At 41.0% G+C, this 144,179-nt stretch overlaps 2 protein-coding genes across 2 annotated transcripts; both read right to left on the bottom strand.

Annotated features, from left to right (window-relative positions):
* Window positions 1–32,214: 32,214 nt before the first annotated feature.
* On the bottom strand, window positions 32,215–40,834 carry LOC122685910 (spermatogenesis-associated protein 31D3-like). The gene is made up of 4 exons (XM_043890953.1): window positions 36,680–40,834; window positions 33,640–33,854; window positions 32,587–32,780; window positions 32,215–32,414 (listed from the first exon to the last, which is right to left on the bottom strand). Exons 1-4 carry the CDS (start codon window positions 40,832–40,834, stop codon window positions 32,215–32,217), a joined length of 4,764 nt encoding a protein of 1,587 aa, XP_043746888.1.
* A 13,909-nt stretch (window positions 40,835–54,743) lies between these two features.
* Window positions 54,744–130,930, bottom strand: LOC122685909 (spermatogenesis-associated protein 31D4-like). The gene is made up of 5 exons (XM_043890952.1): window positions 130,684–130,930; window positions 70,526–70,658; window positions 59,885–59,930; window positions 59,252–59,312; window positions 54,744–58,974 (listed from the first exon to the last, which is right to left on the bottom strand). The coding sequence occupies exons 1-5, from the start codon at window positions 130,773–130,775 to the stop codon at window positions 54,744–54,746; spliced, it is 4,563 nt and encodes a 1,520-aa protein (XP_043746887.1). The 5' UTR covers window positions 130,776–130,930.
* Between the last annotated feature and the right edge of the window lie 13,249 nt (window positions 130,931–144,179).

The raw sequence follows: 144,179 nt of genomic DNA, 5'->3' as shown, positions 1-144,179 counted from the left end.
GTTTGAAACGAAGTTCTAAGTGATTATCAGGGATTCATGAAAATTAGGAAATTCTTTATCAAAATTTCATCCAGCAATACCTGTGGAGCTTTGTGATCCTCCAGGAAAGCACTGGATCCTAAGAACAAGTGTTTGATAGACTCTTAGATTGTAATGGTGGAAGCCAGTTCAAACTAGTTTAAGCAAAAAGGAAATTTAATGATTTACTGAACCAGGAAGTCATGGATACACATGGCATCTGGCACAGTGAAACCAGCGGGCTCAAACAACATTACCAGAGCTTTCTTTTTGCATTTCACAATTCTAACACTACCTAGTTACATTCTGCATGCAGGCGATCATCCCATGGTAGACAACATGGCCAGCAGCAAGACAACTAGATCTTTCCTTAACATCCCTAGCTTAACATTTCTCGAAAGAGAACTTCTCTACCTGCCCATGTACTAATTCTATGCAGTATTCGGCTTGACCCTTACCCAAAACTGGTCAAACTCAAGGTGAAGGGCATAGTCTTCCAGACTGCCAAATATGCCCAATACTTCCAACACCGAGTGCAAAATCAGAGGAGACAGACACCAGAAACAAGCTCAGGAATCCCAAAAGGACACCTTCACTTTAGACCAGCTAGCTACAAATTCAGGCTAGTTCTCATGACCACCCACAAGTTTGATGGTTCACTAGAACAACTCATAGCACTCAGGAAAACATTAGACATCATTACAGTTTTCTTAAGGGCTTCCCTGGTGGCTCAGACGGTCTGCCTGCAATGTGGGAGACCTAGGTTCAATCCCTGGATCAGAAAGATCCCCTGGAGAACAACCCACTCCAGGATTCTTGCCCAAAATCCCATGGACAGAGGAGCTTGGCGGACTATAGTCCATGGGGTCACAAAGAGTCAGACAGGACTGAGTGACTTCACACAGCACAGAGCATAGTTTTGTTACAGCAAAAAGATACAAATTAGAGTCAACCAAAGGAAAACATGCACAGGGCAAAGTCTAGAAGGGTTCCAGATTCAAAGCTTTCAGCATCCTCAGGTATACATTACTCTTCCAGCACTTATATATGACAATACTCTAAGAGTACTCCCAGCTAAGGAAGCTCACCCAAGCTTCCACATCCATAGTTTTTTATGAGGACTTAATATGTAGGCATGACTGACTGAATAATTACCTACATGGTTTAGTTCAATCTCTAGCCAAATTTTTTGGAAATCAGTCTGACATCACATGGTCTAACGAGCCCATCATGACTAATAAAGACACCTCTGGCATGAAATGACATGGATTTAGAGGTTGCCTCCTAGAAACGAGAGATGAAGATCAGATATGTCTTTGAGCTGAGGCCAAATTCTTTATTACACAGATCTACTTGCCCATCCCTAAAAAGAACTGAACACTAATGCTTAGTGAATGAAATAATCTGATAGGCCAAACTAGATCTGTTTATATCCCAGGAGCAGGAATGAAACATGCTGGAGAGAAAGTTTCCAGAAAGAACCATAAGCATAAAGCAAAAATAATACATACATTGAACAGACTGAGCCACAGATGCCCACTAAAACTAGTCACAAATATTACTTCATCATCTAAAAATATTCAAACTTTAAAAACTAATAGGAGTCATAGAGGACATATGAAGAAGCGATTCTAAAAACCCTATGATTATAAACTAATCAAATAGAAATCTAAGTAAAACTTTAAAAATGAATATAAGAAAGCTATTTTAAGAAAATGGTTTCAATAAATATTTGTAGTAAAAACTTTAAAATCATAATGCATTTTTCTATTCTTTTTTCCTTTGAACTGCAATGCCTATTTTAAGGACAAACTTTTTTGGTTTGTTTCATTTTATGTTTTTAATTGAAATATGTTAATTTACAATGTTGTTTTATTTTCTAGTATATAGCAAAGTGATTCAGTTATCCATATACATATTCTTTATGTATTCTTTTCCATTAGAGTTTATTATAAGATATTGAATATAGTTCCCTAATCTACACAGCAGGACCTTGTTGTTTCTTTATTTTATATAAAATAGTTTGTATCTGCTAATCCCAAACTCCTAATTTATCCCTCTCCCCCTTTCCCTTTTGATAACTGTGTAACTTTATTTCCTATGTCTGTGAGTCTGTTTCTGTTTTGTAAATAAAAATACAGTTACCATATGATCCAACAATTCCATTCCTGGGATATAGCCAGAGAAAACACTAATTCTAAAAGATACATACTCTCAAATAGTCACAGCAGCACTATTTACAATAGCCAAGATGGGAGCAACCCAAGTATCCCTCAGCAGATGAATGGATAAAGAAGATGCGTGTGTACATATATATATATATAGTTGTTGTCGATGTACTTGGATGCAAAAAATCTCAAAAACGACAGAATGATCTCTGTTCGATTCCAAGGCATACCATTCAGTATCATAGTAATCCAAATCTATGCCCCGACCAGTAATGTTGAAGAAGCTGAGGTTGAACAGTTCTATGAAGACCTACAAGACCTTCTAGAACTAACACCCAAAAAAGATGTCCTTTTCATTTTAGGGGACTGGAATGCAAAATTAGGAAGTAAAGAAACACCTGGAGTAACAGGCAAATTTGGCCTTGGAGTACTGAATGAAGCAGGGCAAAGGCTAGTAGAGTTCTGCCAAGAGAACGCACTGGTCATAGCAAACACCCTCTTCCAACAACACAAGAGAAGACTCTACACATGGACATCACCAGATGGTCAACACTGAAATCAGATTGATTATATTCTTGGCAGCCGAAGATGCAGAAGCTCTATACAGTCAGCGAAAACAAAACCGGGAGCTAACTGTGGCTCGGATCATGAACTCCTTATTGCCAAATACAGACTGAAATTGAAGAAAGTGGAGAAAACCATGAGACCATTCAGATATGACCTAAATCAAATCCCTTATGATTAGACAGTGGAAGTGAGAAATAGATTTAAGGGATTGGATCTGATAGACAGAGTGCCTGATGAACTAAGGACGGAGGTTTGCGACATTGTACAAGAGACAGGAATCAAGACCATCCCCAAGAAAAAGCAATGCAAAAAAGCAAACTGGCTGCCTGAGGAGGTCTTACAAATAGCTGTGAAAAGAAGGGAAGCGAAAAACAAAGGAGAAAAGGTAAGATATACCCATTTGAATGCAGAGTTCCAAAGAATAGCAAGGAAAGATAAGAAAGCCTTCCTTAGTAATCAATGCAAAGAAATAAAGGAAAACAATAGAATGGGAAAGACTAGAGATCTCTCAAGAAAATTAGAGATACCAAGGGAACATTTCATGCAAAGATGCATTCAAAAAAGGACAGAAATGGTAGGGACCTAACAGAAGCAGAAGATATTAAGAAGAGGTGGCAAGAATATACAGAAGAACTGTACAAAAAAGATCTTCATGACCCAGATAATCACAATGGTGTGATCACTCACCTAGAGCCAGACATCCTGGAATGTGAAGTCAAGTGGGCCTTAGGGAGCATCACTACAAACAAAACTAGTGGAGGTGATGGAATTCCAGTTGAGCTATTTCAAATCCTGAAAGATGATGCTGTGAAAGTGCTGCACTCAATATGCCAGCAAATTTGGAAAACTCAGCAGTGGCCACAGGACTGGAAAAGGTCAGTTTTCATTCCAATCCCAAAGAAAGGCAAAGCCTTTCTACCACACAACAAAACTACCACACAATTGCACACATCTCACACACTAGCAAAGTAATGCTCAAAATTCTCCAGGCCAGGCTTCAGCAATACGTGAACTGTGAACTTCAAGATGTTCAAGCTGGTTTTAGAAAAGGCAGAGGAACCAGAGATCAAATTGCCAACATCCTCTGGATATCAAAAAAGCAAGAAAGTTCCAGAAAAACATCTATTTCTGCTTTATTGACTATGCCAAAGCCTTTGACTTTGTGGATCACAATAAACTATGGAAAATTCTGAAAGAGATGGGAATACCAGACCACAGGACCTGCCTGTTAAGAAACCTGTATGCAGATCAGGAAGCAACAGTTATAACTGGACATGGAACAACAGACTGGTTCCAAATAGGAAAAGGAGTACATCAGGGCTGTATATTGTCACCCTGCTTATTTAACTTATATGCAGAGTACATCATGAGAAATGCTGGGCTGGAAGAAGCACAACCTGGAATCAAGATTGCCGGGAGAAATATCAATAACCTCAGATATGCAGATGACACCACCCTTATGGCTGAACGTGAAGAAGAACTAAAGAGCCTCTTGATGAAACTTAAAGAGGAGAGTGAAAAAGTTGGCTTAAAGCTCAACAGTCAGAAAACTAAGATCATGGCATGCGGTCCCATCACTTCATGGCAAATAGATGGGGAAACAGTGGCTGACTTTATTTTTCTGGGCTCCAAAATCACTGCAGATGGTGACTGCAGCCATGAAATTACAAGACGCTTACTCCTTGGAAGAAAAGCTATGACCAACCTAGACAACATATTAAAAAGCAGAGACATTATTTGCCAACAAAGATCTGTCTAGTCAAGGCTTTTCCAGTGGTCATGTATAGATGTGAGAGTTGGACTGTAAAGAAAGCTGAGCACTGAAGAATTGATGCTTTGGAACTGTGGTGTTGGAGAAGACTCTTGAGAGTCCCTTGGACTGCAAGGAAATCCAACCAGTCCATCCTAAAGGAGGTCAGTCCTGGGTGTTCATTGGAAGGACTGACGCTGAAGCTGAAACTCCAATACTTTGGCCACCTGATGCAAAGAGCTGACTCATTGGAAAAGACCCTGATGCTGGGAAAGATTGAGGGCAGGAGGAGAAGCGGACAACAGAGGATGAGATGGTTGGATGGTATCACCAACTCGATGGACATGGGTTTGGGTGGACTCCAGAAGTTGGTGGTGGACAGGGAGGCCTGGCGTGCTGTGGTTCATGGGGTCGCAAAGAGTCGGACATGACTGAGCAACTGAACTGAACTGAACTGACCTGAGTCACTAAGTCATGTCTGACTCTCTTGTGACCCCACAGACTGTAGCCCACCAGGTCCTCTGTCCATGGGGTTGTCCAGGTAAGAATACTGAAGTGGGTTGCCATATCCTTCTCCAGATGATCTTCCCAACTCAGCGACTAAACCTGCATTTTCTGCATTGGGAGGCAGATTCTTTACCACTGAGCCACCAGGGAAGCCTCTCTCTCTATATATATATATATCTCCACAAAAGAAGAATGAGATAAAAGCCACTTGTAGCAACATGGATGGACCCAGAGATCATCATCATAAGTGAAATAAGTCAAACAGAGAAAGATAAATATCATATGATATCACCTATATGTGAAATCTAAAATATGATGCAACCATTTTGTTAAAGAATAAACACCATTTTAAGTTTCAGTTTTTTAATTTTTTTATATATATTTTTTTCAGCTTTAAAAAAAATATGTATGTATGTGTATTTATTTTGGGGTCTCTGCTGCTGAGCATGGGCTTTGTCTAGTTGTGGCCAGTGGGGTCTCTACTCTCTAGTTGCAGTGGCTTCTCTTGTTGTGGAGCAGGGCTCTAGGGCATGTGGGCTTCAGCAGTTGGAGTGCGTGGGCTCAGAGTTCCAGTGCAGCATGTGGGGTTTTTTAGACCAGGGATCAAATCTGTGTTCCCTGCATTGGCAGTCTGATTCTTAACCACTGGAACACCACAGTCAGTTTTTTATTTGTAAAATGAGGTTATTACTACGTATTACACAATGTTATTATGAAGATTAGAGCAAACATTTGCAAAATCTCAAGCATAGTGTCTGTCATTTAACAGATAATATCAAATTGATACTTGTTGTTGCCACTGTTGCTTCCCAAAATTTAAAAGCCACAGCTCATATGTAGTAAGCGAGATATCCAAATATGAATGTTCACAACCTAGGAAAAGCAGAACCCCGAAGAATCACTTTTTAACGCTTTAGAGTAAGAAAGCAATGCACAAGGGAAAGACACTTGAGTTGGGAACAAAAGACCTGATTTCATGCTTCTTTCCCACCGCTTTATGTCCTAAGCAACTACAGGCAAGTCACTTTACTCCTATCAGACCTAACTTTAACATCTATAAAGCAGGGACAACAGTCCGTTTTTTTACCATCTTACTGGATTCTTCATGTGATGTGCTGAGAAAGTATTATACAAAATGAATGGTACTAGTAGTTATATCACTTTTTTGTGTATATACAAAGCAAAATATCCATATGTAGTTTTTGTATATATAAAGAAATATTATACAATTAAGACAAAATATGTAAACTTCAATTGCTTACATAATTATTGTATCAAAAGAGAAAAGTTTTTTCTAATACTCCACAAATATGAGAAAGTCCTTACCACATTATAAAAAGCATGAAATGTTTAAGATATATCTAGTTACATGTCATATCAAAGGTTACAAATTATAACTAAGATATAAGAAAAGATAGATGGCTATAAATCTGTATATTTAGCAGTATTAATAGCAGAAGTAACTGGTGCCAATCCTGTCAACTGGAATATTGAATAACTAACAGAATATGACAGAATTATGACTATCATTTCTGAACACCCAAGTTTCAGGTTTCATGGGAACAAATTCCTCAGGCCTCATAAGATATATTTACTCTCATTATATTATGCATCATATGATCTAAACAATCACTTTTAGCATAAAAGATAGTAGAATATCTTAAGTTATAACTGAAGAATAATAGGAAAACAATCTTCCTTATTAATAAGAAGTACCTTCTCTTCTCCAGAAAATGTCACAGGGCTATGCTAATATAATTTTCCACAGTGTGAGCCTCATAGTACTTCAAAGAACACTGCTTCAAAGCCAGGCTCCTGACCTGGAAATCTTCAAACCACTTTGACTCCTTCATCTCTACATTTAATCAGTTATTAAATTTCCTGGATTTTTCCTTAAAATTTCTCTCAAATTTGTTATTTTAATCTCCATTTTCTCTGCCACTGCGACAGTCCATAACCTCACCTTTTGTTAAAATTCTACTTCTTCCAGTTTTTTCTCCCTCAAATACAGCCTATAAAACTCTGCCCTCTCCCTAAAAATACTACTTACATCCTGCCACCTCCTTGTCCAGAAGTCTGTTAATCCAGTTAATCCTGTGATTCCAAGGGAGGAACTTTTTAAAAAACCACTGATGCCTAAATTCTACCTAAAGAGGTTCTGATTTAACTCATCTGAGTCAGAACAAGTCATTAAGTTTTCTTTAGACGTTCCTCTGGTGTTTCTAAAATGCAGCCAGATTTGGGAACCACTGCAATGAATCTCTATTGCCTACTAAGCCCAGCTAGAACTCCCGTAGTGGACACTTCAGGTGCTCTCCCCAGAGGCTTTCCCATCCTTTTGACCTTTCTGTACATGCTTTGGCTTTGGAATGATTTGCTTTGAAGAGTCATCAGCACATCTCTTCCAGTGACTGCCCTGGAGCTACTAGAGTTAGTTTGTCCCTGCTCCTCCAGAGAAAACACAAAGAGCCTAGGAGCTTACATCCCTGAGGTAATCAGCAGTTGATGCCTAAATAATGTGACAGTGTGACCGCCTAGCACCTTTGCCTGGATTTAGACATATTCTGAGGTGTAATTTACACTTCAGAACTCCCTGGCAGAATCAGGCTAAAACTGGGACTTTGCCTAAAAAACACACACATTTACTTGGCTTCTTTGCGTTTCCTTCACACCCTTACTAATTTCTCCTGGGAGTACTTCTCTAGAAATCACTTGCACATGAATTCTCATCATGAGATCTGTTTATTGAGAATGCAACCCAAGGCAACATCTTGGTCAAAACAGTTCATAACCTCTCACCATTTTTCTGCAATTACCCAACATCCACCAGCAATGCCACTTTTCTCACCCACTGTGCTTATTCCACACCACTCTTTAAGTTTGCTATTTCCCCTCACCCAAGACGCCTCTTCCCTGTCTCTATGACCATCAAAACTTCCCATCTTTCAAAATTAAGCTCTAGATATTTCCCCCATCCTACACAGAGCTAAAGGCCCTACCTATGATAGAAAGAAAGTGAAAGAAAGTGAAGTGGCTCAGTCGTGTCCGACTCTTTGCGACCCCATGGACTGTAGCCTACCAGGCTCCTCCCTCCATGGGATTCTCCAGGCAAGAGTACTGGAGTGGGTTGCCATTTCCTTCTCCAGGGGGTCTTCCCAACTCAGGGATCGAACCTGGGTCTCCGGCATTCCAGGCAGACGCTTTAACCTCTGAGCCACCAGGGAAGCAAATGTAGATTGTATTGGTGCTGCCTCCTCCATCAAACTCACCCTGACAATTCCAGTACATGTAAACCTAGCTATCTTCTCTATCAAATTCACAATCAGTTGTTGATTCATTCAACCTATATTTGTGTGATTACTATGTACTGTGCCCATAACAGGGAGTGAAATAGTGAGTGAGGCTTTTTCTGCAAGCATGAAGTTTACAGTCAAGTTAAGGATGCAGACATTAAGCAAATAATTACACAAATAAAAGTTAATCTATAACTGAACATCTAAGATGAGATAAGTGGTGCTGTGAGAGAATATATGAGTAGTAATGTCCTTATCTAGGATTTCTCTGAATAAATAATGAAGAAAGAACAAGCTAAAATTACTGTCCTATTCTTTATTCTAGGGTTTCTTGGACTCCCTTCCTCTGTAAAAATGCCTACAATTCTATGTAACTAAGTATTATCTACTAAGAGATTTTAAGAGTCCATGACCTGGAATTTTGCACAAGGTCAATCCTATAGAAAACAATGCCATGTTTATGTTTATTAACTGACTCTTACATGTGCCTTATCTATCTTATCTATCAGTCATTGTTTAAAGAAATATTAGCATTTTTTGGCAACTCATATAATTTAATGTTAGACACAGGCTTATCACTTAAATATTCATTTTCTACCCCCTGTTTTCAGCCTATTTCTATAGAACTCAGATCCTCAAAAACAAATTTTTTAAAAGTATTTATTTTCTTTATTGAATAAGAGCCCATTGTGAGCAGTTGTAGGTGGAATGAAAATTATTATCTGGATTTTGCTTGGATACCAAGAAAATAAGACCAACAAAACAGGATTTGCATGTTAAAACCTGCTTGTGCTCTGCTAGTGCCAAACTGTCACATTTCTTTAAGAGTTCTCTTTCTTCAGGGAGTTAGCACTTTCAATCTGGGAACTCCCTGCTGCTTCCCTATCCCCAAACCTCAGCTACCCTAAAAGTATGTTACCAGGTAAAAGCAGAAAATAAAATGTTCATTTCATACACAAAAAGATGAAAGCTTATTACTTAATCAACTATACTGATCAATTTAAAAGATAAGCAGAATGAAAGATTAAAATTTCATTTCAAATGACACTGGAAAATATTTGTGACTATGAACACATGCACTGAAAACAAATGTTATATATGTATAAACTAAACAATATGTGTTTATACTTAGAAATAAATATGCTTTCAATATATATATTTACAAATACATTTGTATATGTTACAGATAAATAAACATATATAAAGGTCATGATTTTTAACTGACATTAATAAATACCCCAACATAAAATAATAAAATAACATTATGCCAGACTCCAACATATTTCTAAGGTATTGTTAAAAATGCAATAATGTCAACGACTTGTACTTGAATCACAGGTCCAAAAGATCTGAAATAATGGTGAAAAACATGAAAAATATAGAAACCACAGAAAATATTGAAACAATACAAAATTAAACTGTTTAATCAAAGGACAAAAAAGCTTCAATTTATTGTATTCAATACCTAGCAAAGAAGGCTGAGTGCTGAAAAATTGAAGCTTATAAATTATGGTGCTGGAGAAGACTCTCAGGAGTCCTTTGGACTGCAAGGAGATCAAATCAGTCAATCCTAAAGGAAATCAACCATGAATATTCAGTGGAAGGACTGTTGCTGAAGCGAAAGCTCCAATACTTTGACCACCTGATGTGAAGAGCCAACTCATTAGAAAAGATCCTGATGCTGGGGAATATTGAAGGCAAAAGGAGAGGAGGGTGGCAGAAGATGAAATGGTTAGAGAGCATCACCAACTCAATGGACATGAATTACACAAACCCCAGGAGAGAGTGGAGAACAAGAGAAGCCTGGCATGCTGTAGTCCGTGAGGTCACAAAGAGTCAGACCCAACTTAATGACTGAACAACCACAAAGGCAACCTTTAAATTTCTAGCTCTGAGTCTCAAAGACAGGTTACTACTGGGATACTCCGAAGAGATGACACCATATGCACACATCAATTTTTTTTTTAATAAAGTTTTATTAAAGTATAAAAGAGATAGAGAAAGCTTCTGACATAGACATCAGAAGGGGGCAGAAAGAATACCCCCACATCAATGTTTTAACAGAACTGCCACACTTAAATGGTCAAGAGATCAAACATCAAATTCTTTAAATTTATTTTCTTTTCCCATAGGTTGACAACACTTATGCCCCTGTGCTCCTCCTTAGCACTTTCATGATAAATATGCAGATAAAGGAAGAGGAAGTTAGATGTAAGTAACACTAGTGCTTAATAACAATTCAGGTATAAAGTTTGATATAGTAATTGAAATCCAAAGATCATTCTCAAAGCAAGATTGGACTTAAGGTTTCCAAGTAATCGTTTTCCTTTCTTGTTAGTATATGTAATCAATGTGTTCTATGTAGTTATACATTAGAAGGGGCTTCCCAGGTGGCGCTAGTGGTAAAGAACTTCCTTGCCAATGCAGGACACCTAAGAGAAATGGGTTCAATCCCTGGATCAGGAAGACCCCCTGGAGGAGGGCATGGCAACCCACTCCAGTATTCTTTCCTGGAGAATTCCACGGACAGAGGAGCCTGGTGGGCTGCAGCCCCTGGGGTCGCAAAGAGCTGGACTGAAGCAACTCAGCACAGCAGAGCACACAGGTTAGGACCCAAGTCTCAAAGATGACTTCAGGAAGGCCGCGTCAGGTACAAGACCACTTCTCCACACACGGAATGATGGCAAGGGACGGAAGAGTATAAGGCAACCTGATTTGCCACGTTCTAGGGCTCTGAAACCAAGACTGGTGCTCCCTAACATTTTGTCCTCCCAGGAATGTTGTACTCCCATAGACACTGTCAACAATTCTTTAAGCTAACTAAACACTTTCTGCTGCTGCTTCAATGCAAGTAAAGAAAAGCTTATTTTGTTGCAAATAAGGATAGTTTTGATTTAGTTCCCATTTTAAAAGTAAATTTATTCTTAAATGTCAGCATTTTAATTATTAATGGCAAATGATCTGCTCCCCACTTCATGAGTAACGAAGAATGATCAATATGTTGGTATCTCAAAGTAGGTAGTGCCTAACTATAGATAATTAACACTAACTTGCGTATTCTAATCAAAGAACTGTGAGAAATCTAACATGGCATTCTAAACTGAAAAAAGAAATACAGTCATTTAGTCCAATATTTTGCAACTCCTCTGTCAGGAACTCTCATATTCAGTGAAAGACTACCATCATTTTTCTTTCCATCCCTACTAAGACTTTTAGCCAGAATGAGGGAAATGAAAGTGAGAGTAACTATAGAAGAAAGGAGACAGGCTGATAAATATGATAGAGGAGGTTTCACGTGTGTATTATACACATAATGTGACTGGGGATGAGTGCTATGGAGGAAACACTGCCTAGAGGCCAGGAAAATGGCAGCCCCATTGAGGCCCCAGAAGCTTCACTGGGCTGGAAAAATAGTCTTAGTCACTCGGTTGGGCTCGACTCTGTGACCCCACGAACTGTAGCCTGCCAGGCTCCTCTGCCCATGGAACTCTCCAAGCCAGAATACTGGAGTATTCTGAAGGGTAGCCATTCCCTTCTCCAGGGGATCTTCCCAACCCAGGGATTGTACCCAGGTCCCCTGCACTGCAGGCAGAGTCTTTTTCGTCTGAGTCACTGACCAAGAAAGACTCACTAAAAGCAATGGGATAGGACTTAAGCGTTTTTACTTCATAGTCAGCCAAGCACTGCATTTTTCAATTTGGATTCATACTTGGGTTGCTTTTACTATGTAAATAAAACCACCAGACTTTTTCAATAACAATTGATTTTTAATTGGCATGTTAAATCCCTCCCCCCAGTGCCACCCCCCACCCCCCTCCACTACCACTAACCTTAAGCCAAGGCACTCCTCCAACGACTTTGACTAAGCCTTTTGTAGAATTATGAATTTGGAGTTTTTTAAAGGAGAAAGGGATTGAACGCCAGGTGGGATTTAGCCAAAGCTGTCACAGCTCTGGTTGTTACCCCTCATAATCCATCTTGCTGAATCAAAAAGCAAACTGTGAACAAACAGCTTAGGCAGTTTGTTTGAAGATACACTCCTGTCTTTCTAGGAGGGATTAAGTCATGGCTACAGTTTGTTTGGAAAATGATTATCCACATGAAAATTATTAAATCCATGTGCCATCTCTTTGAGCTGAATGTTTTATAACTTTTCACCTCTGGATCATAGTGACAATGATGCTGTAATTTTTCTACTAAAACAAAGACTATCTCCACAGTCTTTCAAAACATTGTCCTTTTCTTTTCAATTTCCATAAGAATACAGAGACCAACTTTTAAACTTTTAAATAAGAAGGATTCAAGCTCTGCCTTTAAAAGGAATCACAGCAATACCAGATGTAGAGAGAAGAAGATTATTTTCAGCATTTATTCCAACACTGGGTTCTACAAAAGCCACATTCATACCCTGCTGCAACAGGGGAGACAGATTAGGTGGCTGAGAGTTTGAGCAAGAAAGGAAGAATAAAGGTAACCCTGTGATACATCCAAAGTAAAGTGTTTTCCCATAGAGTGAAGAATGGAGTGGCATTAAATTTTCATTGTGGTAAATGGATCTAAACCTTGGAATAGATTATAATCTCTTTAAATATCAAAGCAATAAGCCTCTTTTATATCATAAAATATTTCAACCTTGATTGCAATATTTTGCAATCAAGGTATTTTGGTATGGTAACTTTTGAATCGAGGTGAAGAGCAAAAGAGGCTGGTGGAGGGGGTTGCTATTCAACAAACACTAATTGGTTGCTATGTTTCAGGAACCATGGCGGGTCTTAGATAAATAAGCTTAATAAAACACTGGCCCACACTATGGAGAACAGTGTGGCGATTCCTTAAAAAACTGGAAATAGACCTGCCATATGACCCAGCAATCCCGCTTCTGGGCATACACACTGAGGAAACCAGAATTGAAAGACACACATGTACCGCAATGTTCATCGCAGCACTGTTTATAATAGCCAGGACATGGAAGCAACCTAGATGTCCATCGGCAGATGAATGGATAAAAAAGCTGTGGTACATATACACAATGGAATATTATTCAGCCATTAAAAAGAATTCATTTGAATCAGTTCTAATGAGGTGGATGAAACTGGAGCCGATTATACAGAGTGAAGTAAATCAGAAAGAAAAACACCAATACAGTATACTAACACATATATATGGAATTTAGAAAGATGGTAACAATGGCCCTATATGCGAGATAGCAAAGATGTAAAGAACAGTCTTTTGGACTTTGTGGAAGAAGGGATGGTGGGATGATTTGAGAGGGTAGCATTGAAACATATATATTATCATATGTGAAGCAGATCGCTGGTCCAGGTTCGATGCATGAGGCAGGGTGCTCAGGGCTGGTGCACTGGGATGACCCAGGGGGATGGGATGGGGAGGGAGGTGGGAGGGGGATTCTGGATGGAGAACACATGTGTGTCCATGGCTGATTCATGTTGATGTTTGGCAAAAACCACTACAATATTATAAAGTAATTAGCCTCCAATTAAAATGAATAAATAAATTTTAAAAGAAAAACCACTGGCCCTATCTTCTTGCACTCATAGTCTAGAAAGGGAGACAGACATGTAAACAACTGACTACTAACCATTGTGTTAAAGAGCATAACAGAAAGGTAACTTGTGTTGATTAAGCAGAACTCCACAGGATGCAGACCAAAAATCAAACAAACAACTTCATTTATTCATTCCCCTTACACTAGGTCATTTGTAACCAACCTGCAGATTCATTTTTTTCTCTTCTCCTCTGAAGAAAATGTTGGGTAAGGGAAGGTCCCATAATTTTCTTAGACAATCTTCTTTTAAGAAACCTGTAGTACCAAGAATAATCTACCTCAATCCAGTTTATTAATCAAAACACCAAGTTCATTTAAAGTTAAAACTTCTTCCCTTTGTAAATTTGTAGTAGTTTCAGGCTGGGAGACTTAACATGGAAGAGGAGGGTATAGTCTTCTTTTTCCCTATTTCTTCCCTTACATTTTTTTAACCCACCCAACTCCCATCTCAACGCACAGAATCACTTCTGTTTCCAACAGGGATGGAACTAAGCAAAGAGAGAAGTGTCAGGAAATGTCTTAACCTGACCGGCACTACTAGAATCTGAACAAAGTAAATTCTTTCTCTAATATAGTAGATTTACTTATTTACTTATCCCACAAATATTAATGAAATGCCAATTACATTTAAAGAACTGTTAAAAACACTGAAAACACAAAATAAAAAAATCAAAGTCCCTGATTCCATGGACTTTATAGTCTAGTGGGGGCTCTAAGTCAACATAAATTATACTAAATATTTACAGTGTAATTTATACTGGTAGATTATATATATAATAAAATGTTAACTGTATATAAAATATGTTAGATGGTGACAAATGCTATGGAAAAAATTAAATAGGAAAGGGTGAGGAGGACCATGACCAGGTAGGTTTATTTTACTTAGGGAAGTCAGGAAAGCTTTCTCTGATAAGGTGATATTAATATTTGAGCAAGATGTCTAAAAAAATGAAGAATTTAAGCCAAGAAAATATCAGAGTAAAGAGCATTCCAGCCTGAGAGAATAATAACTGCAAAGGCTGTGAGGTAGGCAAAGGTTCAGTATGTTCAAAAAACAACAAGGCCAGTAGTATGGCTAGAACAGAACAAGTGAAGCAAAGAACATTAGAAAAGAAGCCAAGGAAGTAGAAAAACTTAGATCAAATGTAAGGTATGCAGAGGCCTTAGGGCTTTTTTCTGCGTTAAAAAGAGAAGCTCTTGGAAGCTTTGAGCAGAAGGGTAAAATGGTTATTTGTTTTTAAATATCAGTCTGGCTTCAAGGAGAATAGATGGTAAGGCAAACATGGAACCAAAAAGACAATTCAGAGGCTACCAAAAGAATTGTAGGCGAGAGATAATGGTAGCTCGAATCACTAAGATTGAGTAGTAAGAAGCAAGTAAGGGAACATTAGACAGATTCTGGATATACTATAAAAGATTTAATGATGGACCAATTATGGGTATGAGAGCAAGAAAAAGTTAACTAACTGCAAAGTTTATGACCTCAGAAACTTAAGAAAGGATGTTGCTACTTACAGAAATAGTGGTGATCATTCTGTAACACACAAAAATGTCAAAACACTATATTGTATACTGGGAACTTACATAGTGTTACAGATCAAATATACCTAAAAAACAAACAAACTTAGAAAAAGAGATCAGATTTTATGGTTACCAGAGGCAGAAGTGGAAGGAGGTGAAATTGGATAAAAGTGGTCAAAAGATACAAACTTTCAACTATAAAATAAATAAGTGCTAAGGATGTAAGGTACAGCATGATTAATATAATTAACATTGCTATATGTATGAAAAATTGTTAAGAAAGTAAGTCCTAAAAGTTCTCATCACAACGGAAAAAATACCTTTTATTTCATATCTATATGTGACAATGTTCACTAAGCTTATTACGGTAATGATTTCACGGTGTATGTAAATCAAATCATTATGCTATACACCTTAAGTTTATACAGTGCTGTATATCATTTATATCTCAATAAAACTACAAGGAGAACAAAAACAAGGGTTTCATTTTACTAATGTTGAGTTTAAGCTTCCTATTTCACAGCTAAAATGAATCTCCAAGACTGAAGATAAGAGAAGCCCAGCCTACTCAGCATATAACACAATATTTAAAGACATGAAAAGGGAACTGTGTGGGTGGAAAAGTGAACTCAGGACAAAGATCTGAGAAAGAATAGTGGGTATGACATTTAAGATACCTGTAATTATTAGAAGAAATATATATAACCATTAATGGATTAAATATCACCTTTAATTAAAGATTCCTTAATTTTAAAACATGTAAATATAAAAAAGTATAACATTTTATACCTGATTCTAATATTAACCATGAATGTTAGAAAATAAATTGGCAGTTGGCAGGTTAGAAAATTATCAAAAAGCTTTTCCAACTAAAGAGAAATATTTTTAAATAAATGCTTTAAATAATTTCAGAGATTTGCTCATAGCTACAACTTGGAATTAATTGTTTTATCACCATTAAAGATATAAAGTCAATAAGTTTTTATAAAGACAATTTCATATCATATAATTCATTTCCCTCATTTGAAGTAAAACAGTATGATTATCTCCTGGAGATATCAAATTAAGATTTTGCTTCTCTTGACAATGATAACATAGTATAAGCACCTATAAATGTTAAATTAGAGATTCTATTCCATTTGATACTTTCAAAGATTAAACTATCAAGCACAGATTAAACTATCAAACAAAACTCTACTATCCATGTTTTCATGTTGCATGATTGCTATCCTATGTACACTCCAAGTTAAGAGAGGAAGAATTAATACTGGTCTACCAAACATCACAAGTGTTTCCTATATTAAGAATAATGGGAGACGGATTTCTCACTACTAGAGAAGGAAGTTACAGAGAGCGGGGAGGAAGAAAATTAAAATGAATTCTGCAGAGTTGGGCGTTTAACTGGAATTGGAGGTATCAGTGTGAACTCATAGTTTTATCTTGTATATAGATACCAAAAAATAGATGCATATTATATGCACATTATGTATTATACATGTTATATATATATACACATATATGTGTGTGTCCATTGAGAAGACATGAAAACAGTAACACCCCAATAGCAACGAACACACTTACCACGCTGAGAACTGACATAATGGCTTCTAAATACCATACACCAGCAAATTAAACCAGGGCATTTTGGAGAGATGGATGATTCTAGGATTGGTTGCCAGAAAATACAAGTTACTCCTGATACATGTTGCATGATAAAAGTAAGAAAATGTTCAAAGAATGATAGAGATATGTCGAAAGGATCCAGAAGCCAGTTTGACGGGGCTCCCACTGTCTAAATGTGACAATATAAACATCAAAATAAATATGACTACATGGAGATTCCCTGATGGTCCAGTGGTTAGGACTCCATGTTTCCACTGCAGGGGGCCTGGGATTGAATCCTACTCAGGAAACTAAGTTCCCAAAAGCCACTCGGTGCAGCCAAGAAGAAAAATAAATCAATATTGATTATAGACCATAATTAACCAAATATAATAGAAAACCATGAGCTCGGCCTGGGCTGGCCCACATGCACTCGCTGTTGGGCACTAAAAACGGCCCCACCAGGGCTGGCCGTCTTGAGCTGGTGGTGGGAGCGAGGGAAGGTTCCCGCTAGGGCCAGATCGCTCATGTCCATGGCTACTGGCCTTCCCGCACACCTCATCATGGACAGGACCAGACCTCTCACAGCCACTGATGGCCCCACGCGCCTGTCACCACCGGGGCTCCCCAAGCTGGCAGCCGTGCCACCTCCATGCTCCGTCCTCACTGGGGCAGACCCAAGTGCTCCAGGCCAGCCTTGGGAGCAGACCCCTGTGGGTGGTCTACATGCAGAGGTGGGGCTGAAACCACAGATGAGCCCCACGGGCCATACAACTAAGGAAGAAAATCTGAAATCGCTCCTCACAGCTGCTCAAACCATGAACTGACACTCCCACAACCAGCTTGGTAAAAAGTCAGCACCCACAAAACATCTGAATGGACAACTGCCCTCACAGCCAAGGCAGACCTAGCTTTAGCTGCTGGAGCCTTTGTGGGCCCATACACAAGGGGGCTGGGCCGGGCTAAAGTCTGAGCTGCCCCCGTAACACCCACAACAGATCCATGATTACTACCATCCCGGGACTTGACTTCAGTGGATCTAACTCTGGTGACTGGTAAAAGCAACATCTGAGACACACTGGGGCCACCTGCTAGCATACCCACAGTTACGGTGGGGCCAAGAGCAGTGCCAACATCAGCGTAATCTGAGAGCTTGCACAACGGGTGAAAGGTGACACAACAGACCACACGCGCAGGGGCACAGCTCCAAAGGAGAAATGCTCAGTAGCTTCCCTCCCAGTGGGAGTGCTCCAACCCTGCCTACCTCACACCACAGATGAGAAACACAGCTGAGAAACAGGTCTGGGGGCCCTCACTCCCACAACTAGGGAGTAGACTCTGCCACTTAGAGGACAGTGTCAACCACAGAGCAAAGAGAAGGCCCCACCCAATATGCAGAGCAGAGCTCTGGTCACCACAGCACAAGTCAAACTGCCTATCACGTCTCTGACTTCAGTAGCTGTGGGCTCTGTGGGCACATACACATCAGGGTAGGGCCAGACCAGCGTTTGAACTGCCTACATAGCTCCCACGGCAGGTCCAGGCGCATGACTACTATAAGTCCCCTACATAAGAACCTTCAAGTTGCAAACTTTAAAAGATGCGATTATGTGTTCACATGTCCAATTACACTAGGTTAGTTCACATGTCTGGCATACACTGTCACATGCATGCAAGTGACTCTGTTTCTGTGTATTTTACTGTACAGCACTTCATAGAGTATCGTACAGTATCTTTATTTCAAGCCCAGGATGTCTGTCTGGAAACAAGCATAAAAGCCAGGGTGATGTAGCTGGCACTGCTAAGGAGTGCCAAGCAATAATGATGGAAACAAAAGTGAAAATAATTGAGAGAGTGTAGCAACCAGAGGAAGAAGTAACTGAAGACCTGAAGAGACTCACAACGCAGGAAATGACAAGGGGATTTCCTTTATTTGAGGAGGTATTGTTAGTTTTTGAGGCACAGAAGCCAAACCTAGAATGGTACATGAAGGTTGCAACAACCATTCAGAGTGCAATCCATTGTTGCAGTGTCATCTATGATGAGAAACAAAAAGTGAATACCCAGACATCACTGGATTGTTCTTTCAAGAGGGTAGATATAATTGAATCCATCAAGGAACCAGAACCAGTGCCATCAATGTCAGGCGTGAGTGAAATTGCAGTTTGCCCTCTGTCTCCTATTGCTGATGATCCTTCAGCTATAAGATCTTCCACCTCCTCTCCCTCCTCTAAGCAGTAACTTTTCTTGCCTGTTCACTCAATGCCAGCCCCTGTATGCTAGCTGTTGATTGTACTACCCTACTTTTCAAGTAACTTTACTATAAGATTTTAAATGTTTATTTTTGTGTTTGTTTTTTATGTCCTACTCGTGCAAAAAGTATTAAAAACTTATTACAATACAGTACTATATAACCGATTGTGTTGGATACCTAAGCTAACTCTGTTGGACTTAAAAACAAATTGGGTTTACAAACTCATTCTCAGAATAGAACACAGAATGAAAACCAATGGACAGATCATCCAGAAAATTAATAAGAAAACACAAGCCTTAACTGAAACATTAGACCAGAGAGACTTAACTGATATTTATAGGACATTTCATCCAAAAGCAGCAGAATACACTTTCTTCTTCTCAAGTGCACAACAGAAAATTCTCCAGGATAGATCACATTTGTGATCATAAGGGTCACAAATCAAGCCTTGGTAAATTTAAGAAAACTGAAATTGTACCAAGCATCCTTTCTGACCACAATGCTATGTGATTAGAAATCAATTACAGAAAAGAAAAACTATAAAAAAAAAATATGCAGACTAAACAATATGCTACTAATAACCAATTGATCACTGAAGAAACCAAAGATGAAATTAAAAGTACCTAGGAACAAATGACAACAAAAGCATGATGACCCAAAATGTATGAGATGCAGCAAAAGCAGTTCTAAGTTCCCACCTCAAGGAACAAGAAAAATCTCAAATAAACAACCTAAACTTACACCTAAAACAACTAGTGAAAAATAAATAAATAAATAACAACAACAACAACAAAAAATTAGTAGAAGGAAAGAAATCATGAAGATCAGAGCAGAAATAAATGAAATAGAAATAAAGAAAACAATAGCACAGATCAATGAAACTAAAAGCTGGTTCTTTGAAAGATAAACAGAATTGACAAACCTTTAGCCAGACTCATCAAGAAAAAAAGGGAGGACTCAAATCAATAAAATTAGAAATGAGAAAGGAGAAGTTACAACTGACACTACAGAAATATAAAGGTTCATTAGGAGACTACCACAAGAAATTATATGCCAATAAAATGGACAACCTGGAAGAAATGGACAAATTCTTAGAAAGTACAACCTTCCTAGACTGAACCAGAAGAAACTGAAAATGTGAACTGACCAGTCACAAGCACTGAAATTGAAACTGTGATTTAAAATCTTCCAACAAACAAAAAAGTTCAGGATTTGGCAGATTCACAAGTAAATCCTATTAATTCTTCTTTAGCAAACAGCTAACACCTATCCTCAAACTCTTCCAAAAAACTGCCAAGGGGAAGAACAGTCCCAACTCACTCTATGAGGCTTCCATTACCCAAAATCAGACAAAGATATCACAAAAAAGGGAGTTAGAGGCCAAGAGCACTAGTGAACATAGACACAAAAATCCTCAACAAAATACTAGCAAACAGAATCCAATAGTACATCAAAACGATCATATACCATGATCAAATGGGATTTATCCCAGGGATGCAAAGATTCTTCAATATATGCAAATTAATCAATGTGATACACCATATTAACAAATTAAAGAACAAAACCAAAAGATCATCTTAATACATGCAGTAAAAGTTTTTTGACAAAATTCAATATCCATTTATGATAAAACTCTCCAGAGAGTGGACATAGAGAGAACCTACCTCAACATAATAAAGACCATATATGACAAACCCACATCAAACATCATTCTCAGTGGTGAAAAATTGAAAGCATTTCCTCTAAGATCAGGAACAAGAGAAGGATGTCCATTCTCACCACTGTTATTCAACATAGTTTTGGAAGTCCTAGCCACAGCAATCAGAGAAGAAAATGAAATAAAAGGAGTCCAAATTGGAAAAGAAGTAAAACTGTCACTATTTGCAAATAACATGATACTATACATAGAAAATTCTAAAAAGGCCACCAGAAAACCACTAGAGCTTATTATTAATTAATTTGGTAAAGTTGCAGGATACAAAATTAATACACAGGAATCTCATGCATTCCTATATACTGACAATAAAAGATCAGAAAATTAAGGCAACAATCCCATCTACCATTGCAACAAAAAAGAATAAAATACCTAAGAATAAAACTATATAAGGAGACAAAAGACCTCTACTCAGAAAAAGATATAGGATACTGATGAAAAAAAACAAAAATGACATAAACATGGAGAGGCATACCATGTTTGTGGATTGAAAGAAATCAATACTGTGAAAACGGCTATATTACCCAAAGCAAACTACAGATTTAATGCAATCCCTATCAAATTATCAGTGGCAGTTTTCACAGAATTAGAACAAAAAATTTTATAATTTGTACGGAAACACAAAAGACCCCAAATAGCCCAAACAATCTTGAAAAAGAAAAGCGGAGCTACAGGAATCAAGTTCCCTGACTTCAGAATATACTGCAAAGCTAAAGTCATCAAGACAGCATGGTACTGTCACAAAAACCAAAATATAGATCCATGGAACAGGACAGAAAGCCCAGGGATAAATCCATGTACCTATGGTCACCTAATCTATGACAAATGAGGCAAGTATATATAATGGAGAAAAGACGGTCTCTTCAATAAGTGGTGCTGGAAAAATTGGACATCTACATGTAAATGAAAGAAATTAGAACAATCCTTAATGCCACACACAAAAATAGACACAATGGATTAAAGACCTAAATATAAGACCGGAAACTATAAAACTACTAGAAGTCATAGGCAGAATACTCTGAAAAACATCCCAGAAAAATCTTTTTTGGTCTGCCTCCTAGAGGAACAAAAGTGAAAAATAGACAAACGGGATCTAATGAAACTTAAAAGATTTTGCACAACAAAGAAAACCATAAACAAAATGAAAAGACAACATACTGAATGGGAGAATATATTTGCAAATAATATGACCAATAAACGGCTCATATCCAACATGTATACAGTTCATACAATTCAACATCGAAAGAACAAACAGGACTTCCCTGGTGGTCCAGTGGTTAACAATCAGCCTGCCAATGCAGGGGACACAGGTTCAATCCCTGGTCTAGGAAGATTCCACATACCATGTGGCAAATAAGCCCATGTGCCACAACTACTGATGCCCATGTGCTCTAAGGCTTGTGTGCCTCAAATAGAGAACAGTCCCCACTCACTGCAACTAGAGAATAGTCCCAACTCGCCACAGTTAGAGAGAGTCTGTGCACAGCAACAGCTATAAAGTAATAAAGTTTTTTTTACAAAAAAATAACAACCCAATTTAAAAATGGGCAGAACTGAAGAGACATTTTTCCAAAGTAGAAATGCAGATGGCCAACAAGCACATGAAAAGATGTTCAACATCACCAATCATCCAAGAAATATAAATCAAAACTACAATGACATATCACCTCATATCCGTCAGAGCAACTATCATCAAAAAGAACACAAAGACAGAAGAACAAGATGGCAGAAGAATAGGTGGATGTGGAGTACATGTCTCTCCATAGATACATCAGGAATATACCTTCAGAGACAGAAGTGCATGCAGAACATCAGCTGAGAGTGGACAGGAATACCTGACCAGTGGAAAGAATATATAGAATCACACAAAACTTGGTAGGATCTAGGGGGAAAACAGGAGTATTAGTAGGACTGGACCTGCCCTCAGTGGGTCGGGGAACGGGAGCAGGGGTCCAATCCCCACAGCAGGGCAACTGTCTGAGTCAGAGGAGAAACATTTAAGGCTGAGAGTGGGAAACAGCTGATCTGTGGCAGCCTAAATGGGATGAGAATCAGACAGCCATACATACCCCAGACAGGAACACTGGCCTCCTGGAAGGCGCAGCAGCTGGGAGCTGGAGTTTGGGGATTGTGGAGCAATCCCAGGGCGAAGGCTGCTGTTGACTGCGGAGAGACTGATTGAGGGGATGTGAGGGAGGAGATCACGGTGGAAAATGCTGTTGGAGGAAAACCAGGCAGCCAAGGAAGCAAGGTGATACTGCTGAGTCACGTGTAGGGGGTGGAGCCATGACCATAGCCTCTCTCACCCCACAAGCCAGCATCAGTCACTGAACAACAGAGAGGCTGATCCATCAAATGCCTGACGCACTGAAATAGAGTAGGACCACACCCAGGGTGCTCCTTTTAGTGACTGATGAGCTGAACTACACAGTAGGACCCCAGCCAGGGAGGCCCTTCTATGTGCCTGACATGTGGAACAACAGAGAAGGACCCCAGGCAAGGGAGCCCTCTAAGTGCCTGGATGGGCAGAGCTACGGAGGAAGACTGGCCAAAGAGGCCTTCTGATCGCCAGCTACAAGAGGCTGGAAAAAAGACTCTGATGGGGCCATAACTCCGGCGAAGGCAGTCTGTGTCCCTGCACAATTGGCGCCGCCAGGGTCCCCGCAAGCCAAGCAGCTGCGACACCTTCACGCTCAACTCTCACTGGGGCAGAGCTGCCACCGGCAAAAAAGGTCTTGCATTTATGCACACAGGGTCGCCTCAGTCATGTCCGACTCTTTGCGACCCTGTAGACTGTGGCCTGCCAGGCTTCTCTATCAGAGAGTGGGTTCTCCAGGCAAGAACACTGGAGCATATTAGCCAATACTGGCCGCCATACCCTTCTAGAGCACTATATTTCCTGCTGCCCTAGCCACCAACCCCCCTGAGTACCTTTGCTGCCAGAACCCCTGTGACCCAAGCAGCTGCATGGCCTCCACCCCTGGCCCTCACCGGGCAAACTCAAGCCCTCCAGGGCAGCCCCAGGAGCAAACCCCAGTGGCCGACCCACATGGAGAGGTGGGAATAAAACCACAACTGAAACCCAGGGGCAGTGTGGCTAAGGAAGAAGACCCCAAACCTTCCCACCAGCTGCACAAGCTGCAGATTAAATCCACACGATCAACTAAGCAGACTGTGTGTCTATGGAATATACAAAAGGTCACTGAGAGCTCCCACAAGAGGAAACGCACTAGCTCTGATAGCTGTGGACATTGGAGGCAAGAACACACAGGAGCAGGACCAGACTAGAATCTGAGCTGCCCCCACAGCAGGTCCAGAGACCAGCACAGTGTTGGAGGGCATCCTAGGGAGATGAGGTGGACTGTGACTCCCAGCGAGGGAAAGGACTCTGACAGCATGAGTTTTCCTGCAGTAGGAAAAGCAAACAAAGGAATAAATGTAGGAAAAATAATAGTAAGTTTAAAAAATTAAAATTAAAAAAAAAGAAAGCAAAAAAGAGAGGAAAACTCCACAGAACTGCAAAAGCCCAACGTCAAGGCAGAGGTTTATGACAACGATAAAAAATGTGACTGAGGGAAAAAAAAAGCTCAAAAGCTTAATTTGACTTCTTAGTATCAATTAAATCTACAATCACAACAGAGGGGGGGAAAGGAAAAGAAAGAAAAAAAATCCAAAAGAATCTGCAGAACAAGTCAAAAAATAAGAATAATGTTTTTCTTGAGTCACTGCAATGTTGCTGCTGCTGCTAAGTCGCATCAGTCGTGTCTGTCTCTGTGTGACCCCATAGATGGTAGCCCACCAAGCTCCTCCATCCCTGGGATTCTCCAGGCAAGAATACTGGAGTGGGTTGTCATTTCCTCCAATGCATGAAAGTGAAAAGTGAAAGTGAAGTCGCTCAGTTGTGCCCAACTCTCCATTGCCTTCTCCAAGAAAATGGCAATAGGAACATATATATTAATAATTACTTTAAATGTAAATGGATTAAATGCTCCAACCAAAATACACAGACTGGTTGAATACAAAAACAAGACCCATATATATGCTGTCTACTAAGAAATCCACTTCAGACCTCAAGACACATATAGACTGAAACTGAGAGGATGGAAAACTATATTCCATGCAAATGGGAAGCAAAAGAAAGCTGGAGTAGCAATCCTCATATCAGACAAAATAGACCTTAAAAAAAAAAAAATAGACCTTAAAATAAAGAAGTTTACAACAGATAAGGAAGGACACTACATAATGATCAAGGGATCAATCCAAAAGGAAGACATAACAATTCCAAATATCTATGCACCCAACATAGGAGCACTTCAATACATAAGACAAAAAATAACAGACATAAAAGGATAAATTGACAGTAACACAATAATAGTAGGAGACTTGAACACCCCACTCACACCAATGGACAGATCATCAAAACATAAAATTAATAAGGAAACACAAGTCTTAAATGATACATTAGATGAGACGGATTTTGTTGATATCTCCAGGACATTCCATCCAAATGCAGAAGAATACACCTTCTTCTCAAGTGGACATGGAACATTCTCCAGGATAGACCACATCTTGGGTCACAATTCAAACATCAGTAAATTTAAGAAAATTGAAATCATATCAAGCATCTTCTCCAACCACAGTGCTATGAGACTAGATATCAATTACAAGGAAAAAAGTGTAAGAAACACAAATACATGCAGATTAAACAACACGTTTCTAAATAACCAACAGGTTATTGAAGAAATTGAAAGGGAAATAAAAAAAATTATAGAAACAAATAACAATGAAAACAGGACAACTCAAAACCTATGGGATGCAGCAAAAGCAGTTCTAAGAGGGAAGTTTATCACAATACAATCCTACCCCAAGAAACAAGAAAAACATCAAATAGACAATCTAACTTTACACCAGGAGAAGGAAATGGCAACCACTCCAGTATTCTTGACTAGAGAATTCCGTGGACAGAAGAGTCTGGTGGGCTGCTGTCCATGGGGTTGCACAGAGTCGGACACGACTGAAGAGACTTGGCATGCATGCATGCATTGGAGAAGGAAATGGCAACCCTCTCCAGTATGCTTGCCTGGAGAATCCCAGGGACAGAGGAGCCTGGTGGGCTGCTGTCTGTAGGGTCCCACAGAGTTGGACACGACTGAAGCGACTAAGCAGCAGCAGCACCAGCAACTTTACACCTAAAACAACTGGGAAAAGAAGAACAAAAAAACCCCAAAATTAGTAGAAGGAAAGAAATCATAAAGATCCGAGCAAAAAGAAATGAAAGAAACAATAGTAAAGATTAATAAAACTAAGAGCTGGTTCTTTGAGAAGATAAACAAAATTGACAAACCTTTAGCCAGACTCATCAAGAAAAAGAGAGAGAAGAATTGAATCAACAAAATTAGAAATGAAAAAGGAGAGATTACAAGAAACAATGCAGAACTACAAAGGATTATAAAAGACTATTATGAACAACTATATGCCAATAAAATAAATAACCTGGATGAAATGGACAGATTCTTAGAACAGTTCAATCTTCCAAGACTGAACCAGTAAGAAATAGAAATTAGGGACAACCCAATTACAAGCACTGAAATTGAAGCTGTGCTCAAAAATCTCCCCAAAAAACAAAAGCCCAGGACCAGATGGCTTCAAAGGAGAATTCTTTTTTTTTTTTTTTTAATATTTAATTTATTTATTTGGCTGTGCTGGGTTTTAGCAGCATCAGGCAGGATCTTCAATTTTCATTGTGGCATACAGGATCTTTAGTTGCAGCATGTGGGATCTAGTTCCCTGACCAGGGATCGAACTCAGGACCCCTGCATTTGGAGCATGAAGTCTTAGCCACTGGGCCACCAGGGAAGTCCCTCAAAGGAGAATTCTATCAAACATTTAGAGAAGAGCTAATGCCTATCCTTCCAAAACTCTTTCAAAAACTTGCAGAGGAAGAAACACTTTCAAACGCATTCTACGAGGCCACCATCACCCTGATACCAAAACCAGACAAAGACAACACAAACAAAGAAAACTACAGGCCAATATCACTGATGAACATAAATGCAAAAATCCTCAACAAAATTGTAGCTAACAGAATTTAGCAACACATCAAAAAGCTCATATACCATGATCAAGTTGGGTTTATTCCAGGGATGCAAGGATTCTTCAGTATACTCAATCAATGTGATATACCATATTATTAGTGATCTGAGAAGAAATAAAAGGAATCCAGATAAGAAAAGAAGTAGAGCTCTCACTGTTTGCAGTTGACATGATACTGTACATAGAAAACCCTAAAGATAGTATCAGAAAACTACTAGAGCTAATCAGTGAATTTAGCAAAGTTGCAGGATACAAAATCAATACACAGAAATCACTTGCATTTCTCTATACTAACAATGAAAAATCAGAAAGAGAAATTAAGGAATCAATCCCATCCACCACTGCAACAAAAAGAATTAAATATCTAGGAATAAACCTACCTAAGGAGACAAAAAACCTGTACACAGAAAATCATGAGACACTAATGAAAGAAATCAAAGATGACATAAACAGATGGAGAGATATTCCATGTTCCTGGGTAGGAAGAATATTGTGAAAATGACTATACTACCAAATGCAATTTACAGATTTAATGTGATCCCTATCAAATTGCCAAAGGCATTTTTCACAGAACTAGAACAAAAAATTTCACAATTCATATGGAAACACAAAAGACCCGAATATCCAAAGCAGTCTTGAGAAAGAAGAATGGAGCTGGAGGAATCAACTTTCCTGACTTCAGATTATACTACAAAGCTACAGTTATCAAGACAGTATGGTACTGGCACAAAAACAGAAACATAAACCAATGGAACAAGATAGAAAGCCCAGAAACAAACCCATGCACCTAAGGGTACCTTACTTTTGACAAAGGAGTCAAATACACTGGGGAAAAAACAGTCTCTTCCATAAACGATGCTGGGAAGACTGGACAGCTACATGTAAAAGAATGAAATTAGAACACTTCCTAACACCACACACAAAGATAAACTCAAAATGGATTAAAGACCTAAATGTAAGACCTGAAACTATAAAACTCTTAGAGGAAAAGAGGCAGAACATTCGATGACATAAATCACAGCAAGATCCTCTATGACCCACCTCCTAGAGTAATGGAAATAAAAACAAAAGTAAACAGGTCAGACCTGATTAAACTTAAAAGCTTTTGCACAGCAAAGGAAACTATAAGCAAGGTGAAAAGACAACCCTCAGAATGGGAGAAAATAATAGCAAATGAAACAACTGACAAAGGATTAATTTAAAAAATATACAAGCAGCCCTAACTATTCAATACAAGAAAAACAAGCAACCCAATCAAAACGTGGGGAAAAGACATAAACAGACATTTCTCCAAAGAAGATATATAGATGGCTAACAAACACATGAAAAGATGCTCAACATCGCTCATCATTAGAGAAATGCAAATCAAAACTACCTAACACCAGTCAAAATGGCCCTCATCAAAAAGTCTACAAACAATAAATGCTGTAGAGGGTGTAGGGAAAAGGGAACGTTCTTGCACTGTTGGTGGGAATGTAGACTGATGCAGTCACTATGGAAGATGGTATGGCGATTCCTTAAAAAACTAAGAATAAAACCACCATATGACCCAACAATCCCACTCCTAGGCATATACTCCAAGGAAACCAAAATCGAAAGAGACACATGTATCCCAGTGTTTACTGCAGCACTATTTACAATAGCTAGAACATGGAAGCAACCTAGATGTCCATCAACAGATGAACGGATAAAGAATTTGTCGTACATATACACAATGGAATATTACTCAGCCATAAAAAGGAACACACTTGAGTCAGTTCTAATGAGGTGGATGAACCTAGAACCTATTATACAGAGTGAAGTGAGTCAGAAAGAGAAAGATAAATACCATATTCTAACGCATATAATTGGAATCTAGAAAAATGGTACTGAAGAATTTATTTATAGGGCAACAATGGAGAAACAGACATAGAGAATAGACATATGGACATGGGGAGAGGGGAAGAGAGGGTGAGATGTATGAAAAGAGTAACATGGAAACTTACATTACCCTATATAAAATATATAGCCAATGGGAATTTGCTGTATGGCTCAGGAAACTCAAACAGGGGCTCTGTATCAACCTGGGGGGGTGGGTGGGGAGGGAGATGAGAGGGAGGTTCAAAAGGAATGGGATACATGTATACCCATGGCTGATTCATGCTGAGGTTTGACAGGAAATGGCAAAATTCTGTAAAGCAATTATTCTGCAATTAAAAAAAATAAATTAAAAAAAAGAACACAAAGAACTAATGTTGGGGAGTATATGAAGAAAGGCAAACCCTCCTACACTATTGGTGGGAATGTAACTTATTGCAGCCACTATGGAAAACTGGAGAAGGAAAAGGCAACCCACTCCTGTTTTCTCGCCTGGAAAATCCCGTTGACAGAGGAGCCTGGCAGGCTACAGTTCATGGGGGCACAAAGAGTCAGATATGACTTACTAACTAAACAACAACCATGGAAAACAGGACAGAGGTTTCTCAAAAAAACTAAAACCAGACCTACCATATAACCCAGCTATTCCACTCCTGGGTGTATATCAAAAAAAAACCAAAAGCACCATTTGAATAGATATATGCACCCCAATGTTCATAGCAGCACTATTTACTACTGCCTAGATATGGAAGCAACCTAAGTGTCCATCAGGAAATGAATGGATAAAGAAGATGTGGTATGTACACACACACACACACACACACACACACACACACACACACACACACTGGAATACCACTCAACCATTAAAATAAATAAATAAATAAATAAAATCTTGCCATTTGCAGCAGCATGGGTTGTCTTGGAAGGCATTATGCTAAGTGAAATAAGCCACACAGAAAAAGAAAAACACTGTATGATATTATTTATATGTGGAATATAAAAAATACAACAAAGTAGTAAATACAAAATAGAAGCAGACTCAGATACGGAGAACAAACTAGTGGTTACCAGAGGGGGAGCAAAAGGACGGGCAATACAGGGGTTAGGAATTGGGAGGTACGAACTACTGAGTGTAAGATAGGCTCAAGGATGTAATGAACAACAAAGGAAACATAGCCAATATTTTGAAATAACTGCAAATGGAATGTAACCTTCAAAAACTGTATTAAATTTTTTTCGTCTTACAAATAAAGATGTTTTAATTAAGACCAAAAAAAAGTAAATACATAGAAATTTTGACATGGAATCAAATATCTGTTTTTGTTTACCAATGGTATATTTTCAAATTAATTGCAAAAATGCACCTGAAGGATCTTACCATCTATTTAGAAAGGATAGAGTTCATTGTCAGAACTCCAGAATGTCTCTGCCCGGCATATTTTATCAGTTCACCCATGTAGTAGCTACCTAACAACAGGGAAAAGGAAGAGGGAGGAGCACAAAATGGCTCTTGTGTTTCTTGCTTGGATGTCCAGATGCTACTGATACTGGGACGATAAGAGGGAGGAAACAGACTGGGAACAAGGCAGTCAATGGGTTAAGTTTAGAAGACTCCACACTGAGGATGTTTTACCAAGCAGGTGATTTCACTGACTTGACACTAGCACTGAAATAGCTAACCACGTTAATTGAATTACTCATTGAAAGAGGCTGGAGAAAGAAAAAAGCATCCATACCAGGGCAAATCCCTGGGTTAATCAGACATTTAGGAAGAGCTTTATGCTATTTGTAGTAAGAAAGTTTATAAACAAGTACAATTATGACCAAACATGGAGGGTCAGATATTAAAATTTTTTAAAAATTATAAACTTTCCAAATGTCAACAAAAAGTAGAATTTAATACTATAGCACTTAGGATGTCATGAACGTTACTTCTGAAAGTTTATAATAACATTAAAATGTTTATGATAGTGGTTGTTTTTCTTTTAAAGTACATATTATTTAAGCAATGTAAAATTAGGCATAGCAAAACCTGGGAAACAGATGCATCAAAAAGCTAACGGTAACTATTTTGATGGCAAGAATCTATGAGATTCTTTCTTCTACTTTTCCACATCTTTCAAATTCGCTAAATAATACTTTCTAAAAGGGAAAATAGCCACCAAAAAAGGGATGATCTTCCGTCTTATTAAGGTAAACATGGCTACAGTTCCTAATTAACACAGAACCTAAATACACTGTTAAGCCCTCAGTAATCCAAGAACATATCAATATCTGCAATTGAAGACATTACCTGGGATGTTCAGGATTTCCCGGTGGCTCAACGGTAAGGACTCTGCCTGCAGTGCGGCAGACTACGGAGACTCCAGTTCCATCGCTGGGTGGGGAAGATGCCCTGGAGGAGGAAATGGCTACCCGCTCCAGTACTTGCCCGGAAAATACCATGGACAGAGGAGCCTGGCGGGCTACAATCCTTGGGGTCGCCATGATTGAAGAGACTGAGCACATCACCTGAGATCTTCTGCCCTGCAAAAAGCCGAATCCTTTCTCCTGAGGGCCTCACGTCCTTGCCGTCCTGCATCTTGCGGAGCACGAGAACAGTTCAGCCTCTACCCTCTCTGTCCACTGACACTAACGCCTTGACTAACGCCTTGATTGGCATTTATCTGGGGTTCCCACAAACTACCCCACACTGATCAGTCCCAGGGGGAATTAAAGCACTTTGGGCACTTCTGAAAACCACCACCTGAGGACTGTGAGCATCCTTCTTATACTCTGGTCCTGCAGAGAATCAGAGATGATTTCTTAGTGTATGGACTGGAGGTGGGGGCAGAGGGGGAGAGGTGGGTGTGCGTGGAGGAGCTTCCCAGGAGGCGCTGGTACAAAGAATTTGCCCGTCAATGCAGGAGAGCAGGTTTGATCCCTGGGTTGGGAAAATCCCCTTGAGGAAGGCATGGCCACCCACTCCTATTCTTGCCAGGAGAATCCCGTAGACAGAGGAGCCTGGCTAGCTACAGTTCATAGGGGTCGGACACGACTGAAGCGACTCAGCGGCACGCTGGGTGTCTCGCCATCCTGGGCAGGCACTTGCGCGGCACTGGACTCTGAGCGCCGGCAAGGCTCCCATAGTAACTGCCTCGGGGCCCCCAGCCCACTCCTTAACATCGGCCCTTAAGACTGTTCGAAGCTCTTCACTTGTCCATTCGTTTTCACGGTCAACCCCATTAGTTCATATTGGCATCTCAGCACCTCACGGATGAGATCTGAGACTCAGGTCACCTGAGCAAGCCCAGGTGTAGACTTAACCGTCGTCAATGTGGTTACCATATTTGGGACTAAGACCACCCCCAAAGAGTTCCCTGAGAGCTGCGGGGAGGGGCGTGTCTCTGGCAGGCGCAGCCCTGCCCCACCCCGGGCTTCCGAGGCAGCGTCCCGGCGCGGGGGTTTCAGGAATGAGACGCCTCGAGGCCCGCAGACTGGAATGAAAATGGCTGACGACTCCTCAAACAGGACAAGGGGAAGGTTACTCAGGTGTCCTGAAACCTTGGTCAGAGCCTGTCTTTGAGTGAAATCTCAACTTCTGTCTTCCAGAAGCGATGGAAATAGGACTCAGAATCCTGAGGTAAGACGTTTCCCGAAACAGTCAGGTGCAGTCGCCATTAGAAAGGGATACGCCACAGCCTCTCAGGCCTTGCCCCTGACGTGGCCCCGCCTCTGAACATGTCCACGCCCCTGGGCGTGACACCATCCCCGGAGCACACTGGGCTGAGCCTCCGTGTAGAAATTCCTTTATTTTCCATTTTCTCCACAGGTTTCTGAGCTCCACTAGGTATGTGCAGCTGTGATGAGGTAAACTTTATCTCTGTCCTTTGAGAAGGTGATTATGCCAAACATGTTCTACACCATGTGAAAACTGTTGTGAATTAGAAAACAAGGACAGATCCCCGTGTGGGAGAATCAAAGACAGCATCGGAGTGAAACCTTTCAGTATAATACGAAGGAAAGAGGAGAGAAAGTATGAGGATTCATGTTTGGTCATGTTGTTTTGAAGTTTTTATGATGAAGTTCCCATTTTGTGAGTATTCATTCCCAAGTGGTGGTCAAGCACATATGCTGTAAGAGTGAAGAATGTGGAGAAGTTGTAGGAACCTGAAAGTAGGCAAGAGACTTGACTAAGCAAACCATCATATGAGCTCCACAAAGACAGGAGCTTTGTGTCCTTCCCTGGTGTGTCCTAAGTGCCAAATACACAGTAAACATGGAAAGAATGAATGGATTCTTTTCAGACAGTGTTGGAGCTGACCATTAGTTGTAGAGCATAAGTAACAATTTATGGTGGTACCAACATACTTAATTGTATGATTTTACCCAAGAGGAATCAGACGTTTATTAGAAGGCAGGGCTTCCCAGGTGGCTCAGTGGTAAAGAATCCACCTCCCAATGCAGCAGCCTCATGCATGGGTTCAATCCTTGGGTTGGGAAGAGCCCCTGGAGGAGGAAATGGCAACCCACCCCAGTATTCCTGCCAGGGTAATCTAAAGGAACATGTCAGACTATAATCCCTGGGGTCCTGAAGAGTCAGACATGACAGAGCCACCGAGCATGCTGGCCTGCATGCACTAGAAAAGGTAAGAGTTAGGTTTTGCCAGGCAAAGACATATGGAGGGCTATGATAGACATCTGATTTTTTTTTTTAATTTGTTTTGAAAACTCAGCCTTCACTCACCTTCTGTAAACAGTTCTTCTCTTGTCCTCTGGGAAACTAACCCCACTTACAGTCTCAGCCCATGTGCAAGTGAAGTGGTTGTTTCCCGACTCTATATTAAATACACTGATAACAGCAGAAATTAAACCTTGAAATCTGTAGGGTTTGCTTCCTCTGTAAGCACGGCTGTCTCTACAGAAGTTGAAGTTAGCTTCTTTAGCCCTACGATCTGAAAGCTAGAGCAGAGGGGAGAGATTGGGGGAGGCAGGATGAAATATATTGCATCTAATTTTTTTCTCTCTTAAGTCTTCAAACTGGCAGTAGTAAGTCGGGTAGTTCTAAGGCCTCCTCTCACTTGATTATTCGAGGTGACCCCACACCACCGTTACCTCCATGCCTATTTTCCCACCTCCGTTGGATGCCCCAGCCTCTTTGTTTTTCTTACCAGCCACTGCTCTTCTTAGCCATTAAATAGCTTTGACCTTGATGATATGAATGTGAATGAAGGCAAGGATACACTTGATACCTCTGGCCAGTTTTGCTTCAGTTAACTGAGTTGGGTGTCCAAGAAGAAAACCTTGTCTTAAGAAGACTTCTAAGAAGTTCCCAGTGATCCCCACCTCCTGATAGTCACACCCTGGTGTAATTATTCATCCCCTTGAATGTAGGTTGAACTTAGTAATTTGCTTTTAATAGAATAAGGAAAAAGGTAATGGAACATCAATTCCACTATTAGCTTACAAAATATTGTAACTTCTTTCTTCCTAGCAGACTATCTCCTGACCCTGATGATGCATTGGAGAGGCCCACATGGCAAGGAACTGAAGATAGACTCCAGCGAGCTCCCGCCAACAGTCAAGGAATTGAAGATCTCAGTCCAGCAGGCTTTGAGGAACTTCATTCTGCCAGCAGTTATGTAAGTGATCACTGGAGTGGGTCTTTCTACAGTCATGCCTTTAGATGATACCCCAGCCCCAGCTGATACCTTTATTGCAGCCATGTGAGAGACCTTAAAGCAGAGAACCCAGATAGGTCTTGCCTGAATTCCTGACCACAAAAACTGTGAGATAGTAAATAAGTGTTTTTTTTTTAAGCCTCTAAATTTGAGGATGTCCATTATACAGCAGGGGGCTTCCCTGATGGCTCAGCTGATAAAGAATCTGCCTGCAATGCAGGAGACCTGTGTTTGATCCCCAGATTGGGAAGATCCCCTGGAGAAGGGAACGGCTATCCATTCCAGTATTCTGGCCTGGACTGTATAGTATTCCATGGACTGTATAGTATTCCATGGACTATACAGTTCATAGGGTCACAAAGAGTCGGACACGACTGAGTGACTTTCATGTTATGCAGCAGTAGATAACTAATACACCCCTAAATTACTGTGATCTTGGTGAAAGATGTCGCATGACTGGGAAGGCAGACACTGAATAGGAGTACATCCCTCTGATGACATCCCTAAGAATACTGTCTTCGTGTCCAGAGATTACCCCATATACTCTTATGCTTAAATGGTATCATCATACTCTAAAAGCCCTGATTAGTCTCCAGGAGCTGCTGGAGGCATAGGTAGGGTTGTGTTGGGTGAAGTGGACGGATAGTCAGTATGGGATCATAAGTAGTGATGATGATGTCATTCTTTCCCTTCTCATTTTTGTCTTCTTTTCCCACTCACTCCACCATTACATTTTCTTTACTCTCTCCTTCTCCTCAAAATTCTGGGTGGCTGACCAATGACCATTCCTGCAAACAGTGGCCAGGTGATCTCTTGGTCTTGCAGTAATGCTACCCTGAAAAGATTTCCTTGAGGAGCAGTTCTTCCTGTTCCTTGAGGTGCTTTCACAAGCAGGGAGACCTCATTGTCAAGCTCAAAATATGCTTTCCAGATTAAACTTCCCACGTGCAGCAGATTCTTCAGCCAGAAGAATCTACTGAATTCTGACCCTAGCCAGACCAGTGTCCACAATTGTAAAGCCTATCTATCTATACACACCCCATTCAAAGATTCCCTACTCTGGAATCAGGAACATTTTCTAAACGAAAGTAAGACCGTCTGCAAGAAAATATTCATATCCCTCGGCCTTTTCAGAGCTGCAAATTCTGTCTTCCCTACTGCTCCAGTAAGGGTAGAGGAAAGGTAAAGGGTGAACTGCGACTTATTTTCATTAGGGTCAGGTAAGGAGTGGGAGATGTGGCCCATCACCACAAAATTCATGAAGGATGAGAGGGTTCTTCATTGCAGGACATTTATTCCTCACCAAGAGATCTAAGAGGAAGATTTCTGTCTACCACTAACCTCAAGGCCTAAACACTCTCCAAAACTTTTTGAGGCAAGAAGAGTCAATTCTGACTATATTGTGCTAGAGTAACTCATCCCACCCTATAGCTGTATATGGTTCAGGATAGTTTGAGAGCAGATGAAAAGATAGTTTAAGCCAAGTTCTAGACTTTTAGATATTTTCTCGCTTTGCAAAAGCCTGAAAATTTCTAGAGTAAATTTTTGTACTTTTTATAAAAATAATTAAGTTTTTTAGGTAGAGGATATCTGAGCAGGATCAAATAAAGGACTCCAGGATAAAACTGAGAAGACCACTGTCAGGCTCCCTGCAAGGAAGCCTCTTAGACACCAAGAGAGGAAATCAGGATGAGCTGAACTACTCCTTCCATTTCCCACATATAAGTACCAGGATAACTAAAACCCATGCCCCCAGTGCAGTACACAGAGAGCATTAGTGTTTCTCTATTAGAAGAAACATTTATTGAGGAGGATCAATATTCTCAATTTACTAAAGGAAGGTTGTTTTCATCTGAGGATGTGTTATATGAAAACTGCAAAGTTTTCTCAGTGACTGAATGAGTTCTTTGGAGAAATTTCTTCTCCCTGGAAATGCTGGAGAAGTGATTTCTGTTTGAATAGAAGAGTCAGATCTCTGAACACAGTGTCTTCTTCAGGAGTGAGGGAGGCTGGAGGTATCTGGTATTCTTGATGCACACAGGTGGGGCTTGGATGGCTTACCAGCTCCCTGGAGGACAGGGAAGAGGGTTGATTCTGACATAATACCTGATCCTCAAAGGCCGCATCTTTCTGGGGATGTCTAACCCCATCTCTGTTCTGTCTGACACTTGTAAGACAACTCTGATCAGCATAAACAGCTTCTTGGTTTGAGGACTTGGGACTTACCCATTCCTCTTGCCGTAAGTCAGGGAGAGCAACATAGTTGGAGGGATGTCCCTTACCAGACTCTACTTGGGTCTGCAGTTCCTTCTTGTGCTGACTTAATCCCAAGGTCTCAGATTCAAACCTACATGCCAGCTTCTCTTCTAGGATCTTCCCAATGGCTCTCATGAGCTCATGAGCTTCAAGGGGCCCATGACTCACAAAGAGAGCTGCACTTTCAATTGAGTCTTGGTGCTGTACAAAGGTTGACATGAATTTGGCTTTTTGTTGGGGACTTTCTTGGTCTTTGATTTTTCTCATGAAATCAATCCACTGAAAAAATCGCCTCATCTTTCTTCTGAAGTAACTTTCAGGAGGAAGCTGCTCATTCTGTGACAGAGATGAGGAAGTGTCCTTTAATTCTCTTTCCTCAACAAGGTGGCTCTTCCTTCTGTCTGTAGACATCCCTGCTCCTGAATCTTCACTTCTGTATTCTCCTGCTTTGGAGCCCAAAGGTGCTCTCTCTGCAGCAGGTAGGAAGTTATTATCCTGGCACTTCGATGGTGCATTCTTAGAGGGATCCTGCCTCTGCTCCACGCTGGTCCCACTGTCCTCCGAGTGGATGTGTAGCACCTGGGGAGCTGCCATGTCCCCAGTGGAGATACTCTGGGCAAGAGTCAGTGAAGACTTGGAAGGCAACCTACTTGAAGTCGGGGGCATGTCTGTGGGACAGTGGTCAGCCTGGCTATGCTCCTTATTCTTGAATTTAAACTTTAACTCAGTAAGGATCTGTTTTTGAAAGTCTGATATTTCAGAATCTCGGGGAGCAGATATTTTTGGTGGGGGACGTTGAGTGGTCAGGGTAGTTTCTACTTTATTCATTTTGACCTTTGTCATTTGGGAACTTCTCAATTTTCTGGTTGTCAAGATGTTACAGGATTGTGATTCAAGAGCCTGAAGCTCCTTGGCCCTGAATATCTCCCTGGACACGCTGAACATTGTGGAATGTTCTGAATTCTTCCTCACTGTCTTTTGGCCCTGAATCATTTCTACTCTATCACTGAAGTTCCCAGTCTCATCCCTTGGCTCAGGTCTGTACCCAGCTTGCCTTATGGGCACCCCTGGGCTGCATCTGTTGTCCAGGAGAATCTTATTCTGACTGACTTTGTCTTTGTTTCTGTGTGTGATGGGCTGAAAAGTCTGTCTGCCACACTCAATTGTCTGAATGCCCTCTGCAAGCTTTTGGTAGGTAGCAGAGTGTGATGGTTGTGGGGCCCTCTGTCCTTCTTGGCCCACAGATGAGATAACAGGGAAAGGATGATCCAGCATGGGGGTTGAACTTGTGGCTCTCACCTTATTTCCCTGAGAAGTTTTAGATCTTTCTTCAAGGGGCTTGGAAAGCTCATCTTTGGAGTCCACCCCAGAAATATGGGTGGTTGAGGAGGGAAGGTCAAATTGAGGAAGAGGCCATGTTGTGGCTTCTCTCAACATATAGAATTTTATGGATTCAAGAACCTTGAGGGGTAGGCCCCATCTCTGAGTCACACGAAACCTTAAAATATGGGCTTCTAGCACCTTTAAGGTATTATGATCAAGAAAAGAAAGCTCTGGAGTGCTAATCTGGTGGCATACTTTACCTACAGTTGTGTTTTTTGAATGTGGGTCTTCCACATTGGTTTGGGAGCTTGCAGAAGGAAGCAAAGTATTGTCATCAGCCAGCCATGAACGACACACACCTGTAGGAATCCTACCCGCACTAATCTGCCAAGACTTCGTGCTCACATGTAATCTAAGAATGGTTTTTATTTGATTCCTATCTATGTCCTTTCTTGAGACATTTAATAATTCATTCCTTGAGTGACACACACAGTTAGTTTTTGTCTCCAAGGCAGCCCTAAGACCCTGCACTAGGTAACATTCTGAGACATCTTGTGGGCTGTCTTCTGGGCTCTTCTCAAGGATATAGCCAAGATTCTTTCTCATGTCATCCCTTAGCTGAAACTTTGTTGAGACCCTCTCTTGGAAATTTCCTGGGAGACCCAATTCCGTCTTCTCTATATTGTTGCTACCCTGGCCCTGAAGCTCAGAGAGTTGTAACTGAACACGCCTGCCTCTCTGCTGAGGTACTTCTGCTAATTTGTATTGAGGCCCCATCAGTGCTAGAGACTCTAGATTCCTGCAGGCTTGGAGGTACCAGCGTGGAATTAGCCTCCTTGGAACGTGGAGCTCCAGTTTCTCCTGGGGTTCGCTGGTGATATGAAAATGGCCAGGAAGGATGGAGACTGGGACATAGGCATGGGATGGCTGGTTGACCAATGGGACGTTATGAGCTTGAGAACAAGTGGCTTCTTGAGATTTTTGGAGCACAGGAACTAAACCCCACAAACTTTCCTGTTGCTTCTGTAACACATGCCACTCCAGATGTTGATTTTCAGTCACAGTATGAAAATCTGACTCATTCTGGAATCTGTGGAAAGACACTCCACAGTCCCTAATCTGGGATGGAGAAGAGGATGATAGGATTGGGAGTCGGGATTGAAGGTGGGCCTGGGGCTGGACCTGAGTGAAAGGTAGAGACTGGGATTGTGGCTTAGTTTGAGACAAGGGTTGTGGTGGATATCCATGGGGGAGGAGACGGGGACGGGAATGAAGAAGTGGTGGAGATTCTTGATCCCGAGTTTTGACTGCAGAAGCATTACAGACTCCATTGAATAAGACAAAGTGAGACTCTAGAGGGGAACTCCTACTAGAAACCAGAAGAGTAGCCACTAGGGACTCACTGTGCAAAGAGGGAAGACCCCAGAAGAGCTGGCTATATTTCTGCTGCAAGTTTCCCCCCAAAGTCTTGATATATAAGAGCTGCTGACAAATGTGAAGCTTCTCTGGTTTGCTTTCACTGTTCCAGCCAGTTTGGGGGGCTGTAGTGTTCTGCACATCAAGTGACTGCAACAAATTCCCTGAAGATGTCCGTTGGTATTCTGACCACATTTGTTTTGAAAATGGTCCCTCCTCCTTTTCTTTCTTCTCTAAACTCTGGAAAGCCATTCTGTTTTTTATTTGTCTCTCCAAGAGTCCATGGATGTTAAAGCCAGAGAAAGAATGGCTATTGGCCTCCTTGTGCTTGGTAACAGAGTCTCCCCAGAGATAAGTGTCTTGTGGATGGAGAGAAACATGCTCTCGCTGAAAATCAGAGTGTGGTAATGCTGGGAGGAGCATGTTCATGGCCTGAGTTTGCCACAAAGAGAAGTCTGAAATTGACAGGCTTGACTGTTCAGTGCCTCTGATTGTTGAAACACAAGTGGACAACTCACTAGGGCTATCTGGAGATGACTTCTCCAGAACAGGCTTCAGTACAGTGGAAATTGATTTAGGTTGAGTTACAGATAAAGTGCAGTCTGGCTGTGGTGAAACAAATAGGGTCAGTGGTGCATGAGGACAAGCAAAAGAGTCAGTGGGATTCATTGCCTGGGACAAATCTGATAAGGGCTTGATATCCTGGGAAAGGGTGGGGTCAAGAGAGGAAATGGTATCCAGAAACAATGTGGCCACTGGTGGGGCAACAGGGTCTGCTGTCTGAGTGTCATGTGGTAGGAGGTGGGGGAAAGCAAAGGTTTGGGGTGGGGAATAATCCACTGGGAATTTGGAATCCAAGGAAGAAAAAGGCTCTGAGGCCAGAGAGTGGCCCATTGGTGAGGGTAAAAAAAAGTCAGTTAAGGGGGTCATTGGGCTAGGAGAGAGAATAGAGGAGGGCAGCGAGGAAGGCTCTGGCAGAGAGGCTGGTGGTAGGTTTCCTGGAGGGACTGCTGAGAAGGCCGGGGACAGAGTAAACGATGACTCAGTCACAGGAGCTGTGGAAGCCAAAGGAGGCACAGAGCAAGTAGCGTCTTCCAGGACCTCCGGGAACAGCAGCCGATTGACCTCAGCAGTTGCGTTATTACACACCTCACAGAAGGGGTCTGGACATAAGAGCTGACGAAAGCAGGTGGTATCATCATGCTGGCCCAGGGGGCTGCAGGAGATAGGAAGTACAAAACTACAGCCAGGATCAGGAAAAAACATGAGGCCCTGGTACCTCTGGCAAAAGTATGGCTGCCCAATGTATACTATCTTTTCACATTCTTCTACTTCCTTAATCTCACAATGTATCTTTTAATCCCTCTCCCCAAGGCTTTCACATTCTGAATCTGAGGATTTTCCCTCCCATGTCAATCCCAGGCTTCACTGAGGCCCTAGAAATTCAAAGACTCCACTAAAAAAGTGGGATATAGGAAAGAAGGTAATGTTTAGTCACCTTTGCAGAAGATAAAGCTCCTTCCTTGCCTCCTCTGCTTGGCTCTGGCAAGTTCTCCAACCTGGGAAACCAGGAGAGTGATGAAGGTAGGAACAAAGAGGACTTATAGGAGGCTAAGTAGAATGTCCTTTAGTGGTACCCTTGGTGGATTGGAGAGTCTCAAGAACTAGAATATAAGATCACATGGTCGGTGATAATAATAGCAAGGCTCAAATATATATGTTGCCTGATCATTCACAAAGGGCTTTCATATGTATTCTCCCATGTAATATTCAGAACCACCCTTTGAGGAATATAGGTCAATGGTTATTTACCTCAAAGAGGAATAGGATCATCCAGGAAGTCAGAGGACTTATACAAAGTCAGGACACAGGAGTTCTGACTCTTGACATCTCACATGGCCACCTGTGGGGAATCACCCATTGCCCAGGTCCATCACGGCTTCATGCCGAGCCATGAGAAAAACAGGGAATACAAGAAGTGTCTCAGGCTTGGACTGCCTCCCCATGAGCCTCTCCCCAGATACCTCTGGTTTCTGAGAGAAACAGTATCTAGCCACTGACGTCGTCAGAGATCAGGGACCTGGGATCTCAGGGAAAAGGCAGGAAGGGTCACCCTTGGAGAGATCCGCTGAAACAGGCAGAACCTTACCTGCCAGTGTGCCGCCTTTCCTTCTCCTCCTGGTTCTGCCCTGATGCTGAGAACAGAAAGAAAAGAATGAAGGGCTGGGGCCCATTTCTCTCAGTCTCTCTAGGAAACTCAGATATTCATTATCCAGGAATAATATGACTCTACTTAGTAGACTTTTATGTTCTTTTTATCAATTTTAAAGGTTTAAAATGTTTTCAATTTTTTCTTCTTAAAAAAATAAGTGACTTTGAATGTATAGCAATAGAAACTTTACAAATTGAAATGCAAAGAGAAAAAAATTTAATATTTAAACCCAGAATATCCAAGAACTGTGAGACAGTTTCAAAATGTATAGTATATCAATACATGCAATTGAAATATTAAAATGAAAAGAAAGAGAGAACAGAGCAGAAGAAACATTTGAAGAAGTAACAGCCCAAGATTTTCCAAAATTAATGATAGACTAACCATAGATTGTGGAAGCTCAGAGAACACCAAGCAGCATAAATACTAAGAAAGTCTAAACCTGGACATATTTTATTAAAACTGCAGGAACCTGAAAGATAAAATCTTGAGAGAAAACAGAAGAAAATAATGCCGTACCTCTAGAGGAACAAGGATGAGAATTATGGGCTTCTCATAATAAACCAGAGCTTCCCTGATAGTTCAGTTGGTAAAGAATCCACCTGCAATGCAGGAGACTCCGGTTTGATTCCTGGGTCGGAAAGATCTGCTGGAGAAAGACTATGCTACCCACTCCAGTATTCTTGGGCTTTCCTTGTGGCTCTGTTGGTAAAGAATCCACCTGCAATGCAGGAGACCTGGGTTTGATCCCTGGGTTGGGAAGATCCCCTGGAGAAGGGAAAGGCTACCCACTCCAGTATTCTGGCCTGGAGAATCCCATGGACTATATAGTCCATGGGTCTCAAAGAGTTGGACACAAAGAGTTGACTGAGTGACTTTCACTTTTGATCATAAACCATGCAAGCAAAAAGAAAATTGACTGAAATATTTAAAGTATTGAAAGAAAAAAATCACTCCAGAACTTTTTATCTAGTGGAAATTATCCTTCAAAAGTAAAGGAGAAATAAACACTGTCTCAAGACAAACAAAAATTGAGATAGTCAGCAACAGCAGATCTTCCCTGAAATAAATGTTAAAAGAAGTTCTATAGAAAGAATACAAATAACATCTCAAGTTTTCATAAAGAAAGAGAGGAAAAGGAATCAATGATGGTAAAAGGAAAAAAAAAACACTTTTATTTTTCTTATTCTCAATTGACCTAATGATACTACTGATAATGTATTGAGTGATCATAGTATATGGATAGGTGAAGTAAATGACATCAGTGTTACAAGGGATAGGAGGGAGGAATTGGGAACTCTGTTATAACAGAACCTGTACTACTTATGAAGTGGTATAGTGTTTATATGAAAGTAGATTTGAGTTGTCAATGTATTAGTTGTCAATACATTAGTTGTTAATGTATTGAATATATTGCAAATTCTATGGCAACTACTAAAATTTTTTTGTAGAATACTTGATATGCTAAGAGAAGAGAGAGATGGAATCTTATAAAGTACTTGTTTGAAACCAGAAAAGGCAGAAAAAGAGGGGAAGAAGAGAAGAATACTTACAATAAATACTAAACAGTTACAGACATGGTGGATATTAATCCAACTATATAGAAAATTGCTAAATGTAACTGGTCTAAATACATCCAGTTAAAAGCTAGATTGTCAGTGGGTAAAATGAGATCCAATTATATGTTGCCTACCAAACACCCACTTTAAAAATAAAGATACTGTACCACGCTAACACTGATGAAAGAAGCAGGAGGAGCTATATTAATTTCACAAAGCAGACTTCAGAACAAGGAGAGTTATGAGGGATAAAGAGGGACAGTACGTAACAACAAAAGGGTCAGTTCTCTAAGAAGACACAACAATCCTTAACATGTATACAGTCTAACAACAGACTGTCACCATATGTGAAGCAAAAACTGGCCCAACTGTAAGGACAGTTAGATGAATCTACTGCTATTTTGGTGGACTTCAGCTCCCCTCTATCAGAAATGGACAGATTCAGCAGGCAGAAAATCAGTAAGGGTAGAGTTGACCTAAACAGCACCATCAGTCAGTTGATCTAATTGACATTTATAGAATACTTCATCCAACAACAGAATACACATTCTTCTCAAGCACACGTGGAACATTGACCAAAATAGACCACATTCTGGACCAGGAAATGCATCTTAACAAATGCAAACTAGAAATCCTACAAAATGTATTTTTAGATGATAATAAAATTAAACTAGAAATCATTTACAGAAAGATAGAAAGGCCAAAATGCCAAAATGTTTGCAGAGTAAACAGCATGCTACTAACAAATGGGTCAAGGAAGAAATCTCAGGAGGAAAAAGAAAAATTTTTTAACTAAATGAAAATTAAAACACAACTTGTCAAAGTTTGTGAGATACAAAAGAAACAGTACCTGGAGGGAAACTGATAGCACTGAATGCATCCATTTGAAAAGAAAGATTTAATATCTTTGAGGGACTCTGGCTTACTGACCTGATCGATGTCTTCCTGTTTCCAAAATATTGAGAAACTTGAGTTCCCCTTTAGGTAGCACAGTGACAGAAGAAGGAGCCCCACCCAACACACAAAGGTAAGGATGGGAAAACTTAGGAAGTTGAGCTGGACTTCAGCCATGGTGCAGTAAGGTTCCTCAGACAAAGAAGATGACCCAAATCATCAGAAGTGCATTGCTGCCTCAGGCATCTGGGCATTGAAAGTGCACATTCTAGACTAGAGTTCTAGACCCACATCACAGAGGTTTAGCATAAACCAAAGGTTCTTGAGGGTGGGGGAGGGGACAACACAAGAAAGATGAAACCACAGTCCTTCCCCCACCACCCAACCCAGCAGATCCATCCATCCCTCCAGGGCCGTTTAGATACTTCTGATCTACCTTCCAAACCACACATTCACATACCATATATTTACTTTAGTGAAAATTCCTATTTATTCCACCTGTTACCTAGATATTACCTGAGACCCTCTTATTGCCTAGTGGTCACCCTTTGGATCCCACATAATATATAAAACTCTGCTGTGCCAAGGGATTTACACCTCCAAGGTCTACTCTGCCTTCAGCTACAGCTTCCCCTCATACATAATGTGTCTTTACCTGCATGGAGCCAGAAATATACTCAGGACAAATATATGTCACCCGCTCCCCCTGTATCTCCTCAAAAGAATTCACCAAAAAGCACAAGTGTGCAGAGTGGCCTATATTAATAAACAGGAAGCGTGACAAGAAAAGAAACAAGGGCATGGCATACTCATGACCCTATAGCAAACAACTTAGAAATCTTGGGTAATTCTTTTTCCCCAAAATCCCTCTTAAGCTATTCAGCCCCTTAAGGTTCTCAAACCTAGCCCCCTCCTCCCATAGAGTGTCTTCCTGCTGCTCCCTCTTTCATCTGACAAATCCCTTCTTCTCCTCTCACAACATTTAAAATTTTTTATTTATTTTACAGAACCTGCAGGACCAAATACACTCTGATTTAAGGAGTGGGCTTCTCTTTAGCATAACTTCTAATGAACACAATTATATTTAGTGATACTTTTTGACTTTTTTGATTCACATCAATAGTTACTTCTTCCATGAAAATTTTTATGAATTTTTTCTCATCTACTTTCTTTTCACTAAAATTTCTATTGGCATGTCCATACCTTTGTAGACAATAACGTCACTTTTGTTGATGGTGTATATGTATTTATTTCATCTCCTTATGGTAGTTATTAGTCATTTACTAGTTGTACCCCTTATAGCTTCCTTAGATTATAAACTGCTGAAATTAAGCCCTGTGTCATTTCCTTACTTTGCTTGCCTGCATTCCCTCGTTGAGTCTGATGAATCAGTCTTGACCCCAGATACCTAATTCTTTCCCTCCCCTCTAAGGAGGGTTTGCCAGCAATGGCAGCTCCTTCCTTCGCCTGTCTTCTCCTGCATCCACAGTGCCACCATTGCTTCTACCCAAAAGGAAGATGCACTTCAAGCCCACTCCATTGCACATACCTGCCTTCCTTGACCACAGGAGGTATATTTGTTCAGAAGATCCCTCCACATATCTTTGTATCTCTGGGGCCATTTTGGTTTTGGTTTTTTTTTTCTTTTTTTTTTTCCCAGAGGAAGGCTGGTCCTGACTGTCCCTGGGGTCCCTAGGATTCCCAACTGTAAAAACATTCTCTAAAGTCTGATCAAGATAAGCTCCACCAAAAAAAAAAGAGGGTGTAAAGATGACACATCAAATATATTCTTCAAAAAATGGCCTTGTCATGAAAAAGGAAGACTAAAAAATACTAATCCTGATTAAAGGAGACTAAAGACACAAGACAACTGAATGCAATCTGTGATTTTACACTGAATCCTTTAATGAAGGTTTAAAAACAAATTACAAAGGACGTTACTCAATAAATTGAAAAAAATGAAATATTAATAGATCAGTTAAAAGTTTTATGCCATTGTTAAATCATTGTTACATTTACTGAAGAGGATAAATAATTGTACTATATGTAAGAGAATCTTTTTTTCTTAAATGCACAATGAAATAGTCAATAAGAAGGTGCATAATACATAAAGTATATTCTCAAATTTTCAGAAATATATGCATATTTTTCATATAAGTGTATATATGTATATTCATATATAAACAGAAAGGAGAGGAAGGGAGGGAAAAAGACAAAAGCAGAGTCAAAGAGACAGAAAGGGAGGGATCTCAAATGGGTCAAAATGTTAGTAGGTAAGTCTGAATAAAGGGTACATGGTTTTACCATCCATGCAACTTTTCCACAAGTTTAATTATTTTCAAATAAATACACTTAAATAACAGAACATTGCCCGCTGTCCTGGATTTTACCTAACTGTTGAGATTTCTAGCTTTGATTCCTGCAGCTACCACCATCATCATCTTCAGACCCCAGAAGTATACAATGCAAGCATAAAAGTTATCTCAGGCTCTGTCACCAGCAAGACATCTGGGATCCTCTGCACATTTCAACAGGATTTTACAAAATATTAAGAAGAGTACCACCCCCCACAAAAATTTTAATTATACCCAATGCAGAACAAAAAAAAAGGTCAACATATTTACAGCATGGATCCACTGATTTTTTTCTTATCTGGTGCCACCAGGTCATTCATTTTCCAGGGTTTTCTGGTGTGAATTGGTTTGCCAGCACTTTGCCTCTTCTGCTTGTCAGTTACCATCCCTCTACCAGATTTCCATCTTCCAAAAATGTGTTGATGTCTATTGTCAGATCCTCTCTCCTTCTTGTCATCCTCAAGCATTTCTTTGGAATCCTTTGCTTCTACAGTTTATTGAAACATGGTTCTCATACCATACAATTAGGGCTTCCCGGGTAGCTCAGCTGGTAATGAATCCGCCTCCAATGCAGGAAACCCCAATTTGATTCCTGAATCAGGAAGTTCTCCTAGATAAGGGGTAGACTACCCACTCCAGTATGCTTGGGTTTCCCCGTGGCTCAGATGGTATACAATCTGCCCACAATGTGGGAGACCTGGATTCGATCCCTGGGTTAGGAAGATTCCCTGGAGGAGGGCATGGCAACCCACTCCAGTATTCTTGCCTGGAGAATCCCCGTGAACAGAGGAGCTTGGCAGGGCTACAGTCCATGGGGTCACAAAGAGCTGGACATGACTGAGTGACTAAGCACACACTAGAGCACACCATACAGTTCGCTCATTTAAAGTGTGTAATTCCATGATTTTTATTATACTCAGATATGTGCATTACTACAGTCAATTTTTAAAATATTTTCATGACTTTGAAAAGAACCTCATAACCTTTAGCCTCATAACCCCCTTCCCCCATCTTGCAGCTATAAGCAACCACTAATCTACGTTCTGTTCTTTAGGTTTCCCTAATCTGGTTGTTTCATATGAATGGAGTCATATGTAGTCATTTTGTGACTGGCTTCTTTCATTAGCATAATGTTTTCACAGTTCAGTCATGTTGAAACATATTTCAGTTTGTGGCTTTTTATGCCAAAATAATATTAATTGCATAGATAGAACATATTTGATTTACCTATTCATCAGTTGATGGACATTCGGGTTATTTCTACCATTAACTTTTATGAATATGATTGCTATAGACATTTGTTTACAGGTTTTTTGCAGACATATATTTTCATTTCTCTTGAGTATATATTATACCTAGAAGTGGAATTGCTGGGTCATATGGTAAGTCTGGGCTTCCCTGATGGCTCAGCTGGTAAAGAATCCACCTGCAGTGTGGGAGACTTGGGTTTGATCCCTGGGTTAGGAAGATCTGCTAGAGAAGGGAAAGGCTACCCACTCCAGTATTCTGGCCTGGAGAATTCCATGGACTGTATAGTCCATGGGGTCACAAAGAGTCTGACATAACTGAGCCATTTTCACTTTCACTTCCTTCATGGTAACTCTATGTTTAATATTCTGAGTCTGACATAACTGAGCAATTTTCACTTTCACTTCCTTCATGGTAACTCTATGTTTAATATTCTGAGGCACTGCCAGACTGTTTTCCAAAACATTTGCACCAGTTTTCATTCTGAGAAGCAGTGTATCAGGGTTCAAGTTTTTTTGAATTCTCACCAACACTTGTTTGAATATGACTTTTTGATTCTAGCCGTTCCTGTGTGTGTGAAATGTTATCTCATAGCAACTTTGGTTTTCATTTCTCTGATGGCTAGTGATGTTGAGCCTCTTTTCATCTACTCTTTTAATGCCATTTGAGGGAAGAGGTATTATAATAATATCAAATATACTTTGATCTACTATGTTTAATCATAACATAACATTTTAACTGTGTGACAAGAAAAATATTTTCTTGTATGTATTTGAAAGTGCATGAACAGTATGATAAGGCAAAAAGATATGACATGAAAGATTAACACCCCAGGTCGGTAGGTGCCCCATATGCTACTGGAGAAGAATGGAGAAATGACTCCAGAAAGAATGAAGAGATAGAGCCTAAGCAAAAACTCAGTTGTGGATGTGACTGGTGATAGAAATAAAGTCCAATGCTGTAGAGAACAGTATTGCATAGGAACCTGGAATGTTAGGTCCATGAATCAAGGTAAATTGGAAGTAGTCAAACAGGAGATGGCAAGAGTGAACATCGACATTTTAGGAATCAGTGAACTAAAATGGACTGGAGTGGGTGAATTTAATTCAGATGAACATTATATCTACTACTGTGGGCAAGAATCCCTTAGAAGAAATGGAGTAGCCCTCATGGTCAACAAAAGAGTCCAAAATGCAGTACTTGGGTGCAGTCTCAAAAACAACAGAATGATCTCTGTTCATTTCCAAGGCAAACCATTCAGTATCACAGTAATCCAAGTCTATGCCCCAACCACTAATGCTGAAGAAGCTGAAGTTGAACGGTTCTATGAATACCCACAAGACCTAGAACTAACACTAAAAAAAAGATGTCCTTTTCATAATAGGGGACTGGAATGCAAAAGTAGGAAGTCAAGAAACACCTGGAATAACAGGCAAGTATGGCATTGGAATACAAAATGAAGCAGGGCAAAGGCTAACAAAATTTTGCCAAGAGAATGCACTGGTTGGTCATAGCAAACACCCTCTTCCAACAACACAAGAGAAGACTCTACACATGGACATCACCAGATGGTCAGTACCAAAATCAGATTGATTATATTCTATGCAACCGAAAGTGGAGAAACGCTATACAGTCAGCAAAAACAAGATCAGGAGCTGATCTTGAACTCAGATCATGAACTCCTTATTGCCAAATTCAGACTTAAATTGAAGAAAGTAGGGAAAACCACTAGACCTTTCAGGTATGACCTAAATCAAATCACTTAACGATTATACAGTGGAAGGGACAGACACATTCAAGGGATTAGATCTGATAGACAGAGTGCCTGAAGAACTATGGACAGAGGTTTGTGACATTGTACATGAGGCAGTGATCAGACCATCCCCAAGAAAAAGACATGCAAAAAGGCAAAGTGGTTGTCTGAGAAGGCCTAACAAATAGCTGACAAAAGAAGAGAAGCTAAAGGCAAAGGGAGAAAAGGAAAGATATACCCAACTGAATGCGGAGTTCCAAAGATAGCAAGGAGAGATAAGAAAGCATTCCTCAATGATCAATGCAAAGAAATAGAGGGAAACAAGAGAATGGGAAAGACTGGAGATGTCTTCAGGAAAATTAGAGATACCAAGGGAACATTGCATGCAAAGATGGGCATTAAAAAAGACAGAAATGGTATGGACCTAACAGAAGCAGAAGATATTAAGAAGAGGTGACAAGCATACACAGAAGAACTACACAAAAAAGATCTTCGTGACCCAGATAACCATGATGGTGTGATCACTCACCTAGAGCCAGACATCCTGGAATGTGAATTCATCTGGGCCCTAGAAAGCATCACTATGAACAAAGCTAGTGGAGGTGATGGAATTCCTGTTGAGCTATTTCAGATCCTAAAAGATGATGCTGTGAAAGTGCTGTACTCAATATGCCAACAAACTTGGAAAACTCAGCAGTGGCCACAGGACTGGAAAAGGTCAGTTTTCATTCCAATCCCAAAGAAAGGCAATGCCAAAGAATGTTGCAACTACTGCACAATGGCACTCATCTCACAGGCTAGTAAAGTGATGCTCAAAATTCTCTAAGCCAGGCTTCAACAGTACATGAACTGTGAACTTCCAGATGTGCAAGCTGGTTTAGAAAAGCCAAAGGAAATGGAGATCAAATTGCCAACATCTGTTGGATCATTGAAAAAGCAAGAGAGTTTCAGAAAAACATCTACTTTTCTGCTTTATTGACTACACCAAAACCTTGACTGTGTGGATCACAACAAACTATGGAAAACCCTTAAAGAGATGTGACTATCAGACCACCTTACCTGCCTCCTGAGAAATCTGTATGCAGGTCAAAAAGCAACAGTTGGAACCGCACATGGAACATGGACTGCTTTCTAATTGGGAAAGGAGTACATCAAGGCTGTGTACTGTCACCCTGCTTTAAACTTAAATGCAGAATACATCCAGCCAGGCTGGATGAAGCGCAAGCTGGAATCAAGATTGCCAGGAGAAATATCAATAACCTCAGATAGGCAGATGACACCACCCTTACGGCAGAAAGTGAAGAAAAACTGAAGAGCCTCTTAAGTGAAAGAGGAGAGTGAAAAGTTGGCTTAAAACTCAACATTCAAAAAACAAAGATCATGGCTTCTGGTCCCATCACTTCATGGCAAATAGATGGGGAAGCAATGGAAACCATGACAGACTTTATTTTCTTGGGCTCCAAAATCACTGCAGATGGTGACTGCAGCCGTAAAATTAAAAGAAGCTTGCTCTTTGGAAGAAAAGCTATGACCAACCTATACAGCATATTAAAAAGCAGAGACGTTACTTTGCCAATAAAGATCCATCTAGTCAAAGCTATGGTTTTTCCAGTAGTCATGTATGGATGTGAGAGTTGGACTATAAAGAAAGCTGAGTGCAGAAGAATTGATGTTTTTGAACTGTGGTGTTGGAGAAGACTCTTGAGAGTCTCTTGGCCCACAAGGGATCAAACCAGTCAATCCTGAAGGAAATTAGTCCCGAATATTCATGGAAGGACTGATGCTGAAGCTGAAACTCCAGTACTTTGGTCACCTGATGCTAAGAATTGACTCATTGGAAAAGACCCTAATGCTGTGAAAGATTGAGGGCAGGAGGAGAAGGGGACGACAGAGGATGAGATGGTTGGATGGCATCATGGACTCAATGGACATGAGTTTGAGCAAGCTCTGGGAGTTGGTGATGGACAGGGAAGCCTGGTGTGCTACAGTCCATGGGGTCGCAAAGAGTTGGACACAACTGAGCAAGTTCAACAACAGTTCAGTTGAACTGAACTAATAGCAATGTCAAATCTTTATCAACATGCACAGTTTAATACTTCTGTACTTTTTGCATGGTATAGTTACTGTGTGATTAGGGGACAGCAATATTGTGTGCTGAATTTGGTCTATGAGATTGCTTCTTTTATGGGGTTGAAGGAGGGATCCACTCAAATGACTCCTCAGCATTGACTAAAAGGCAGAGCAGAACTGATTGCCAGAGCGTATAAAGCACAATGCCTTTTTGTAACCAATGCTGTTTACATCTGTTGTGAATAAGAGTTACCACAGGTGATAAAGATCAAACAACTATGAGAGCTTTAGTTGGGCATATAGCATATATCTAAGAGGTGGATAAGAAGATGTTTAAATGGGCTTTTACACTTTAATCATAGTGTAAAAGATGGGATGTATCACACATGCCAATGATAATTATGAAAGTTGGGTGAGGGATATATGGGATGTTACAGTATTCTGCTTTTGTGCACATTTAAACATTTTTGTAATGAAAAGCTTTGAAAATAATAAAAGATGTTGAGTAACTCTTAAAGAACAGGAGGGAACAAAAGGATACCTGGCCGGGTTGAATCAGTCCATCAAGACTAGAGTTTAGCTGTCTCAATAAGAAAATCTCAGGAGGTGTAATTCCTTTGAGGTTGGGGGAGAAAAATTTATTTCCATGTAACAGGAAAGAAGAAGGAAAGTAGAAATTGGAGAGTGGGTTTTGGGGTTTGTTTTTATTTAAGGTTTTTGATGAAAAGTTCCCATCTCATGGCTGCTAGTTCCTCTGTGAATGGGGTTTGTCACAACTGCTGAGCAAGTGGAGATTTGAAAAAAGTGAAGGAGATTTGAAATAGATTTGAGTAGCATTGGAGAGAAAATGGACTAAGGAAACTGAGCTAAACTCCACTTGTTTTGTTCACATGATAGTAAGCATGATACAAGAATTTGAGGAATGGAGGCGTTATTTCCAAGTAGTGTGAGGGCTGAATTTATTGTGGCATCAGTAGACCTGATTGTGAGATTTAATCCAATAGTGATCTGCTACTTATAGGAATCTGAAAAAAAAGCAGAGAGAGTTAATTTTGCCAGGCAGGAAGGATTAAAGGTGATTGGATGGGGCCTGTTTGTAGTAGAGCTTTTTAAATGTCCCTTACATGATAGACCATCAAACCTACCTTGGAGAGGGAGAAAAAGAAGCAAGAGCTTGAGGAACAGATGAAGAATAAGTGGAAAAATGACCTGATGCTGAAAAATTAGCAATTGGTATATAAGCTGGAAGGATAAGGGGGATGAGCCCAAAGGGTGGCATGTCAGACTGAATTATTCCAGATGGCAGAAGTGTTTCTGGTAGTAAACTCTACAGTGTGCAGTGACTGCACCGGGATGGAAGCAGAAATGAGATATTGTAGGAACAGGGAAGCTGAGTTATTGGCAGGTATATCTACATGGAGGTTAGAGCCCTCCACTGCCCTCACCTCTTCATGTTCCCCACCCTAGGCCACCTTTTGTCCCTCTCCCGGGGCCTCCACATAATCTGCCTTCTTTCTGCGACCATAAGCTCCAGATATTGTAGGATCAATGTCATAACTCTGGATAAGATAGAAGTACTGAGAGAAGGCTGTAGTGGACATTTATTTTATTTCAAGTCTTTCTGGGAAAACTATCTTAAGTGCTCACTAGGATACTCACCAAATTTTTGAGTCCCAGTCTGTACAAGTGGAGTTGCCCTCTCTCTCTAGACCTCCTTATAAGGGTGGGTGGGTGTGCAGCCTTGGCCAGAAAAAGGAGGTCCATGGTGAACTCCAAATATCTGTAACCCCAGGGCATAGTTCTAGGACTCACCTCTGGTTCATGAGCTGCAGGTATTCCCAGGGAAGTCAACCATGGCTCCAAGGCTATTAATATCAAAGATGGCACCTTCATCCTGATTGGTGAACTGTACACACTAAGGGCAGTATCTTGTATATTGCCACCAAACACAGATGGAAGGAAAGCGCCACAATCACCTTCATCACCTTCCCCAAAGAGGGGGATGCCATCTTGATGACGTCCTTGGAGATGCTGTTTCAGTACTCTAAGATGCCCTCATGCCTTTCTGGTATAAAGCATCAGTGTGCTGTGCTGTTCTCTGGTCAGCCTCAAGGATGTGGTGCTTGGATCAGATTGAGGAGTAGGGGAGCAGGACAGGATCGCAATATGGGAATACTGAGGCATTAACCTTTGTTCCACCAGCAAGGACATTTTTTAAGATGTCTCACTTTAAGACATCTTTTCCTTACTCTCAGCTGTATTTTACCCTGGAAGGTAGGTGACTGCCTAGTCAACATTCCTACCACTGACAGCTGAGTGGTGATTTTGCTCTGTAAAAAAAACTTCATCAATTGAGCAGCCTGAAAAAAATACCCAAGGAAGGGAACCACTTCCCCAAAGTGTCTTTCTCATAGGGAAACCTCAATGTCAAGTTTAAAGTATGCTTTCCTGACCAGCACATTACATTAATACGACCCACTTGAAACAGATTCTTAAGCAGCTTTTATGCTGTTCCTGGACCCTTCGGCAACCAGCCCAGCATCCAGTACAGTAACATCCACACCCAAACACTGCCATTCAAGGGATTCAGCCCCGTGTAGGAGCCTCTGGTCACTGAGTTCTCAATAACAATTAAGATTTATTTCTTCTTCAGGATTATTTTCAGAAAGTAAACCCATCCTTAAGGCTCTTCAGATATAGAAGACCTGTCTTTCCTACTTCTTTAAAGGATGTAAAACATTCAGTGAGGGAAGTGTGTGGGCTGCTATATATTTTATTTAAGGCTAAGCTAAGAGGCAGGAGACAAAGCCCATCTCCTCAAACATAATCAAGGAGGAGATGATCTTTTGCAGAGGGCAGGGATGGGGGGCACATGATATCTATTTCTCAACAAGAACTCCAGAGGACTGGTCGCCTTTGAGCCAAAGCCAAAGGAAGCAGTAAGTAAGAGCTAAACTATATTCTTCCCTTACATATAATCCCTGAGTTACCCAAACCCGTGCCCTCAACACAGTACACAGAAAAGACATCTTACTATTAGAGAAACATTTATTGGGGAGGATCAACATTCTCCACAAGGAAGGAATTATTTTCGGATGGGAAGTTTTCCTCCTTGGAAATTCTGGAGAAGTGTTTTCTGTCTAAACAGTAGAGACAGATCTCTGAACACAGTGCCTTCAGCAGTGGCGGGCGCAGCTGGATGGGCCTGGCCAGCTTGACACCTGTGGGTGGGGCTTGGGTAGGGCCCAGGCTCCCTGTGGGGCCCTGGTAGGGGATGTTTCTGACACACTTGCTGGTCCTTAAATGCCACAGCTTTCTGGGGCTGTCTTTTCTTGCTTCTGATCTGTCTTGTACTTGGAGGATAGCTCTGGCCAGCCAAGATCGCTTCTTGGTGGCAGGACTTGGTATTTGTCACTTTAGAGGGAGCCTTGGAGTTGAAAGGATGTCCCCGGACAGGCTCTGGGTGGACCTGTACTCCAGCCTTTTGTTGAGATTGCTCAAAGTGCACCGGGGAAGGGGGGTCCTCTTGAGAGCTGGTGGCATCTAATGCATGCCGATAGCCCAGTTTCTCCTCTAGGAACTTCCCGATGTCTGTCACGATTTTCTGAGCCTCTGTTGATCCAGTAACAGCAGCTCTGCTTTTAGCTAAGCCTCTGCTCTGTGCGCTTGGTATAGGGCTTCCCTTTTCCTGGGGATCTTCTTGCCTTTTGCATTTTTCCCCAGGATACAGCCACTGCAAAAAGTGCTTCATTCTTTTTCTGATATGGCCTTCAGGAAGAGGCTGTCCTTTCTTTGAAAGGGTCTGGGAAGACTTGCTCACAAGCATCTCCTCTAGAACTGTCTCCTGAGGAGGGAAACTCTTCTTCCTAGGCTGGGATGTCCCCAGCCCTGCATCCCCTCCACCTAGCTCTTCTGCTCTGCACCCTGGGGAGCTCACTGTCTTCACAGTTGGTGGGAAATTCTTATCCTGGCCCCTCTGGAAGCCATGCTTAGGGACCCAAGGTTCCTGCTGTTGTTCCATCCTGATTCCTCTGTCCTCCACATGAACATGCAGCACCTGGGACTCTCCTGTGTCCCCACCTGGGACACCCGGGGCAGGAGTCAGTGAGGCCTTGTGAGTCAAGTTATCCGAAGCAAGGGACATGTCCGTGGGTTGGCCTTGAGCTTGGCTATGCTCCCTCTTCTCCAATCTAAACTTTAACTCATCAAACAGTTGTTCTTTAAGGGATAAGCATTTAGGATCTTGGGGAACTGGTAGTTTGGGTCGGAGGCTTTCAGTGGTCACAGTAGTTTCTACTTTATTCTCATTCACATTTGTTATTTGGGAGCTCCCTGACTTGTTGGTTGTCAACATGTCATTAGTTTTTAATTGAAGAGTGTCAAGCTCCTCAGCCCTGAATATCTCCCTAGACAATTTGGTCATAGAAACAGGTTCTGACTTCTCCACCTTTTTGCCCTGTTGCATTTTTCCTTTATCACTGGAACTCACACTCTTATACTTTGGCTCATATCTGGCTCCAACTTGCTTTGCAAGAGGCTTTCGGGGATATCTATCAGCTAGTTGTGTCTGTCTATGACTTCCTCTCCCTGTGATGCAGAGTGAGACAGGCCGACGAATCTGTCTGGGATCCTTAATTTTCTGAACATCCTCTGCAAGCCCATAGTTGACAGAAGAGTGTGTTTGTCTTAGGACCCTCTTTCCTCCTTTCTCCACAGGTGAGGTGGCAGGGAGAGAGTAACCCAGGACAGGGGCTGAATTGGTTGTTCCAACTTCGTCTCCATGGAAAGATTTAGAGCTTCTTCTAAAGGACTTGGAGCTCCCAGATTTGGAGTCTGCCTCAGAAATCGCATTGGTTGAGGAGGGAAAGCTGGCATGGGACAAGGACTGGGATGAGGCATCTTTCAGTTTAAAAATGTGTATGGATTCAAGGACCTTGGAAGGAAGGCCCCACAGCATCCTCATACGAAACCTTTTAATATGTGCTTCCAGCATCTGCTGTGCGCTGGGATCAACAAAAGTCAGGTCCTGGAAGGTATTCAGGGAGTAGGACTCACCCACTGGTGATGGCAAGCTTCTCTCTTTTATTTCAGTGTGGGATTTCACAGAAAGAATCAATGTTTGCTTGACGGCATGCCATGAACTATGCACAGTCCCAGGGAGTCGACCCTCATTTATTTCCTCAAACTTCTTACTCAAATGTACTTTTAGGACATTTTCAAGTTGTAGACTCTCTGCTGACACCCTTAAATTTTTCTCTGAGAAACTCACTATCTGACTGCTCATGTTTTTCTCAGAGCCATACCCCAGATCCTTATCAGAAGAGCTGTTTGGGTCTTTTAACAGGTGATCTTTCTGACCATTCTCTTGGCTATGTTCCTGATCTTTCCCCACATCTTTCCCTAGCTGGAGCATGTCCGAGCTTCTCTCTTGGAAGCTTCCAGGTTGACTCAATTCAACATTTACTTGTTTGCTACTCTGACCCTTAAACACAGAGATCAGTGAGATTCCATCGCTGCTCTCTGACTTAGATGCCTCTGAAAAACCAGTTGGAGGCAACATCAGTGACACAGACTCTCTGATTCTCCGGGGCAGGCCCCACCGGTGTTGAATGAGCCTCTTTCGAAGGTGATGCTCTAGTTTCTTCCGAAGTTCATTGCTGAGAGCAAACTCCCCAGGAAGGACGGAGACTGAAACATGGGCCTGAGGGTGCTGGTGGTGAGAAGTGTTAGGAGCTAAAGGACAAAAGTCTTCCCGAGATCTTTGGATCACAGAGGGTAAACCCCACAAACTTTCCTGTTGTTTCTGCAACACGTTCCATTCCAGCTGTTGAATTTCACTTCTGGCGAGAGATTCTGATTCATTCTGAGGTCTATGGAAATACACTCCACAGATCCTAATCTGGGGTAGAGGGCCAGGTGGTGTGACCAGGAGTGGGGATTTTGGATCAGCTTGGGACTGAACCTGAGTGAGAGGTAGGGGCTGAGATTGAGGCAGGGTTTGAGGCAAGGGTTCAGGCTGAATCTCAGGCAAGGACAGAGGTCGGGGATGGGGAAGTCCTGGGGATTCTTGGCCTGTAGAGGCATTTGAGTTTCTATTGAAAATAAAGTTTGAGGAACTGTCACTGGAGACATGAACAGCAGAGGGCAAAGACTCGCTGTGTAGAGATGGGAGACCCCAGAAGAGCTGGGTAGGTTTTTGCTGTAATTGGTCCTTCAAGGTCTTAGGATATGGAGGTTGTTGATGCACAGGCTTATCAGCAACTGACTCTAACATTATCCCTGAGGAATTTAGTTGATAGTCTGGCCTCAATTGTTCTGGAAAAGAATCTTTTCTCTTTTCCTTTTCTTTCCACATCAGGAAATCACTCCTCTTTTGTACTTGTCTCTCCAGGAGTGCCAGGACATCAGGGCTGAGACTTAAGAAATTACCAGGCTCTATGAGGTTGGCTGCAGGGTCTCCCCCAAAAGAGGCCTCTGAAGAGTGGAGGGCAAGAAACTCTTGATTGAAATCACATTGTGCCAACGTGGAAGGGATTAAGTCTTTGGCATGAGCTTGCCACCAGGAGAAGTCCGAAATTGACAGTCTTGAATGATCAATGCCTGTGAGTTTTGGGACATAAGTGGACAGCATGCCAGGGCTTTCTGTAGGCAAATTCTCAGGAACAGGTGTCAGTAAGATGGCAATTGATTTAGACTGAGTGACAGTTAAAGTGCAGTCTGGCTGTGGTAAAACAGACAGGGTTGGTGGTGCAAAAGAATCAGTGGGATTCATTGCTTGGGACAAATCTGATAAGCGGTTGATATCATGGGAAAGGGTGGGGTCAAGGGAAAGGATGGTATTCAGAGACAAAGTGGCCTCTGGTGAGAGAACAGGGTCTGCTGTCTGCATGCCATGTGGTAGGAGAGGGGAAAAGGCAAGGGGTTGGGGTGAGGAATAATCTACTGGGAATTCAGAATCCAAGGACGTAAAAGGCTCTAATGCCAGAGTGTGACCCAGTGGTAAGGGTGAAAAAAAGTCAGCTAAGGGGGTCATGGAGCTAGGTGGAAGAATGGAGGGGGGCAATGGGGAAGGCTCAGGCAGAGAGGCTGGTAGTAGATCTCCTGGAGAGACTGCTGAGAAGGCAGGGGACAGAGTCAATGATGAATCGGCCACAGGAGCTGCGGAAGCCAAAGGGGACATAGAGGAAGCAGAATCTTCCAGGGCCTCCGGGAACAGCAGCTTGACCTCAGCAGTTGCATTGTTACACACCTCACAGAAGGGATCTGGACATAAGAGCTGACGAAAGCGGATGGTATCATCATGCCGGCCCAGGGGGCTGCAGGAGACAGGAAGTACAAAGATGCAACCAGGACCAGAATAAGGAAAGGGGGACCTGCTGGCCTGGCAGGGGTGGGCTGGAGCCTGCTGCCCCTTTACATTGCCCCACATCCATGACTTCACAACATGCTCAATAACCCTCACCTTAAGGTCTTCATCACATACTCATTCCTATGCTACCCCCTCCCGTGACTACAGTAGGTTGCCCTGAATCCCAGGAATTGCAGAGAACATGCTAAGCGGAGGATCAGGAAAGAAGGGGAAAGACTAGTCACCTTTTCAGAATAGAAATCAGCTTCGTTTTTTCATCTGTTTCTATCTGGTGAAATCTCCAACCTGAGAAACCAGGAGAGTGGGTTACATGTAAGGAAGGTAGCATAGGTATAATATAAGAGTTCCCTTATGGGAAACCCGTGGGATATTAGACTATGAAAGACCCAAGAATTAATAGATGAGATCAAATGGTCAATTATTTTATATGTATGTTGCTTCACTTGTTGAGTACCTTCACATGCCTTATATCTCATGTGATGCTCAAAACCACCATGTGAAACACAGACAGCAGTGTGGCCTCAGAGAGCAGTCTGATCATCCAGGAAGTCAGAGGACTTACACAAAGTCAGGACACAGAAGTTCTGACTCTTGACATCTCACATGGCCACCTGTGGGGAAACACCCATTGCCCAGGTCCATCACGGCTTCATGCCGAGCCATGAGAAAAACAGGGAATACAAGAAGTGTCTCAGGCTTGGACTGCCTCCCCATGAGCCTCTCCCCAGATACCTCTGGTTTCTGAGAGAAACGGTATCTAGCCACTGACGTCATCAGAGATCAGGGACCTGGGATCTCAGGGAAAAGGCAGGAAGGGTCACCCTTGGAGAGATCCGCTGAAACAGGCAGGACCTTACCTGCCAGTGTGCCGCCTTTCCTTCTCCTCCTGGTTCTGCCCTGATGCTGAGAACAGAAAGAAAAGAATGAAGGGCTGGGGCCCATTTCTCTCAGTCCTCTCTAGGAAACTCAGATATTCATTATCCAGGAATAATATGACTCTACTTAATAGATCTTTGTGTTCCTTCCTTTTGTCAATTTTAAAGGTTTAAAATGTTTTCAACTTTTTTTTTCCTTAAAAAAACCCAAAGAAAGACTTTTGCCTCTGAAGTCCTCCCTTGATCGTCTCAGTCAGAAGTCACCTGCCCAGGGAGGGCATAGCTTCTGAGGCTAACAGTCGACGTCTGTGTCCCTCAAATAGGACCTTGGGTCCTGAAAACTCAGCCTCCAGCCTCTGCGTTGGAGGCTCTCAGAGGCTCAGCACTGCTGCCCTGACCAGCTCAGCACAAAGGAAGACTTGGTCAAGTGATGCCTGACGTGAGAAGGTAACTCATGATCAAGCAATGGGGAACTCTGTTCTCCTGCAGAGATCCAAAACTCTCTAAATAACCCAGCCCAGGGCCACAGAATTACTGTTTGGGATTTTCTCCTGGAATCCTCCAAACATTCAGCTGGTCTGTGGGCTTCAAATGAAAGCCTTAGTACTCCCTGAACCACTGGCCCTGCCTAGTTTTATCCTCTCCTTGAAATTCCTGTCTTAGGTGTCTCTCTGACCAACCAAACTCATCTTAAAATGTGGAATAGAAATGGAAACAGCAATAAAGAATCTCTGTTGGGGGTGCACCCAGGGTTACTTCCTTACCTTTTGGATGCCTTTGATTTTACAGAAGGTTGGTAAACATGGAAGCCCCACCAGGTACCACAGGAACAGAAGGAGCAACCCCAACCCACACAGGAAAAGGAGGTCAGAGTCAATATCGAAGGAGGTGGAGCCAAAGCTCAGACATGGGTCAGTGGGGCTATTCAAAAATGAGAGAACATTCCATTTTCTGAATTCCATTGTCTGAATCACAAGGCTGCCTGAGATTACTGAGCGCTGGAAGTGCAGTCACTTGACTATAGTCCCAGGCCTGCATCACTGAGAACTGAAGAGTCACAAAGGGCTTCTGAGGGTGGGGGAGGGGACAACATGAAGAGAATGCATCCACAGCCCCTCCCCCATCCACCAGCCTAGCAGACAACCCCACCCCTCCTGGGCCTTCCAGGTCCCTCTGCCCTACCCTGCCATTGTATTTTCCAACTTCATCCTTTCATGGCTTCATATATTCACATTAATGAAATTTTCTGCCTTTCCCATCCATAACCCAGATATTACCTAGGTTCCCTTTACTGTTTGAGAAACTTGACTTGGGTCTCACCAGTTCCACTGCCTTAAAATACTGTCTGGAATTTTTGCTTGTACACATTTATACTCAGGATCATAATAATAATAATAAATGTCACTCAGTTGTGTCCAAGTCTTTGTGACAGTCCATGCAATTCTCCAGGCCAGAATACTGGAGTGGGTAGCCTTTCCCTTCTCCAACAGATCTTCCCAACCCAGGGATCAAACCCAGGTCTCCCACATTGCAGACGGATTCTTTACGAGCTGAGCCACCAGGGAAACCCAAGAATACTGGAGTGGGTAGCCTATCCCTTCTGCAGCAGGTCTTCCCGACCCAGGAATCAAACCAGGGTCTCCTGCATTGCAGGTGGATTCTTTACCAACTGAGCTACCAGGGAAACCCAAGAATACTGGAGTGGGTAGCCTATCCCTTCTGCAGCAGATCTTCCCTACCCAGGAATCAAACCAGGGTCTCCTGCATTGCAGGTGGATTCTTTACCAACTGAGCTACCAGGGAAGCCTCAGGATCATATATGTCCTTAAATCCTTCTTTCCTACAGAATGTTTTTGCTACAGGAACCCAGATATAGAACTTAAAAGTTCTTTTATCTAGTTTTGTGAATGTTGAATGGGAAAATTTGCTTTTTGTTTCAGTCAGCCTTTACCATCTTGAGTCAGTGGGGTGTGACTCAAATAATTAAAATGAATAATTCATCATTCAATATTCACAAAACTAGTCCCTATAAGATAAATGTAAATAAACTTTCACATGATCTTGAGGATAAGTCTGTAGCAGTTATTTTTCTGAAGTTAGTAAAGCTTAAGCTGCATAAAGATTTTTAGGACATGCTAGACACACACACACACACACACACACAAACACACACACACACCCTTTGACAAGCCAACCCGGTATTGGTATCAAATCTAAGAATAAAGTGTTTCTTCACTTCAGTCTTTCATCTTTTATTTTAACTCTACTTTTTTTTTTTACTCTACCTAAAATACAGACAGTCCTGCACTCTACATCAATTTCCTAACATGTATACAAACCCCTGTCCCAGTCAGTTTGGGCAACCGTAACAAAATACATTTGACTTTGTGCTTAAACAACACATACTCATTTCTCATAGTTCTGAAAGCTAGAGAGTTCACAATGAAGGCAACAGCAGATTCTGTGTCTGGTGAGACCCACTTCCTGGTTCATATACAGCTGTCATCTCCCTGCAAGCTTGCATTTCAGAAACAGTAAGAGAGCTCTGTAAGGTCTCTTTTATAAGAAGAGCACTAATTCCATTCATGAAGCCTCCACTGTTAGGATCAAATCACCTCCCAAAGGCCTCATCTACTAATGCCATCATATTGGGTGTAGGATTTCAACATATGAATTTGGTGGGACACAAACATTCTGTCAGAATGGTGATACAGGTTACACTCTAAGTCCCCTAGTGACAGGGTGGGACCTAGGAGGATCAAAACTTAGGGCAGAATCAAGTGTTGACAGCATTACCTGATTATCTTTGTGGGCCCTGTAAATATAATCTTTTCCTAAGAGTGCCTTCCCCACCCCACACACACACATACACATAATGGTTGAGAAGCTCTGTTCTATTTAAGCATCCCCATATATGTTGAAAATCAACAACTAACCATGTTTTTTTCAGGCTTCTCTTGTCAGGTTTAAATAATACCAGTATTTCCTTCCCCTCTTTCTACATCTTCCTTTCTAATCTCTTTATCTTCATAACAGCTGTCCTCTGAACTGTCTCCTGATTTCTCACATCTTTCTTAAACTGTGATGCCCTTTATTTAACACCCATGGCCTAACACAGTTACTTGATCTCCTGTGAAGGGGTGAGACAACCTTCAAACCTGCAGAATCTTCTTTCAATTATGCAGGAACAGGTAACCTGCCCTGAGTATAAAATCTGCAAAGAGGGGCTACTTCCTCCTCGCCTTCATATGCAGCCTCAGTCTAGTTTTCGTTTAATAAATATTTACTACTGGAAACTAGGAGACACAAGTACCTATAAGTCCCGGTCTTAGTCCTTAAGGACATCATGGTACAATTTTAGGGAAAAGCCCTACAACAGGTCAAGATTTACATAACTGCCCAGGTGAGGTCCCCATGGCATTTGTGAATTGCCAAGTAATTTCTGGAATAGATCAGAGAAGGGACAGATGCTGTGGGTGGTAACTGCCCAGACATATGCTTCTTAGGAAAGTATCCTTGCATGCCTACCCTCTTCAGTTTTCTGATACAAATTAATGATTCTTTGAGAAGATGGTTAAAGAAGAACTTTTCTATTCTAAAGGAGCACCTGTTGCCGAGGTATTCCTACATACATTTGTATGCCTTATGTTATACCTACAAGAAATTTCAGTAAAAAGGCTTTTCCCAAAATGTTAATGATTCCTTTTCAGAATCCTTCAAAATTTAAAGAAACAAAGGATTAAATGTACAATGTTTTTTAAGTTTGTTTTTAACTTTTTGTACCAACCATAAATAAACTCTGTTGATATTTAATAGAAGAGGTTTATAGCACTTATCCTTCTTAGACTAACATCAATTATAAATTCGTCTAAGTTATAAAACATTTTGCATTCAGTGATCTCAGTGGATTTTCACAAACATCCTGTGATATAAACAGAACAGGTACTATTCTGCCATTTTATCAATGAAAAAATTGAAGCTCAGAGGGGGAAGTGACATCCCTAGATCATTCAGCAAGTAAGTAGTAGAGCCCTGACTACCAAATTCCTCACCTTCCCAATGCTTCTGTTTTAAAAAGGAGAAATAAGTGACTTCTTAAAAATAAAAAATATTCCCTCGTCCTAAAATTAAAGCTGGTTATGTGACTGAGAATATTCACTTTGTCCATGAAATGTTGCCAAATTTGGAAAGAAAACTATATTTGGCACCCTACCCCCTCTTATGTACCTTTTCCTTTTCATTCTTAGCACCAGTATCTTGATAGGTTTACTATATTGTCCTCTCAAAACCTGCTTTCAAGAATTCTATTTCATATGACTCATGGTAAGAAATAAAAATTTTAAATGTTCTTCCTCCCAGGAACACATTTCATACATTTTGGCCATTATCTAACACCAAACCCTTGTAATAAAGCTCTCGCTAGAGCATTTCAGGTAGCCATCCCGAGGTGGCAGTGCTGACTTTCAGTAGAGTGAGATCTTCTCCTCTCTACCCAATGACATCTTCCCAGTTGACCTGCACAGACAGAAGCCTGCTCCCAGATTTCAGGCTGCACATAGTTATGTTATCCCCAAGGAGGAGTATTTTCCAAAAACTCTACTAGAATAATGTGCTGCTATTGGAGGAGACTCAGTAGTCATAAGTCATTCGTTTAGGATTGTCACGTGCCCTCAGAACTCTCACTCACATCCTGGTCACTGTCCCAGGGATGGAGGGAGTTATCTTTAGGTTACAAAAAAGCCTGAAGAAAAACAGATTCTAGGGAAGGATCCTTTAAAACTGCACTTAAATCAGTAGCTTTAAGATGTTCTTCATTCATAAACACACCATACTCTCATTGAACTCTTGTAGTATTTCTAGTAGAAATATCAAGAAAATGAGTCATTGCCTCTGCCCTCAGACTGGTCAGAGTTCAGTAAGTAAGACCTGAAAACAACTATAATAAAGTGATATGACAAAAGAACTAGAATAAGAACACAATGAGGTACTTCCCTGGTGGTCAGCTGGCTAAGACTCTGAGCTTACCATGTAGGGGCTCGGGTTCTACCCCTGGTCAGGGAAACTAGATCCCACATGCTGCAACTAAGAGTTCGCATGCTACAACTAAAGATCCTGTGTGTCACAACTAAGACCCAGCACAGCCAAATAAATAAATAAATGGGTTTTTTTAAGAACATAATAAAAATACAGATAAGAGAGCAATTAATTCTTCCACCAGGAGGGAAACGAGAAGAGGCAGGGAAAATTTCAGAGTTGGTGCCAACTGAGATGGGCCTTGTGAGGTCACCGCCTCCTCCTTTCCCTCCTTCCCCTGGCCTTCTTTCTGTTCTTTACCCCCTTCCTCCTCATCCTCTTTTTCTTCTTCCTTTAGGCTTTTATTTTTAGAGCAGTTTAGGTTCATAGCAAATTTGAGCAGAAAACAGAGTTCCTATATGTGATCTGACCTTCCACATACCCCTCCACCCACACACACAGCCTCTCCCACTATCAACTTCCAGCACCAGAGTGGGACATTTGTTCCAACCAAACCTACACTGACACATCATTATCACCCAGAGCCCATAGTTTGCAGGAGTTTAGACAAGTGTCTAATGACATGTATCCACCACTGCAGTATCATACAGAGTAGTTTCACTGCCCTAGAAATCCTCTATGCTCTGCCTATTCACCCCATCCTGGCAACCACCAACCTTTTTACTGTCTCCAGAGTTTTGCCTTTTCCAGAATGTCATATAGTTGAAATCATATAGTGTGCATGTAGCCTTTTCAAATTGGCTTCTTTCACTTAGTAATATGCATTTAAGCCTCCTGCATGTATTTTTGTGGCTTAATAGCTCATTTCTTTTTGTGCTTAATACTATTCAATTACCTGGGTGTACTACCGTTGATTTATCCATTCACCTTGGACATCTTGTTTCTTCTCAGTTTTGACACTTATGAATATAGCTCCTCTAAACTCTTTTTAAAGACCACATTATTGAGGCGGAGTTCACATACCACATAACTCACCCATTAAAGTGTACAGTTCAATGACTTAGTATGTTCACAATGCTGTGCATCCATCGTTACAATCAATTTGAGAACATTTTTATCATTATCACTCTAAAAAAGAAACTCTGCTACACTTAGCCTTCACCCTTCAATCTCATCACTCTCCCCAGCCCTCAGTTCAGTGGCTCAGTCATGTCCAGTTCTAACTGTTGCTTCGTGACCTGCATACAGATTTCTCAGGAGGCAGGTCAGGTGGTCTGGTATTCCCAGCTCTTTAAGAATTTTCCACAGTTCGTTGTAACCCACACAGTCAAAGGCTTTGGCTCAGTCAATGAAGCAGAAATAGATGTTTTTCTGGAACTCTCTTGCTTTTTCGATGATCCAACGGATGTTGGCAATTTGATCTCTGGTTCCTCTGCCTTTTCTACATCCATGCTGAACATCTGGAAGTTCATGGTTCATATATTGTTGAAGCCTGGTTTGGAGACTTTTGAGCATTACTTTGATAGCATGAGAGATGAGTGCAGTTGTGCAGTAGTTTGAGCATTCTTTGGCATTGCTTTTCTTTGGGATTGGAATGAAAACTGACCTTTTCCAGTCCTGTGGCCACTGCTGGGTTTTCCAAATTTGCTGGCATATTGAGTGCAGCACTTTCACAGCATCATCTTTTAGGATTTGAAATAGCTCAACTCAAGTTCCATCACCTCCACTAGCTTTGTTCATAGTGATGCTTCCTAAGGCCTAGACAGCATATTAAAAAGCAGAGACATTACTTTGTCAACAAAGGTCTGTCTAGTCAAGGTTATGGTTTTTCCAGTGGTCATGTATGGATGTGAGAGTTGGACTATAAAGAAAGCTGAGCACCGAAGAATTGATGCTTTTGAACCGTGGTGTTGCAGAAGACTCTTGAGAGTCCCTTGGACTGCAAGGAGATCCAATCAGTCCATCCTAAAGGAGATCAGTCCTGGGTGTTCATTGGAAGGACTGATGTTGAAGCTGAAACTCCAATACTTTGGCCACCTGTTGCAAAGAGCTGACTCATTGGAAAAGACCCTGATGCTGGGAAAGATTGAGGGCAGGAGGAGAAGGGGACAACGGAGGATAAGATGGTCAGATGGCATCACTGACTCAATGGATATGGGTTTGGGTGGACTTCGGGAGTTGGTGATGGACAGGGAGGCCTGGCGTGCTGTGGTTCATGGGGTTGCAAAGAGTTGGACATGACTGAGCAACTGAACTGACTGAACATGTGTACACATTCTGGTGCAAATGTATGTTTTCGTTTCTTATTTATTTTTGCCATAACTTAAACTCACACTTTATCTAAGTTTGTTGTTTTTCTGAGATTTTGGTAATATAACCATGTCAGACTCCTTATGAAATGAAATCTTTGGGGTCTAGATGCAGTTTTTATCAAATGTCATGGTGCCCTTATGCCAGCACTCTCAGAATTAGCCCTTGAATCAGCAGGAATGGTGGTGATGCATAATGCTTAACATTTAAAAGTAATGAATACCTAATGTTCTCAAGCTTCTATCCTTAGAAAAACAGAAAAAGGTGTAGGAAGAGAAAATGCAATTCAGCCAAAGGGAACACGTAGACCTATAACATATATAAAAGTGCATATCTGGTCACACTAAAGCATCAGGCATGTGTTTGAGGATGAGAGTAGCAAAAAAAAAAAAGCTGAAAAAGAAGGGTACTCAATTGTGAAAGACTTTAAGTGATGGTTTAAGAAGCTGAAATTCTGTATCAAGGCAGTGGGAAGCTAAGGTTTTCATAACCAGAAGAATGGTTTTCCCAGATCTCTGTTTTAGAAAGATGACTGGCAAGCTGATTGAGAGTTAGAGGGAAATATGCATATCAATCACTCTATCATATGGCACTCTTTCTCTTGCAGATAATAGAAAACCTGAATTCTAGCTTAAGAAAAAATTTTAATTTATTGGCTTCTGTTTCTCCACAACACAGGAGCAGATTCATCTTCTGACTCACTATCTCTTGGTTCTGCTTTCATGGTATTGATCCCTTCTCTTGTAGTCTCAAGGTGGTATCCAGCCAGGGAAAACAGAATTGTCCCAGTTTCTCAATTAAATCCCAAACATTCAAGTGACTGGGATCAGCTCAGGTCACCAGGGGCTTCCCTGGTGGCTTAGACGGTGAAGAATCTTCCTGCAGTGCAGGAGACCCAGGTTCCATCCCTGGGTCGGGAAGATCCCCTGAAGAAGGGAATGACTACCCATTCCAGTATTCTTGTCTGGAGAATCCCATGGACAGAGGAGCCTGGCAGGCTACAGTCCATGGGGTTGCAAATAATCAGACACGGTTGATCAATTAACACCTTCACACTTTCAGGTCATAAAAACACCCCTGAAATAATTAGTGGGAATCAAAGAATACTACTGGCCTTAGTCTAGGTCAGTGCTACTCAAAGTATGGACCAGTGCCTGTTTCCACGTTTTTGTTAGCATCTGCAACAAGATGACTAACTGAGAATGGCTAGAAACTTATTACAATTTGACAGAGTAATTAAATCTAATAATAAAAAAAAATTGAGGCATATATTTTATATGTCATTGTTTGAAAGTCATTTTTCCAGTGATTCGTTTTCATTGTATTTTACACAAGTGCCAGTCCTCCGTGGATGGGTGTGTGGGAGACAAAACAAACTGGTCCTTCGCCAAAAACAGTCTGTGCCCTCAGGTAGAGTGCGCTGCTGTGAAGCCTGTAGGTGACAGCATTCTGGAAGCACAGAGGGACGCTCTGGGGAGATCCTTCCCTCTCGCCATGAAAGAAGGCAAAAATAAATGTCCATTATAATTGTGGGATCTCATTTGGAGAGAGGAAGGACACTCCCTGTACTTACTTTAGTTCTCTTATTTTCTCATATTTTTTTCTATGTTGACCTGTCCTAGCAACATTTACTCTGCATAAGCGTTGGATATGGCCATTTTAATAGGCTAAACATTACATGGGCATTCACCTATCCTGCCCATTGGGACTTTTATTACTAGAATCAAAGCATTTGAATGGCTCTCTTTAACCATTAAAAGAAAAACAACTTTGAGCTAGACTAACACAAGGTAATTACTAAGCTGAGCCAAATTTCTCTGCCATGCTCTTGGCACTGAGGTATGGAAACTTTACAACCCTATAAGAGGTCTGAAGGGAAAAAAAAAAGTGTTTAAGACAAATTTCAGGGGTCTCAGTTTCTCATTAAAAATGCATTTTAGAAAATTGTTTTAAGTTAACTTGCTAGGGCAGTTGTATGGCAAGGAAACGTGTGTGGCAATTTGGCAAATTGCAGTTCTCATCTCTCCTTTAAAATAAAATGGAAACAGTAAAAATGCAATTAAAAATAAAATTAAAAAAGCATAATCTGAATGAGTATTTTGATTTTTTTTCCTAATTAAAGCTTTGCAATTAAAGTTTTGCTTGAGAACAACCTGTGTTTTTAATCTCACAAAGGGCTAATACAGGCACAGGATTTGAGATGTCTGCTAACACTCAGATCTGGAAGTGACCTTGGAGAACCTTCTAGTCTGGCTTTCTCATTTTAAAAGTTGGAAACTGAGGCCAGAGCAGGTTTATTTCTTTTTTCCTTAATCCTTTCTTTTGTATGTGTGTGTATGTGTGTGTTTTCTCTTGGAAGACTTTGAAACTTGGTATCTGCACATAATTTAGACATTATAGGGCTTTTTCCTTTTTAGTATGAAGATAAGGACTCAACAAACACCAAATTTTATCCAGTACTACCTCAAAAATCTGTAACTTTTGCCTAAATGAACTTCACAAGCAACTGACATGCTAATGCTTCTTTGTGAAAACCAAATGGAAATACAACATATGCCTTCATACCTTCTGTAATAAAGTAAGCTGAATGTAACTTCAACATTCCTTTATGACCCCAGCTTAGTCTAATAAACAGCTGTAGCATTCCAGAGGAGCAGGTGTAGGTGGTATGGGACATGGACACAAATACGCATTGACTCCAGCAACGCCTCCCAAGCCTGCTATCAGTTAAAAAATCCATCACCTGTAATTAAGGTGTTTACTTCTTGTTCATATAAACACAATGACTGTTCATCAAATATACATACACAGTGCAGAAGAGAACGGCCTTTAGTAGATCACATGGTTACCCTAAGTAGTTAATGTAGTTTGGATCACTTTTATCCCCCAGTGTGGGTGTAGAGAGTGAGGGAGTTAGCAAAGAAATGGAATAGAACTAAGATTTGGTGGGTACTTCATTTGTTACCCAAACTTTCGTTCATTTCTTAACTATCTTGTGAGAGAAGAAATATTTCTCTCACTTCACAGATAACAAGACTGAGCCCCAGAAAGATTAAATAACTTGTCCAAGGCCATAAAAGCTAAAAAGTGATGAAGTAAAGGATTTGATCCAAACTTGCTTTGGTCCTAGGCATGCATCTTCAGTCCCCAAGATACTGTCTCAGAGAGCAGAGTCACTGGGTCTTGATCCCTGACTCTTGATTATCATGCCAGCAACTATATTTTGCTATATAACAAATCACCCCAAAACTTAGTGGCTCAAAACAATGGACCTTTTATCTGCTCATAATTCTGCAGTCTGGGCTGGGCTTAGTTGGGTGACTCTTCTGTTGATCTTACCAATGGCTGCTCATGTGGATTATCCAGCTGGTCATCAGGGACCTGGACTTGGCTGGGATGCTGGGATGACCAGGCTTGTCTCTCAGGGCCTCTCCCTCTTATGTGGCTTCTCCAATGGCCTCTCCACATAGCTCTGGCAGGCAAACAGAATTTTGTAAAGCAGATCATGGCTCTGAAGAGAACAAAACACAAACTGCTTAAGGCTTAGAACAAGAACTAACACTGCATCACTCTGCCACTTCCAGTTAATTAAAATAAATCACAGTCACAACTCAGGTTCAAAGAGAGAGAACTATACAAAGGCAAATATTGGGAGATGTGGACCATTGGGGGTCAACAATGTTAACAGTGGTCACCACGATCTTCTTAAACTTTGGTCCAATCAACTCTAAAAGTTGCTGATTCATCTGTACCTTATGCTTTTCTTAAGTTCAGTTTTTCACTCTTTTCCTGCTTGTTTCTCCACTCTCCCTATCATTTCTTAGCTTTTCCACATTGTAACTGGCCTTCCCTAGCCAGCCACAAATAAAGGATGCCTCCCCTTCAGATCACTGAACTGACCAATCGCATCTGGTCAGCTCTCTTTCAGATCATCAGTCTTTGCAGCTAACATGTTCTATTGACAGAGATTTCTTTGTTTTGGTGGTTGTTTCGTTTTGCGTTGTTTTTCAAAGTGGGTTCAAATCTGGAAGTCTAATATAAAGGAAATAGCACATTACTGCCTCAAAAAGCAACTTAAGTGAGTACATTTAAATGTTTTGTCCTTATAAATAAAATCTAGAATCTGTGATACTCCTCTTTAATTTTACCTGCAAGAAGGCCAAGGCAACAAATCAACATTTATCGTGTTTTACATGCTTTAAATTCCTTTAGCAGTCATTCACCAGGGCAGAGAAGGAAGAGAGGCCTGCAGGAATCAGATAATTTCCAGCATTACAATTCTAGTTCACAGCAGGTTGCTTCTTACATGTGGCTAAAATGAGATCAGATTAAATTTCCATTGAATCATTCAACCTGTCTGATCACTGCTGTCTGCTGTCAGGAGAATTTCGAGGGTACCAAGAATTAGCCAGGGTCAGAAGAACTTGCTGTACAGATAACACAATCATGAAGGGGGCAAAGGAAATAAGAGAAAAAAATTATAAACATACAAGGTGGAAAATCTTGCTCAAGGGGATCATGGGTTTCCATTTAAAATACTAAGGAATTAAAATGAAATTTTAAATAAAAGTTGAAATGTGAATTACACTTCAAGAGTTTCTAAATCCATTCACTGACAATATTTATCATTGTTTCTATTATTCTGCTCCTTGAAGCCAGGCATTGGATCTTTGATTGTTGGATTACATTTCCACCAGATATTTAGGTGCAAAAATGAAAGGGGATTAAATTCAATTTGGCTATTAATTGCTCAAGTAAAGGAGGCAACTGAGATTAAAATGTCTTTGTCATTATTTTAGACTAATTTGTTGACTCTAAATTCTATTGTCACAAACATCAAAAGTTAATTGAAAGTGGACATAAACTCATACATAAATGAAATATACACAAACTCATTACAACCCTTATGATGATTTACAAAAGTCCAATAAATATTCTATAAAAATTTCAGAGAATCTAACTAGATTCTGATGTTGTCAGGAAGAAAGAAAATGTTTATCAAAGAAATTTTTGAATGAATTTGTAGAACATGTATGGGACTAGCCACACAAGATTTTTAAATATATCGTAAGGCTGAGCTGGAAGGAGGTTTCTGCAGTGATGCCCACCACCACCAGCACCAGTGTCCACGTGGTGGAGAGAGCGCCCAAGGGTGGCTGCCACCAGCGTCTGTGTCCTGGTGAGCTGTAGTTGCCACCCACCTCCACCCCCTGCCTCTCCAGGAGACTCTCCAAGATTAGGTAGCATTTTTGATGAGAAACCTCTTTTAAAAATGCTTTTGCTATGTTCCATACATTTTGGCATCAACACATCTCATTGTCTGTGCCTGCAGGACAGGTCCTGGATCTGACCCCATCTCTTCATGACAACCTCCAGTTCTCCCCTAGGACCAGACTTCACCACTCTCAGCCTCAAGTCACTGTCATTGTCTCCCACGTGAATTCTGTTCTTTGCTCTTGTTTATATGCTAGCTTCTGCCCTTTTATATGCAAAATAAACTCTCTATGGTGAAAAAAAATAAGGCTGTGATAATTAAAATAAGACTCTACTGAAAGAAGAAAAAATATAAATACACAGAATACACACTAGATAGTCCAGAATTGATTTTTTTTTTCCATACAAGAATTTGCTAGGAAACAAAAGTGACATCACTAGAAAGGAAGAACTATTCATTAACTTGTTTGGGAATAACTAGGTAAGACTTTTTTACAAAATAAAATTAATTAGAACCACCTTTCATAATGTATAACAAAATAAATCTCAGATACATTAAAAAGTTAAATTTTTTAAAACATCCTTTCCCAAGTGCCCACTCAAACAAGGTTTTTAGATCTGTGAATTTAAAATCATGGATGACTTCTTAAGTTTAAAATCCATTTAAGAAATCATAAAAGACAACTGCTTAGATTACATAAAATTTAAAACTTCTATTTGTAAAAAAGAGTGTAGCATAACCAATTTCTTTTAAAGAACAAGAGATTGAAAGATGCATTATTTCTACTATGGCAAAAGCAAACATTTTCACATCTGTTATTTGTTGATGAACTTTTATCTATCTGTGGCCTTTGTTCATGGACACAGAATTAATCTTCCTAAAACTCCATTTTCTTCTGACATTTCCTTGCTGCAGGAGTATAGCAAGTCTTTTGTTTTCCATTGTCAGTCATTTCAGTACAACCTTCATATGCTCACCATATTCATAGACCATCTATACCCAATATTTAATAATTTTCTTTAAATCAACTCTGTTTTACTTAAATAAATTTACCTTTGTTCTAACTAATAATTTCTATGAAATCAGAAGTTTTCTGTAAAAGAGATTTAAATGTATAATACAAATTTAAAAACACAAATCTGTCTACCACTGAAGATTATCTGTGCTGACTGTGATGATTAATTTTAATATGTCAACTTGGCTGGGGTATGGTATCCCGCTGTTTGGATAAATATCAGTTTACCATTATAGTGGCTTTTAAAGATGTGATTAACATTTAAATCACTATACTTTGAGTAAAGCTGATGACTTTCCATAATGTATGGGGGGCACACCCAATCAACTGAAAGACTTGAGAGAAGACAGGTCCTCCAAAGAAGGAATTTGGCCTTCAGACTGGCGTCAGATTCAAGACCTCAACATCAGTTCCTGCTGGAATTTCCAGCCTGCTGGCCTGCTCTGCAATTTTTGAACTTGGCAGCTTCCACAAATCGTAAGAGCTAATTCTTTAAAATAAATCCTCACTCCTGTGTGTGTGTGTGTGTGTGTGTGTGTGTATACTCTATCCTATTGATTTTGTTTCTCTGGAGAACATTGACTGTCCTTTGGGAACACTGCTTTTACAAATCACATTCAAACATCTTGGCCTGGATTGCAATGTCCACCTAAATCTGGATTCTCTTTCCTGTTCCAACTTCATTTCATGTGACTTTCCAGTGCACACACTGCTTTACTCCATCTGATCACTAATATCTTTGTGCTCTGCACTCTGCTGAGAATGCCTTGGTTTGCCAGGCCTCCTCAGTTACTACCTTCAAGACCTGGATCAATTACCACATGAGGAGCTAAGGAAGAAATAAGAGTCTCATATTTCAGTTCAGTTCAGTTCAGTCACTCAGTTGTGTCCGATTCTTTGCAACCCCATGGACTGGAGCACTCCAGGCCTCCCTGTCCATTACCAACTCCCAGAGTTTACTCAAATTCATGTCCATTGAGTTGGTGATGCCATCCAACCATCTCATCCCCTGTTGTCCCCTTCTCCTCCTGCCTTCAATCTTTCCCAGCATCAGGGTCTTTGCAAATGAGTCAGTTCTTCGCACCAGGTGGCCAAAGTTTTGGAGTTTCAGCTTCAGCATCAGTCCTTCCAATGAATATTCAGGACTGATTTCCTTTAGGATGGACTGGTTGGATCCAACCAGATCCAACATATATAAAAACAGCTTTGGAAAGTAAGGTTCCATCCCATATTCCAATTCTGACTAATTAGTGGTGGCTTCTTGGACCATATTAAGAAGGATTCTGAGGCTCTCTGAAAGAGCACAGTGATCTATTAGTGATGTCTTCCAGCAGAAGGGTGAGAAGGGGCAGAGTGGTAATAGACTTAGTACATATTTGCTCTCTGGCTTGATTATTAAGGAAAGTAGCCAAAAGTATTTTCCTGAGTCTTTTCCAATGCCTATTCAAATAAGATCAGATCTGTGAACTTTTTTTAAAAACTACATTCTAGTCATTTTCCCAATTTACATATGTAGGGAAGTCAACCAAGAGCATTCAAACAAAGGTAAAAGAGAACAGAGAGCAAGCTACATTTACTTCCCTCAAGCCTGCTTTTTCACATAGTACCAAATGTTAAAACAGAATCTACCTGCTGGGACGAGTGAGCGGGGAATACAAATATCCCCAGCATGCCCTCTTAGCTATTTCATGGCCAAGACACCTAGCACCTGACACTAAGACATCCTTGTAAGTACTTGGGGAAATCACTAGGAATGGAGGTTCTCCTGGGGCAGAAAAGTTGCATTGATCCTTCCCTGCCTTCCCATTTCTGGATTGCTAGACTAAGAAAAGTAGCAACACTTTACAGGGCACCAAGATCAGAGTTCCAAATTCCAAATAGGAAAAGGAGTACGTCAAGGCTGTGTGTTGTCACCGTGCTTATTTAACTTATATGCAGAGTACATCATGAAAAATGCTGGGCTGGAAGAAGCACAAGCTGGAATCAAGATTGCCAGGAGAAATATCAACAACCTAGGAGATGCAGATGACACCACCCTTATGGCAGAAGAAAAATTTGGCTTAAAGCTCAACATTCAGAAAACTAAGATCATGGCATCCAGTTCCATCACTTCATGGCAAATAGATGGGAAAACAGTGGAAATAGTGGCAGACTTTAATTGGGGGGGCTCCAAAAGTACTGCACATGGTGACTGCAGCAATGAAATTAAAAGACACTTTCTCCTTGGAAAAAAAGCTATGACCACCCTAGACAGTATATTAAAAAGCAGAGACATTACTTTGCCAACAAGGGTCCATCTAGTCAAGGCTATGGCTTTTCCAGTAGTCATGTATGGATGTGAGAGTTGGACTGTAAAGAAAGCTGAGCACCGAAGAATTGATGCTTTTGAACTGTGGTATTGGAGAAGACGCTTGAGAGTCCCTTGGACTGCAAGGAGATCCAACCAGTCCATCCTAAAAGAAATCAGTCCTGAATATTCATTGGAAGGACTGATGGCTGAAGTTGAAACTCCAATACTTTGGCCGCCTGATGCGAAGAACTGACTCATTTGCAAAGACCCTGATACTGGGAAAGATTGAGGGCAGGAGGAGAAGGGGAAGACAGAAGATGAGATGGTTGGATGGCATCACCAACTAAATGGACATGAGTTTGAGTAAACTCCGGGAGTTGATAATGGACAGGGAGGCCTAGAGTGCTCCAGTCCATGGGATTGCAGAGTCGGACATGACTGAGCGACTGAACTGAACTAAACTAAAGATCAGAGTTTGCCCAATTGATGCAGGTTTCCTAAAAAATAAACCCCAAATTGTCTTGATAGGAAATCTCTCTATACTTGGTTTTCAATGGTTCTTTCCCATATTCTTTAAGATTGGGAGTTGAAGGGGAACATGAGTATTTATACAGATGGATTCAGTTACTTTCATTTATCCTGAACTTGAGCACTTCTTTCCAGTATAATAGTGTGACAGACACTGAAGAGACAAAGAGAAATCATATTTGGTCTGGGTTTTCAAGGAACTTGTAGCTTTAGTGATAGTCAAAGGATCTACAGAAACATATCTTAGACCAGGGTTAGCAAACTTTTTTTAATGAAGCCCAGAGTGAATATTTTCAGCTCTGTGGGCCATATATTCTCTGTTGTAACTACTCAGCTCTGCTGTTGCAGCGCAAAAGCAGCAAAACGGTACTTAAACAGATGGGTGTGACTATGTTCCGATAAAAATTTATTTACAAAAAAGGGGGGGGGGGTGCTATTGTTCAGGTTTGGCCTATACTTTGCTGCTCCCTGACTTAGACTCTTTTAGACAGATTAGGACCTGAGATGAGCATCTCTCATAAGAAGAATTAAAAAAAAAAAAAAAAGGTGTATTGGTCTTTATTTAGTGTGATTGCTTCAACAGTCAGAATCTTATTCCTTAGTGATGATTCTTTTGAATTAAAACTACCAGTAAGATCTATGGCATCTCTTATGAACATGTTAGAGAATAAAGCAGTTATATTGAATAACAGAATGACTTTATTCATTTAAAAATATTTTTAATATAAGGTTTTCCATAGTTCATAATTCATTCAGTGAAGAACAATTCCTAAATAAGAAAATGATGTTGTAGAAATCTACCAGGCAGAGTGGAGAAAGCCCTAGAGGGAAATAAGAAAAGTCTTATAGAATCTGTTCAATGGAAATGTATCCCTGTCATGCACAGAGTACTTAATTTTTCAAATCATCATGAAATATTCTGGAAAAACCACCCTCACCCTGAAATCTCAACAAAGGCTCTCTTTCTCATTCATGTCCCCTCCAGCAACTAGAAATGTATTGAGCAGTGGGGCAAATAAAGAAGTCTGGAAAATTTGACGAAAGATCAGAAAGCACTGTTTTACTATCAGGGCCACTGATGTTCTAATGAAATTCTGGTCTTATAAAAAGAACTTGTTTCTGAAGAATAGATTTGAGAAGTCCATTGAAACACAAAGGCTTTGGCAGATAGTGCCACTGGCTCAGCTTGTGTGACAGGGCAACTTATCCCCAAAAGTTCATTGCACTGTCCCTCATGGTACTATTAAACTTCAGTGTCCCAGAGGTTATGAGGAAAAGGATTCTCTGTTTTATTGTGAAAGCAAAGTCCACATAGACTCAGCTACAGTGAGTAGCACCATCATTGCCATCATTTACAAAACAATTTCTGAAGGTGACAATGGAAGCAAAACTGAGGGACTAGCCATCTGGTAAACTTCACTTCTACGTCACCAATGCCCCTGCTTTATCCCCAATAGATATAGTTCCTTTATATTTGAATCCCCAATGAGAGATAACTCAAAGACAGAAGTTGGTAAATGTTGATATATATCTTACCCTCAATTAGGTAGTTACACTTTCAAAGAGGGCTCTTAAAGACCCCTAAGTCTTTATGATTCTGTAATAGTAAAACTTCAAGTATCATGAGTGATAAATAACTTTATTGGAAATGGGAAGAACCCTATTAGTTTCCCAAACATTTAAGAAACAGTCTTTGTTGGTTAAGATAGTAGTAGATAACCAGCTGTCCATTCACCATAATGAACATGTTTTTCACAATTTTAACACAAACTGTAATGTTGTGATAAGTTATCCAATGGCTATGGTTAAATAAAAGTTTCTTTCTAAGTGTGTTTACGTAATGCCTCACTCTCAATAACCTGAAGTATAACAAGAAACACACATCCTTTGGTCACCCACTCTGTTTATTGTATAGTGCTGGATTCTGAGAACTCTGAAGAAATACAAGACATGCTTCCTGTCCTGAAGAAGTCTGTATAATCAAAATAAATAGTAAATCAAGTCATCATTTGGCTAGATAAATTCCCACAAAAATGCAATAGCACACCAAAATCACTGTTGTTGTTTTTTTTTTTAATTTCCCAATGCATTTAAAGACAAAACTTTTAACAGGCCTGTGAAAACCCATACACTCCAGGTAGACAAGCCTTTTCTCTGGCCTTCAGTCCACTTTCTCTCTCTGCTCTAGAGGTACCATCCATCTTTCAGCCTCTCATTCTTACCATTCTCCCTCTTACCCTGAATCCTTTGAATAGGCTTTTTCCTGAGCCTGGAAGACTCTTCGTTCTGCTTTCTCCCTAAATAATTCTTCTCACTGTGAGCACTCAGATTAATTGTTACCTCTCAACCTCCATTATTATATGCTTTCATTGCCCCCACATGCTTATCCCCCTATTTCTATTTATTGTAGCAAACTTTTATTCATTATGCAATTATTTTACTAATATATTTGACTTCCCTGGTGGCTCAGATAGTAAAGAATCCACCTGCAATGCGGGAGACCTGGGTTCAATACCTAGGTTGGGAAGATGCCCCGGAGAAGGGAACAGCTACCCACTCTAGTATTCTGGCCCAGAGAATTCCATGGACAGAGGAGCCTGGTGGACTACAGTCCATGGGGTCACAAAAAGTCGGACACGACTGAGCAACTTTCACTTCACCCAAAACTCCATGAAGGCAAGGGTCATATCTGTTTTTTGTTTATCACTGAATCACTAATGCTTAGCATATGATAGTGGTTCAACAGGTATTTGTTGGAATAAATGGATGAATGAATGAATATATGAACTTCTCTAAAAAATGTATTTATAAGTTATTTTATAATAATCATTTCATATACAGTTATTAAAAGTCTAAAGTTCACTCAACAAATATTTATATAAATCCTACTACATACCTGGCACTCTGCTAAGTACTGTTATACAAAGATGAAGACATTGTTCCTATCCATGCTGCCTACTGAAACAGACAGTACATAAATAATTACAACATAACATGAATTATGGGTAAGAGAAATCCAAAATGTGATGAAAACACAGAGGCAAGAATTAACTCTCTCTATAGAAACTGCAGAAGACTTCTAAGGAATTGATGTTTGAGTTCCTGAAGAAGAAATAAAAGTACAATGGGCAAAATAGTGAGAAAAGACATTCTATGGAGAAAATGGAGTGGGAAAAAAGTCAAAAGGTTTGAAGAGCTCGAGACAGATATGGAAGAACAAATAGCTTGGTACCACTGTGACTACAGTATAAGGAAAGGGAATGACTTGAAATGGGATGGAAATAGTAGGCTGACCTGAAGCAAAGAGGACACGCTAAATCTGTAGGCCAAGCCACTCATGTGGGATGGGACTGAAAGGCAGTCAGTGGGAGGCAGAACTAAGAAAGAGAGAAATACCACCATGGGAATGAGGAGGGATATTTGAAAATCAGGGACTCCCTGTCTCTGATCACTTCTTCAAAATCCTACTTCATAGGACAATGTTTCCCACACTTGCCTATTCCAGGGACATATCCTAAAACCTTTAAATCAGCATCCCTGGATAAACCAGGAATTGTGAATGTTTAACCAGCACTCTAGGTAACTTTTATTATAGGGAAAACTTGAGAAACATTTTCAAAAGGAACTCCTATTCCACCTTCAGTGAGGTTTAGCATCCTTTTCCGTAGAACTGTCCACTGATCTATCAAGAACGTGGCCGTCCAAGAGAACATTAACTTCAATTAGCAGTTAACATAATGACTCTTATTTCCAATAAAACAATAAAATATGACTGTGCTCGCATTGAACAAATACAAGTGTAGTCAACATATCATGGGAAGAATTGTACAAGCTACTGGAAGAAAATTTCAACTAATTATGTTCAAAAGATGAACCAGACTCTCTGCAGAAGGAAGAAAGCCCATGAACTTCTTCCATTAGTGCAGTGGCTGATTTCTTGGGTCTTCAAATCCATTTGTTTCTCCCCAGGTGACTATCAATTAAATCAACCATTGAGTTCCCATGAGCTGTGTGGCTAACTATAGAACAACTGAAATGCTTTCAGTGCTCAGTTGTTGAGCTGGTCACTGACGGAGAATGGGGCCCAGTCTGCGTTTATCACAGCCCCACCCACACTGGAAAACAAAAACAAAAACCTCTTTCTATGCTATTGAGGTATTGGCATTGAGAATACCAATATTCTCAATGGTTATTGAGAATCATTATACTATAATGATTAGTTATATTATGTTATATTCATTTGAATTTGAATAGAAACCCTTCATTTAGTCCACAGACTTCCTATGACCAGCTGGGTCATCGCTTGACTACCCACAACTGCAGACGCACATGGAAACTTTGGTGTTGTGAGCCTGAACCACTTCGAATGGAAAATTTTGCCTTTCGTGGGCATCCAGCTGGGTAACTGCCTCCAACCTTGGAACTCACTGAAAAGCAATTGAGTGGATTCTCAGGTTGTTTATACAATTTCCTTCATGGCTTTTGCTAAATAGTTTCATATCTCTATGCCTCAGTTTCCTCACCTGCAATTAATCACAAATGCTGGCATTTTAACCTGTATCATATAATAGTGTAAAAGTAAAATGTTTTTAAGAGTTTGCTGCTGCTGCTGCTGCTGCTAAGTCACTTCAGCTGTGTCCGACTCTGTGCAACCCCACAGATGGCCGCCCACAAGGCTCCCCTGTCCCTGGGGTTCTCCAGGCAAGAACACTGGAGTGGGTTGCTGTTTCCTTCTCCAACGTGTGAAAGTGAAAAGTGAAAGTGAAGTCGCTCAGTCGTGTCTGACTCGTAGCGACCCCCTGGACTGCAGCCCACCAGGCTCCTCCATCCACGGGATTTTCCAGGCAAGAGTACTGGAGTGGGGTGCCATTGCCTTCTCCGAAGAGTTTGCTTGACAGTATATCAAAACTGGGGCTTCCCTGGTGGTTCAGCGGTAGAGAATCTGCCTGCCAATGCAGGGTATGTGGGTTCAGTCCCTGGCCTGGCCCCAGAAGATCTTCTGGAGAAGCAAATGGCAACCCACTCCAGTATTCCTGCCTAGGAAATTCCATGGCCGGAGGAGCCTGGTGGGGCTACAGTCCGTTGGGTCACAAAGAGTGGGAAATACAACTTCGTAACTAAACAATAGCAAGTCATAAAGTGAAACTTTTAATATTTTTCATGGAGGAGGGGGCCCAGGAGAGGTTAAAAGGCTTAAGGTACACCAAAGTCATAATGCAGCCTTATGTACCAATATTCATGCTCATTTCTCTGGCTGAAATTTCCTCCCTCTTCCATCATCTGTGTCACCCTTCAAGCCTCAATTTATAAAACATTGCCTTGGGGAAATTTTCCTTAAGGAAATTTTCTCCTCCACCTCACATCTACTCCCTCCCCGTCCCTCCCCCCCCCCCCACACACACACATACTAACACCTAGCTTGGTTTATGAGCCCTTATGTACATTGCTCCATCACTCCAAGTCCACAATGACCCTCTTCTATGAAGTTGCTCAGAGACTAAATATCAGGTATCTTGTGATGCAGATACTATTGAGTTCCACCCAGTCCTCGGGTATTATGAGTGCATGGCTCACACACCAAGTCTCCCAGAGGAACTGTCCTTGCCTGACAGGAGGTGCTTGTGAGCTCACATGGGCCTCTGCCTATCCCCACCTCCAAGGGTGGTCCACGACCAACAATCAACTGATAGCACCCTGGCGCTGTTCTCTCCCCACTGCCTTACAGCGTTCCCTGCAAAGGACTAAGTCACTTGCTCAGAACACCCATATCAATCTCTGCTTCGAGAGAGCATGGCCTAAGACACTTCGAATTGCCTTGACTAGCATTAACAACCTGGCAAAAATTGCCTAACAAGTGGACAAATTAAGGAGTAAAAGTTAGAGATACAAGGAAATAAGTGTCAAAGACCTACCCAGGCCTTTACAAGGGCTGAACAGATCGTAAAAGAACTTCAGTTCTTGTTAAGCTAATACAGGGAGAAAAGACAGAGAAGGAGGCTCCAGAAAAATAATAGAAGACTCTTCTCCAGACTGGGAAAGAATCTAACAATCTGACCTGAAGAACAATGCCTGCTGGGTGCTCAGTAGGTCACTTTCACATATACCAACAGACTAAGATGTCAAGTCGTCAAAACTGATGGAGGTTTCCTGGGACTTCCCTGGTGGTCCAGTGACTAAGACTCCATGATCCCAATGCAGGGAGCTGAGGTTCAATCCCTTGTTAGGGAAGTAAGATTCCACATGCTGCAACTAAAGATCCTGCATGCAGCAACTAAGACCTGGTGCAATCAGGCAAATACTTTAAAAAAATATGTTAAAAAAAAAAAAACTGATGGAGATTTCCATATATTCTCCCAGACCTGACTGGCTCCAGAGCTGGGGACAAGATGAGTTTGCAGGCATGGATTATGACATTAGTTCCAGTGAATTTTTGTGAACTACAGTCTGTTCAAGAAAGGCTATCTTTTTTTTTATTTTAATATACTAATAGAGAGAATATGTATTCTGTCAGTGGTAAGATAACCTATTCTAAAACTATTGGAACTTTGTTATTCATTTTTTGAATATATCATTACTAATAAGCACCCATGAAGATACTTTCACAGGTAGAGAAGGTAACAGTCCTAAATGTTGTGGAAAGGCTGCCTTTGAAGAGCTGATACCTTGCGATACTACCCTGGAGATCCTAAAAGTGTGGTCCTCTGGAGCCAGTGTCTGTCAAGCTGGAAAAATTAGAGAAGATTTCATGGCATGGAATTTCTATCATAGATATGGTTCTTTGTAAGTTAAGCAGATCCTCTCAACCTTTGCAGCAGTTTGGAGCTGAGCAGATGGCAGGGGAAGGCTTAACTAAGTGGTGAAGTTTCAACTGCAAAAGGCAATTCCTAGAATGACAATTCAGAAACTCATTTCCCCCAACACTTATCATATTGGCAGAGGGTTCGTGAATCTTTTTAGGAAAAGGAGAAGGAAGCAGTGCATCAGAATAAGGCATCCGATGCTCGGTTAGGTTATATGGAAGCAAACACTACTGAACCCAATTCTTCCTTTCTGTTTGCTATTCCCAAGGCAGAGGACCAGACTTGTTTGTAAATTAAATAATACCAAAAAAGCGAAAGCTTAGGGTCTGCAATAAAACAGATCTCCAGCACACAAGGCAACTGATAAATGCACTCTAAATTGCTCCAATCCTGACTGCCTACAGACCCCTGTAGTTTCCAGCTATGTCTTATAAAGAAACATGGAGGCTGTGAAAAGAGCATAATCTGGACCCAAACCCTGCCTCTGATACTAAATAGCTATATGATCTTGAACAAATTACTTTTTTGTTCTGAGGCTGTTTCCACAAATGTAACATGGGGTTGGAGGTTGGGGAGGGGATAATGACAATCTCAAAGGATTATTGTAAGACTTCAGTGTGATAATGTTTATGAAAGTAACTGACAAACAGTAGACTTCAAACTCACATCAGTTTTTCTTCATTTCTATTCTGCCTAGCATGTCAGAAGTTTATGTCAAAATAGCTGGATCTTTCAAACCATTTCAGTGCTGGCTCATCTATAATTTTTACTTTATCTTCAAGCAACTGTAATATTAAAGTTTGTTTTCCTTGCAATTCCATATGGGAATGAAGCAATGAGGTTCAGCTTTTGTGATTTTAGTTTTGATCCTTTGCAATGTGCATGTATGAAAAACTAGAAGTCTATTCAAAAGCTCTAAGTGAATATTGTCTTTTAATGAGGACTGTTTGTTTTAATTCTGTTTAAATTACTCAAATGCAACAAAAATGTAATCAATTGAAATTATTTCTGTGACAAATAATAGAAACATTATTCAAATGTCTTTAAAAATTCAGGAAATTGGGCTTGCCTGGTAGTCCAGTGGTTAAGAATTTACCTGTCAATGCAGGGGACACAGGTTCAATCCCTGGTCAGGGAAGATCACACATGCCGCAGAGCAACTAAGCCCATGAGCCACAACTACTGAGCCTGTGTGCCCTAGATTCTGTGCTATGCAATAAGAGAAACCACTTGCTGTGAAGCCTGTGTCCCACAACAGAGAGTAGCCCCCACTCACCGCAACTAGAGAAAGCCTTCTTGTAGCAGCAAAGACCCAACACAGCCTCTGCCACCCCACAGATAAAATTCAGGGAATTTACTAGCTTCCCTAACTAAAAAGTCCATAGGGCTTTCCATGAGGTGGTCCCAGACATGGTTCAGTCTAGGCTGTCACTCAATTTTTCTGCACGTCTCTCAGTTCTGTCTGCCTTCGACTGTTGGATTTGTTCATGCACTGGCCTCATGAAATGCCCACCAGCAGCACTCATGGTGGTTCCACAGTCACATTCAAGGGAAGAACAAAGGCCACAGCCAGTTTTTGGAAATATCATCGTACAAAAGTCCCAGGCTTCCCTCTTATTGGACGACTCAGATGCAATCTTTATAGGATGGGAAATAAATGCTATGCTCTGATTGGCTTAAACCTGCATCAGTTACTGCAACAAGGAAGTAGGATTACTCTGAGAGACTCAGATCAATCAGGGCCCTCCTCTGCCTCTGAAGATAAGGTTCATTCATCCCTCCTAAACATCATGGTTGTCACTCAAGGAAGCTGAAATGGATGTCAGAGAAACAAATTCAATGTCCACTACTATTAAAAAGTAAATTTAGCAATTTAGTACAGTGCTCCTGAATGTCTATTTTTTACTTTTTGAAGTTATCACTTCTTTCACTAAATTGAATTCTTTCCAAATAAAAGATCATAATCTAGCATCCAAGGGCAATGTTAGACTGAGAGTCAACCAAAGAAAGGCAAGACATCAGCAGGAATTTCAGGACATCAAAGTGAGGAGTCTTGTTTCTTGGTTTTCTTCTCTCTCCACTTCTATTTTTTCACTAATTTTTTCTCACTTTCTTCCATCCATATCCTCTTTTTCTTTTCTTAATATGCCTTTTAATGCATACAAACATAATAGGATGTGAGATTAGACATTTCCTTATGTCTAGCCAGGAAATTTTAGCTAACACCTCAAACCAATGAAACATCCTTCTAGCGACATATCCTCTCAGAGATTGTTAAAGAGGGAGCCAGACTAACCCATTGTTCACCTCTCCAGAAGCTTATGAAATATAAAACTAGAGATTCATCAGAAAGGAAGTTTGTCAAAGGTGAATTTATAATAGAGAGATGAGAAAGCAATCTTTTTACCCAGCCTGGAACCAACTGAGGAAGCTTTCAAATGAACTACTCAGAGAAGCCAGGGCCTGTCAGATAAGGGAGGCTGATAGCTTACTCATAGGCTGGATATTTAAGAAAATGCAGGGAAATTCATTGGTGCTCTCATGGTTAGGACTTTCACTGCCAGGACCCAGATTAGGTCCCTGGTTGAGGAACTAAGATTCCACTGGCACAGCCAAATAAAGAAAAAGAAACCCATAATATTAGAGTTTGGTGGGATGGGGAGGAAAGGGAAGAGTGAAAGAACAGATGATGTCCATCTCTCACACTGCTAAACCCCAAGCTTTGAGTCAGATCTTAGCTGAGGAGAGAGTGGAGGACTTGGGCTGGACTTTTAAACTGTATGCAAGATGAGTTGCATGGATTTTTTTTTTTTTAAGGTTCAACTAGGTTCTGTAATATTTGAAAATATGGCTCTTCAATAATAGTCACGGAGAAGGCAATGGCACCCCACTCCAGTACTCTTGCCTGGAAAATCTCATGGACGGAGGAGCCTGGTAGGCTGCAGTCCATGGGGTCCCTAGGAGTCGGACACAACTGAGCGTCTTCACTTTCACTTTTCACTTTCATGCATTGGAGAAGGAAATGGCAACCCACGCCAGTGTTCTTGCCTGGAGAATCCCAGGGACGGGGGAGCCTGGTAGGCTGCCGTCTGTGGGGTCGCACAGAGTTGAACACGACTGAAGCAGCTTAGCAGCAGCAGCAGCAATAATAATCAAACATGATTCTGGCTGAGGTATTTTCAAGAGGTGGGGAATAAAGAGTCCTGAAGCATGTTGTTAGTTGTGAGAATATCTTCAAAATAATTTTTACATTATATTTTAATGTAAAGGAAAAAAGCTGTTTCCTAATTACACACCCACCAAATTCAGTTTTTGTAATAAACTTACTATATGAATGCAAATTACCATATACACATCTTCAATATACTTTCTCTGAATATACCTAAGTAATGCATTATTGGGGTCCTGCAGGAAACGTGAAATATTCATGTGAGCAATTGGGGAGTTTACAAAGATGTGAGGTGGGGTGGGGTCAGGAGGGGATGCTAAGGTCAGCACACTGATCAAGGATGGTGAGGCATCACAGGGAGCCTTAGCATCCCCAGGCCTGCAGAGAGAAGGGGAAGGAGTGATAACCCAAGCCCAGTGGGGGATGGAGCTTCTCTCTGACGTTCTGGTGCCTTGGACAGCAACAGGCAAGGAAGCCCAGTCAGTGCTGGGTGCAGAGCGGAATGGAGAACAGGGGAAAGCTCACCGGGACTGGTAAATGTTCAGCATGTATATTTCAATTTCTAAATTCTGACAAATATCATTGTAATTGATACAGAATACTCAAAGTACTCAAATGTAATGATAAAGTTTCCCTTTGAGTCTTGTGGCAAAAACAGAATTATATTCCCCAAGGAGAAAAAATTGACCCCAGGCCAATGAAATCAACCTTAAGGGTATAGAAATCTTACTTAAACACAAATGTTGTTCACCTGAAATTCACCTAAACATGTGAATAACCGAAAAAGTTAATCACCAAAGCAATTCTGGAAATTAAAATGCTGAAAATGAAAACCAAAGAAAGAGTGACCCCACATAAGGTCACAAAGAGGGGCCACAAACCAAAGGCCCACTTCAGCATGCTGACCTGGCAGCATAGACCGTTAAAGTACCTTCTCTCTTAACAGCTTTGCTCAGACAGGCCCTCCATGGTATATTTTCCAATATCTGAAGTCTAAAATTATGATTAAAATCGTTCCTAGGAATACAGAAAGCTTTGTCCTTCTTAGCATCTCAAAGAATCACTTTTTCCCTTTGCACCATTTTTCCATTACTCTCTACATTCTTATCTTTGTGAACTTAAAGTAGAACACCTAATTTTTTCCACATCTTTGTTTTTTGTCACTGATGAAATAGAAACACAAGATTTGTTCAACTCATTCTTTCCCTTCCAGTTAGTCCCCACATTCCAGCCATGCAACACTCAGCCTTTCTCTTTCCAAGCTCAATTAAGTGCTGAGTTGTGTATTCTTCCATTGCTCTGCAAAAGTTTCCTCTCTGTCCTCACCACATGCACACACGGATACACCACACACCCCACACCACACACACACACACACACACATCCTACACACACACCCTGTTACCACTCCATCATCCAAAGAAATCCTTCAAGGTTCAGTTTAAATGTTATCTCTTCTCTCAACCCCCCCACTAATCTGGCCGCATATCACACCCTTAAGCCCAATATGATCAATACAGTTAAACATCTCCTGTCTGCTCACCTCATACTCAGTCCCCTTATAATGGTCTTGATCACCTATATCACAGATAGTTCTTTCTATGACCATCTTCCCATTAGACTATTAGATTTGGGAGACAGAAAACTTGCCATTTATATCTCCAGTGGCAGAGGGAGAAGGTTCATGCTTTAAGAAAGAAAGAAAAAAATACCTGAAAAGGGTGTCAAGATCTCTTCAAAGTTTTGTAAAAAAGCAACAGAAGTAACTTCTGTGCACTCTCCTCTGTTCTGCTGGCACATTAGGGACAGGGCTACAAGGAGACAGACGGCAGACATGTGAGCTTGCCCTTGGACACTGGCTTCCCCTTTGACCAGAAATCAGGTCAAGGCCACTTCAAAATTCCTCTAGCTCAGAGACAAGAACAACATGTAATAAATTAAAACCATCTTTTGCTACTTAATTCTTAGCCATGGTCTACATGTCAAGTTGCCTTACAATGAGAGGTGACTGTTCATTAATATCTTCTTGTTTATTAATGAGCAATGAGTGGCTGTGTATACAAAATGGGTTGTTGCTACAACACATTGACACAGTTATAAATAAAGCAAACTGCAAAGAGATTAGCTGTGGAAGATCTGAGATTTTATTTGTTTTCACGAGGACTCTCCCAGTCACTTCACGCTTATGGCAAAGTCAGGACTGCACCCTAAGGTCTATTTAGCCTAGACTAAGCGGCTGTCACCAGCCCCATTAATGCTGCACGCAAGCTCGGTGGAGCTGCTTACAGACCAGGGAGGAGAATGATGTCACTTCACTTTTAATAGATACCATTCTGAAGTCATTGCACTTCCTTTGCAGTCAGTAAAGACGGACTCCAAGTGCAGGAAGAGAAGTTTCTGGCTATAAACATTCAAGACTTTCCTTCCTACCCACCCCTCCCTTTGAGTCATGTTGACTGTGCTCATTAGATGAGTTACTCAGGTACAGTAAGTTCCTATTATTTGCAACGCATTGTTCTCTAAAACTGCTTTGTAAACTATAAAGGGCTTTAAAAATTCACTTGTTTTCCTGCCTGAACTGAGGACAACACCTCCTCCAGCTTCAGTTATCAGCACACCGATCACAGCTCTCCACTAGTGAGGACAGACTTTCTCTGATTTCTAAAGCAACTGACTCAAGTGGAAAGAACCCTTACTTAGAGAACTAAAGGCCTAGGTTCAAATTCTGGTTACATTATCAGGGCTGGGACTGAGGCAAGGTAAGCAAGGGGCCCAAGGAGCAAAATCTAAGGCAGCACTCAGTCTCAGATCTCCCTCATCTTGTCCCATCCAATACAACCTCTGAATTTTTTTTAATGAAGGGCAAATTCATATAACACAAAATCAACTGTTTGGAACTGTACAATTCTGTCACCTTTAGTATAGCCACAATGTTATGCAATCACCACCTCTATCTAGTTGCAAACATTTTTATCACCCCAGGACAAAACCTCATACCCATTAAGCAGTCACACCTCATCCCTTCCTCCCTCCCTTCAGCCCCTGGTAACTGCCAACTGCCTTCCTATTTCTATGGATACAACACATGTGCTTCTGAGTAGTCGTACTAATAACTAAGTTACCTTGTGCCAAGACACCATTTGAGAGGTTCTAGGTGCATTAATTCAATTACTCCTCCCAAAACCCAATGAGGTAGACATTAATATCTCCAGGTGAATGGCGTCTTATTTAATTCTCTATTATTTGTTCATCTGTTAAATGAAGAAAATAGTAACACTCTAACAACAATTTGCTAAGCACACTTATGTGAGAGGCATTGTTCTAGGCCAGGAATAGCAAGAGGATTCATTGCTAACTAACTGGTAGTGACTTCCTGTAGAAAAGGGGGAGAGGAATTCTTGAGATAACTCACTGGGACAGAATGTAATCATCTACTCCTGGTGTCTGCCACAGACAGAAGATGGGTGAAGTGCCGTAAGAAGCAGAAGCAATTTTTTTTTTTTTTTTTTTAAGAAAAAAGAGAGAGGAGAAGTGAAATGCAGACTCTCCCTCAATCCAGTACAAGAGGGAAGCAATTTCACTTAAGCGGAGTGAAGCCGTGAAGACAGTTTGGCGAGTGTCAGGGGCAGAGGCGCTGGGATTCAAAACAAAAACAAATGAAACTCGTTCAGTTCTCTACTCTGCCATTCATAGGCAACATCTTGAAAAAGTTATCTAACCTTTTGTATTCTCGCTTCCTCTTTTGTAAAATCGTTAATAAATCTAATTCATAAAGTTCTGGTGGGAATGACATGAGATCATGTGAGGGAACGTCTAAGCATGGTGTCTGACACATAGTAAGAGTTTAATAAATCACTAGGAAATAAAATAAACGTATTATACATCCACAACTGAGCATTTCCACTTTGACCCAACCACTACCTTCCTTCTGGAGCTGTTAGTAATTGCCCTCTTCTTTATCCCCAGTAGTATATTAGATACCTCATAACCTGGGGGACTCATCTTTTTGCCTTTTTATACTGTCCATGGGGTTTTCCAGGAAAGAATACTGGAATGGGTTGCCATTTCCTTCTCCAGTGGACCATGTTTTGTCAGAATTCCTCACTGTGACCCATCTGTCTTGGGTGGCCCTGCACAGTGTGAGTCATAGTTTCACTGAGTTACACAAGCCTCTTTGCCACGACAAGGCTGGGATCCATGAGGGGGAATATTATATATTACATATTATATTATATATTGTAATGTGATGTATATTATACATACTTTATATATTAAATATTGTATATATAAGAATAGAGTATATGTGTATATATGTGTGTGTACTATATATATTCATATATGAAATAAGTATAAATATATACATATATATATATATATTTAGGGGCTTCCCTTGTGGCTCAGACAATAAAGAATCTGCCTGCAATGCAGGAGACCCACATTCAATCCCTGGGTTGGGAAGATCCCCTGAAGAAGGGAATGGCTACCCACTCCAGTATTCTTGCCTGCGGAATTCCATAGACAGAGGAGCTTGACAGGCTACAGTACATGGGGTCACAAAGAGTCAGACCTGGCTGAGCTGCTAATGCACACGCATATATATACACACACATACACATTCTCTCCTCTTTATGTGACATAGAATGGACACAAAGGAGAAGTCAAGCCTACTTGCAAGTGGGAAAGGAGATTAGAAAAGCCTTCTTGCAAAAGAAGCCCCTTGAGATGACTCTTGAAAGAATAGACCCGCATGCCTGCCTTAGCCTGTTGTTTTGATGATCTGGTGACATCCTTTATTTAAAACATTTAGCACAATGTTTGCAGTCCACAAATGTTAGCCTCGTATAAATGCTTTTGTTGGCTGCTTTATTATTCCATTGTGACCCTCTGAATCAGTTAAGTAAGGTTCCTGATGGCAAAGAATAGAAAGTGCCTCCAGGTAACCTATGCAGAAGAAAAATTTTTTGGAAGGGTCTCAGAGAGCTCAGTGACTCCACAGAAAGCAGGTTCAGAACAGAAAGAGGAACCAAGAGGAGCTGGACAACAGAGGACATGGCCAGGAACAGCTCCCTGGGGCAGTCTGGCTAGGCTGATGCCATGGACACCATCACTGCTGGGCACTCAGCATTGCTGCCATCATCAACAGTGAGTCTCAGTTTTCTACCTGAGGTTTGCTATTGCTTCTCCAGGATATGACTCTTGGTGAGAGAATCTGTTGGCTAATTCTAAGTCAGTTGTCCACATCTCAGCTGCCAGTGGTCATCAAGAGAAGGTATCTGGTCTCCTATACTTCTACTGTAGCTATCAGGTCCTTTTTCCTACTGAGAATCACCCAGAAAGGCTTATTTTAGAAATAGAAAGGGAATTTGGATGTAAGGTATCAATAAAAACGTTTCTGCTAAACCATAAATAATATTGTTTGGACGTAGCATAAAGCATTGTACCAAAAATGTAGAAAATCATCGTAAATCTCAGAAATTTATCTTCAAACTGTAAAATACTTACAAAATGAGATTTTCAGGTCAGTGTCAGGTGATCCATGCCAAACACATGCTATGTATTAGGAAGTCAATAAATAATAGTGAAGTAACTATAAAACTGGAGAAGGCAATGGCAACCCACTCCAGTACTCTTGCCTGGAAAATCCCATGGAAGGAGGAGCCTGGTGGGCTGCAGTCCATGGGGTCGCTGGAAGTCGGACAAGACTGAGCGACTTCACTTTCACTTTTCACTTTCAGGCATTGGAGAAGGAAATGGCAACCCACTCCAGTGTTCTTGCCTAGAGAATCCCAGGGACCAGGGATGGGGGAGCCTGGTGGGCTGCCATCTATGGGGTCTCACAGAGTCAGACACGACTGAAACGACTTAGCAGCAGCAGCAGCAGCTATAAAACAAGTCAATGCACCAGGCACCTGAAGCCGGTGCTCTGTGACAGCCTGGAGGGGTGGCGTGGGCAGGGAGGTGGGAGGCGGGGAAGGGAGGGGGCTATAGAATGGAGGGGGCAAGTGTATGCCTATGGCTGATTCAGACTGATGCATGGCAAAAACCATCACAGCATTGTAGATTAATTATCCTCCAATTAAAATAAATAAATAAATTTCTGTAAAGTCAATGACTAAAGGTGTAATTAATGTTCATCCTAAGCAACCATTTCTTCAGATTTTTAAAAACTGGTCCAAAATGTTCATCTCTCAGTTGGAAATCCTATATAGGTCAATTTGAGTTGTGAGAAACGTACTTATGTTTTCTTTACCCCCATTAACATTTTTCAGGGATGTTTTATCTAAGATGAGTGTGAGCATCTGGAAAAAAGTCAGAGGGGAAGGTGGGCTTATGAGTTGATAGCAAAAGTTGGTTGGTAAGAGTTAGTTGATAATGAATTAGCAAGAGAGAATTCTGATGCTCCTGAAAGATCTGCTCTGAGATTTCCAGGAACTACTCAGGGCTCTAGACAGAAAGCAGGAGTCAGAGGAAAGAAAAATGACTTCGGTATAAAAACTGGAAAACTGAAAAACTCTTACCGTCAGTACCTAAACATGCCCAACTCTCTCCCACATCAAATAAAACCCTCCCTGTACGCCTTCCCCTGCAGGGACTGCCCTTCTTCTGTCCTTCCTTTGCCTGTCCGAACTTCTTAATGGTTGTTTATATTCACCTCTACTTCCTCACCTCCCACTCATTTCCCAGTTCACTCCCATCTGGCTCTGGCCCCACTGCTCCACTGAAACTTGTCAAGGTCACTAATGACTTCCTTCTAGTTAAACCCAATGAACACCTTTCCATGTCTGTCTCCTTGGCCTCACTGCAGCTCTGGGTAATAATAACTTCCTCTTGGAAATACTCTCTTTACTAAACTTTCATAACCCAATAGTCTCATGGTTTTCCTCGTATATGCTCAATTGTAACATGTTTTCTTGGATTTGACTGAAGACACTCAAAATTCAACATTTCCAGTGTGAATTCTAAACCTCTCTCTGGCAGTACACTTTGCCTCCTATGTCCTCCTTCAAAATGAATGCCTCCCATATGCTAAGGCTAAAGATTCAAACACCACTCTTGAAGCTTCCCTCTCAGTACCCACCCCTCAGTCCGTCACCAACCAGTCAGTCAGTACTGATTATCACAGTCTGTCAGTATCTCTCAAATATGTCCACTCTTCTGTGTCCTTTCTGAAACCAGCCTGGTCCACATAGCCAACTAAATAACTGAATGATCTTAGTGACTTGATGCCTCTGTGTCTCAATTTCCTAGTTTGTAAAATGAGACAGAATAAACACCAACTTTCTTCCTTCTCTATATCCTGTGATTATAAGAGGTTAAAACCAAGGAAGCACTCAGGGTAAAATCAAGTCCAGTGTTTTGGAAGATCGTGCCTCATATCCTCTCATAGCACTGCTCTTAAGGACAATCTCAGGATCTTCAAGATAATTTATAATAAGGCTCTTCCTTTTAGATAGAGGTCTGCTTTATGCCTCGTTTAGAGTTATAGACAATGAGATTCTAATAATGGTAACAAATTTATCTACCCTGTCTCATTAATTCATCTGAACTTTCCTTGAGAAGAATAGGAGAAATCTCCTAGCCTTAAAAATGGTCCTTGTAGGAAAAGGAGGGGAAAAAAAAGGTCACCATGTAAATCTCAAGTCCATCTTTGTTGGCTACCTCTCAAGTATATGTTAAAAAACCTGAATAACAGGGAAAGGTTAATGGAGGTTGGGGGAAGGACAGTGATGAAGGAGTTGGGTTGATTTTTAGCAAGTAGTAAGGTCAAAATAAAAGCATTATAAAGGGAGAGTAAAGGATTAAGGCCAGGGCTTTCTATGAAATAAAGTTTAAACCATAACACACGGGAAAAGTTGGGGCTTCCCAGGTGGCTCAGTGGTAAAGAACTCACCTACCAATGCAGGCAACACAAAAGATGTGGGTTTGATCCCTGGGTCAGGAAGATCCTCTGGAGAAGGAAATGGCAACCCACTCCAGTATTTTTTCCTGGAAAATCCCACAGACAGAGAAGCCTGGTGGGCTACAGTCCAAGGGATAGCAAAGAGTCAGACACAACTGAGCAACAAATGGAAAAGTTAAGTAATACATGATGGTAGATTCCACTAATGAATTTATTTTAACAGGAGAGAAAGTAGGCTGAAAAGTGAGAAGTTGGGAAACTTTAAGGGGCAAGAGCCAGAGAAGCCAGGGACCCCTTCCTGCTCCGAGGATTCCTTTGGTTCCGAAGTGTGTTAACCTACCAGTGAGGATATCATATGTCTTCTGAAAGGGACATCCATCAACTGGAGACAGATGCGCCATCTCTCTCCACAGCTCATTAGCAGACTGAAAATGTGACACCCTGCATTACTCTGATTAAGGATTGATTTTCTAATTCCAGGGATGGAAAGCTCCTCTAAATGAGCAGGCCTTCACACAAAAACACCAACTCACATAGTACGACTGAAACACAGCTTTTAATGCTGCCTTCCATCTTCCTAAGACTCAGCGGGGAAGAAAAAGGAGGTTCTCTAGCGAAAAGAGGAGTTAAGGGTGAGGGTTTTCCAGTTTCCCATCCAGACATAGGTCCCACCAGTGGGGGAGAAATGTGATGCCAGCTTTCTAGCAGACTGAGAACTTGGAAAACTAGGTCCTTCTAATCTGATGAGCAAAGACAAAACACCTCCAACAGTCAACTGTAGCAAGGCAATAAATAGCAATGTCACAGACTAGATGTGTAACCTGTTACCCTTCCAGGTACATAAAATTTGGGTCCCAAGAAGCAGTAGTGGTAAAGAACCAATCTGCCAATGCAGGAGACATAAGAGATGTGGGTTCGATCCCTGGGTTGGGAAGATCCCCTAAAGGAGGGCACGGCAACCCACTCCAGTAGTCTTGCCTGGAGAATCTCATGGACAGAGGAGCCTGAGGGGCTGCAGTCCAGTGGGCTGTAAATAGTCGGATAAGACTAAAGTGACTTAGCATGCATCATTTATTAGAGATAACTGTATCTTGACCCTTTGAAAAATGTCCACTTATGCCAGGGCTAGGCTTCTTAGGAAAAAGTAGCTTCCAGTCCCTTAAAATATGTAATTGAATACTATCTACACTTTTATATTTCAAATACATTTGGGGAGCTTCATTTCAAACTGCTATGTTTTTTAATTGCTTCAGATAGCATTTAATTCAAGGGGGTAGCTTTCAAACACTTTAGATAGAAACTTGCAAAAATACATGGAGTAATTTTTAATGATAAACCAGTACATACACACACACACACACAAAACTAATACAAAAGTTTTATGAAACTTTATGTACCCTTATTACATATAATGCATTTTAGTATTATCTATTCTACATAGTTCCATTGTTTTTAAGTGCTTGTCACAACCTGGAGGATTACTTATAATCTACTAATGGGTAAAGACCTGCATTTTGAAAAACACTATTCTAAAACTATAGGTTCTAGCTACTTTACTCAGTAGTCTGTGTCAAAAATTTTAAAGTCTCATTAAAATGCATCATTTAAAAAAAGTATTTACTGAAGGTAACTCAGTCTCCATAAAGAGCATTGTCTTGGGGATTTCAACCATAACTCACAAAAGGAGTAATAAGCCTAACCTTTGCAGAACTGAGATGTGAGCTGAACATTGAGTGAAAATGACATAAAATCAGAACAGATTTAGAAAAGAAGGACGATCACCAAATGCAATGTGTGATTCCTCTGGAAAACACAAAGCAGCATAAAAGTGAGGGGTATAAAATAGAAAAAAAAAATATATGCTAATGAAGAAAAGATCAAGCTTGCCACTTCAACCTCCAAGCTTCCCAAGTTGCACTTGTACTTTTCAACGCTATGAGACTGAGTAATATTCAGGAGGACTCCACTAATCATGTGGTCTTGAATGTCTCAGCAGATATCATTTAAGTCATTTAAAAGGATAACTGCAAATTAAATTAGTTCATCCTAATTATACAAAAATGATAAATTCAAATAAGCAAGGTAATTCTCTTCTAAATTAAAATTTTTTTCAATCACTTGGCATCTCAAATCAAAGCAAATGGGTAATGCTACCAATTATATCAATTTGATTCTTAAATTTAAATACATAAACATATGATGAACTGAATTAAAATTCTTATTTGATATGCACTTAACATATTAACATTTGCATTGGGGTAGGAAACCACACTGAAGATAGGAGACAGGGTCATGTCCTTGAAAACCAAAGAAGGTGGCCACAAAATTGCCTTTGTGAGACTCTAGCAACAGAATGAGTCCCAAAATCTATTAAACAAGTCATCCCACAGGAAAAGTAAGGTAGACCATACTACTAAAGGTAACGCTATGGAAGCCTATGAAATATTTATCAAGAGAAATATTTGATAAATGACAAAAAATATTCAGTTTTAGCAAGCTGGATAATAATGTGCTAAGCTTTGACATGGTTGCACTTATGAAAAGAGGACTTTCATAAGGAGGAAAGAAAAGGAAATTTATTGACTATCTGTGTTTTGCCTGGCAGCACTAAATACTCAAATATACTACAGAATTGGAAACTAGCAATCAGAGATGTTAAATAACTTGCCCTAGGTCACAGAGTGATGAATGAGAGAGTTAGAATTCAAACTCCACCTTCTGATTACAAATCAATATTCTTGTCACATTTATGTTGCTTTATCCTGAACCAGTACTCAAAATATGATAGTACTTAAAATATTTGCTTAAATAGCTCCTAAGACTTCTGATCAAGACCAATTCAGATTCTAATTTCATGGCTAATGAGTAATAAAGTGACCTTTAAAAGAAAAAAAATTTAAATATACATGCATTCTGGATGACATTATGAATCTTTCAAACAACTGATGAAAGAATTATCTATTGCTATATTACAAACCACACCAAAGTAGAGTAGCTTAAAGTGGTAGCTTATCTTTGTCTCTTATTGTTCTGCGGGTTGACTGAGATTGACTGGGCAGTCCTTGTTCAGGGTCTCCTGGGAAGTACAGTCAGATGTCAGCTGGAGTTGCAATCACCTATAGGCTCAATTGGGTGGGATGTCAAGTCACTCCTGTGACTGACAGGAAGTGCTGGCTATGATCTGTCGCTGCCAACTGGAGGACCTACACACAGCCTCTCTGTGTGATCTGGACTTCTCTCAAAGTGATGGCTGGGTTCCAAAAGGCAGCATCCCCAGAGTAAATCTCCCAAAAGACACAGACTTCTTACAGCCAAGCCTAAGAAGTCCCAGAAAGTCACTTCTACCACATCCTATAAGTTGAGCCAGTCACTGAGGCCTAAGAATAGGGATTTACCTTCCACATTTTTATATGAGAAACAACGTGACGGAAAGGCAGGGCATGGAGTCTGCCCATCACACCTTAGTCTCCTGCCTCCATCCTGGCCTCTCTAGTTTACTCAACGGAGTTTAAAGGGAAACTATATAATAACATTATAGCAACATAAATTACTTTGCTGTATTTTTTCTCTTTGACTCTATTTCTTTCTTGGAAACACAGCACTTCTTGAATGAAGGAATAAATGAAGTCTCTCATTTTTCCATTCTGCTCTTTATTTTCCTTTCCTTCTTTCTAACTGAAAATAAAAGATAAATATATTATATATATGTATATATATATATATATATATATATTTATAAAGCACCGACATATTATAATCAGTTGGTGAATCATATGGTTCATTTCTACCCATATCTCCCATTTGATACATGACTGACTGAATCATCATCCCATATAAAAAAGTAATAAGAAAAAAGTTTTTAATGCAGGCAAAAAGGAAAAGAGGAAAAATGGTAAAGTAGGATCAAGGGAAGAAGGAAAATATAAATGGGAAGGGAAATAAATCAAGGAGAATGAGCAGTAATAAGCCCAAGTGGCTGAAAAAGACAGAAAAAGAAGCCAAATTCTCCCCGCTTATAATGCTGCACCTACCCCTTCCTTTTTAATCCACTACCAAAACTTAGCCTAAGCCATACTTTCTAATGTCTTAACTATTGCCGTATTATCTTACCTAAGGGGCTTCCCTGATGGCTCAGACCATAAAGAATCTGCCTGCAATGCAGGAGACCTAGGTTCAATCCCTGAATTGCAAAGATCCACTGGAGAAGGGAAGGACTACCCATTCCAGTATTCTTGCCTGGAGAATTCCATGGACAGAGGAACCTGGCAGGCTATAGTCTATGGGGTCACAAAGAGACTAACACTAACTGTCTTACTTAATCTCCCTGCCAAAGTCTTTTTCCCCTCAGAAACCACCAATAAACACTATTTTCCTTGAGGTGCTCTCAGTGACAAACACTAAATGACTTCCAAAGGATAAAGTCCAATACAAGCATTTTAAGGATTGTCATAATCTGACCTAACCTTTCTTGCCAATATTGTTTCTCAAATCTCCCCTGCATGAAACTATTGACTCAGCTACAGCACTCTACTCACCGTATCCAAGCACACAGAAAAATGAGACTCAGTTCAGTTCAGTTCAGTTCCATCGCTCAGTCGTGTCCAACTCTTTGCGACTCCATGGACTGCAGCACGTCAGGCCTCCCTGTCCATCACCAACTCCCATAGTTCACTCAAACTCATGTGCATTGAGTCAGTGATCCCATCCAACCATCTCATCCTCTGTCGTCCCCTTCTCCTCCCACCTTCAATCTTTCCCAGCATCAGGGTCTTTGCCAATGAGTCAGTTATTCGCATCGGGTGGCCAAAGTATTGGAGTTTCAACTTCAGCATCAGTCCTTCTGATGAATATTCAGGACTGATTTCCTTTGGGATGGACTGGTTGGATCTCCTCGCAGTCCAAGGGACTCTCAAGAGTCTTCTCCAACACCACAGTTCAAAAGCATCAGTTCTTTGGTGCTCACCTAGATCTCCCTATGTATTACATCATGAAAAAATACAAAATCTGAATTAAGGAAAATCATTCACAAAGCAGTATGGCAAAATTGTAAGTTTATTTACAGCACTTATGGTCCAGATATCTCCTAATAGAGCCTTCTCATTGTTGTCTTGTGTCCTTTGCTCTAGCTAACCCTATCACCTCCAGGAGCTTTCCCTGTTGCCCTTGACCTTCCCAAATCTTATCTCACCAAGATCCACCAGATCTCTTCTTCATGGAAATTGACATTAGCTGATTAATTTGAAAGTGTGATTAGCAAGATTATTCTGGACCTGAAGTATGTGTTAATCTACAGCATCTGATTTGATTATCCATGGAATCCAAGTTCCATTTCAGTTTTTACTCTGTAGATTTGTTTGGTGTACAGTGGTTTACAGGACCATTTCAGCCCAGTATGATAGATAACTCAACTAGCATCTAATCATTTGTACAAATGTGATTTGCAATCATTACAAACAGTGATTACAGAAACAGCTAAAAACACCATTGCTAATATTGTAACTCTTTGGGAGCTCTATCTGGATGGAATTTCTTTAAAATAGGATATTTGAAGACAATGATGAGCATATACATGATCAAACAGATTTTGTGGTGAAAGAAGCTTATTGTCAAGTATAATTAAAACTGTAGATACCATTTTAAAATGGTAGGGGAAGAGACTTTTTGAAGCAAAGTACAAATTAGGAATAATTACAGTGATGATCATGGAATGTCAACATCCATTTCATCAAGATGAGCTCAGTATCCTTTAAAGTTCCACTGAGTTCAGGAAAGCATTAGTATAACACCAAAGGGAGCTTTGGGAAGTATAACTTTGAAGTATAAAGGAGTAGAGTGATGGGCAACAGCAAACATAAAAGTGGACTAAAGAGTAAATGTCTTTTATACGTAGAATCTAAGCAATAAACAAATGTATGTAATAAAACAGACTCACAGATACAGAGAATAAACTAGTGGTTACCAGTGGGGAGAGGCTAGATGGGGTAGGGGATTAAGAGATACAACCTACTACGTATAAAATAAATTAGCTACAAGGTTATATTGTACAGCACAGGGAAATATGGTTATTGTGTTTTAATAATTTTAAATAGAGTATAATCTATAAAGATATTGAATGAATCACTATGTTGTACACCTGAAACTAATGTAATATTATAAATCAACTATACTTCAATTTTTTAAGAGTAAATGTCTTGATCAGCAACAGAAATTATATACTTTGGAATCTTACTTAAAAGTCTAGTTTTCTTTTTCATGCCCAACATTGAGTGTGCATGCAAGTTGCTATTTTTCTTCTTTAATCTATTTTTATTTCAAAGTTGGGTAAGACTAAACTTTTTTAGGGAAATTTACAAAGATGGCATCATCAAATTAATGGACATGAGTTTGAGCAAATTCTAGGAGAAGGTTCAGTTCAGTCGTTTAGTCGTGTCCAACTCTTTGCAACCCCATGGACTGGAGCACTCTGGGCTTCCCTGTCCATCACCAACTCCCGGAGCCTACTCAAACTCAGGTCCATCGAGTCAATGATGCCATCCAATCATTGTATCCTCTGTCGTTCCCTTCTCCTCCCACCTTCAATCCTTCCCAGCATCAGGGTCTTTTCCAGTGAGTCAGTTCTTCGCATCAGGTGGCCAAAGTATTGGAGTTTCAGCTTCAGCATCAGTCCTTCCAATGAATATCTGGGACAGATTTCCTTCAGGATTGACTGCTTTGATCTCCTTGCAGTCCAAGGGACTCTTAAGAGTCTCCTCCAACACCACAGTTCAAAAGCTTCAATTCTTCAGCACTTAGCTCTCTTTATAGTCCAACTCTCACATCCACACATGACTACTGGAAAAACCATAGCTTTGACTAGATGGACCTTTGTTGGCAAAGCTTTTTAATATGCTGTCTAGGCTGGTCATAGCTTTTCTTCCAAGGAGAAAGCATCTTGTAATTTCATGGCTGCAGTCACCATCTGCAGTGATTTGGGAGCCCCCCAAAATAAAGTCTCTCACTGTTTCCATTATCTCCCCATCTATTTGCCATGAAGTGATGGGACCAGATGCCATGATCTTAGTTTTCTGAATGTTGAGCCTTAACCCAACTTTCTCACTCTCCTCTTTCACTTTTATCAAGAGGCTCTTTAGTTCTTCTTCACTTTCTGCCATAAGGGTGGTGTCATCTGCATATCCGAGTTTATTGATATTTCTCCCAGCAATCTTGATGCCAGCTTGTGCTTCATCCAGTCCGGCATTTCACATGATGTACTCTGCATATAAGTTAAATAAACAGGGTGACAATATACAGCCTTTATGTACTCCCTTCCTGATTTGGAACCAGTCTGTTGTTCCACGTCCACTTCTAACTGTTGCTTCCTGACCTGCATACAGATTTCTCAGGAGGCAGTTCAGGTGGTCTGGTATTCCCACCTTTTTCAGAATTTTCCACAGTTTGTTATGATTCACACAGTTAAAGGCTTTGGCACAGTCAATAAAGCAAAAGTCAATGTTTTTCTGGAACTCTCTTGCTTTTTCGATGATCTAAAGGATGTTAGCAATTTGATCTCTAATAGATAGTGAAGGACAGGGAAGCCTGGCACGCTGCAGTCCGCGGGGTTGCAAAGAGTCGGACACGACTGAGTAGCTGAACAACAACAACAAACAAAGATGGAAGAATTATGAAGAAAAATAAGTAAAATGCTATTATATCAGGCAGGAGAGTGGAGGTTTCTGGGCTGATATCAAAGTTGTATTGCTAGACATGGGTGGCAGTTCTATGGGTGCTCACTTCATTCTATTTGTTTATCTATATGCATTATCTTTATGTATTATCTTTATGCTTCCTCAAGGATCCAATGTAAAAAATCCACTGATAGTAATAAAATGTCCAAATTCCATAGGTCATTAGCTCACGGGTGTCTCTTACCGCCCTACCCTACCTCTTGAGAGTCCCTTGGACTGCAAGGAGATCCAACCAGTCCATCCTAAAGGAGATCAGTCCTGAATGTTCATTGGAGGGACTGATGTTGAAGCTGAAACACCAATACTTTGGCCACCTGATGCAAAGAGCTGACCCATTTGCAAAGACAAATGCTGGGAAAGATTGAGGGTGGGAAGAGAAGGGGACGGCAGAGGATGAGATGGTTGGATGGTATTACTGACTCAATGGACATGAGTTTGGGTCAACTCTGGGAGTTGGTGATGGGCAGGGAGGCCTGGAGTGCTCCAGTCCATGGGGTCTCAAAGAGTCAGACATGACTGAGCAACTGAACTGACCCAGTCCTTTGCTCTCATTCCCTTTTGCCCAGATGAAGATGTTTGTGCATTAAGAGAGAACATCTTGTTTTCTAGAAGAAATAGTGAAACTGGTCTGGCCCTTGGTGATATTTCAAAAAAGTTTTGCTGTGATTGGCATGAGATGTCTTTCTTAAGCCAAGGATGAAGTCTTATATTTTTATTTATTTAAGGTACCTGATACAGTGCTACACAATGAGTATGCATGCATTCATTTATTCGACAGATGTTTATTGACCTGCCTATCAACAGACTTTCTGGAAAGCCAAAGCCATTTGCCAACTAATCTGGTAAAATGGCATTTGATAAGTGGTATAAAGACACTTGAGATTTAGCAATTACTCCTGACTATCAAATTTATTTTGCCTAAAGGATATCACTTACTCTCATTCCCATTTAAGTCCTACAAAGGGATACTAGAGGAGGATCAGCCAGTTGGAAGGTAGAGACTTAATAAAAACTGACATAGAGTCAAAGATAGGAGAGAATAAGCAGAGGAATAAGTGGGCAGAGATTGTACATGCAGCAAGGCCTGAGGACCCTGCACAGGTTACGCTGAGCCAGATATTCTTCCTGTTTCCTTGCTGGTCTTTCCTCTTGCCCATGCCCACATCTGGAGGAGTTAAGCCCAGCACGGATGCCACTGAGATAGGTTGAAGCCAGGGAAAGGTCCTGGGATCAAAACTTGGCTGAGTAGAGTCAAAAGTTTTGAGCAGCCAAAAGTTGCAAGAGCCAGAAGATAAACATAACCCATTTTCAAAGGAGTGCCAGAGGTGAAAAGCAGGAAAGGCACGATTGCTCATCAAGTCCAAAGGGGTGAGCACAGAGCCAGAAGCCGGGAGGAAAATGGAGTTAAGTAAGTCAAATGCCAGACAAAGCTGAAACAAAGATTTGAAAATAAAATAAAATAAAGCAAAGTAAGTAAAGGATCCAAGACAATAACTGGGAACCATTCCTTGGAGTTTGACACTGAATGTGGTTAAGTATGAGTTAGCTTAGTTTAAAAAGCACAGCATCTGAGCAGGTGCTTTCCCTCCTTCTGACATTATCTCCCACTTTATTGCCAGTGCATTATCAGTAAGTCATTAAAAACACTTACCAAATAAAATCTGGGAGCCATTGAGGCAGTCCTGCTAATGGACCAACTTAATTCAGACTGATTTGGCCATGAAGATGATCACATTTCTTGAGGACAGCTCTCCCTAGAGTCTTTCACCGACTAGTTTGGAAAACAAAGCACCTAAAGAAATGGTATACGCCAAGAAAGGAGTTCAGGTTCGGGCAGTCTGAGGCGCTGGTGGATGGAAGTGCCTCACTAGCTGCAGAAAATTTACTGAGCACGCAGCATGCCCACCCGAAGTAATTCAGACATAACATACCAGGGTGTTTAACATTTAAAATTTTCTCCATTTGGTTAAGATCAATTAGATTTTTGTGAGGACCTTGATCCTTTCCCACCCCAACTTCATAATTTCATGAAATCTAGGGTTGTCTTGTCATATTTTTTTTAACCTCCCTAATTTCTAGCCAAGTCTCAAGAAGTGAAGTATGCGCTGGGGGCTTTTAGCACCTCCAAGATCACCTCCACTCTACCTAAGGTGGGGGTGACCTACTCAGTCAATAAGAACCAAAGTATTCAGTATCAGCCTTAAATGAGTGGTTTGTTTGTTTGTTTCTTTCTTTCTTTCTTTTAGATCATTATCTTCTCTCTTTTTCTGCTTTTCAGAGAAGCAGCAACAATAATTTAAACTTTTCCACTATGTGACCAACATTCCATAGACACTGTATAATAGCCAAGCTGGAGCTTAACAAAGTATTTAGGTAAGTGTGGGCATATGTGTGTGCATGTATGTGTGTGTGCACATGTGCTTTTCACACAATATGTGTGCCAATATGAGGTGGGAGACAAGAAAGAAAGTTTGGGAACATGCATATTTATATCAAAGAGATTCTAGGACCCACAAGGAAAGAATGCTTCTGTGTTATTAACATTATGTTTTGGAGAGAGGTTTACAGGGAAGGAAGAGGAGCAGCTAAGGGAGTGGATTCCTATCTGTAACTGTGTAGGGAGGCTCTGGTAAAAAGACAACTGAAGCCTTTCCTGGAACCGGGATCTTTCAAGAAAGGAAAAAATGCAACACTTGTTCCCTGCCTCCCTCCCTCTCTCCTGCTTCCTTGGTGCCCTTCCAAGGTAGGGCCCCTTGGTGCTGGCTTCTCAGTTCTCCCCCCAGGGAGGCTTGCCAAGGCCAAGAGGGCCAGATGGGGCTGCTGGCAGAGAAGCTGCTGATCCGGCTCTTTCTCATCCCACTTTCCGTCTGCCAGTGCTTTTGGTGGTGGCAATGCCTCGTCCTGATGAGGTTAGAATTACCACCCTGCAGCGGGTGGCATGTGTACCAGCAGCATCCAGTTACATTCACCAGCTCCCCTCTACCTGCTCTGGGCTGGAATGTGCCATTATCTCTATACTCCCATTTTACACTTCACACACCAGCTTTCTCTCAAGACAGTTATTTGATCACTAACCACTTTGAATATCATGATCATCGGCTCATTTATTTTTTCTATTTTAAAGGATGGTGCCGGGGTGTGCAGGGAGCAGCCGCATCGATTTCCACATTTGCCAAGGCATCCGAGTGTGAGCTGCCTATCACAGTGCTGACTTTAATAAAAGGTTATTACTGTGATCATTATTTAGCATTTATATAGCTCCTCACAATTGTTTACCCATTATTCCTCAGAGCACCCCTGTCAAGGTGATCAGAATTAGCAACCTCCATTGTAGAGGCAATACATCAGGGCTCCTGGAGAGATTTTAGGAATATCCACAAAAGGACACAAAATGAATAACCACAGAAGTGGTGGGGCCTGGCCCTCCCTCTGACATTGAACCTGATGAGTTCACTTATTCCATCATTTTGTTTAGCAGACCTACACAAGGTGGGGTCCTTTTGCAGGACGCAGCTCAAATATCCTGAAAGGCCTTCCCTGGCTACCTGATCTAAAATAGCATGGCCTTCCTAAGGCTCTCTCTACAACATTTTGGTGTTTATGCACTTCACAGTGCGTAATGCTACCTGAAGTTATCTGATTTGTCTATTTACGATCTTGTTTGTCGTCGGTCTTTGCCATTCAAAAAGGCCGTCTCCATGACAGTAGCAGCCTTGCCCGGGGTATTCATTGCTGTATCCATCCCCTTTGCTGAAAGTGATTGGCCTACAGTAGGTGTTGGATAATGCTTGTAGAGTGAATGGCAATGACAAGAGCCCTGTAAATACTGCTACTCATGCATCATTTCCTATGCTTTTTCATCTCTTTCTTATGGGTATAATCACACAGATAGTCCATTATTCTTAATTACCCTGGCGCTAATGATCTAGTCTGTGGATGGCTCAGGTCCTTGCCTGCCTCTCCTTCTTGAGTTCCTTTCCTCTGGAGAGTCCTTCAAATCTTTCAGTCATTTCTTGCCTTTAGTTGAGAAGTGGCAGGAAGAGAGTAGAAAGTCCTACTAGACAATTTTACTAGTTCTAATAGCTTTGGAAAGGTACAAAGTTGAAATTATTGATTCCAAGATTTCTTACCTTATATTTGTGGATTAAAAAAAAAGAATCCATCTGTGTTATATATGCAATACAGTGAAAAGTGCTTTGAAGAAGTTAAAAGCACTATACAAATGTAAGATATAATTATGTATGCATGTAGTCCCATTAACCTTGGTAATTGAGAGTTGGTTATACATTTAAGGTTTAATTAGTTTTGATAGAACAGTAGCTCACACTCTTCTAATGGGTAGGTCCAGACATGCTCTTAGAAAATGTACCTTTGGCTGATTTTTTTTTTTCAACCATTAAATCAAGATAAAGCTTGAAATCCCTTCAAAGCCTAAAAGGTTGACAGTAATGCTGATGCCTCATCAACAAGTAAGAATAGATAAGTGGTAAGAAGCATTTATATTTTCTTGCTTCAAATATCAGATGATGAGAATACAGTTCCCCCTAAAAAAAAAAAAACAAAAAAACTTAGAAAGAAAGACCCTCTGGATAATATAAAAATGGAATTTTCTCTTTAAAGGTTGTTCTTAGTGTTCTTTATGGTGCCATGTGCAACCAGAAAATGGAGTTGCCTGTTTTTGTTTTAAATGTAACAAATCAATAGAATATCTTGTATTTGATAACATATGCTGTTGCATTTGGTCCTTACTACAACTCTGTCCATAGATATTGTTACTGACACTTTATAGATGAAAAAAAAAATGGAAGCAAAGCCCTTAAATGCCTTCCTAAGTCTTGGAAGTCACCAAGAAGACTGGTCTGGCTCAAGCCTCCTACCTCCAGTTTAATATTCTCTGCAATAATATTAGAAAACCACACTGGAAAGGTTAGACTTATTCCTAGTACTGCTGTCATGCCATCAAGCTTCAAAGGTCAGATAAATATTTTAGTTTATGGTTAAATTGGCCACATTTACTTAGTATGTATTATATCCCAGGCCCTGTGCTTTGCCCAGGGAGGTTGCAGAAAGACTAAAAGATTAGTTAGATTTCCCTGGTTATTATAACCTAGTTGTGATGAGGAATGCTGTTGAAATACAAAGGAATGGTGTGGCATGCACTAGGAGAGATGTGGAGTTCTCCAGGATCAGGGGAAGAGCAGTATCTGAAGACATCACACACACAAATCACATACCACACAAACAAAGAGGTGGTATGCTCAGAAACTAGCTTTATATCAGCAGTGGTTCTCACATCTGAGTTTAAAGTGAAAGTCACTCGGTCATATCTGACTCTTTGCAACCCCATGGACTATATAGTCCATGGAATTCTCCAGGCGAGAATACTGGAGTGGATACCCTTTCCCTTCTCCAAGGGATCTTTCCAACCCAGGGATCAAACCCAGGTCTCCTGCATTGCAAGCAGATTCTTTACCAGCTGAGTCACAAGTGAGTTTGTTAAAACTTATGGGCCTCTGGGCTTGCCTGTGGCTCAGTGGTAAAGAATCTGCCTGCCAATGCAGGAGACATGGGTTCAATCCCTGATCTGGGAAGATCCCACATGCCTGTGCTTGCACCACAACTATTGAGCCTATGCTCCAGAGCCCAGGAGCGGCAACTACTGAACCCACATACTATAGCCACTAAAACCTGTGCGCCCTAGGGTCCATGCCTGGCAGCAAGAGAAGCCATCACAATGAGAAGCCTGCATACTGCAACAAAGAATAGCCCCTGCTCACTGCAACTAGAGGAAAGCCCGTTCAGCAACAAAGACCTAGCATAGACCAAACAAAAAAGTAAATAAATAAAATTATTTTTTTTTTAATTGCTGGTCCCCAAGACCAGTTTCTTCTGGAGTAGGTCCAGGGTGAGGCCCAAAGATTTTCATTTCTGATAAGTTCCAAGACGACACTAACACTGCTGGTCTAGGAACCACAATTTGAGAATCAGTAACAGAGTAATCTAGCAACAAGACTAGAGTAGTATGAGAATGGAGATAAAGAACCTGTTCCAACAGGACAGACCAGGAGGAATGGAGCCTTGCCTAGGAAGCTGATGGTGGGGCAGTACAGAGCAGCTATCAAGAGAATAAACCACCTGCTTCCAAGGACAGGGGAGCCACTGGACCTGTTCTGGGCCATTTCAAATCACAGATCATTGGTAAATTTCCTTTGTCCATGCTAGGTATACAAGAAGTACTTGGAATTCATTTTTATAAAAAGCAATCCTGTCTAGAAGTTAAGGTGTGAGTTTTATCTTACTTTCCCTTCCCCCCACATCAGTAGCCTCACCCTAGTGCAATCTAAGTTGCAAAAGCATCTTCCGAGGAGAACATCCATAGCTGCACCTAGTCAGCAAGTGTATCCATCGGTATGTGTAAAATTGTACTAAAACTGATTTCCTTATTATCTCATTTTAGAACATCCTTGTAGCTAAATAGTATTCAAAATAAAGATGGAGTACAGGTAGCACCCATGTCTACAGACTGGGGCAAAAAATGATTAACTCATTCTATCATGTAAAGACCCATGAAAATACATGTGAATCCTTTATTCAACCAACATTCATTGAGTACCTCCTATGTGATAAGCACCATGGATGTGACTGGAGATGAAAACAAATAAAACATAGACTCTGCCTACAGCAGCTCAAAATCTAGCAGTCTTCTTCCTGTACTCTTAAATCTGCCTAAGGATTGTGTTTTGTTTCTAATAAAAATCCTAAAGCGGGAACAGAAGAAGGTAGTTAGTTTTTCCAAATTGACCACCTCTTGTCTAATTATTCAACTGAAGAAACTGCTTCAGTCCTGGGTTATTTTACTGAGCTCAGATCTATTTTGCTGACACATAGAAAGAGTCTGGGGAGGATCTGGCACCCGTTCACCCCTTGTCTTTAAGTATAGTGAGCCTTTTATCACTTACACCTTTCAGTGTCCAAAGAGACCGCCACTTGGGGTTTTTAAAATATCATTTCCTTTACTACCTCCCAAAATAACAGGGTCACTTCAGGACCAGAGAGTGGTTGGCACTATAACGGGTTTCCCAGAAGTACTAATAGTTCTGGAGAGGAGCGAGTATTTTCACAGCTGCAGGTCTGGGTGCTGAACTTTCTCCTGTCAGTGAGAATCATGTCCCAGTGAAAATATAGAAGTGGGATCAACTGTCAAAGGGATAAGGTGACAGGGGGTGTTGTTTACTCGAGTCAGAGAGCACCCAGAAATGATTTCTGCAGCTGGAACAAAACAAAGAGAAGGGCTGAAGGTCAACTTCCTCTATTATTTTGGCTAACCAGCATACCTAAGCGGCTTTTCTCAAATATTTTGGGTCTGTTGGCAATTTCAACTTTATAAAGACCCCACATATTATACCAGTGTATGCCTCTTGGGTCATGGAGGGAAACAAAAGGGAAAATGTTCAGTCTCATTAGGATTAATGAAGTCATGCCATGGCACCCAGCTCTTGCTGCTCATCCATCTCCAAATGTTAGGAATTTTACTTGTTAAATGCTACTCATATCCTCCCACATCATTCCACCTTGGCTGCCACCACAGTAGTCCAAGCTGATGTCACCTCTCACAGATCACTGCAATAGCCTTCTATCTGGCCTCTCACATCCTATTTAGACCCCTCCAAATCTTTCTTTCTATTAATTCACAGCAACTTATTAATTCACAGAATTAGTGCATGGTAATTCATTCACAGCACTCTTTTAGAAACTCAAATAAAACCACTGAAGTCTAAATTCCCCCACAAGTACACATACAACCTAGCTTACATTTTTTTCTCTGGCTCCCTGTTGCTCCAAACACTTAGCTATCGGATCTGGCCGGATCTGTCGGGGAGAGAGCTCTGTGGAATCTGTGCCTCCCACCCTTTTCCCCTTTTCTTGTGGCCTCACATTCCCCGCTTCTCACTCCCTCTGCTCTCCTCACCCGATTCCCCCGCCTGAAACACTGCTCCCTCCCTGCTTGCCAAGCTGTCTCTTCTACTCACCTTTTAGCTCTTAACTCATATCAGCTCCGGAAGGACTCTTAGGGAACACCCTATTCTCCCTGGTTAGGGCAAATCCCCATGTTTCAAACTCCCTTGACATCAATTGGCTCATGAACCCGTCACAGAATGTATCACAAGACAGTTCTACAATTTTATTTGGTTTTTTAATTTCTGCCTGGTCTCCTCACTAGACTATATGATCTGTAAAGGCAGGGACACGCTCTCTTTTTTCTTACCATTGTATTCCAGAGCCTAGCACAGTGTCTGGGACATACCAGACACTGCTAAACAAATACATTTGGGGGAAAGGATGGGAGGGAGAGAGGAAGGGAGGAAGGGAGGGTGAAAAGGAAAGAAAGAAGGGAAGAATGAATGGAGGAAGTATTTGAGTGACAAATTGACACTACTAAAATAAGAAAAAGGTCTAGCATTTTAAATGAATGATAATAATAGGTAATGCATTGAATTTCCAATGTTAGGTAAAGGTTTTAAGTTATTCTTATAATTTATTTGTCATGACAACCCTATAAGGTAGTTATATCAATTGCCTTCATTTCATAGATGAGGAAACTGAGCCACATGGAAATTAACTACTGAAAATTACACAGTTAGTTACCTCACAACCGGAGAGACATTATCATCATATATAACCACAAGAAGCCACTGCTTTTAAGGGTCAGGGATTTAATCTTATTTGGAATTGGACCTTGAAAGTAAAAAAAAACCCTCTTGTGTCCTCTTTATGTGTCAAACTCCCCAACAGATAAATATCAGAGAAACTCTTCTGTGAATTTCAGCTGCCCCTGTGTCACTTCTCAGGATGAAATTTTCCTACATGAATTTAAGGACCAGCTGATTAAAATGAGCACATTGTAAAGTAATCGCCCATCCTCACCTTAGTTTTGACTCTATTACTTTAATGTGAGCAGAACAGAAATTGACATGCCAAATGGATGAAAGAAAGAAAAAGAGGGCATTCAGCACATGGGAAGAAAGATTGAAACAGAGATATATTTGTTTAGAAAAGAGTAGATGAAAAGGAATGTGCTGCCCTCCCAATAACCACAGGAAGCCGCTCGCCATGCGTGCCACCATAGATCAGTTTATTTGGGGCCAAACCTGGAATAAAAGCCTAATGTTTAGACAAGGTGAAGGCTTCTGGGGAGGCGAGGAAGGGCACTAAGTGAAAATAAGTAATTTTATTTGCAAGCTGGAACTCTAGATGGAGCAGTTCCCTCTATTTGAATTTTTTCTGGAGATGGATAATGATTCCACTGGATTAGTGACTACTGGAAAGATGACTGGTAGGAATACCTTAGCTCTGTGATAGGAAACAGAATTGGATGATCCACCACTTACAAAATGTAACCTGACTCTATGAGTAGGAGCCATGTAAACAGAGGAAGGCAGAAGATTAAGAGGAGGAGGAGCAGGAGGGAGAGGGGTTACAAAAGGAAGAACTTTGAAAAGTTGTCCAACAATATGGAGCATAAATCAAATAAGATACAGGGCACAAGTGCTGGAGTCTGGCTGCTGGGATTAGAATACAGGATCCATTTCTACTAACTGTAACCTTCCTAAACTTACCATCTTTAAAACTGGGATTATAATCACCTCTAGCTCGTAAAATTCTTTTAAGGATTAAAGAGACTAATCTTTGTTAGCTTCATAGCACGTATTAAATCCTCAATAAATAATAGTGCTATTGCTGCTGGTAAAGATGATCTACCAACTCATAACATAAACTTGAAGTACTAGCTATGTTGAATACCACTGGACTTTGGACTCCACCAGAAATACTCAGGGATAATGCTATATTGGACTCTCTCCTGAATGAGGTCAGCATCTAATGGTAAGCTTTATACCTTTGATGCAGAAACCCAGGGTACGATACTATCTTCCAGAAACTGTCCATTCTAGACTTGTGTTATGAAATCATTTTCTTCTCTTCCTCTCTTAGCTTTTAATGCTCCATCTTTTTTCTCTTGGCTTACTTTCCTACTTCATGCTCTTTTCCACTCCTTTGAAACCTTTGCTCCTCTCCCCATGCAAGGATCCTGTCGAGACAGACTAAGCAGATCTTTTTCCTCTATGCCTTACACACTGGGGGCCAAGAGAGTAAAATGTTTCCTTTGGGTGGATGCCAAGTAACTTGGGATGTGAGGGGAGAGTTTTTAATGACACAGTAAGAAAGAAAATATTTATGTTTCATTTTAATTGAACTTTTCTTAAGCTTACTACATTTTAGTAGGTGAAAAAAAAGAGTCAGTGTATGAGGATACTGGGAAGGAAAATGCACATAGCTCTGGCTTCAGGCACAGGGGTGGAAAAGGCAAAGCGAAGTCTAGCAGAGGCATCTTACGGGAAGAGCTGCCCCACCAAAAATCTCAGCTTAGCAGCGCGCCTGTTCACTGCATTCCCAGGATAGGCATAGATCCCATTTGATAGGCCCATAAAATTAGCAAGATGATGAACAAGTTCACTACTTTAAGTATATATCTATCTGTAGGGTCCACTGAAGTACCTTGAGAAACAAGTCCATAAGGTGTCACATCCAGTTAAACTTGGAAACTGAGCACTGTGAAAGGAGATGGCTTTCTTTGTTAGGTGACTCTAGAAATAGCTACTGTCGTCACTGTTTCTTAAGCATCTGCTGTGTGTTAGGTACTGTTCTAACTACTCATATGATCTCATTTAAGCCTCCCAGCAGCTCTGTGAAGTAGGTACTCTTAAGACCTTTTTATAAAAGAGTGACATTAGGCAATTTACTTGGGTCACACAGCTGATGAACAGTGAAGTTGGGATTTTAATCATGGCTGGAAGGACACCAAACCCAGCACTGATACTGTGACATCAGGTGTGGCCCCAGCCGTCTAGTTATCTACCTCTAACAATACCTGCAAAAGCTTATAGTCTTAGGATTTATGAAAATGACAGAAGAGCTGAGTATGAGATTTTTGCTTTCTTGACTACACCAAAGCCTTTGACTGTGTGGATCATAACAACCTGTGGAAAATTCTTAAAGAGATGGGAATACCAGACGACCTGACCGTTCTCCTGAGAAATCTGTATGCAGGTCAAAAAGCACAAGTTAGAACTGGACATGGAATAACAGACTGGTTCCAAATCAGGAAAGGAGTACGGTAAGGCTGTATATTGTCACCCTGGTTATTTAACTTATATGCAGAGTACATCATGTGAAATTCTGGGCTGGATGAAGCACAAGCCGTAATCAAGATTGAGGGAGAAATATCAATAACCTCAGATACACAGATGACACCACCGTTATGGCAGAAAGCGAAGAACTAAAGGGCCTCTTGATAAAAGTGAAAGAGGAGAGTGAAAAATTTGGCTTAATACTCAACATTCATAAAATGAAGATCATGGCATCCAGCCCCATCAACTCATGGCATATAGATAGGGAAACAATGGAAACAGTGAGAGACTTTATTTTTGGGGGGCTCCCAAATCACTGCAGATGGTGACTGCAGCCATGAAATTAAAAGACACTTTCTCCTTGGAAGAAAAGCTATGACCAACCTAGACAGCATATTGAAAAGCAGAGACATTACTTTGTCATAAAAGGTCCATCTAGTCAAAGCTATGGTTTTTCCAGTAGTCATGTATGGATGTGAGAGTTGGACTATAAAGAAAGCTGAGTACCAAAAAATTGAAGCTTTTGAACTGTGATGTTGGAGAAGACTCTTGGACCGCAAGATCAAACCAGTCAATCTTAAAGGAAATCAGTCCTAAAAATTATTGGAAGGACTAATGTTGAAGCTGAAACCCCAATACTTTGGCCACCTGATGCAAAGAACTGACTCACTGGAAAAGACCCTGGTGCTGGGAAAGATTGAAGGCGGAAGGAGAAGTGGGTGACAGAGCATGAGATTGTTGGATGGCATCACCGACGTAATGGACATGAGTTTGAGTAGGCCCCAGGAGTTGGTGATGAACAGGGAAGCCTGGCATGCTGCAGTCCATGGGGTCGCAAAGAATCGCACACGACTGAGTGACTGAACTGAACTGAATTATGAGAATTTTGTGTGATGTGTGTGTGCATGTGTGTATGTGTGTGTAATGACATATAGAATCATTGTTCTATTAAATAAATCAGTGCAATTAAGATAAAAACATCCAGCTCCTCCCACTATTCCCAACTAAAACTATGTTTCTTTCCTTGTGAATTTTCTCTCCTCCCTGGGTTGTCCAGCTTTTCCTAACCCATTTCTATGTGGACTGTCAACCTTTACATCCCAACTGTGCCTCAGTTTTGTTATCTGTTTAAGTAGTACTGGACTCAGAGTTATTAAGATTAAGGGAATTCATGCATTTAAAACACTTGGAAGAGTTTCTGGCATATTATTGGCATTTTGGAAATGTTACCTGTTAGCATTATGCCACATTCTTGAATAGGGATCATGTTCCCATTTGAAGAACTAATCTTAGTGCTTATTGATGGGCTTGCTAAAGAAAATATTGACGTTATCAGGATATATCCCAGGAGAGTCTGCTTCTCTCCAAGTGCTTAGTCACTCAGTCATGTCCAACTCTTTGCATTTCAATGGACTGTAGCCCACCAGGCTCGTCTGTCCATGGGATTCCCCAGGCAAGAAAACTGGGGTTGCCATTTCCTTCTCCAGGGGATCTTCCCGATTCAGGGATCGAACTAGTGTCTCCTGTGTCTCCTACACTGCAGGCGAATTCTTCACCTGCTGAACCATCAGAGCATCTGTAAAATACTACTACCCGATTGGCTTATTAACTGCCCAGAAAAGGCTCCCTCTTGTCCAAAGCCCTCCTGGTATACTATGAGGAGGCTGAGGGTATACCCTTTGCCACACTGAGACAGGCAAAGATGTTTTCATGATGATAACAAGAATAACCTCCTGTTTTTAGTCAAATCTACAAATGGATTTTTTTTTTCTTTTTTCCTTTCTTTTTATTTATTTTTTTTGTTCATGGGCATGAGACCTGTGTGGGCTTTCCCACGTTGTTCAGTGGTAAAGAATCTGTCTACCAAACAGTAAATGGAGGTTCAATCCCTGGGTCAGGAAGATCCCTTGGAGAAGGAAATGGCAGCCCACTCCACTATTCTCGCCTGGGAATCCCATGGACAGAGGAGTCTGGCAGGCTACAGTCCATGGGGTCACAAAGAGTCAGACATGACTTGGTGCCTAAACAACAACAAGAATGAAACCTATGTATGTCCAAAGTCCCCTGGAATGTAGCGATTTAGGAGTGCTTCTGTTTAATAGGACGCTTAAACAGACCTTGGGAATATAAATAATGATATTAATCCTAAATTGATCTGCCTTCTCCATACATCTTTAAGTTTTTCTTCCTATCTGTTTTGGAGCATCCTGGCTCATGGAGAGTTGCTTTTTAAATTCCACGCTTATTTCATTGAATCATCCAGTACAATGTTCCCATTCTACAAATGAGAAAACTGAGACTCAGATGGGTTCAATCAGTGCCCCTGATACTATTTTTCCTCTGATATTTTATCAAATTCATTTTTTCCAAATTATAAAGATTTCCTACCCTTCTCTGGTAAAGATATTGCTCAATATTCTAGCAAAAATTCCCCAGATAGTTATCATTTGTCTTGGTAGTATATGGAGGGTGGGAGGGGGCTTTCATTTTTATGTTTTTAAATCTTTGTTTCTCACTTAATTTTAACTCCTTTGTTCCCCCAAGGGGCAACCTGTTTTTATAGGCCAAAAATATTGTCTATTGGCAATTTTATACGTTTCAACCTGATAACAAAAAGTCAAACACAGTCTCTATTTCTAGGTTGCTATAGTCATTGGGCTTCCCTGGTGGCTTAGATGATAAAGCGTCTGCCTGCAACGCGTGAGACTCGGGTTTGATCCCTGGGTCGGGAAGATCCCCTGGAGAAGGAAATGGCAACCCACTCCAGTACTCTTGCCTGGAAAATTCCATGGACTGAGGAGCCTGGTAGGTTACAGTCCATGGGGTCGCAAAGAGTAGGACACGACTGAGCAACTTCGCTAAATAGTCATTGGTACTGTGCATTTTATTTCTTCTTTCTGTGTTTTCTTGGTATACAATATATTTTAAATATTATAAAGTCAAAAGATTTGCTGTGTAAAACATGCACATATATGAGCTAAACATTCATTAATATACCCCTTGAATTTCAGTCTCTCACAACACATCTAGGGGACTTATTTTGGGGTCCCTGATATTTCGCAGCCTTGTCTGACACAGGCACAGTAAGACATCAAGGAAAGAAAACAATCTACTGAAGTCCAAACTGTTGAACAACTAGTCAGAGAAGAGCAAATTAAATCTGCAGCAACAGGAGGTGAGTGCTGTCTCTAGCAGTGACCTTGAGAGCAACCCAGGTTCAGCAAGACGTCAGAGGTCATAGAAGACCTCTCTCCTGATCTGGACCAACTGGTCCTTCATATGTAAACAATGGGCGGAGAGCTCCAAGTTCACGAGGTCAATATATTGGTGACCGTGTAATGTTAAGTGTGAGAAGTGTCAGGGAATGTGACTGCTGCATCAACATTTGTTCCCTCAGAGAAAGCCGCTTTTGTGACTCAGATCACTTATGAGTCACCAAATCATGTATCAATCACGAGGGAGCGAGAAAATTATAAGCAAATCACACGCCCCACCCAACAGCTCTTATGCGGATGTATCTGCAAGACAACAAATAGGGAGGATTTCCACAGTGGTGAAAGTCTGAGTAAAGTAATTCAAAGCCACTTCCAATCCAGCTTTTAAAAGCGTGAAGGAAGCAGTAATTCATATCAGTTTCCCCAGGGGCCTGGAGCCAATTATTTCAATACAGTGGAGGTGAGTGTGGGCTGCCTGTGCAAGTGGGGGCGTGGGGAGGAAAGCACGCCTTGGGCTCAGGCCCCTGTTAGTTAAAGCCTCACTGTGCCGCTTCCTGCTTCTGTCATCTCAGGCCAGTGACCCAGGGAGACACAGTTTCCTCACCTGCAAAATGGGAGGTACCTAAGTCCTAGGGTTGTCGTAAAAGAAATAGTGGAATCTAGTCACTGGTGTTCTCGAAAGCTTGTGGAACAGCGCCAGGCATGTGTCAGGAAACAAAGATAAGAACTGCCATCTGTTTGGTGCTTTCTCTACGCCAGGTAATGTTTAAAGAACTTTAAGAGTACCATTTATTCAATCCTCTCAACAACACTAAGGCCAGCGCTAATACCACCTGTGTTTTTTGTGGGCTTTTTTATTTTTATTTTTCAGTTGAGGCATATGGGATCTAGTTCCCTGACCAAGAATTGAACCCAGAGCCCCTGTATTGGGAGCACAGAGTCTCAACCACCGGCCCACCAGGGAAATCCCCCCACCTGTGTTTTATAAGTGAAGAAAACTGAGACATAGCAGTAGGTTTCCACATCTAGCTAGGGAAGGAATCAGGCCTCAGACTCGGGCGGTCATCCAACCCCAAAGTCCAAGCTCTTCACCAGTGAATTCTTGTCCTGAGAATAACCCCCAGAAGACAAGATGATAGTAAGCAACTGACCCAAGGAAACTTCCCTGGTGGTCCAGTGGCTAAGACTCCACGCTCCCAATGCAGAGGGCCTGGGTTCGAACCCACATGCCCCAACTAACAGTTCACATGCTGCAACTAAACATCCCGAGTGCCACGACTAAGACCCAGCGCAGCCAAAGAAATCAATATTTGAAAAATTAAAGCCATACCGAGTCCTTCCTTCATCCTCCCCCTAACTCCCTCCACCCCCACGAAACCCACTCTCCATGGAACTTAGGTCTTTTAGGAGCTTCTAAGCCTCAGGGCTTGCTGACGCCTGGCTCAACTGTTTGGGGCTGCGGGCTTCCAGAACCTTTCCAAGTCTTGCTCTGGCACCAAGCCTAACCTTTATTTTGTAACTGATTTACTCTACTCAGAAGTCAGCTTCGGCTACCTTCTGTGAGAACGGGGTAGACCCAGGAAATACTCGGCTGCCCAACCAGAAAATTAAATAAGAAAACCATCAGGCCCTGAAGCCTGATTCTCAATGCCGAACAATTTAGAACAATGAGTCACTCTTTCAAAATAGAAATACTTGTCCTGTAGTGTTTAAGGCCTTGTAGCATGACACAGTATACTGGCTAGAAGACACAGTCTGAATGCCCAAGTTCTAGTCCCAGTTCCAGCTGTGTAACCCTGAGGCCGTGTCCTAACCTCTCTGTCCTGTAGGTGCCTTTCAATCATATGGCAACAGTAATGGGGTCGAGGTCAAAAACCTGCCATGAGGATTAATGATCAATTTATGTAAATACTTTAGAATACGCTTGGCACATCACAAGAGCTACCTAAATATTAGTTTTTATTATCATTAATTTATCTTATATTTCAATAAAGGTATACAGGCTTTGCAGCAATGTCTTTACGGAAAAACTTTGCTGAAGCTTTATTCCTATTGAAAATGTTTTCTCCATTATTACCATCTCACTACCAGCCACCACCCATCCCCTATCAACCCCCTCCCCGCCGTCTCAATTTTTCCTTAAAAGCAAAGGAAATTACATTTAAAAGCCTCACGGAATTACAACACTCCACATGCTCATAAAAGTCAGGAAATGCAAAAGTTAGAATTCTCTGAAGACGTTAGCTCAGAATCCGGGCTCTGACACAGTTCAGAGGGCTCAGAAGAACCCTTGCGAAGTTCCCACTGGTGAGCTTTGAGGCCTTCACCCGCTGCCCCTCCTCCCCAGCTGCTTCTGTGTTCTGGAACCCTCCAGTAGATGAGCAAGCCTTTGGACTTGCCATTTCAGAGATACTGCCCTTGCTCCAGCCTCAGGACCCCATCATGGAACAGAGGCTCTCAGATGCAGGAGCATCAGAACGCCTGGCGGGGGCTTCTCTGGTGGCTCAAGGGTAAAAAATCCACCTGCCAATGCAGGAGACACGAGTTCAACCCGTGGTCCAGGAAGATCCCACATGTGGTGGTTTAGTCGCTAAGTGATGTCTGACTCTTGCAACCCCACGGACTCTACCCACCAGGCTCATCTGCGCATGGGATTTTCCAGGCAAGAATACTGGAGTGGGTTGCCATTTCCTTCTCCAGAGGATCTTCCTGACCCAGGGATCGAACCCAGTTCTTCTGTGCTGCAGGCGGTCTGGTCCCCTGCATTCCAGGCAGATTCCTTACTGACTGAGCTACCAGGGAAGACCGCATGCTGAAGAGCAAATAAAGCCATGCACCACAACTACTGAACCTGTGCTCTGGGGTCCAGGAACCGCCACGACCGAAGCCCGTGCACCCTACAACCTGCGCTCCTCAATAGGAGAAGCTGCGCCCTAGATAGTAGACCTGGCCTGCCGCAACTAGAGAAAAGTCCTCGCAGCAGTGAAGACCCAGCACGGCCAAAACAAATAAATAAATAGAGATTAATTAATTAAAACAAAAAGAGAATGCTTGGTAGGCTTGTGGAAACATGGACAGCTAGACTACTCGCAGAGTTTCTCAGTCAGTAAGTCTGGGGTGAGGCCTGAGAACCTGTGTTTCTAATAAGCGTCCCTGTGAGTTTGATGCCGATGGTCAGGACCACACATTGAAAATCACTGTCATTGGTGATCCCCAATATAGTTCCCCCTCAAATCCCACAGACCCCTACCTACCCACTGCACCAAATACGGAATGAAAAATTTTATTCATGCATGTATATTACTTCTCAATTTTCTGAAAAATGGAAAACACGCTCTGTCTAAGCTCCAATGCAGCTTTGACAAAACAAAACTCACCTCATTTCAGCTGCTTCACTCCCTGTACCCACCCACCTTTATCCTTCCAGTTTCGGCCTCCGTCTTTGCACAGATGGTCAGGACTGTGTGTGTGTTTATACATCTCCAGCCCTGCTTGTTTACATGTACACATTTGTATTTTTCCTTCCCCCCCATTAAACTATAAAGTCCTTGAATGTCTTTCTCTCTAAGGCTCCATAGCACCTGAGGCTAAACACACAGTGGGTGTTTAATACAAACAGTTGACTGATAAATGTTGACTATTTTATTGTATCTGGTAAGCAAAGTGAAGAAACACATATTGCCATGAGAACTTTAAACTTTGCATCAGAGACCAAAGTGTGTTTATTTTTGCAGCATTAATGTAGCCGAAAGATGACTTTCCACTCACATATAAATATGTGATATGTTGCCAATGAGCATTTTAAACGCCATTTGATGTCATTCTCAGAAATACCATCTGTGCCTCTTCTTCTCACATAGTTATCAAAATGAGTAATTTAACATAGACGAGTTTGTTGCATCCATACAGGGAATTGCAAGAGAGACACAAGTTCTAGAAATATTAATGTAACACAAGTTCTAGAAATATTAATGTAACACAAGTTCTAGAAATATTAATGTAATTGCCATCAACTTTTATTCTCTGGGACATTATGTATGTAAGCCAACCACATCTCTACATCTCTGTCTTTTTAGAATTAAATAAAGGAATGGTATTAGCCCTGAATATTTTCAGAGGGTTAATAGTTAACCCAGAGTTTATTATTATGTACTGATTTACAAATCACATGAACTTCAATCACCAAAGTATGAGATCATTATTGTTTTATCTATTGAACAGCTAAGAGTTGAACTGCACCAAGTTAAGGACACAGTATATTATCAGTCTTTCCCAAGAAGCAGAGGCTGTCAGGGAGCCAATTGGAAAGCAAAGCTTGCAGTCTGTGTCCTCCGGGGTCTAGAATATACATTAACCATAATGACATTGGAGGTCAAATATTTACCCAATTCTGTTGAAAGAAATCAGTGTTATATCTAGTCCCAGTTGATGTGACAAAGTGTGGACTTTTAAGATTTTTTTTAGGGATTTGATGCTACATCTAACCTTCTGATGCTATTCTTCTCTGATCATTAAATTAAGGAGAATTTCACGGATGCATTCTGAACACTTGGTTTCTTTCAGTTTAAATCTTTCTAACGTTCAGTCAGGGAATAGTAGTGAGTCCTAACTGAGAATACATGTAGGCCGTTTCTACATTTTTTTTTAAGTTGCTTCATGCTATTGTTACTTTCATAATACAATGTAGTGACAACTGAGTTGATTTCTTTCCTTGGTCTGATTCCCACTGTTGCTTCTATCCACTCAAGTCAGGTGTTATTTTATAAAAGAAGCTGTATTTGGGCACTTCACTTAGTCTTTTCTTACACATAGCACATAATTACAGGCAGCACACGTAACCCCCTTGCAACTAATCTTTTCCCCCAAAGAAAATAGGATGGTAGAGGATAAAGGGTATTATCTTGTTTTTAAAGGGTAAAATCACACTTTGTTGTATCACATAGAGATTTCAAGCCAGTCAGACTCTTTTTATTTTTTTTACTTAATTTTTCAGATATATTCAATAAACAGCACTGTATACATTTAAGGTATACAACATATTGATTTGATACATTTATATATCACAAAATAATTACTATCTTAGCCCTGGCTAACACCCCTATCACATCACATAATTACCATTTCTTTTTCGTAATGGGAACAATTAAGATCTAGTCTCTTAGCAACTTTTAAGTTTATAATCCAGCACTGTTGACTGTAATCACTTGCATTAGATCTCAAGAACCTATTTATCGACTAACAACATCTCTCCAATTCCCCAGTCCCCAACCCCGGGTAACTACCCTTCTACTCTCTGGTCTTATGAGTTCAGTTTTTTTTTTTTAGCTATCACATACAAGTGAAACCATATAGTATTTGTCTTTCTCTGTTCAGCCAGTCAGACTCTTGACTCATTGGAATGGCTTTAAAAATCAGAAAGGTAGCTGTTGCAGCTATGGTCAAGAAAATTGGGGAAATAGTCCTAATCCTTCTCTGCTATTCCAAAAGCACAGTTAAAACTGACTTCAAAGGAAACCGATATTTAGATCAGTTCTGAGAAGATGAGAATTCAATCCGGTTCAACTGCTGCTGGAAACTGTGGATAACATGAAAGTAATAGTCAACATACACCTAGTCTTCAAGAAAGCTTGTGAACATTAAAGGGATGATAAGAGGTCAAAAGTATTTGTAGCAAAGTATTTTCATTGTTGCAGAATTTCATTGTGGTTTATTTTCTAAATTGTGTTGTTTCCCGTTAAGAGGTGCTTCCTAGACTTTGGAAGACTGTAATTAGTGGTATAATTAAGCAATGTGTTTTCATTAATAAATAGATTTTTTAAAGCTTGTTATAGTCCTTTAGTGAAGAAATTCTTAATGAGAAAAAACTTTGTTTACTAAGTTTAACATTGTGGGACCAAAAAAAGAAAAAAAACAACTAGAGCTTTAATAAAAAGACCTAAACTGACTTCATTTTCTGCATTTCACTTACAGAAGAATGTGGCAACTTCACATTTCTACAATTGGACATTGGTTCCTTTGTCACATGGTAAGATTCATAGACGTTTCAGCTCTTCAGATGCTAATTAATTGGGATTGTTTAGGCTGCATTTTCCACAATTTCTTTGCATGTCCGACATTTGTATCTAGTTTTTTTCCACTTAGTTGTTGCCTACTGTGAAAGTAATTTCATCCCCATATAAAAGTCTTCAAGTACCCAAATATATAATTTCACCCATCAGCAAACTTTCAGAAAATCTTCAGCTGTTCCATGTATTTCTAAAGACACGTTCCTTTGAAGTGTAATGCTTTTGTGAAAGCATGCCTCAGAGACCGTTCAAATTCTATGATGTGTTCTCCGCTACTCTGAGGGTGCTACTCAGGGTGATGGATGTTAACTTCGATATATGTTGGAACAGACACATGAGCTTGGGTTCAAGTCCCAGCTTCACTGCTCAGCACCTGTGTGATCTATGAGATTTTATTCAACCCTCCTAAACCTGTTTCCTCGCCTATAAAGTGGGATATAATAGCAACCTCATGGGATTACTGAAAAAATTAAAGAAGATGATATATGTATATATAAGCCACTTTAAAGAATGTCAGAATATAGTAAGCACTCAATAAATGTGACTTGTTATTGTTACAGTTGTTTGGTTGGTATAAAGTAACTTCTTCCCTTTAAGTCCTTCTGTCACATCAGTTTAAAATGCATCAACATTTTTTCCCAGAAACGGCTCATTCACATTACTCTGATACAACACACTGGCTAACACTTGTTCACCTACAAATTGATCACTCATTCAATGTATTTATGCAATATCCAGTCTACAAGTACTAATTAAGTGCATAGTTTGTACTGGATTTGGCACCTGGGAAAGAGGGTAACTTTTCCCAGTAATATAAGAATATCACCCTTGCTTGTTAAGAGCTCACAATTTCATGGGGGGGAAAAAAAGATAATTTTTAAAATCACAATTTGGTACAAAAGAATTAGGGAAGTACAGAGAAATCTTTTTCAAAGAAGATATCTTGAAGGATGAAGAGGAGTTTGTCAGAAGGATGGAGGCTGGGGGAAAATGAGAATCTGTCAAAAGTATTGAGAAAGTCAAGTTATTAATCAGAAATTGACAAATGGTAACAAAATAGGAACCAGAGAAAGAAAGTAAATGGTGGAAGGAGTATCCTGCATCTAAGTATTGAAAGGGGCACTGAGATATCTCTAACTGACCACAGAGAACAACAGCTTTCAGAGATTAGATTACATCTATTACCAAAATTTTATGTCTCTCTGCTTAAAAAACAACAAGCTTTGGAGCTTCCCCAGATGGCAGAGTAAGAAGACTCTGAGCTCAGCTCCTCCCCTGGGCACACCAAAATCAACTACTTACAGAGGAACAGCCTAAACACTAGCAGAAAAGATTTCTACCACTAAAGATATAAAGGAGGAGTCACACCAGATGCATAGAAGGGGCAGAGACACAGTGCAGTCTGGAGCAACACTCCTGAGGTCAGCGGCCCACAGACAGCAGGAATATCACAAACTGCAGAGGTTCTTCCCAAGGAGCGAGGTGTCTGATCCCACATCAGAATCCTGCAGAGGGAAGATGAGACCGCAGAGCATCATGCTTTGAAAATAAGCTTATGCTTAGGAGACCAGAGAGCCACAGGAGACAGAGACTCTACTCTTAAAGGATGTTGATAGAATCTCACCTGCTCTGTGACTCAGCAGAGAGGTAGCAGTTGGGAAGGAGCCTGGGTCACATCCACTTGCTGATCTTAAAAAACCTACTGAAGAATCAGGAGGCAACTGGGACTCCCCCTGGGGACGGTGACACTGACAACAGAAATTTGGGGGGAGCTCATTCTACCATGATGTTACTGGTGCTGGCAAGTACCATTTTGGAATCCTCCTTCTAGCTTATCGGCACCAGGGGCTTACCCTGCCTCCCAATTGGTCTGAGGCAGCCATGTGCCTCCAGGCCATGCAACCAGCTATGTGGGACCCAACAGGTCAGCAGATGAACATCCAGGTTGCACAGCCAACCATGCAGAAAGCCTACTCCATCCCACAGCAGGCCTACAGGCCTACAGCAACTGTATGAGGCTGGGCCTTCTAGCCAACCAGGCCAAGAGGCAGCTCTGCCCACGGGAGCACCCACAGTAGTCAGCCCACACAGCAGAGCACTCATAGCCCATGCAGGGAGCACCACTAGTGCATACAGCTCTGATGACCAGAGAGGAGAGTACCCCTGGGCCCCATAGGACATCTCTTACATAACACCACTTCTCTAAGATCAGGAGACAAAACTGACCTACCTAACACATAGATATAAACAAGAGAACTGGGCCAAGTGAGGAGATAGAGGAATATGTCTCAAACAAAGGAACAAGACATGACCTCAGAAAAAGAACTGGACAAGATGGAGACAAGTAATCTACCCAACATGAATTCAAGGAAATGATGATAAAGTTGCTCAAGGAACTTGGTAGAAGAATGGATAAACACAGTGAGAATTCCAACTGAGTTAGAAAATACAAAGAAGAAACAAACAGAACTGGAAAAGACAATAAAATAAACAATACTATAGAAAGAAAAAAAAAATCAGCAGTAGACTAGATGATACAGAGGAACATCAGCAATCAGGAAGACAGAGTAGTGGCAATCAGTCAAACTAAACAGCAAAAAGAAAAAAATGAGTTTTTAAAAATAAGGATGGTTTAAGAAACCTTGGGGACAATATCAAGTAAATATTTGCATTACTGGTGTCCCAGAAGGAGAAGAGAGAAAGGAAAAACGACAGAGAACTTACTTGAAGAAATAATAGAATATAAGGGAACAACCCCATTTACAAAGAAATACAAAAAAAAAAAAATTTAATTTCTAATGAAAACACAAAAAACCCCAAATAGACAAAGCAATCTTGAGAAAGACAGATGGAGCTGGATGAATCAGGCTCCCTGACTTCAGACTATACTACAAAGCAAGAGTAATAAAAAATAGTATGGTACTGGCACAAAAACAGAAATATAGAACAATGGAATAGGACAGAAAATCCAGAAATAAACCCACACACCTATGGTCAATAAATCTATAACAAAAGAGGCAAGAATATACAATGGAGAAAAGATAGTCTCTTCAATAAATGGTGCTGGGAACACAAAGAAGACATACAGATGGCCAATAGACACATGAAAAGATGCTCCATATCACTCACAGCAGAGAAATGCAAATCAAAACCACAATGAATTACCACCTGTCAGAATGGCTGTTATAAAAAAGGCAACAAATAACAAGTGCTGGCAAGGATGTGAAGAAAAGGGAACCTTTGCACTTTGGGGAGACTGTAAATTGGTGTATCTACTATGAAAACAGTATAGAGGCTCCTCACAAACCTAAAAATAAACTACCATGCCACCCAGTGATTTCCCTTTTAGATATTTATTTTTATTTATTTATATTTATTGAGAACAAAATCAATAATTTGAAAAAATATATACACCCAAATATGTGCACTTCTATGTTCATTGCAATATTATTCATAATAGCTTAAGATATGGAAGCAACCTAAGTATCTATCAATAGATGAATGGATAAAGAAGCTATGGTATATAAAAATACAACGGAATATTAGTCATTAAACACAGAGTGAAATCTTGCCATTTACAACAACATGAGGATGGATCAAGAGAGTACCATGCTACGTGAAATAAATCAACCAGAAAAAGACAAATACCATATGATCTCACTTGTACTGAAATCTAAAAAACAAAGCAAACAAACCAAACAAAACCATACTCATAGGGACTTCCCTGTCGGTCCAGTGGCTAAGACTCCGTGCTCCCAAAGCAGGAGTCCTGGGTTCAATCCCTGGTCAGGGAACTAGATCCCACATGTCACAACTAAGAGTTCTCATGTTGCTACTAAAGATCCCACAAGTCACAATGAAGACTGAAGATCTCATGTGCTGCAACGAAGACCTGGTGCAGCTAAATACATAAATAGGTATTTAAAATACCAACAATAAAAAACATTCTCATAGATACAGAGAATGAACTTGTGGTTGCCAGAGGGGGTTGGGTGAAGTAGGTGAAGGGGATTAAGAAGTATAAACCTCCAGCTATACAAAAAATAATTTACAGAGATGTAATATGCAGCGTAAGGAATATAGTCAATAATATTATAATAACTTTGCATTGGGATAGAGGATTACCAGACTTATCATGGTGATCATTTTGTAATGTACTGTGCTGTGCTTATTCACTCAGTAGAGTCCGACTCTTTGCAACCCCATGGACTGCAGCTCACCAGGCTACTCTGCCCATGAAGATTCTCCAGGCCAGTATACTGGAGTGGGTTGCCATGCCCTCCTCCAGGGTATCTTCCCAACCCAGGGATCGAACCCAGGTCTCCCACATTGCAAGCGGATTCTTTACTGTCTGAGCCACCAGGAATGCCCTAACAATATGGCATGCCAGCTATATTTCAATTAAGAAAAAAAAAGCAATAAACTTTGCCTCTATGAACTCTGTTTTCTATATTGGCTACCTCCTCTTTCATAAGATATGGATTGTTTCTTTCAAATTGATACACTTTATTAACTAAATGGTTGCTTATAAGTATAAATGATAAAATTAGGTAATTTTAGCAAAAACAAACAAAAAAAATTTGCTCTTCTAATGTCAGTTCTTCTAAAATCTCTGCTTTAACTCTATTCTCTGCTCACAATGGTCCACAGGGCTATGTCAGCCCTTTGATAACAGCTGCCTAGTGTTGCACATTAATTATGCACCAATCAATTCCCCCTACCTCATGTAATCCTCCCAGCAGCCTTATGAAGAGTATCACTCTTATCCATATTGTGTACATGCAAAAATGGAAAATCAGGGAAATAGCTTGCCCAAGATGATACACCACTGGTGACAAGGCATAGACTTGACCGTAGGTCATCTGACTTCACACCTGATGCACTCAAATGCCCAGAGCTGTGTTTCTAGCACCAAGTTTTAAACTGGAGCCAGGCAGTAAGGGCAAGTTCACAGTCTGCTCTGAAAGGAAGAAACAAAACCGCCAAAGTCTAGTACAGTGACGCTGTACATAGAAATGGCCTTACTACAGAATGGTTCTCTATGGGATTATGTCGCACTTTTTCTTTAAATCATATTGTCCTTATTTCTTGGGATGAGGAAATTGAAGATAGTAGTTACTTTCTTCATAATGCCCTACTTAGAAAATATAAAACCCCCAAAGTTGGCATCTGATGTCAGCTTGTAATTTAAAAATTTTGTTTTCATTCCCAGAAATTAGAAAACCAAAATTTCCTACCGGATGAGAAAATATCTTCCTTCTTGTAAGGCACATGTTTATCTTCTGTTGTCCAAATGACTAGTCATTGTCATCTTGAACTTTCAATTTTTCATTGCCTGGTTTTAAAGTGCTGTCACCTCTCTTCCCCAAACTTGGACCCCAAATTAAACGCACTTATATTTATATTTATCAGAGAAGAGTAAGAGAGCAGATAATCTAATAGCATTCTTCAGTTGTGGTTTCCACAAGAGTGAAAAACTCAGTCTTTTCTTATCATAACTGGCTGGAAACACTCCACATCAGAGATGTCAAGTCATAACAATGTGGGGTGCGGGGGGAGAGCCCACTTTCTCTCAGAATGACACAATTCTTCTATAGAAAAGACATTCTTAAAAGCTGTTTGCAATATCCTACATTAATTTCCTCTGGTACGGCATCTCATACAAAGGGGTCTTATAAATGGATTAAATGTGGTTGGATGCAAAAGCACAGTAAGCCCTTGTCAGATGCTCTGGAGGGTGGACGCCACAAACAGGGGCCTCCTTCATCAGGGTTCTCTGCAAATAGCTGACTTGAAGTTTTGTGACCAGTAATAACCTCCTTAAAAATAAACCACTTATACCATCTGCTTAACAGTGCACTATAAATTATACCAAGAATGCGTGCCTTTTCTTCCCTGGCAAATGTCTTCCAAGTTGACAAAAGGATAAACAGAGGAGGGAGGCAGGGCTGGGCTGTGTGCACTCTTTCATCGCCGTCAATGTGAACCACCATTCTGCCTCTGCACCTCACTTGGCAGAAATAAGTTTGGGATGGGGAAGAACAGAATCCACTTCAGTATTTCCAAGACCAAACAAATCAAGGCTGGAAGGGGTTAGGTTAGAATGGGCAGGATGATGAGCTAGAATGAGCCCTCAGAGCTGGAGTGGACAAAAAGTATCCGTTGTCGTCCAGGCTTTGACTGCTGAGCCAATTAAGACATGCATGCATGACTGCAAGAAGGATCAAACTATTATTTTTAATATCTAACAAATATGTATTAGAAAGAACTGCTTTGACCAGAGTCCAACATGGTTTCTTGTTATGGTTCAGTTGCTACGTCCTGACTCTGTGACCAAGTGGACTGCAGCATGCCAGGCTCCTCTGTCGTCCACTCTCTCCCAGAGTTTGCTCAAATTCATGTTCATTGAGTCAGTGATGCGATATAGCCATCTTATCCTCTGCCACTCCCTTCTCTTTTTGCTTTCTATCTTTTCTAGCATCAGGGTCTTTTCCAATGTGTTGGCTCTTCACATTAGGTGGCCAAAGTATTGGAGCTTCAGCATCAGTCTTTCAAATGAATATTCAGGACTGATTTCCTTTAGGACTGACTAACTTGATTTCCTTGCAGTCTGAGGGACTTCCAAGAGTCTCCTCCAGCACCACAATTTGAAGGCATCAATTCTTCAGCACTCAGCCTTCTTCATGTTCCAACTCTCGTATCTGTACATGACTACTGGAAAAACCATAACTTAGATTATATGGACTTTTGTTGGCAAAGTGATGTCTCTGCTTTTTAATACACTGTCTAGGTTTACCGTAGCTTACCTTTCAAGGAGCAAGTGTCTTTTAATTTCATAGCTGCAGTCACCATCTGCAGTGGTTTTAGACCTCTGCAGTGATTTTAGACCTCAAGAAAATACTATCGCTGCTTCAACTTTTTCCCCTTCTATTTGACATGAAGTGATGCGACCGGATGCCATGATCTTAGTTTTTTAAATGTTGGGTTTTAAGTTATCTTTTTCACTCTCCTCTCTCACCCTCATCAAGAGGTTCTTTAGTTCCTCTTCACTTTCTGCCATTAGAGTGGTATCATCTGCATATCTGAAGTTGTTGGTATTTCTTCCAGCAACCTTGATTCCACCTTGTGATTCATCCAGCCCAGCATTTCACATATCATGGACTCTGCATATAAGTTAAATAAGCGGGGTGACAATATGCAGCCTTGACGTACTCCTTTCCCAATTTTGAATCAATCCAGTGTTCCATGTTCTAACTGCTGCTTCTTGATGCACATACAGGTAACTCAAGAGACAGGTAAGGTAGTCTGATATTCCCATCTCTTTAAGAATTTTCCAGTTTATTGTGATCCACACAGTCAAAGGCATTCGTGTAGTCAATGAAGCAGAAGTAGATGTTTTTCTGGAATCCCCCTGCTTTCTCTATGATCCAACAAATGTTGGCAATTTGATCTCTGGTTCTTCTGCCTTTTCTAAACCCAGCTTGTACATCTGAAAGTTCTCGGTTCATGTACTGCTGAGGCCTAGCTTGAAAGATTTTGAACATTAACCTTGCTAGCATGTGAAAGACATTGGCATTTCCCTTATTTGGGATTGGAATGAAAACATATTCCCTTAAAATACAGACTTATGCGGACTTCCCTGATAGTCCAGTGGTTAAGAATTGCCTGCCAGTGCAGGAGACAAAGGTTCAATCCCCAGTCCAGGAATATTTCACATAGAGCAGGGCAACTAAGGCCATATACCACAACTACTGAGCTCACTCACCCTAGAGCCTGTGCTCTGCAACAAGCGAAGCCACCATAATGAGAAGCCTGCACACAACTAGAGAGTAATCCCTGCTTGGGGCAACTAGAGAAAGCCCTTGCATAGCAAAGAATATCCAGCATAGCCAAAAATAAGTACTTTTTAAAAAAAAATGTAGAGTTAGGTGAATCTGCAGGAGGAGAATGCTCTTCAGAGAGGAAAGTCTTTGGAAAGGGTGAGGCAGGCATGTGGGGAAAGGAACAAGGAGGAAATTGAAGCCTGTTTACCCCAGAGGATCTTTCTGGCAAGATCTATAAAGCAACAACTTCAAAATTTCTCCAAATTCAAAAAAGCTTGCTTGGGGTACCCCTCAGATCATAACAGAAACAATTTTTCCTGACACTTATTCTATAAGTGCTGTGCCTTGAATCACAGAGTGATTTAGTTTTAGTTGGCTCTTTCTTAGTTGAGTAACACAAGCAATAGCCAGGCTAATATATAAAACTTAATTGAGCCTTTCTCTTAAATAATTTTTCACTCTTCAAAATGAGGCCAAACATGACAACAACAGTGGGGAAAAAATCCTCAAAAAGAAAGCCCTATGTTCAGGAAATGAGAAAATGAAAAGAAAAATCCTTGTACTTACACCAAATAAACTGTATTACATTGGGTGTCATCCAAGTCAAAATTTTTCTCCAGAAAAGTGCAAACAAGCTCATTTGGAATTAAAGTCTCCATTCCTCTCCTAGTCAGCAGTCTCCCAGAAGGTCAGTCTCCATTATGTCCGAAAGTACTAAGAGAAGGACGTTCCACTGCTCGTTCCAGCTGGCAGCATTCTCTCCAAGAGCAGACTTCTCAAAGGAGGGCATCACACTCTCGTATGTGTGTGTGTGTGGTGGAAGGAGCCAACAGCAGCATTCAGGAGCACCCAGGGAGCATTTTAGGTGCAAGTCCTAAAGTGGGTGTCACTCTGGGGACAAGCTTCTGATTGTGTGAGCGGTGAGTTGCTAGCTCGTCTTCAACCCCCTCTCCTTCCTCTCGGGCACATTCAGCTCTTCTTCAGATAAGAAAGGGGAAAGAAACCCGAGTGTCCCTGAGCCAGGCAAGGAGTATACTTTGCATAATAGAAGGAGGACATACGTCTAGCTACTTCCAAATCCCAGCAGCACGTGTTGTTCTTCCTTTCAGAAGATCATTCAAAGCAAGTTGGCAGTTGTTGATTAGAAAATATAAATGTCAGTGTGTATGTGTATACACAGACACACACACACAATGGAATATTACTCAGCCATTAAAAAGAATGAAATAATGCCCTCTGAAGCAACATAGATGACCCAAGAGATTATCAGTTTATCAGAGAAAGACAAATATCCTGACATCACTTATTGGTAGAATCTAAAATATGACACAAATTAACTAGTTATTGAAACAGACTCACAGACATAGAAAGCAAACTTATGGTTACCAAAGGGAGAAGAAGGGGATAAACGAGGAGTTTGGGATTAGCAGATACAAACTACTATATAGAAAATAAACAAAAAAGTCCTACTGTATAACACATGGAACTGTATTCATATAAATGAAAAATCAGTGTCAAGGTACAGAGAACTCACTAGTGGTTACCAGTGGGAGAGGGCAGTGGGGAGAGGCCAGATAGGGGCTGGGGGGCAAGAGGTGCAAACTACTGTGTACAAAATAAATAAGACACAAGGATATGCTGTGAAGCACAGGGAATAAGGCCAATATTTTACTATAACTATAAATGGGGTATAACCTTTAAAAGTTGTGAATCACTATGTTGTACACTTGAAACTCACGGAATATTGTAAATCAACTATACGTCAATAAAAAAAGAAAAATGTAAATGTCAGGATGTTGACACAAAGGTGTGCGGCGGGGGAATGAACAGACACGAAGCAGAGTTCTTCGGATACTGCTAAATGCAAACTCAGCCTCTTCAGGGTTGTGCTCCGTCCTCAAACAGTGGCCTCTGGCTGACATTTTTGACACTTTCTGGGCTTTATCATAACTGGAGATACTTATTTGGGTACTTGGGCTTCAGTCCTTTTCAAATGATAATTTTTTTCTTTTTTAAGTCTCATGTCATCCAGTTAGAGAACCACAAGCACAGGAAAACTCAAATTGTCTAGAAGTCTGATTGTGTTTTCCTCAAACTTATCACATGTTTACCCCCACCCTGACCTCCACCCTTTTTTAATTTTTCTGATAACTTATTCAAGCATATTTTCCCTGGAACCTACAGTGACTACATCCCTTACAAACCGAGAATTAACTAATCTTGAAAATTTCTCAAGGCAACATTCCTCTGATTCCAACAGTCATATAACAAACTCTGATGATGAGCAAAGCATCCCCTTACACACTTTGGAGAACATGAAAACATTCCAGTCCTGCGTTTAGTTATCTACTGCGCACAACAAATTATTTCAAAACTTAGCAACCGATTACCTCACAGCTTCTGTGACTCTAGAACGGAGAAGAGGCTGAACTGGATGGTTCTAGCTCAAGATCCCTCACAAGACCGCAAATCCAAGTGTTTGGAGGAGCTGCAGCCATGTCCAAGTTCAGCTCGGGGAGGACCCACTTACAAGCTGACTCCCAGGTGCCTTCCCACAGGGCTGGCTCTGCGCTTCTCCACGCGGCCTCATTCTCCAGGGCCTCCCTGGCAGGACAGCCCAGGTTGGAATGAGCTTGTGTACTGAGGGGGACCCCCTCCGGGGCCCAAGAGTGGGCTCTTGTCTAACACTTGCAACTGAATTGTCTGAGGAGACACATAACACTGACAAAGCAAAAGACTTTGCTGAAAAGGGGCGCTAGACGGCACAGCAACAGAGGAATGGAACCTGAAAGAACTGCTCTGCCCCAAGGCTGGCGGTCTTAGGTTTTATGGAGGTGGGGTTAGTCTCACGTTGTCTCTGGCCAATCATCATGCTTGTGCCCATATCTGGTCCAGCTCAGGGCCCTTCTGGTGGGGCACACGTCCCAATCAAGGTAGATCTCAGGGTGAGGGTTGCTGGGTGGTTGGCAGGGCAAACAGGCTGGCGTCTCCTCCCTCCTCTTGGCCCCACCCTAATTCTTCCGGTCCCTTTTTTGGCGGCCGCTTGTCAGTTCCTTGCCCTTTGTCGGGACCTCATTATGAGCCAGCTTATGCACATGGTTGGGCTTCCCAGGTGGCACTGGCTGTAAAGAACCTGCCTGCCAATGCAGGAGACGTAAGAGATGCGGGTTTGATCCCTGGGTTTGGAAGATCCCCTGGAGGAGGGCACAGAAATCCACTCCAGTGTTCTTGCCTGGAGAATCCCATGGACAGAGGAGCCTGGCGGGCTGTGGTCCATGGGGTGGCAAAGAGTCGGACACGACAGAAGTAATGCAGCATGCCTGCATGCACGTGGTTATTTTGTGCCTGCCCAGGGTAAGTGGTTCTTACCCAGGGTAAGTTCTCTAACATTTACATGGTGGTCAGACTGGGTGGAAGGGGTGATGAGGCAGGAAGAGAGAGGAGGAATCTGAGGAAGAAGAGGAGGGATGGAAGGAGTGAGAGAGAGAAAGAAGAGGGAGGCAGGACAAATAAGAGAATATGACCAAGATGGATACCAGTCATTGTATAACCTTATCTTGGAATTGACATCCCATTGCTTCTGCCACAGAAATAAGCCTTACTTAGACCAACTCACACTCAAGAGGAGGAAAACAAATGGGTATCACTGAGGGCCGTTTTAGAGGCTGCCTACCACACCGTGCCAGACTCCACATCATGGACACACATACAGTTACAGCAGATGAAAAGAAGTTTGACAGAAGAAGAAGGGAAATGGTCTGAGGCAGTAGGAAAAGGAGAATTTAATTTCATTTGGGGGATGCTGGAAAGGCTTCTTGAAAAAAGAAATATTTGAGCTAGGTCTCAAACAGACCTCAAAATAAGTCACGTCAGGCAGCTGGGACAGCCAGAGCAAGTAAGTGGTCTGGGAACTGAGCAAGCATCAAAATTACTTGGAGGGCTGGTTAAAGTGCAGATCAGTTCAGTTCAGTCATTCAGTCGTGTCCGACTCTTTGCAACCCCATGGACTGCAGCATGCCAGGTGTCCCTGTCCATCACCAACCCCTGGAGTTTACCCAAACTCATCTCCATTGAGTTGGTGATGCCATCCAATAATCTCATCCTCTGTCGTCCCCTTCTCCTCCTGCCTTCAATCTTTCCCAGCATCAGGATCTTTTCCAATGAGTCAGCTCTTCCCATGAGGCGGCCGAAGTATTGGAGTTTCAGCTTCAACATCAGTCCTTCCAATGAACACTCAGGGCTGATCTTCTTTTGGATGGACTGGTTGGATCTCCCTGAAGTCCAAGCGACTCTCAAGAGTCTTCTCCAACATCACAGTTCAAAAGCATCAGTTCTTCAGCGCTCAGCTTTCTTCATAGTCCAACTCTCACATCCATACATGACTACTGGAAAAACCACAGCCTTGACTAGACGGACCTTTGTTGGCAAAGTAATGTCTCTGCTCTTTAATATGCTATCTAGGTTGGTCATAACTTTCCTTCCAAGGAGGAAGCGTCTTAATTTCATGGCTGCAATCACCATCTGCAGTGATTTTGGAGCCCCCCCCAAAAAAGTATCTCACCGTTGCCACTGTTTCTCCATCTATTTGCGATGAAGTTATGGGACCAGATGCCATGATCTTAGTTTTCTGAATGTTGAGCTTTAAACCAAGTTTTCCACTCTCCTCTTTCCCTTTTATCAAGAGGCTCTTTAGTTCTTCTTCACTTTCTGCCATGAGGGTGGTGTCATCTGCATATCTGAGGTTATTGATATTTCTCCTGGCAATCTTGATTCCAGCTTGTGCTTCCTCCAGCCCAGCGTTTCTCATGATGTACTCTGCATATAAGTTAAATAAGAAGGGTGGCAATATACAGCCTTGACATACTCCTTTTCCTATTTGGAACCAGTCTTCTGTTCCATGTCCAGTTCTAACTGTTGCTTCCTGACCTGCATACAGATTTCTCAAGAGGCAGGTCAGGTGGTCTGGTATTCCCAGTTCTTTAAGAATTTTCCACAGTTTGTTGTGATCCACACAGTCAAAGGCTTTGGCATAGTCAATAAAGCAGAAGTAGATGTTCTTCTGGAACTCTCTTGCTTTTTCGATGATCCAGTGGATGCTGGCAATTTGATCTCTGGTTCCTCTGCCTTTTCTAAAACCAGCTTGAATATCTGGAAGTTCACAGTTCACGTATTGTTGAAGCCTGGCTTGGAGAATTTTGAGCATTACTTTACTAGCGTGTGAGATGAGTGCAATTGTTCAGTAGTTTGAGCATTCTTTGGGATTAGAATGACAGCTGACCTTTTCCAGTCCTGTGGCCACTGCTGAGTTTTCCAAATTTGCTGGCATATTGAGTGCAGCACTTTCACAGCATCATCTTTCAGGATTTGAAATAGCTCAGCTGGAATTCCATCACCTCCACTAGCTTTGTTTGTAGTGATGCTTCCTACGTGCAGTAGGAAGTGCAGAAGGCTGAGTCCTATTTCCAGTTTCTAATTCAGTAAGTGATGGAGGAGGCTTGATCATTTGCATTTCAGGCAAGGCTGATGCCCTAGGTTCAGAGACCACACTTTGAGAAACTCTAGCTTGAGTAAGGCTGGGAAGTCGAGCCTTTTTGGAAAGTAATAAATAGATCTTTTTATTTGTCAACTTGGTCTGATTCGATTAGTTTCACGATCCTGTTAGAATCAGTAGGAATGAAAGGCATTGGCCTTCCAAAACTGTCCACTTTTAGTGCTTGGAGGGATTCAGAGAATATAAAGCCATCATGTTACAAATGAGGACAGTGAGGTTAAGGGATGGGCTCAAACAGATAGTAAGAGTTTTCTTTAAAGTCAAGTGGATTTCTGTGGCTCTCTCATTCAGTGGCTCCTGAAAGAAATAGGCTAGAGCCCTCTTCCTTTAGAGTGTGAGTGCTTTCTACATGAAATGAACTAACGAGTTTGTGATCCACTCTCCCAATAGAATACTCACACTCTATAAAATGCATGTGCGCATGCTTTGGTACGGAAGGAAGGCTAAAAGAACTCTCTGAACACCTCTGGGTCCATTATTTCTTGGGCAAATGGATAATGTAACTCCTGCCTGACTTCTAGCAATGAGATGCCTTCCCCAGCTTCTGCCCTCTCTCAGCCTTTGCAGTCCTTTTTCTTTCACAGGGCCACAGGTGGACGCATTTGGTTGCCAAAACTTCTTTGCAAAACTTGGATTTGGTGTGCTGTTTCTTTTTAAAGTCTAAATAATTAGTTAAAAAAAAATCTAGTGCAAACTGGGATGAATCTATCTCAGTTCTTGAAATATGCTTTCTTTGGAAAGAGGATAATGAAACCCTGCAGTTTGTTCCATGTAAAGTGTGCACAAAATTAGCTTGGTGCCTTTGTTCTGCTGTCTGAGCTTTTGTTACCTTTTACTTGACTGTACTTAGGGAACAGTATGAAGACACTTAAAAGAAGCCCAAGGGAATCTCATTTCCACATCCAAACATAAGCGTTTTTTAATCACTATTCCCCTATACCTTTGACTTCCTTTATTCTCACTCTTCTCCCAGTTTCCAACCCTTCACCCGATTCTGACATATATTCTTGCTCCAGAAGCAGAAACAAAGATCCTAAAGGTAACTGAACTGTAACCTCTTTGCACTTGTGGTTTTTGCACTTGCTTCAGCACAGGTGTCTCTTGAACTGTGACATTCTGAGAAGTCCTAGAGCTCATCAACCACATTTCCTCCCAAGAGTTGGAACTGTCCTCTGCTGTAACCCTGAATGAGAAGGTAATCTACGAAGTGACAGAGGTTAGCCAAAACCTCACAACAGCTTCACTCACTCAAACCTGGTCTCCGAGCGTGTGTTGGTTAACTGGCATCGAGGATACCGTGTAGCTCATGTCTTCTTGCAAAGCTTAGAGGTGAGAATAGCAAACTGTAAATCCACTTCATTTGTTGCCTTTACCAATTCAACCACAAATTGCTTCCTCTTCTCCCACTGAGCACCGTTTAATGAGCTCCATCAGGTGTACAATGGAAGCAGTCAACCTCAGAGGCAGAGACAACACATCTCGTGAGCAAGCACACAGGTCCTACCCTGCCTTTCCCACTGCCCAAGTCTTTGGACTTGACCAAGTTATTTAACATCTCCAGGTCTTGGCTTCCTCCGTTGGTCTTCGTTTCCTCAACTAAAACGGTGATGGTAAAATGGAGTTTGAAGATCATGGCCACTTTGTGAAAATTCTCACTATCTGTGTATACTTTTGATACTAAGCAGGTATTCAATAAACAGTAGTCATGATGAACTGGATAGTAAATGAAACACATGATTTTTCTCCCAAAGAAGCTCACAGTCTTCATATACATTGTCATTGGGTAAAAAAAAAAAAAAAAAAAATGACAAGTCCAAAATGGAGTGGCTTAGGCTACACCCCGCATCAACAAACCAAGATTTAATTACAGTTTTGGTCCCTGCCAGAGATAGAATCTTAAACCAGTCCACCAGGAATCACCTGAGGTCACCTGCCTGGCAGACCCCTTGTTGTTCAGTCACTAAGTCCTATATTACTCTTTGCAACTGCACGGACTGCAGCACCCCAGGCTCCTCTGTCCTCCACTCTCTCCTAGAATTTGCTCAGGTTCATCCATTGAGTAGGTAATGCTATCTAACCACCTCATCCTGACAGACCCCTGGTATCCCCTAAAGGAAAGTGGCCTGGCCACAACCAAGCCACGATTTGTTCCTGCTTCCGTCTGCCTACAGAAGTCTTTCATTGTGAACAGCTCCTGGGAGCTCCTTTCTATCTGCTAGATTAGATGCTGCCCATTTCATAACTTCTTGAATACATTTTTAAAAGTTAATTGTTTGATTTTGTTTTTTTAACACTGGCTTGATTTGAGTTTTCATTGGCACAGATCCACTTCTGTGTATCATATTCTCATTCCAGGTAAACTAGAGAAATCCAAATTTACCAAAACATTACACTCAGGTCAGCCTCTGACGTAAAAAACCTGTGTTGCCCTGAAATACCCCATGTGCTTTTCCCAATCAACACCAACATTGTTAACAACAACATTATTTTCTAAGTCATTAGTAAGGAACTGTCAGAAAGGAATTACTCCTTCTATGTTCTGGGGGTTGATAGAAAAAAAGAATTAAAAAATGTTGAAGGCTGAAGCATCAGTCACTGATATAAATTCATCTGAGACAAAGATGACTTAAACAAAAAAAATCTGTGCTGCACATCGTCAAGCAAAGAAAGACACTTTGGCTGCAAAATATCACCCCTCCCCCCACCATCTTCTCTGGGGAGACTCATGCCTTTGCCTGCTGTTCATCAATCAGCCTTGATTTTGATGGTGTGATTTTTTAGTCAGCTGCCTCGATCATTTTGGCACAGACAAAAATCCTTTAAAAAATGTTACACTTCATCAAAGTGTATCATGAGACTTCACGGTCATTATCTCAATGGCCGCTCTGATGTGCTACAATTGGCAGAGACACAAACGGTAGGGGGTGTGTGAGAAGAAAGCCAGCATTTCGTGTGGAAAGCTGGCAAGCCTCGCCAAGCTTCTGTCAACAACTCCGCGGTCTGATCCGATGCACTGAGCGTGCTGATGATGCTCTTGTTTCGGGAGGAAGTAAACAAGAAAATGAATTCCACCGTGCAACACAGCCTCTTTGTATCTTCAAAATGGTGTGACTGGACCGGGGCCAGCCGCGTTGAAAGTTTGGCCATTTATGTCATCAAGGCCCCGGTACTGATGGAGGCTTTGATTACGAGTTGGACCAGCTCTAAGACCCTTCAGGGGCAGCCACGCAGCAAATAAAGGCATTGATTGGTTGTTGGGTCAGTCTAGCCATAACGGTACAGAGCATAGCTCTTTTGAAAAGCCTAATGGATTAGCTACACAACCAGTCCCACTATAGGCCTTATTTTTCAAGTAACTTCAGGACAGTTTTCCAGCTTGGCAGGGAACAAACTCTTCCTCTAGAGCAAGCTTCAGGGCTGTTCTTGTTATCAATAGTGGGCTCCAAGGATTAGACACAGCAGACTTTACAATTTAATGAAAACAGCTGTTGAAACAACAATTAAGGCAAACAATAGTTTGCCTGGAAAACTATTAATTATGTAAAATTATGCAGAAAGTGGAATACGCTTTTATTCAGGGCCTTCTACAGCCACCAAGCTGCTTTCCATTCCGGGGCTCTCAAGTGTCAGGAAGTGGGGGTGCTGGTAGGAAGGGGCTACACTGCCTGTGGAGTGAATGTAAGCAGAGTTCCAGGCTGAAAGTTTGCTGCAGAGCAAGTCAAGAGTAAAACATTCAGGCAAAGAGTATCAGTTAATCATACATTACCTTGGGTACCACGGATCTTTTCATAGAAACTCAGAGCTGTGTTTTCACAGGTTATCTGAAATTCATTTTGAGCCTTGAGGTTGGGATCTCTACTTTTAAACAAAACAAAACAACATATTTCTATCATATGCCTCTTTTGGGGCCTCACCCTGAGGAGTTATGAACAATTACATTATTTTCAAAGCTGTTAGTAAGGACTGTCAGAAAGGAATCACTCTCCAGGAATTGGTGGAGTTCCTTGTCCTTAGGAAAACGTAGGTTTTCCTTCCATTAGGATGGTCCAACTTGGACTCTCAATCACTCCCCATCCACCTCCTCCCCTGGAACAGCTCTCCTTCCACTTTCTCTGCTTGCTGGGGCTTTTAAATTCATTGCTTCTCTCTTTGCAATTTCCACCCTTGACTAACAGTGCTGGGAATTGACTTACGGCCCTTCGCCTATCCTGTGTTCCACATCTCACTTTCCTCCCCATTCGGGAATCACCAAGCCAAGAAGTCCCATTAAGAAGGTTATTAACTGTACACATAAACATTGCCTCCTGCCTACAGTTAGATTTATTTCTCATCACTTCGAAGTAACTGGCTTTAACACTCTTTTCAGCACGCCCAACACCTTTTATTTGACTATACTGTTTTAGAAAGGCCTTTGGGAATTTGGTTAATTTCATGCTGAAACTTATTAAGAGGGATTTGACACTCTTTGATAATTCCAATAAACCATTAGTCAAGTCTCACTCCCTTCAGGGAAAGAATGAACACTTTATTAGTCAAAGGGTCTCTATTCTAAACATGTCACCTGAATTTAGTAGGGCATCTGTGCTGAAATGAATGCAATTGACTTTGTGATTGAAAAGAACTTTCCTGGAAACTATAAGAAAGCTGTCATTGGCTATTATCAGTAAGACAGCATCTTTTTTTTATTTTTTCTGAAATTCTCATGAGGTTCACCTGTGTATTTTGAAACAATCCAGTGAATTTGATTTACTAACCTGTGAATGTTAATAAAATAAACAGCACACACACCAATACACACAAACTGTCTCTAAAGTTCTTGGTTTAGTCCTTTCTTCCATCCAGGACAAGAAAGAGAATACACAATAATCTCCTTCCCTTCTACAAATAGTTTTAAAAACCCTGAGAGATCTTATCTCTAGAAGTCCCCAGAACATAATTGAGTGTGCAAATGAAATTCATTACTAGGGTCACAAACAATAATCCAATTAACATGTATTTGCGTAATGCCTTCAAAATCATTCTAAACCCCAAACCACATTCATCTTCAAAGCATAACTCAAAACAAGTACCACATCCCAGCATAATCCAGTTCATACTTTTGCGCTGGAGAGAACAAAACAGCATTAAGATTGCAAAAGTTATTATTCCAGTTATCCAGATGTGATTTTTCAATCATTCTAAGAAATTTTTTTTAGCAGTTCTTATTCCATGGCACCACTCACAGCTCCCATGCTGGCGCGGGGCTTACATCTCTTCATTATTAATTCAGCTCATGGAGCTTAATTGGACAAGGCTAGAGCGAATTTGACAAACATCACAGCAGCAGAAAAAGCAATCACTCTTTCAAGATGAAAATTTGTTTGATGTCTTACTGTGTAACTCATTTACTCTCCTCAGGAGTCATGTGACCTGAATGTTAATCAGCCATTGATTGGTTTCTCTGCTTGGACAGTCATGTGACTCGAATATTAATGGGCTGGCTCTCCCGAGCTGTACTGTTAGGCAACCTCGTGATTGGCTGCCAGGTTAAGATACAGAGATAAGTGGGTGCTTGATGAGCACTTGACAGAACTTCACAGAAAATTAAGGCCCTAAAATAGCATGAGAAAGTCTTGTCAAATCAAGCATGATTATCATTGAATGCTTAAGGAATTCATCATCTGCATGAAATTGATACACTTCAGCACCAGCAGGCCCTGTAGTCAGCAGGGACTCATCAGATTTTTATTTATATGTGTTCACCAAATCACATTAATTCTGAGAGCTAAAACATGCTAAGGATGAAGGTTATTTTCTGTTCAATCTAATTTATCTATGACAATAATCATCACTAATAATGTGTCAAATTGGATTGCAGTCATTTTATGCATGCATGCTGATTTGGAAAATAGTGTTAAACCATCCTGCGGTAATTAACAACCGGTAAAGGTATGCCAGGCCTGAAGTAATCAGCATATCTAGATGGAAAATTAAGTTTTATAGAATGGATTTATAGATACATATCCTTATTTAATTCGGAATATAAATTATTCCTGGTAAAAGCCGACATCATTTTTATAACACCATTAAGACCAATAACGATTGAGGGACTTGCATCCCTAATTTGCTCCATCCTTCATTTTTTCTCTCATTTTCTGTGGTTAACTTTCTAATGGGTGTCACTTCCTTCTTGGCAAGTCCTCATTTTAGTTGGGTTTGGTGGAGCTAAGAGGTGAATGAATATGCATTGGTTTAAGTGTTAATCATGGATGAAGGACTGGGCATCATACCTCTTAACACACAAGGCTTTATAATTACTGGCGGGGGTGGGGGGAGGCAGGCATTATGGAGAACACAAAGGCAGTTGGTGGGGAAAGACTTTGGCCTTTTGCTGTCTCTCTATTATTTCTTCTGGCAAAGGGACAATAGGAAATTTTCCAGATTAACTCATAAGAGATTATTGTTTCTTGGGGAATCATTTAAGCCTAAATTGCTTTTGTGGAAATACCTTTTATGGAACAGAAGTTGTGTTGTTGTTGTTTTAAATAACCCCTTGGTTTATGGAGTATGGGGAGTAATGAAATCTTAAAGAAACATTTAAACCCTTTGGTGAGTGTGGCTAAAATGTTTGAGAGAAGCATCACACTTCCAAAAGAAGAGCAAAATAAATACAGATAAATTGTTATTTCTTTCCCACCACTGTCCCCAACCCCCATCTTAATCTCCTGAGCGACCAGGACTGCCCTGAACTCTCTCCCCCCTCGCTCAGGAGGTCTCTTTATTGATTAAATGAATCTGCTCCAAAGGCTGGCTCCCAGGCTCTTTGATCTAATCCGATCTGATTTTATCCTATCGCTTCAGCAGGACATCGGGGAATTAACAATAAGCAGCTTTACCACAAGTGTTTAATAACTCAACACAATCTCCTTATGGCTCCGAGCTGCTCATGCTCCCATCCAGTCCAGGCAAACAGTGTAACAGATTGGCCATCCCCCCCTGAACCTGAGGAATTTTCATGCACTGTGAAACTAATCGCTTCAAGTTCCTTCATAAATCACATAAAGCAGATTTTAGCATCTTAACAAATTGAAAAAAAAAAACACACACACACAACCAGTAGAGTGGGGGTGGGGGTGGGTAGCAGAGAGGACAGGCCCTCCAGCTAAAAGAGGGTGGGAGGCTGGCGGGCAGTATTCCAGTGGGGGAAGGGGCAGGTGTGAAATAACTTGTCTTCTCCTACAATATGTTTCTCATCTCCTTAAATTTGAACATGAATGAAATAATTTGAGCAGGCTCAACCCTAACAATGCTCCAAGCTCACAGTGACCTTATTACTTTTTTTTCCCGCTCTGTGATGGAAACGATGTGGATTCAACAACAGGCCTCTTATTATTGTTCCTATGACAGCTCTTGAAGTATGCAAGAAGCACACTATTGAACAAGGATTGTACGTCCTGCGTGATGCAGACAGCTGAGATGTTAGGCTGAAACGGTTTGTCCCCTGGCTTTCAAACCAGGATACACGCATAAAGGGGCGTCTTAAATGATCACTCAATTACAAAATGCCATTCTTGAAATGCTCTTTTTTTTTTTTCCCCACTCAGGGCTGTCCAGAAATATATCTCTTTCTCTAAATTGTAGCTGCAGAATGGAGCAATATCTTACTCCTCTCAAAAAGAAAAAAAGCATCATATCACAAGCACAGATAGTAAAGGTGATTCTCTCCTTTTGTAAGGCAGAAATTTTGATTCAAGGGCTCACCCCATGCCAGCACAGACAGAGCTCGTGAGGAGCTGGGAGGCGAAATGGGCTTGTGAAAGCTGCCAGATTATTAGTGCCATGGGGAAAATATCACTCTAGCAGTAATCTAAAATAAAACATCTTTCAGTTGCTCTATTTAATACCTACCGTACATCAGAATTACCTATAAAAACATGTTTCATAACAGAGAAACAGCCCTAGCTCTCCACCTCGGTCACTGTTCTCTCCATTACCCTGGCAGTTCTGCGATTTCTCGCTACGTCAGCAGAGTAACGAAGTACCCTCTAACTGAACATCTGGGGGCAGCAGGAATTTTATGACTCAGGTTCAGGCCAGCTTACTATTACTACGGTGAGATCTTTTTCCACATCCCTGGGGCCCAGGGTTCTAACACTTACACTCAGATACAACTGGGTGCTTCATTATTGCTTTCCTAAGTAAACGCATCTATTTTTATGTACTTCTCCAGCCGTGTCCATTCATCAGCATTCATACAGACTTTCCCACCATTCCATGAGTTCAATATTTTGAGACACCCCCACCCCTGAAAACAATCTACTCCAATTTCATGATCTACTCAATATGGAATGGAACACTAGCATGAATAGTGTTATTTTTTCCTTTTTGGAAATGACTCTTGTGTTACTTTTTTTTTTTTTTTCCCAGATAAACTATGTCATAACAGAAAAATTCCTGTGAAGTTCTCCAAAGAACTCTATGCTACTTCCAGACCCTGGAACTATAATTATGCCTTGCATAATTAAAACAGAAA

Source organism: Cervus elaphus, chromosome 29 (genome assembly GCF_910594005.1).
Source record: "Cervus elaphus chromosome 29, mCerEla1.1, whole genome shotgun sequence".
In the NCBI taxonomy this organism is placed as follows: domain Eukaryota; kingdom Metazoa; phylum Chordata; class Mammalia; order Artiodactyla; family Cervidae; genus Cervus; species Cervus elaphus.
This window is presented reverse-complemented; position numbering and strand designations above follow the sequence as displayed.

Bases quoted from the DNA above. Each gene is read 5' to 3' on its own strand.
- LOC122685909 (XM_043890952.1), bottom strand. From the start codon at position 130,775: ATGGAGACTTTAATTCCAAATGAGCTTGTTTGCACTTTTCTGGAGAAA. The intron at 70,659-130,683 runs GTAAGTACAAGG...TTTGCCTGCCAG, and splicing joins TGTAATACAGTTTATTTGGT to AGCTATGTGGAGAGGCCATT. The intron at 59,931-70,525 runs GTAAGATCAACA...TTCTGTTCTCAG, and splicing joins ATCCACATGAGCAGCCATTG to CATCAGGGCAGAACCAGGAG.
- LOC122685910 (XM_043890953.1), bottom strand. From the start codon at position 40,834: ATGTTTTTTCCTGATCCTGGCTGTAGTTTTGTACTTCCTATCTCCTGC. The intron at 33,855-36,679 runs GTATTATGTCAG...CCTCTGCTCTAG, and splicing joins ATGCGGCCTTTGAGGATCAG to CTTTCAGATCGTAGGGCTAA. The intron at 32,781-33,639 runs GTGAGTGAAGGC...ACCTTCTCAAAG, and splicing joins AGAAGAACTGTTTACAGAAG to GACAGAGATAAAGTTTACCT.